Source organism: Carcharodon carcharias, chromosome 16 (genome assembly GCF_017639515.1).
Source record: "Carcharodon carcharias isolate sCarCar2 chromosome 16, sCarCar2.pri, whole genome shotgun sequence".
NCBI classification, from domain to species: Eukaryota; Metazoa; Chordata; class Chondrichthyes; order Lamniformes; family Lamnidae; genus Carcharodon; species Carcharodon carcharias.
This window is the reverse complement of record NC_054482.1, coordinates 84821534-84965712: the sequence shown is the minus strand read 5'-3', so window position 1 is coordinate 84965712 and position 144179 is coordinate 84821534. Positions and strand designations below refer to the sequence as shown.

Below are 144179 nucleotides of genomic sequence, written 5' to 3'. Positions count from 1 at the left end.
ATTTCTGCCCGTGTGATTCACACACTGCGCAATCCCCTTGCCAGCAAAAATGGCATCTGTTGCTATTTTTAAAGGTCTCTCAAGTCGGCCCGAGTCTGCAAAATTCTGGTCCAGAGTTTCTGTTGGCATGAGGAAGGCAGACACCAGAACTACTCCTGGACTGACCATATTAATCAGGTGCCTTCTGATAGACATTGCAAGTTCTGGTAGAGTCACCAGCACAGGGTAGCACTTGGCACGCAACGACTGAGATCCCAGTGCAAGCAATTTTGGGGTCATAATATCTAATGAGATTGCTGGTGAACAGTCTACTAACAGGGTTAAATGATTAACATAAGCTCAATATTGGAGAGAAATTAATTTATTGCTATAAGGAATAAATAGGTTTGAATGGTTGCTGTCAAGGGAGAATTAAAAATATTTCAATAATAAATGAAAGCACTGCATCATCTCTTCATTCATATTACTTCAGAAAGCATTCATGTGTATCAGTGTACTACAACTTTATGTATCGAGGCTTTTCTATTAATAGTTCCTTTACTGTATATTGTCCTTTTACATCTGTACAAGCACAGTACTCTAGAGATTACAGAAGTACTCCTTGATACTGTTCAAGGAGTACAATCTATTTTACGGGGATTTGTATCATGACCTCTGTCTCACTGTGACCCCAGTGATGTTGAAGAATGCAGCATCTGGGTTGAATACGGAGGAGCCAGGCCAGGTATGCTTATTATCTGGGGTTGCTGAACCTGAGATGCCTCAGCTTATTGCTGCACACTCTGCTGCTGTCAATCACTGGTGTTTTGCAATGTGTATTTTAAGCTATAACTCCTGACTCCATCACAAATCTATCCGAGTGCCTAAGATGCTTGCCACATTTAATTCTTATATTGCAGTGAAATATTGGTAATAGATTTTTGCTGCACAGTTTCTTGTAGGATTAGGATCTTAATTTCAATAGAAATCTCTGAAGTAGTTGATATAATATAGTTATTACTGGTAAGTGTTTCTTTTCATCAGAAAGGTGCCTAGTATGTGTAACATAGCCTAAAATGATATAATCTTAGAAGATGTAGCAAACAGAAACAATAATGGTATGAGGGAGTTATGTGGTGTAATTTATTCCCAGCTTCTGTCAGCATTCAAGTAACTCCACCATTTATTGCCCTTTTTCTCTTAAAGGTGATGAATTAAGCTGTGTATAGTTTCGCAGGTGCTGCCTGGTCTCTGGTATCTCTGTGGTATTTCTCAGGTGTGAGTCCTGGTAATCGTTGGCAAGCTGTTCAATTTCTGGGAGGAGTGAAGAGGTACCAAATCGGCCCAATCCTGTCCTGAAGCGTACACTCCATCAGGATTCACCAGATACTATTAAGATAAAGAGGTCTACCTGACTTTCCCCTATTCCTGGTCTGCAGGCACAAGGGCCATTGTGGTGCTCCAATTGTGTCTCAAAATCAGTGCAAACCAAGGAATCTGAGATATCAAATGCATCAGGGAAGCCCTTTTAAGATTCTTAAACTGTTCATATGATGCTGATATTGTGTTGCCAGAATCCTTTAACTGAACTACATCTGAAGAGATCATTCCACAGCATCTGTTCTTCTATATGTATGTTTGTGTGTGCATGTGTAAGAATTTCCTGGTATGCATGTGCAGATTATATTGTTCACTTGTCATAATTATGTTGCAAGCATTTTATTTTTAACCAGTCCTTGTTGAATATTTCTGCCAGTTATCAGATAGCACATCGACCCTGCAAAGAAATTGAGCCAAAGATAAATGTTTCTAAATGCGTGGATATAAACAAGATCTGCTGATTTCAAATGTAGACTAGTGGGCACTAATCATCAGTGCCTATGTACACTGAATCTGCCCACACACAACTCCTGCAATCTTGGAAGAGCCCTTCCAACAGAATATGGTAGTAATACAATTCATCCAATTTAAAATCTCCTGCTATGGGATAGTCATAGGAGTAAAGCCTTTGCAGGTAAGTAGTTATCTGGACATTAATTTGCCCCTATAATCCTACATTGTGAATTCCAACATACATCACTGACAGTGTGACGGTATCCACTGATCATTGAAGTTAGCAGTGATCGCCGTGTCTTGCGTCCAAATGGACTCAAAAAAACCCAGATTAAATTTAAATTAAAGGAAGTGGCTACAGAGATAGTGGATGCATAGGTTGTAAGCTTTCAAAGTTCCATAGATTGTAGAAAGGTCCCTGTGGATTAGAAAACAGCAAATGTAACACCACTATTCAAGAAAGGAGGGAGACAAAAAGCAGGAAACTATTGGCCACTTAGTCTAACATCTGTCATTGGGAAAATGTGGGAATCCATTATTAAGGAGTTAGTAGCAGGACATTTAGAAAATCAAAATACAGTCAGACAGATTCACATGGTTTTGTGAAATGGAGATTGTGTCTGACAAATTTATCAAAGTTCTTTAAGGATGTAACAAGTAGGATGAATAAAGGGGTAACCAGTCGATGTAGTGTATTTGGATTTCCAACAGGCATTCAATAAGGTGCATATAAAAGAATACTGCACAAGGTAAGAGCTCATGGTGTTGAGGTTGATATATTAGCCTAGAAAGAGGATTGGTTAACTAACAAGAAGCAGGGAGTCAGGATAAATGGGTCATTTACAGGTTGGCAAACTGTAACTAATGCAGTTCCAAAGGAAACAGTGCTGGGACCTCAACTATTGACAATCTATATTAATGATTTGGATGAAGGGACAGACTATATTATAGTCAAATTTGTTGCTGATACAAAGATAGGTGGGAAAGCAAATTTGAGGAGGACACGGAGTCTGCAAATAGGATATAGATAGGGTAAGTGAGTGGGCAAAAAAATTGGGAGATGCTCATGGAGATGTTTATTTTCTCAAAGGCTTGTGAGAATAGTTATTGCTCATGGAATAAAAGGGACAGTAGCAAAGTGGATACAAAATTGGCTGAAAAATAGGAAGCAGAGAGTAATGGTCAATGGATATTTTTCGGGCTGGAGGAAGATTTGTAATGGAATTCCCCGGGTGTCGATATTGGGACCCTTGCTTTTCCTGATATATATTAATGATCTAGGTCTTGGTATAGAGGGGAAAATTTCCAAGTTTGCAGATACAAAGTTTGGGAGTGTTGTAAACTGCAAGGAGGACAGTGTAGCACCTCAAAAGGACATAGACAAGTTGATGGAGTGGGCACGTAGGTGGCAGATGAAGTTCAAGTGGAGAGGTATGAGATGATGCATTTTGGTAGGAAGAACATGGACAGACAGTATAAAATAAAGGGTGAAATTTTGAAGGGGGTGTAGGAGCAGAAAGACCTGGGTGTGCATAGGTCATTGAAGGTGGCAGGACAGGTGGAGAAAGCAGTTATTAAAGCATATAGTATCCTGGGCACAGAGTACAAGAGCAAGAGGGTTATACTGAGTTTATACAAGGCACTCATTAGGCCTCAGCTGGAATATTGTGCACAGTTCTGGGCACTATTTTATAAGAAGGATATGAACACATTGGAGAGAGTGCAGAAGAGGTTTACAAGAATGGTTCCAGAGATGAGAAACTTCAGGTACGAAGATAAATTGGAAAGGTTGGGACTGTTCTCCTTGGAGAGAAAAAGGCTGAGGAGATTTGATAGAGATGTTCAAAATCATGAGGGGGTTGGACAGAGTAGATAGGGAGAAGCTGTTCCCACTCATAAAAGGATCAAGAATGAGAAGGCACAGATTTAAAGTGATTTGCAAAAGAAGCAAGTGTGACGTGAGGAAAAGTTTTGTCACACAACGAATGGTTCAGGTCTGGAATGCACTGCCTAGAAATGTGGTGTAGGCAGGTTCAATCACAAGGCATTCAGAGGATATTAGATGATTATTTGAATAGAAACAACGTGCAGGGGTATGGGGAAAAGGCAGGGCAATGGCACTAGGTCATAATGCTCATTTGGAGAGCTGGTGCAGACACGATGGATTGAATGGCCTCCTCTGTGCCGTTAAAATTATGTGATTCTGTGGGAAAATCTGAGGTCTTCTACTTTGGCAGGAAGAATAGAAAGCAGAATATTACTCCAACGGAGAGGGAATGTAGCATGCTGCAGTACAGAGGGATCTGGGTGTCCTTGTACATGAATCGTAAAAAGTTAGCTTGCAGATATGGCAAGTAATTAGGAAGGAAAATAGATTACTGGCCTTTATTGCAAGAGGAATGGAGTATAAAAGTAGTGAAGTCATGTTACAGCTGTTTCAGGTATTGATGAGACTGCACCTCTGAAGTACAGTTTTAGCTTCCTTATTTAAGGAAGGATATACATGCATTGGAAGCAGTTCAGATAAGGTTCACTGGGCTGATTCCTGGGATGAGGGTTTGTCTTATGAGGAAAGATTGAGTAGACTGGGCCTATGCTTGTTGGAGTTTAGAAGAATGAGACATGATCTCATTGAAATATATAAGATTCTGAGAGGACTTGACAGGGGTGATACTGGGAGGGTGTTCCCTCTCATGGGGGAATACAGAACTAGTTTAAAAATAAGAGGTCTCCCATTTAAGACGGAGATGAGGAGGAGTTTCTTCTCTGAGGGTCATTAAGTCTTTGCAATTCTCTTCCACTAAGGCTGTGTCACTGATTATATTCAAGGCTGAGTTAGACAGATTTTTGATCAACAATGGAGTTAAGGGTTATGAGGGCAGAAAGGAAAGTGGAGTTAAGGCCACAATCAGATCAGTCATGAGTTTATTGAATGGCCAAGCAGGCTTAATGGGCTGAATGATCTACTCCTGCTCCTATTTCTTATGATCTTTTGAAACATGTATTTTACCAAATGTGGAAATGCAGCAAAGAAATTTGAAAAGATTACAAGGCAGTTATTTAATTGAGAAGTTCAGATGTCAGGTAAAAACCACTCAGCCTAGTTCCAGAACTACCTTTCCTTCATATGAACTCCCCAATTAGGGTACAACTTCATAATCACTCCAAGTATCTATTACTCTTTATATATAAAACAGTCTAGCTATCTGCTTCTAGCACTGATTGAGGTCTGAACATTGAGGATTTGCAGAGTTCCATTAAGATTTCAAAAGCATTTCACTGATTAAACTTCAAAAAGTACAATTTTCTGTTCCAGGTTATTGCATTATGTGATCTGCAGGGCTTTTTTTAAGGGAATTCACTCTTCCTATTCTATCAACCAAACTTATTCATTTTAAGTTCATCCTCCAAAATCTTGCCTGTGGGCAAATTTATTTTCCCTTCATTTTCCCTTGTGCTTCCAGCATTTAAACTCAAAGGTAGCACATCGTTTCTGGCTCAAGTTCTCCCTGCAGATAGCTGGAGGGTATATGACTTTCCAAAATGGTCAATTATTCAGACTGTAGGCAATGTTTGTGGTCCACAGAGTACAAAACTTTGAAAATAAAGACAAAGAGACATGTGCAAGTTTTAACTCATGGAAACAGCTCTCACCTTTTAAAGAACTACAAGATATGTGTTTCATTCAATATGTTGAGAGCAAGTAATTTCCCCCTCTGCATGTGATCAGTACATGCTTTGAATTAAAGAAAGAAGGAGGAATCTTCTCAGGCTCATTGCATTTAACATCGGATGTATTTTACGAATAGACTCTTCAAGGTACCATGCTATCAAGAGTTTCAGTTGGACCACCAAAAATTTGAATTAAGTTTGTGATTTTTGCAATTTCCTAGAATTGTTACTAGTTTTAAAATCACCATTTTGACGTAGAACTTTTATATGAAGATAGTGCTTTCAAAACTCCTCAAGCATTGTTGTTACCTTACCACAGTGGACTCACATTCCTGCCAGTATCTTTAATAGTAGTTTGCTGACTTTGTTCCATTGCTATGGTAACAGGCTAGACAGCCATACATTGTCACCAAAATGACATAAATTTTCCACTCAGACCGTAGAAAGACAAAGGGATCTAAATTTGATAGCCTCCATAAACGAGCATGGGGATCAGGATGCACGATTATCTTTTAGCTGTTGATTGCAATATAGGCAGCAGGCTAGTTTCATGCTACTTACTCATTTCAATGATTTCAGTGTCCAACAGCTAAGTGCGCTGTTCATTGGCTGTATAAATCAGCAGGGACCAATATTGTGAATGGCGAGCACCACTTTAAGCTAGCTTGCATTCCTTAAAGCTAGCCTGCACCTCTTAAAGGGGAGGTGCATTGTGGCTGGAGCTGGTACTGGCAAAAGTGCAGGAAGTGAATTTGACCTGGCAAGCATCGTACAGTAGTGGCACAACATGGGAGAGTATTCAAAGCTTTTGGAAGCCGCACTGGAGGCCCTGAGGGAGGGGATGGAAAGTGGAGAGATTTCATGTATCTGCAGAGGGCTAGGAGGCTCAAAAGGCAGCAGGATAGAAAGCCATGGAGATCAATGCCTTAAGTTAAGCCACAAGGAACAGGCCGTAGTGTCACAAGAAGTTCAATGATCTTACACAAATGGTCACGATCATTGTATGCATCTTCAAATGTGATATTCTACCACGTCAACTCTTTTCTTCTCTGCCGATGCTGCCAGACCTGCTGAGTTTTTCCAGGTAATTCTGTTTTTGTTTTGGATTTCCAGCATCCGCAGTTTTTTTGTTTTTATCTCAGTGATATTCTACCAACTGCACTCACACACTGCTCAGTTCACAACATCCCCATCACTTACCTACCAACAATCTTGATCAATCAGGATTCATATCAGATATTCATATGCTCCATCTCTCCTTTGCACTTCATACCCACATCTCACAGTTTGTATACACTGCCAGCTATTCAATCACAACAGACATATCACCAAAATAGAACACATGGTATTCATTGACACACTTACTTCTCTCTTGCAGAACAAGGTGATATACAACTGGAGGAAGTGTGTCAGTGAATGTGGTGCAATTGTTTGGGTGATGTGGCTGTCATGGTTGAATAGCTGGCAAAATGTGCAAGCTATGAGATGTGGGTGAGGCTTGAAACATTGCTGAGAGTGAGGTGAAGCTATGGATGTCTATGTAAATTGGGGGAGCAATGGCATAGTGGTATTGTCACTGCACTAGCAATCCAGACACCCAGGGTAATGCTCTGGGGACCAGGGTTCAAATCCTGGAATTTGAATTCAATAAAAAGCAGGGATTAAAAGTCTAATGATGACCATGAAACCATTGTCGATTGTTGTAAAAACCCGTCTGCTTCACAAATGTCCTTTAGGGCAGGAGATCTGCTATCCAGACCCACAGCAATGTGGTTGACTCTTAAATGCCCTCTGAGCAAGGGCAATTTGGGATAGGCAATAAATGCTGGCCTGACCAGTGATGCTCACTTCCCATGAATGAATAAAAAAATAAGCTGTGCTTGATAGAGATTGTCAGTTGTTGGGTGTGGTGCATTGAGCAGTATTTAAGGCTAGTTGGTGCAGTTGGTGGGATATGGCATTTGAAGATGACTTCACTTGTATGAGGCCATTGAACACCTTGCAACACTGCATCCAGATCTTTAGGACTAGATGCCTGTCATTGACCTTCACAACTATCTGGTCTTACTGCTTTCACAAAGGTTCTTTGGAGGGCCTCCAGGCCCCCAACTGATAGAGGACCTCTTTCCTTCTGTCCACCTCCTCCACCAAGGCCTCAGCGCAGCATTAGAGAGCCTCAGAATTCGTTCTCTGCCCTGTTGCTCCATAATTAAGTGTTCTTACTCACACCCTCTCCTTGAATTTGCTCCAGCACCTTCTCCAGCCACAATGCACCTCCCCTTTAAGAGGTGCAGGCTAGTTTTTAGAACTGTAGGCTATAGCTTTAAGTGGTGCTTAATCATGGAGACTCTGCTGAGGAGTCCAGTCACTCAGCACAGTGTTTAGTGCTGACTGGATGCAGCTTTCATGCAAATCAAAGTTTGTGTGCTGCCTGCATCCAAAACAGCAGGATTATTTATGTATAGTATTGTGATACCCCAGCCATGCTTGGGCCTGTTCAATTTCACAGCTGTTGTGTCTTTGGATGTTGTCACTGAGGGGCAAGTACACAATAGGAAGGGCAAGCATAATCTTAAGGAACTCCAGAGGTAAATGATGGGACCGGTTTTGGGGGCTGGAAGAGAATCCATTGGAGTAGATTCTTTTGTTATAAAATAACGCTTTAGATTTAGATTTCCCTATTAGCTTTGAAGGGCAGGCCAAATGAGGCCAGATTAGAGGCTCTGGGATTCAGGCATCATTTTAACGGGTCTCTTCCTTAAACATGGCACACAGTCACCAGCGTCACTCAAGTCACTAAGTAGGGTTTTATTTTGATTCATCCAAAATTCTGTAGCTTTATCTAAAGGTGGGTGTCTAGGTAAGACAGGAATTTGAACTCAAGAGAGAAACAGTGATAGTGGTTAGCTATCAGAGCAAGGAGAGCATAATGGATTTCAACAAATAACAGTTGAATCACGAAAATAAAGTCACTTCAGACCTGCCTCACAAAGTCCTGTATTCATGCCCAAGTCTTCTGCCAAGTTTCTTCATATGACAGAAGCCCCCATTTCCCATATATAATCCAATACTCAAAATTTGATGGCAACACAAAAATGAATATACACATTAATATAAACACCAATATTCACTAGGAAATCATTTGCCCTAGTTACAACTGCTACTTAACACACCAACTTCCTTTCCTGCACCTGACTTACTTGTTCATACTCCAAATCCACCACTCCTATGAGGTGTTTACTGAGTGAAATGAGGTTTAGAAATGGTTAGATGGGATTATTTCCCTGGACCATAAAAGCTTGAAGTGACTCTTAATTCAGGGTAGCTTGATTTAGCTTCTGACAGGTGTTATGTTCCAGTGACTTGGGGATGATATGCCTGGAGCTCCTTCACATTGGGAGGAACCTTAAGGAAGCAGGCTCACTGTCACTGCCTGAGGACAGTAACATCTGATCCTACTCATTGTAGTCTACTAGTTGGTGGGTGGGGGTGGGTGGGGGGGGGGGGGGGGGGGGGGGCAAAGGCTCATAGGCACTATTGGTCAGTGTCATCATAGACCAAATGATCCCCATCAACTTTGTAAGCCTTGTGACACAGTTGTGTTAAAAGCATTTATGGACAACTGGAATCTCTTGATTTTTTTTCCAATTTTCCTATGCTCCTCTCTTCCAAGCACCTCTCTCCTTTTCATCTTGTAAATCCTGTACCTGGTTGTTCCAGTCTTCCCACTTTGATTCCCAATGATTTATTCTTGAACTAGCACTAACCAATACATTTCAATGAATTACAATGACTCACTACTGCATCTGAAATTATCCATGTGTCTTTGATAATTCTCTTAATTTTGTCTACCTGTGTAAATTCTTGTAACCTTTTCTTTAAGGCTGTAACTGTTTCTTTAAACTTATAGACAATTTTTGCATCCTTCTCCTCCATCTATTATTCAGCTTTCTCATCCACTGCAAAGTATTCCATAGCTTCCATTACAATAGTATTTTTCTCAAGTGATCACCTTTGCATTTCACTTCTATCAGGATATCCCATTTTGTTTCACTTCTCTCAGACACTGTTAACTTTCATTTCTTTTGGGTGCTCTCAGGCACATACAGAATAAAGAAAGGTAAAGTGGCTAAAGGCAAAATACTGCAGATGCTGGAAATCTGAAACAAAAACAAAAAGTGCTGGAAAAACTCAACAGGTCTGACAGCATCTGTGGAAAGAAAGACACAGTTAATGTTTCGAGTCCGTATGACTCTTCTTCAGAGATAAAGTGGCATTGAGGCACAACATGGTGGAACAGCAATGTGCTGTGTCAGGGTGGTGGGATATAGGCTCTTTTATCATTCTGAAGAATCCCCAATCTCAGCTGTGTTGCTATGGGGAGATATCAGAGGGAGGCCAGTAATCCATCATGGGGATGGGAAAATAAACAGAAGTTGACTCTCAAATTGAAAAGAGAAAGGAATAAAAGAAAAAAAAATCAAAGGCACAGAAGAAAAAATCTGCAGGTATTTTGAAATCCAGCATACAATTTTTTTGATCTCTGTACTCTGGTTTAAATCTACAGAATATCAATTACCCATTATCTACCACAGGTTAACCTCATTTTGTCTCTTTGGGCTTTAAAGCACTCTCAAAGCCATTTTCGTACTGTGAAGGTGATGATGAGCTTCCAGTTTATGTTCATCATGTCTCTTATTTGAGACTTTGAGAAGCGGCCAGTGGCACTGAAGGATAATTATTAAAGCTGTTCAGTTCTGTAGCCTCAGTTGGTGGTGATTAGAGCTACCACAGTGGAGATAATTATGTTATTTTCTTCCCAATGGCTACGTGATTAGTAATTATACCTTAAACAAAGAACATATTCATTTAGTGGCTGTGAGAAAGGAAGGCAAAGACAGTTTGACCTGAGTGTACTCCAGCTGAATACTGCAAAAATAGCTGACAGGTAAGTGTGTTTAACAGGCACTGTAGGAATGTCACAATTACAGTAACTAGGGTGAGCATCAGTCAAAAACAGATGGCTAAGGAGTTCAAAATGAAACTAAAATGACCAGAAGATAATCACAAGTACCCCTTCAAACAATAACAAAAATCTGTCATTGCAAAATCAGGTAATTTATGCTTATCTATGTGAAGGATGTGAGGGAAATGCAGCACCTTTTGCAGGTGTCAAAGAGATAGATGCAGAGCAAATATTCTTGCAACCTTACAAAAACCACACCAATGTAACATTCTGAGCTACATCTGGGTGAGTATTCCAAATTATTAGTATTTTATGCAGTAATGCAAAATATAATTTCAGTATTTATATAATACCTACATGTCAAAACATTTCAAAGTACTTCATGCAATAAATTAGTTTTTGAAATGCGTGAGTTCTGAAGCTAATTCTAAACCAAGAATATCCCTCAAATAGCCATGAGATAACTGACCAGCCAATCTGTTTTTAGATGGTACTGGTTAATCTTATTTTGTTGCATTGTGCATTTGCAAACAAATAAAAAAAATATTTACTAAACAAATTCTGGTGATGGCAGTTCCCCTTTAAACTTGGTTATACTTGATTAGTTAGTTTAATGGGATGATATTTGTAGACGTATTCTGTGTTTGGTGTCATTGAAACAACCATGGCTCTTATAATATCAGACATCATATTACCTAAATCAAATTGAAATTTCCCACTTGTGTTGTCATTGTCAAATTTGTCAGTGGAGTGAATCAACAAATTAAAGAGCTTTCTCCCCATGTCTATGACTTATTACAGAACTCATAGCATAGAATGCAATGACAATGAAAAACAAAATACAGCATAATACTGATACAAAAATTCCCTTGCTCCGATTCCAGCATAGCAGATTGATGTATCTGTGAGAGATGTTCTGTGACAGTTCAGAGTTTAAAATTTAAGAGACACTAGTGTATGATGTTCAAAAAGTTATGCTCAGGTGTAAGATAGAACACTGACCAAAAAGGTAAGTAGAGGTCTGTAACACCAGATCTCTTCCCTATGGAATTCTTTGCCTTGGCAGTATTTGAGACAGCAACCATTGCATCTTTTAAGGGATGTACCAAGCTATGGGACTGCTAACCTTAGTTTAATTGGTCTAGCAGTGAGTGCTGAATGTCCTCCTTCCCTGTTGCAAACTCCTATAGTTTAGAATAGTGGATGCGATGGCATAAATATTTAACATTGAACTAAATGAGAAAGAAGGATTCTTTTGAGCTGAATACTTGTAAAAACGTGAGTGAAGGATCATTTCCAAAGTGAAGTGTGAGAAACTCCACTCCTTCAAGGGAATTCATGATAAAATTTGAAAGTACTTTATGGCAATATGAGAAGGGCTCACCTGGTAAGGCCAGGTGCAGTATTCTGCAGTACATGAGTTAGAATTAGAAAGGGCACCTGGGTGTCCTTGGGCTGGCATGGACAAGATGGGCCGAATGGCTTCCTTCTGTGCTGTAACTTTTCTATGGTTCTATGGTTCTATGATCAGACCTAAGTCCAACTAGGCATTAATGTGTAAGAAATGTACCTGCCCAAAGTGCAATGCCTTGATCCCATTTGTATTTCCAGGGCCAGCATAATTTAAACATGATAGACAAGCTGCTGGGGTGGAAAATAATTGGGAACTCATGTGCAGCTTTCTCTTACACAGTGTTAGAGGGAAGACATTGACACTACTGGCCACCTCCTCCTGTTCCCCTTGGGCTATTCTTCTTGGGAATACATTGTACCTAATGCCAATAGGGTGTCTCACTTATGCTTCATCTATTTGAGCAGAAATTTTTATGGTCCCATCATAGAACAAGACCATTCTCTGGCCTGCTCCAAATCTTGAAGACATATTTTTGGCACAAAAGCTTGCTCCTTCCCAAGTATTCCAACACCAGCATGCCTGACACCTAAGCTGTTGCAAGCCGTTATATTCTGCAGTACCTGAGTTCCCAATTATTTTCCACCCCAGCAACTTGTCTATCATGTTTAAATAATGCTGGCCCTGGAAATACAAATGGGATCAAGGCATTGCACTTTGGGTAGGTACATTTCTTACACATTAATGCCTAGTTGGACTTAGGTCTGATCATAGAACCATAGAACCATAGAAAAGTTACAGCACAGAAGGAGGCCATCCGGCCCATCTTGTCCATGCCAGCCCAAGGACACCCAGGTGCCCTTTCTAATCCCACCTTCTTGCACCCGGCCCATAGCCCTGCAACTTATAGCACCTTAGGTGCAGATCCCGGTACTTTTTAAAAGCGTTTAAAGTTTCTGCCTCTACCACCAACTTGGGCAGCGAATTCCAGACACCCACTACCCTCTGCGTAAAAAAGTTCTTCCTCATGTACCCCCTACACCTTCTGCCACTTATCTTGAATCTATGTCCCTTGGTTCTAGAATTCTCCATCAAGGGAAACAATTTTGTCCTGTCCACTCTATCTATTCCCCTCATAATTTTGTACACCTCAATCAAGTCACCTCTCAGCCTTCTTTGTCCTAAGGAAAATAACCCCAATCTATCCAATCTCTCCTCGTAGCTACACTTTTCTAATTCTGGCAACATTCTTGTAAACCTCCCCTGCACTCTCTCCAGAGCTATTACATCCTTCCTGTAATGTGGTGACCAGAACTGCACACAATACTCCAGTTGTGGCCTCACCAGTGTTTTATACAATTCCAACAATATATCCTTTCTTTTTTTTCTATACCTCTGCCAGTGAAGGAGAGCATTCCATATGTCTTCTTTACAACCTTGTCTACTTGAACTGCTGTCTTCAGGAACCTGTGTAATTGCATGCCAAGATCTCTCACTTCATCTACCCCTCTTAGTATATTCCCATTTATTTTGTAATCCCTGTAATTGTTTGACCTCCCTAAATGTATGACCTCACACCTCTCTATGTTAAAATCCATCTGCCACTTTACCGCCACTCCACCAACCCATCGATATCGTTTTGGAGATTATGGCTATCCTCTACACTATCCACTACTCGGCCAATCTTTGTGTCATCTGCAAATTTCCCAATTGTGCCCCCCACGTTCATGTCCAAATCATTAATATATGACACAAACAGCAAGGGTCCCAACACCGAGACCTGTGGAACATCACTTGAGACAACTTTCCATTCGCAAAGGCATCCATCGACTATTACCCTTTGTTTCCCGTTACAAAGCCAACCTTTTATCCAAAACAAAAACAGAATTACCTGGCAAAACTCAGCAGGTCTGGCAGCATCAGCGGAGAAGAAAAGAGTTGACATTTCGAGTCCTCATGACCCTTCGACAGAACTAGGTGAATCCCAGGAAGGGTTGAAATATACCTTTTATCCAGTTTGCCACATTACCCTGAATCCCATGGGCTTTACTTTCCGGCCAATCTGCCATGTGGGACCTTGTCAAATGCCTTGATCATAAAGCCTCAGATGCTACCAGTATGTTTTAATGTTTCTTCATGGGATCTTATAGCAGTATTCGTTGGAGTAGCTTTAATTTAGTTCTTTGAAATGTATTCTAGGAGAAATTCTCATAGCTCTCCATTAGTCAGAATCAGAAGGAATCCACATCACTGGCTAGTATTCAACTGCCACCTGAAAGGTCAGATTGATCAATTCTGTCAAGGTAGATTGCTAAGTGTATATTATAGATGCCATATGCACATTAGAGGCAGAATTAATTAATATTGATTGTTTGGCTGAGAAAAGAAGGTTGCAATTATTCACTCTGCAATCAAGGTGCTCACAGTTTGACTTTGGCCCAAGAAGAAGGTGTTATGACTGGAGACAGGCTTTTGGAAAACCAGCCTGATGCATTGAATCCTAATGCACTTTTTAACTATATTTAATTACAAAAGATACCTTTTGATACTACTTTGTCTTATTCCATATTTCAAAGCAGACTGCGGATATAATTGTTGTACATAAATGGGCTCCTAAATGAATTTCTGCTTTGTCAGGCTGCAGGTAGCGGGAACACCCAATTTCACCATTACAAATCACACTGTGAGCACTGGTCCAAGTTAAGCAGTCATGCAGAAAGCCACAAGGATTTTAAGAAAATTGCATTGGTTTACAACATTTTCTGTGAAGTAACCAAAATTGAGCAATCTAGTGAAATCTGCTGTGTTTACTTACAATTGTTTAATTTAAGTCCTTACTAAATTACATTTGTAATTTATAGCTCGAGATAAATAGCCTTACAGAATATTCATAGGCCCCTTTATCAAAGAGCTCTGGAGAGGGTGATGCATCTTGTATTACGTCCAGTGAGCTTATGAACAGTACAAGGAGTTTATTGAGCTTGCTACGTAATCAAGTATTTTTGCATCGAAATACAATCTTCAGTTCATGGAGTACAAAGTCCTAGCGGCTAAAGCAGGCATTTGTGCTGAGGACGAGGAGAAAAGAATTTAGGGAGTTTCTGAATCATAACTGTTATAATGATGCCTTGTGTTGTCTTTTCCCATCACCCCAGCCATACCTAAAAGAAATGATAAACACAAAAACCTGCAAATGCTGGAGATCTGAAAGAAAACCAAAGTGCTGGGTGAACTCAGCAAGTCTGGCAGCATCTGTGGAGAGAGAAAAAGAGTTAATGTTACGAGTCCAATATGACTTGTCTTCGGAACTTTGGGTTCTGAAGAAGAGCCATATTGGACTCAAAACATTAACTCTGTTTCTCTATCCACAGATGCTGCCAGATCTGAAAGAAGTGATGCTTGATTTGAGAAATACAAAGTTTAAGAGGTAACTGAAAAGGAGATTCACATTTTGTCATGGATTTAGCACAAAGTGCTAAAGTCACAGAAGTCAGGCAGAGATTGGCTTGTGTCACAATCACTTCACCCAGCTATATATTTATTATATAAATAATCCAAATAGGGAGAAATTTAAGCAATTCCTCTTATTCTAAAGCGGGGACGCTCTTCCTATTAAGTTACATTCAGAACAAGATAAGTTTTTAAAAAGTAGGTGCAGGGTGCAAGAATATAGTGATTTTGTTCAATTCTGAGTATTTTTAAAAGCTTTTAGCTGAATTGTCACTGGGAAATAGTTTTGGGCTTTTCAAAGAAGGGAAGCCATTAGCATTGACTGGTGGGCTCCTGGATGATTCCATTCATATAGTTCAAAAGATTATATATGGGGAAGGTAAAAATTTTCTCTTCACAATTGATTTAATTTGTTAATTCAGCAAAGTACTGCACTGATACTTGTACAAACAATTAGGGTTACCTACTGCCATTTCATTTCTCAGATCTCCCAGGTGTCAAATTCTTTAGAGTATCTGGTGTGAATAACCTAACCCCAAATGTGACTGATTGTGGAGTTGCATTGTGATGGGAGCTCAAAACAGATCACCACTGCCTCTGGGTTTGAGAGGTAACATGGCAATGGGGGACAGGAAGAAGGAGAAGGGCTTCCATATACCACTGGAGTTCCTACATGTATAGGGGGAAAAAAACATTCAGAAATGTTCACTGCACAGGGAGAGCTCCACCAACAGCAGTGCAGGGCAGTTCTCTCAGCTGCAGTGAGTGCTCCAACTCAAGAGTGAAAGGCAGCGGTTTTCAGTGTCAACTAACTGTGAGGAATCTTGAACTGTGGGACAGCAAGTCTCTGAAATTCCGAGGTCCACTGCTGTCATAAGGCCAGCAGGGCAGCACTTTCACCCAGAGTTTCTGGAAATGGTGGAAGAAATAAGGGACACCCATGTGGGGTTGGGTGCAGTACAGACTCTGAGAGCAGGACACTAACCCAGAGCACAGGAGCATACTGCACATATACGAGGATCACAGATCTGAAATTCAGGACAAAAGCCGTCCTGGCAGCAAACAACCTGGGACACAGTATAGTCCTGTAAGATCTGTGTTGGATAGTCACCCTGCTTTTACCTATCTAACAGTCTCAAGCTGACTTTATCAGAAATCCTAGGGTGGTTGACTAATTAGAATTTTGATGGGCAGGACAAACAGCTGCGAACAATTGGCTGGTTACATCTGGAGACCAGAAATATCATTACCAGGGAAGGAGGAAACACTAGCAAAGACACTCCTGCAACATTTAAAGCTGGACTGTTCTTCAAGCAGAACCAGCAGGCAGTAAGCTGATGACATGGTTTCAACATAAAGAGCCTTAGACCTCTGGGAAAGTTATGTCAATATTCCTATAACAGAAATTAGAATAGGATGGAGAGAGTTGGAGTGGGGTGTTGGTGTGTAATAGTGGGTGTGGCTGGCAAGAGATGAACTAATGAAGGACCATGTTTAAGGCGAAGGTACAGGAAATAAGTGACAGCTCCATAAACACCAGGGGTGAAATTTAATGCCTTCCCCGTGGTGGATTTGGCAGCGGTGGGGAGCATTTAGTGAGGTGGGGGGTGGGGACCCTGCCACCTTCCCACTTGCACCCCGATTAAGTCTGTGGCAGGAGGCCTGTGGATGACCTTCCCACGCTGCCGCCAGTTGAGGCCCTTAAATGGGCAATTAATGCCTACTTAAAAACTTCATTCTGTCCATCTCTGGATTAATACCAATGGGGGATGGGAGCTTTTCGTAGATGCTGCCTGACCTGCTGAGTATTTCCAGGGCCTTTTGTTTTTAATTTCAGATTTCCAGCATCCGCAGTGTTTCGCTTTTGTATGTAAACTCTCTACTAGTTTTCAAATAATTCAGTGTTTTCGAAAGCAACAGCCATTCTGTCCTTGGGCAGGAGAAAATTTCACATCATTCATAGGAATAATGAACTAAAACAGGCGGAATAGCAGACTCCATTGCTTAATCCAGCACTATGAAGAGCTGCCAATTGAGATGCTGGGATCTCCCTCAGATGAGGTGATTACGGAAACAGATGTGAGAGGTCTGGCTCCCACAATTGGTTTGTGTACAATAGAGTCCAATGTATTAAGATCGTACTTTAAGGAGGCATTTCAATTGTTTCACAATGCAGGAGGTGCTGTCTTTTGGATGAGATATTAAACCCCAGCCCTGTTTATCTATACAGGTGACCAGAAGACTCTATTTGAAAGCAGAGTTCTCCCAATGTTTATTCCTCAACCAACGCAGCTTTAAAAAGTCATTTATCTCACAGTTCTTGCATCATCATTCACAGCCAGCAGAAATTACGGTGCAATTTAAATTGGGCGTGAAACCAATCCTGGCCCAGTCCCAAAATCCCTCCTCTGGCCCGAGTAGTTCCATTGGGTTTGTCAAGCCATTGGAATTTTGGGATCTAATCGTTATTTGGCTGTTGTTGAGGGCACATAAGAAAACTACAGGAAGACATGCAGAGATGTACAGAAATAGAGCGATTATAAAAGAGCTGAAAGCCCTGACACTATTTTACTCAAGAAAAAGGGAATATTTTTCTAAGCAAGATGGAAATATTAATGCATAGAATCTCTTTAAGTCCAACATCTCATGCTGCCTTTTTTCACATCCTCTTTTCACCCCAGTTGCGAGTTGATCCCCTCCTTGACAAGCCACTAAAGCTAAGCACTGTTAGTGTGAAATTCTGTTATGATTACTTTGATGAATACAACTATTTGACCCCTTAGGGATGCTTTTGTAAGCTGTACCTTCTGATTCATTATTATCTGAATAATAGCTAATGATGCCTGCCCCATGCACTCCACTTATTGCACTGGACCACATAGCAATGTGGTTGGATTAGTGCCCATTGTCCGTGCCTCTATTTATGTATGTCAGTTATATTTAGCTATTTCACAGCGTTCTCCGGGAATTGGATATTTTTTCTCTCTGTAAACCTGCAGTTCACAGATCGCCGGTGTTGAGCACAAATCTACATACATGCTAAAATGATTAAAATATTCCCTCAAAAAATCAATGCTCCTTCTTCAAATAAAAATTTTTTGTGAAGTTTATTTTAACCTAATTGCTAACAAAAAGGGAGGTAATTGTATTCCGCAAGAGAAGAATGTCAACACGCAGAAACTCTAATATTGATTTACAATGTGAAAAGTACCTAACATTCCTTACCTTACAAAGTTTTCAGGCACAGAATGGCAAAACAAAGTGGTAAGTTCAGGCCTAAAAGTAGTGATGAGGCCAAAGGTCTGCATTCAGAACTGAACTAGAAATTACGTATGATAAAACTCAGGTGGCTTGCCCTTTCAACATTCCTTCATTTACCATGGAGAAGTGCCCAGCCTTTGCTTAACCAGAACTGAAAGCCAGATGCTTCTCCACAAAGAAGATGGGAAAATCGAAGAATCAACCATCCAAGTCACTCTTAAATATCACCAGCTGGTCAATTACAGAGCAGCATAGTAGAAGTTTGGAATCTCTTCTGCAAACAGTAATTGATGCTGGATCGACAGCAAATTTTAAATCTGGAATTGATAGAAATTTGTTATCCAAAGGTATTAAAGGATATGGGACAAATGTGGGTATACTGGGTTAGGCCACTGATCAGCCATGATCTCATTGAATGGCAGAACAGGCTACAAGGCCTGCTCCTTTCTATGTTTCTTTGGCCAAAGTCCCAAAAACATTTTTATTTTTCCTCAGTTCTGATAAAGAGTCATCACAACTTGAAATGTTAACTCTGTTTCTCTCCACAGATGCTGCCTGACCTGCTGACTATTTCCAGCATTTTCTGTTTTCATTTCAGATTTCCAGCATCTGCAGTATCTTGCCTTTCCTTATATCTATACCTGCAATTTAATTTGAAATAATATTGGGAGTTATTTTTTTCTATGGGGGTGTTTTAGGCCCTTTCTCATGGCATGTTAGGAGGCAGGGAGGGTATTTAATCTGGCGGGAGGATGGCATTGGAGCACCCCGATGCCTTTGCAAAAATTAAGTCCGAGGTGGGAAGGCTCATGGTTGGACTTCCTGCCCTGCCACGAATTAAGGCCCTTACATGGGCAACTAATGACTACTTAAAGGTCTCAACCTTCACCGCTGGTATTAACTCAATGGTGGGTGGGCCTGTCAACACTCAGAAAGTATGACAAGCAAACCTGTATGGATTGCTTGTGGTCTCCTGGGTTTGGGGAAGGTGGGGTGTCATTTGTTCAAAGGCACCCGGTGCCTGATTGAAGGACCTGGCATTGGGAGGGAGGCGGGTGGGGTGGGGTGCGGGAGCTGCTGAGAGCCACCCTCTGCCATTGCTGCCAATCCCCTCCCTATTAATTCACATGTACCTTATATTAACATTGAATATTAAAGTATCAACATCCTGGGAGTTACCATTAACCAGAAACTGAATTGGACCAACACTGTGGCTACAAGAGCAGGTCAGAGACTGGGAATTCTGTAGAGAGTAACTCACTTCCTAACTCCCCAAAGCCTGTTCACCATCTACAAGGCTCAAGTCAGGAGTATGATGGAATACACTCCACTTGTCTGAACGGGTGCAGCTCCAACAACACTCAAGAAGCTCGATATTATCCAGGACAAAGCAGCCTGCTTGAATGGCACCTCATCGACCACCTTAAACATTCACCTTCTCCACCGCCCATGTACAGTGGCAGTGGCCATCTACAAGGTGCACTGCAGCAACTCACCAAGGCTCCTTAGACAGCACCTTCCAAACTCGTGACCTCTACAAGGATAGCAGATGCCTGGGAACACTACCACCTGTAAGTTCCCCTCCAAGCTACACACCATCCTGATTTGGAACTATATCTCTGTCGCTAGGCAAAATCCTGGAACTCACTTCCTAACAATAATATGAATGTACCTACACCACATGGACTACGGATGGGCAATAAATGCTGGCCTAGCCAGCAATGCCCACATCCTGTGAAAGGATGTAAAAAAAAAAGAATGGATATTGTGAATTATTTTATCTTTCTGACCTTGTGTCGTAAAGTTTATTTTGTTTGTTCAAAAACTGTGGAATCTTGAGGCTTTATTCTCTTAGCAAGTGTCTTGCTCTCAAACCCACATTATTGCTTCACCAATCTTTGTGTCTGAGTGGTACATTTATAATGAAGAAAAGAATGTTACATGGCGGCAGCAGGGCAGCATAGTTTTTGAAGATTTGACTCAAAAAACACAAGCCTCAACCGCTTCAAATCCAGCAGAAGAAAAAAGCTGGTGTGAAAGTGAAACGATGTGCAAGGAGTTTGTAGCTTTGTAAGGATTCTACACACACCGTACTTTTGTTCTGGGATTGCATCTCACTCTAGGCAACAGGCACAAAGGGTCCTGGTAAGATTGTTCAAATCTGAGAGAGCTTACTTAGTAAAAGTCTAACTGCTGCAGAGTTTAAGCAGGAACAGAAATGAAGCAGCAGACTGCAAGGGGCCTCAACTTAAGTAGAACCCACAGACAGGAGAGTTTATTACAGCTTAAGCTAAATACTGCAGACAGGGCTGAGAAGAAGAATCCATCCAGTAACAGCTCTTAACAGCCAGAAGAAAAGCTTTTCACTGTTTTCTTTCATTTTGGAAGTCCTGTAGCAATTTTCCCACTGAGATCACTGCTTTGTGGGCAGAGCTTAGAGCTAAAACTGGGACAAATCAGAAAGAGCTTATCAGTGCCACCCCTTGTGTTCAAACAGTAACCTATGACCAACAGTGGCTGCTAACGGTACTGCAACTCAAAGCTAAATTAACCCTAAAAAAACTGCAGGAAACTTGCATAGCTGTCAAAAGCTCTCTTGTGCAGAAAGCATTAAAAATCCTGCAAAAAGCTAAAAGATGGACATACAATTTCCAACATTCAATTGGAAAACAATGGATCTCCAATCAGAATTTACTTTGTTTTGACAATGCGTTGATCTGTTTTCTGGACCTCAATATTTCCAAACAAGTTGAACAAGCTATAAAAATTAAAATTGCTGTAGATAATGAAAGCCTCCACAGACTGAACATGTCAGGTCTATCCGATGACCATCTTAAAAATCCAGATAAAATATGGTCAACACCCGAAGATTAAATACGAATGAAGTTCAATTTCAGAATACACTGTCTGGAATTCATGTCTTTCAGGTAACAACTGACTGAGACCATTGACCAATTCATAAGTAGATGCAGAGACTAGGGGCATGCTTGCAACTTTACAGCAGCAGAGACTTGGCTGACAGAATAATTGACCTTGTGATAGCATCTACTCCAATGGAAGCATTTCAAAAAGACATCTTGGACCAATCCAAATGTTACACTATGGAAGCACTACCTGTACTACAAAATGAATGCAAGTACAAAGCCATACAAGTGGGTAGACAGAGTCTACAGGCTATGTGTAATTCATCCATATTTACTTTATTCCGACAATGATAGCCAATGCAGGCAACCTAATGTGCAATGCGGGCAATGTGGCCTCATACATGTACCCAGAAAGTGCTCAGCCTTTAAAGATATATGCAAGGCATGTGGTACCAGAAGACACTCAAAGTGCCAATGCAGAAAGCAAGGCCAAAACAAGTGTTTCAAGGTCATGAGAAGCCACAAATGGAGGCCAGACAGGTACAGCATTCTAATCAACCAAGAATGTGTACCAAACAGTGTAAAAACAAGATCCACAAAAAGTCATGATGGTCAGATGATGAGGATGACCACAGCATTGAAACACAAAGTGAGCTGACATTCAGTACGGTGAACATCAAAGAATGTACTGTTACAGTTCCCCTCCAAGCCACTCACCATCCTGACTTGGAAATATATCGCAGTTCCTTAACTGTCACTGGGTCAATTCCTTGAATTACCTCCCTAATAGCACTCTGGGTGTACCTAAATCACACGGACAGAAGTGGTTCAAGAAGGCAGCTCACCACCACCATCTCAAGGGCAGTTAAGTATGGGCAATAAATGCTGGCCTAGCCAGTGACACCCACATCCCATGAATGAATTTAAAAAACCCCAAATGGAGAAGACGGAGCAGGCCATTTTGGGAGGGCCATTGCTGAAGCAGTGGCCAGTGGTGGGGCTGAAATTATCAAAAATTATGGTGCCCTCATACCTAATCCTTCTTCTCGCAACTCACTTGCCTCTCATCCACAGTCTCTTCTGATTTACAAGCTATAGATGCATCTCTCACTTTTCCACCACTCCCAGTGCCACAACCTTATAATTATGCCTTTTTCTTTTCAAATAGTCAAGAGGTGCAGCTTGGCCAGAAGTGGAAGAACGCCAAGAAAGGAATGATGATGAAGACACAGCATTGTCAGTTGATTTTACACTCTCAGTTAGCAGCTCAGTGTAATTTAGAGGATAGGTTAGAGGCAGGATCTGCACAGATCAGTCATGGGCATGAGCAGGCTACAACCAAACCAGGGGTCAAGGACATGTGCCAGCTAGAGAAGGGCAAGGTTGCACATGGTTCCATTGCAGAGGACTCATGACAACTTCAATGGGGCAGCCTGTAGAGAAATGTTGGTGAATATGCACTGGGAAGCCTGCCAGAAAGCCCATGGCCAATGTCAAGGAGCAAGGAGGTGTAAAGTACCAACTTGGTACAGGGCTTTGAGCAGAGCTTGGAGCCTATCCTTTCCAACATGGATGTGGCGTCTGACTCCGTTTGTACACTGGTGGACCCGATCATAATGCAGCATCTGATGGCTGGCATCATGCCTTCCATTGCAGCGCAAAGAGCAGCCATGCAGCGTCTGGGTGCTGCAGTGAAAACTCACATTGCTGTCAAGAAAGCTCAGTCTGCTGCCATCATGGTTGTGGATTGCATTGTTCAAAGGGGCTTGCAAGATGTCACAGCAGTCCTTCAATCTGAGATATGATTGCCATCTCAGAGGAGTGATAGTAGCTCTGTGGAGCGCAAACCTACTCTCAGGAAGACGACATTCATCCTGGTCCTCGACTAGTGCTCTTGCTAGTATTTATCGGTCAGCCAGCCCAAACTGTCGCTGCTCATGCTGAGATGATGTAGCCTGCCCAAAACCCCTCAAAGTCATCCTCCAAGGTCATTTACTGCCTACTCCACTGAACAATTGTCTGGACTTCCTTTTTCATTTCACTTCCTCTCCTTCCTCCTCACGCTCCCACTCCTCAGCTGCTCGCCCTCATAATCACGAGGTTCTGCAAAATGCAACACAAATCTTGACACTTAGTACTGAGGGATTCCTTCAGAGCAGTTCAGCATTTGGAAGTGCTGTTTTAGCGTAACAATGATCTGTTCTATCACATCTTGCCTGGCAACACGGTTTTTATTGTATGCAGAACATGTTTGCATTGATTACGCACCTGAGTCATCAGTGGATAGTCCTTGTTGCCTAGTAGTTACCCTTTTGTTTGCCATGATGGCTCAAATGCAGCTGGCACAGTGGACTGCCACAGAATGAAAGTACCATGCCTGCTGACTCCAGGATACTGGCATTGACCTGCATGATTCCTGCCTATGGTCATACTGCAGCTTGAATTTGAGGGAGTGGAATCCCTTATGGTTCTGCTTTAGAGCAAAGTTAACTTGTGGCATCCATAAAGTAATGTGCATATATTCAATGATACCCTGTAACATTGGCACAAGAGAGGGCATTAGCTCCAAAATGACACTACTGGTATCTTGGCAGCATTGCATGCTGATTGGCATTATGATGTACCTGCTCTGCATACTTCCAGTGGAGGTTCACTGCACATACTCATCAATATGGCGTCCTACTCATTTTGCCCCAAAAGTGTGTGCACACACCACGGATATGATTTTTGAACTTCTAAGGTTATTTGTAGCACCCAAAAACAAAGGTGCTAATGAGCCCAATTTTTCACCTCATAATAAGAACAAAGGAGAAATCAGTGTTTGACTGTTGGAGGCTTCATAAGGAATGTGACAAACTCAAGTTCTATTGCCAGCCCAGATTTCAGACCGGCTGGTATGAAAATTAGGGTCAAAAAGCATTGCAGCATTTAAGGCTTGTCAGGATTAATATAGTGCATGAAAAAGGCCCAGTCAATCTTCAAGCTATAGAAGTAATGAAACAAAGGGCTATTTAATTGCTATTCACCACCCTCTAGCTGCATTCTATTTCATTTGCGTGCAGCATTAGTTAAGTGCAGAAATGATTTGGTGAATGACTTGGAATACATTCATTATTCTATTTTTGCTTTCTATTTATAGATCAAAAATAACCATTTTAATTATTTTCTGAGTTGCAGTACCTGCACCTCTTGACAATATTTGGCAAGGTGGAGGACATCACATTGTAACAAAACAGTAAAAAAAATGATTTGGTATAATATTTCTTACAATAGATAGAGACACACCATTTTAAAATAATTTTTCCTCAATGGCTCAACATTTACAACTTTGAAATGAGTACCTCTCATAGCCCACCCTCAATCTTAATAGCTGTTAGGTTATCTAAATTCTACAAATAAATCAGTAACTACACTTAATTAACTTATCAACCATTGATGCTTGCTTTTTAAATGTGGAAGAATGAACCCCTTATGGGTTATCAATAACTAAAATTGCGTCAGACAGGAATTAAAATTTGTAGCTAGATGGAATATACAGACCATAGAGAAAGTCAAGATGTTCACATTGGTCAATAATGCAGTAAAGTGCTGGTAAAAGAGCAGGAATCTGATTCAAGCATATGAACATTACCCCACTCTTTCTGCTGCTGCACCCTCTCTTAATACCTATTCTGCTGCTGGTGACTGGCTGACTGTAGATTGTGGCTAACTTCCAGATTGCTGACCAGCTGTGGCCTGTCTGGTTGGATGAGGGCTATCTGCCTGTTTCAGGTCTTTGGGTGCTCCAATACTCTGATCCAGCTTCATCTCTGGTCTCCACCTTTGTTTTTCTCCACATGGGGTGCTATAAGCAAATTCCAATGCTTTTCTCCAAACTTGTATTTTTTTGTAAGTCCCAAAATTATTACTGTTTCTTTGCAATGTAAACATATGCAGATTATGTAGTTATGTGCTGCAGCAGCTACATAGATTTGTAAGGAACTTATATTCTCCTGCCACAGAAACTGGCAGGTATTACTGCTTTAAGATTCTAGAGATGTTTAATGTAACATTCAGGTCAGAAGTGCCATTGTTTGATGTCCAAAATGGTGCCCACAACACGTGTGCATTTCAGGTGAGTTGTGGCAGATGCCATATTGATGAGGGCTGTAGCACAAGTGCAGTGAACGGTATGCAGAACAGACAGATCATAACATTATTCGGCACACAACTGTGATTTGACGCCAGCAGTGCCAACATCCTCTCTTAACCTCACACAGCTGAACACACATGCAGCATCAAGAAGGGGCCCCAACAAGTCCTATTTAAAAGGATCATCCGTGACTTACAAGTGAATTGTTGCTTGATTTCTCCTGGCTATTGCTTTAAGTCGATGAGTGCTTGGTGCATTCTATAATTGCTTCAAGTTGCAAAAGTCTACGGGGAGCGGTAGCAGGTGCCGAAGGACCTTTTTGTTAACTTCAAGACTTCTGTACAAACCATTTGCTCCCAGACATGGGTGCACTAGTAGATACTTCTCTTGGAGTACAGCATGACTTGGAAAACGAACAGAGGCCACGCAGAGCAAAAAAAAGTGCTGGAAAGGGGAGGAGAAGAAGGGAAGATGGGCTCTCAGCAGGAGGTCATATCCACCTATGGGTCCTGATGTTCAAGGGGCAATTCTCCTACCTGGACCCTAATGAGGTCTGTGCTTCAGTAAAGACATCACCACAGTTTTTACCACAGTCACAACTGCAACCTCAGAGCAGGGCAAAGGATCACATTGCCATTGGCTTTGAAGGTGACTGTGGACATAAACTTTCAAGCACAAGTTGGGCTGGAGCTAGAGATATTTGAATATCTTACAATTTTCCATTCATCTTGTTTAGGAGAACACTGAACATGTCTTATTGATTGAAAGCTAATACTTATAATTCTCTCTTGCCAAGTATAAACAGGTGGTTTCACTAGAATTGCTGGCCTCCCCATAATGTTGGGTAGCATTGACTACAGGTACCGCATGCTAATTCTGACCTATGCTGCAACCAAAATGGATTCCATTCCTCAATGGTCAACTGGTGTGTGACCACATGCAGAAAGTCATGCAGGTCAATGCTCTATGTCCTGGCAGCAGCCATGATGCCTTCATTCTGTAATAGTCCTTGAGCCACCATGGAAAACCAAACGGTGGCTATTGGGCATCAAGGGCTATCTGCTGACCACATTGCTGATGATTCTGATGCATAGTCCATGCAGACGTGTGTCGCATGCATGCAGTGAAAGACCAAGTTGCCTCACGAAATGTGATAGAGCAAACATTGGCTGCAAGACATTCATGCCCAATATATCACCATGTGTACATCCCAACTCTATGCTCTAAATTATGTGCAGTGTCAATACCTGAGCTAGTGACTGAGAGTCATGCTGTCCCTCCGCTACCTGGTCAGATTGTACTTCAGTATTCGAAAGGAGAAAGACACAAGTGTAAAGTTGTGGTGCAGGGAGGTGGAAAAGTAAGAGGTGCACACCTACACTTTCTGTAAATCAGAAGAGTGTGTGGGATGAGGGGGAAGTTAGATGTGAGAAAGAGAATTAAATATGAGCATACCACTGTCTTTGACGGTTCCAAGACCTCTGCTGGCCATAGCTCAGCAGTGGGCCATCCAATAAAGGCAGCCCCGTCTTCTCCATGGGTGTTAGGACTTACAGGTCCACCTGTCCATTGCAATTAACTCATGCTGATTCCTGTTGTGCATCACCATATCCTCCAAGACAGAGAGTAAATTTGTCAGTGAATGATGTGCAAACTGATGTTTCTGTCATGGTTGAATATTTGGCAGTGTGTGAAAGCTGTGAAATATGGGTGCGAAGCTTGCAGGAGTACAAGTGTGTGATAGTGCGATGTAGCATATGAATGTCAGGTATGAGTCCTGATTGATCGGGATTGTTGGTAGATTAGTGATAGGGCTGTGGTGAATTGAGCAGTCTCTTTGGCTAGTGGTGCAGTTAGTAGGATATAGCATTTGAAGATGTATTCACTGACCTTAACCACGCATGTGAGGACATTGAATTTCTTGCAGCACTGCATCCTGGTCCTCAGGGCTTGACCTCTTGTCGATGATCTTCACAACCATCTGTTCTCACTGCCTTTTTAGTATATGGCTAGGTGGCTCCCTGTGGATATAGAGCATTGCTCCTCCTTTCCACCTGCTCCACTAAATAAGGCCCCTAGTGTAGTGTTGGAATAGCTTGGAGCCCACTCTCTCCCATGTTGTGAAATTCTTCGCTCTTTGCCAGGTCAGATTCATCTCACAAAGGATCCCAGCATCTGCCCCTGCCACAATGCTCTTCCCACATAGAAGATGAAGGCTAGTTTTAACCGGTTTTAGCCACCCACAATGTTAGCCCCCTGCTCGGGTACCCAGCCAATCAACAGCACAGTTAGCACTGGCTGGAAGCTGCAGTCATGCAGCACTAAGTGTGTGTGCTGCCTGTGTTGTCATCAACGGGCGCGTGTTTATCATACATTGCCATCCCAGCATCTGGTTTCAGGACCTGTTGAACTTAGCTGTCTAGTGAGTCTTTTGTGATCTCATAAGTTGTAATGTTTACGATTTCTTTCTTTATCTCTGAGAAGCTCATTGCATGTCTATAGGACACCAAACTAGCTAGGAATATTGCTAATACAGTGCAAAATACTATAGGAAACAAAGGCATATAAGAATATATAGGAGATTCCGACCTAAAGAAACGTCATGTGGGGCAACAACCTATACTTTATCCATTAACATAAATATGCAGGGGGTATGTCAGGTATTGACTGGAAATACTATTTCTCCAATGGCTAGACCTAAATGAAATAGACATTTCCGTTTCTAAAAGCAAAAAACTGCGGATGCTGGAAATCTGTTGAAGGGTCATGAGGACTCGAAACTCAACTGTGCTCTCCTCCGCCAATGCTGCCAGACCTGCTGAGTTTTTCCAGGTATTTCTGTTTCTGTTTTTATTTCCATTTCTAATCTATTAGCAACATGAATGGCGATATCCCATCTCAGTTCTGGCCCTCAATATTCTACTTCAAACTAATTTGAAAAGTTCTAGCTAAAATTCTGTTTATACTTTATTGAATTTCTGTGAATTTCTATTCTTTTTAACAGGCAGTCCTTGGTGAATTGAGGAGCCTTTAATAAATATGTAAGGTGAGCTGCCTCTTAACTCTCTCCAGAGGAGGCTGATTGCTATTTTTAAATGGATTGAATGTGATGATTGAAATAAGCTACCTCAAAACATTTAAATTGCTTGTTTAAGGTTAGCAAAGCATTTTCGGCATTTCTTGAATTTTGTATTGAACAAAATAAATTGGTGGGATTGTGATCTCATAAGTTGTAATACTTATGATTTCTTTCTTTATCTCTGAGAAGCTCATTGAATACTGTTGTATTCAATTCACCTTTCATTATACACAGCAACACAAGCAGCTGCCATGAAGAGTGTAGTAGTATTATCAGTCAGGTCAAAATTCTACAATATTCAGGTTCATGTGAAACCATTCTTACTAATTGACTGAGAAAATGACAGTGAGTTAAAATTTAAAGCAGTTTTATGAGAATTGATCCTCTTTATATGAAGTTGTTTAGGCATCAGGTCTCCTGAATTGCTCAGAAAACAGTAGGGTTTTCATCCATTTACGATGAATGGGTGCAAAGCCAGATATTAACAGGGATGGGATCTGGGAACAAGACTTTGTGATTGTGTATGCCCCTAATATTAGTAAGGCTGGGTACTAATATAGTTTCAGTCCTTCATTCCACACTTGGGAAATTATACAATTTTCCTTTTCTCACAAACTTATAATTTTGATTTTACCAAGGCAAGTGATGTCAGCGCTTATGGTATCACAGTCAAAGGAACTACCTTCGTCCTCTTACTGCTCTGTTAGCAGTAGAAAGTGGGGCGATATACATAGGAAAATGGAGAAGGATGTAAACTCATCCACATTACACCTATTTCAAAAACTGCCCAGTTCTTTTTAGTGGGGATCATTCTGCTGCACAAGTGCCTCTGTGCAAGTAGGCAAGAGGTTCCTTTGCGTGTTGAAAAGCCTTGGATGGGGAGTTGAGGGGTTGGCAGTGTTGGAGAGCACCGTGCCATTTTCCAGCTCACAAGTGAACTAGTGCAGATGTGCCCAGCACCCCTATGGATGCTTGGCAGGAAGGAGGTTTTGAGCGACTCTGCAGGGAGGAAGGCTAAGGCCTGCAGATTCTCCAAGTAATCTTTTCAGGCCTTTTGAAGACTGTTATTATTTTTTGTGTTCCTTTTAGTTATTGCTGGCACTGTACTTATTTATCCCCTCACATTTATTGTTTGTTAGCATGAGAGGGTTTGCCAATAGGAATCCTCCAAGGTGACATAGTTTGCAAGAAGGGAAGGAGCTATGCCAGCCAGGTCAGCTACTCTGTGACCTCCTACCAGCCCTGGATACTTGCATTTGACCAAATTTGTGTTCATTCTCTCAGGGTACCTCAATGAGATGTGAATATTTGAGTAATTGCTATGCTGCAATGTTCTTCAGAAGCACCCCAGTGACAGTGTGTTATGCTTTACATGACATTGAATGAAATGTGATCAAGAGTCAGTATTACCTGTTTGGTTGCATCTGCAAGATCCTGCCAACCATTTCTGCAGGCCCTGGAAACATATTTGGGAATGACCATGGGAATGTGCCACCTCAGGGTCTGGCTTCGCAGAGACAGTAACAGCTTGCTGTGGCCTGAAACTTGACACCACCTTCCTGTTGTAGTGCTAACCTGTGGGATGGTGCTATGCAGTGGCACAGAGAATGACCCTCCTCAAAAATATCCCAATTTAGCTTCAGCAAATGAAGAGGAGGCCCATTACTGGTCTGCATGGATACTTGCCTGCAAACTCATGCGTGTACCTAGACGTTCCCCTTCCATCATTTTGATCTCCCATTGCTTCATTCCCTTTCCTTGTAATCATATTAAAGGCTCCTGATGGATTAAAATGATTTTTAATGTTCTATAGAAGGCTTCTCAATGTTTGGCTCCATTCTTCTAACAGTCCCCATACCTGTAAATTTTAATTCCCTACAACTGTCCCCTCCTACCACCTCAAACCTCATTGAATTTGCATCTTACATTCTGAATAATTATGCAAATTATCTTAGATCAAAACTTGAGTGCTATGCGCATTTGAGATTCAGACAAGTCTTAAAAGAATTAGAAATAAAAAGATTGAAATTTGCAACCACAAATTATAAATTGGAGATTATTCGTATATAACCAGTGGCCCGGTTTGACTATAAAGCTATCAAGGGCAAATAACTTGAAATCAAGATTTTTTTTCAATTTAAAGCTTAAGCTTAATGGCTCTGTTAATGCTCCCCTACAACACCCAAATGCTGAATAGATGAGAGCACACTGACTTAGGTATGTCTACCTACATTTCATGAATGCATAATTAACATAACCTGATTGCATCCTTGGCACAGGCCTACTCTCTGGTGGGGCCTAGGACTGGTAAACAGGGGCAGAAACTGTCCCAGCCTTGGGAGTGCCTGCATACAGTTACCAGGCCCAAAATTCTAATGTGGTCCTTTACAGAAAAATAGGTTATTTGCCTTTTTCACTTTCTTGCCTTTGCTTGTGTTCTCTTCTCAAAACATAATTTTGACTCATCACAAAATACACATATATTTGAAGACCATAATTTGAATGTCTGCATCCCCAGGACAATTTAAATACCTTTATGCTGTAATAATAACAAGTTAAAAGCCAGTAGCTTTATTATTTTGACAGCCCTGAAATAGCACGATACTTCTGTGTACATAATCATTCACAAGTTTGATAGAATTGTGAAATAGTAGCATTCACCAATGGTTTTTCATATACTATACCTCAGAAGCATAGCTGATGGAAGCATATTCCATAGGCATCACTTGGGGTGATTATGTCACGGGTGTGATGATGTCATGGGTGTATTTCTTGAGCCTGTGGTTTTCTAAGGTCACTTTGCAACCTCATGCATTTGCTTCAGCTCCTATGCTGCTCCTTTTGCTGGTTGTCAATGTTGCAGGTTACCTTCCACAGATTTATATTCCTTCTGCTGCCCTCGTCCCAGCTCTGAATTGTCATTATATAGATCTTTTCTGTTAAATGCTAAGCCTCATGAATTTAGGAAAAACACTTTAATTGCTTCCAGCCCTTTGTAGTAATTATGGTTTTATTTAGTGTGCAATGTACCTTTAAGAATAATACGTGTTAAGGAAGATCACATGATCTGTAGTAACCAAAAGGAGAGTAGCACGGGCTGCCTCAGCAGTCAGTGTGGAGATAGAGTTGGAGGAAAAGCATATGTATAGTTGCTGCTGAATATATTGTAAATAAACTTAATGTTTCCATCCAAGAAGTGTCTAAAGATCAAACCTATTGTTAATAGCACAAATCAGCCACCCTACAATAAGCTGGCAGCGAGGATAAAACAGGATAGAACAGAAGAAATAAAGTTAGAAAGAAATTGGCACTGTACCTCACCCAGTGATTGTAAGTAGCAAGCTCTGGTAGAATTGAAGAAGTTATTCCCTCTCAGAAGGCCACAATTTGGGAGAATTGATCCTTTTGAACCTGCCACAGACAATTGGTCTCAATACATAGAATGCCTCACGTTCTTTTTTCAAGCGAATAAGATTACGGGGGAAGAGAAGGGGTGAGCGATCCTCTTGAGTACTTGTGGGAGCAAAACCTACAGATTGATTCAAAGTTTGACACTCAGTGCCTCAGATTCAAAGCATTTTGATGAATTGGTGGACCTCATGAAAGGTCATTTTCAACCAAAGCCCTCAGCCACGATGTAGAGGTTCAGGTTTAATTCGCAACATAGAGTCCCGGGTGAAACAATTGCATGCTATGTGGCAAATTTGAAGCAGCTAACTGAACATTGTGAGCTCGGTATGACTCTGAACAACATGCTCAGGGATTGTTCTATGTGTGGTGTGAAAGAGGACACTATTCAGAAAAGATTATTGCCCGAGGTGAATCTGGATTTCAACAAGGCGCTAGAGATAGCGCTGGCTGTGGAAAGCACTGTAAGAGATTCGAAAGCAGTACAAGGTGCCAAAAATGGCTCCATCCTTCATATCAGATTGGAACCCTCAGCCGAAAGTGATGCGAAAAAGCGAGACTCTGCTGAGAAGCGGGAAATAGCCGAAGAATAAAGAAAATAACTTAGCTGCAAAATCAAAGAATAATTTTATTAGAGGTGGAAACAATCAGCTTTTTGGCAATTGGCAGTTTAAAAAAATCAAATGCTCCTATTGTCAGAGAAATGGACATATGGTGAGGCAATGCAAGGAAAGATTTAAGCAGGCTTGTAAACAAAAGAAGCAGCCCAATGAAATCTACAATGTAGAAGAACCTGAAACAACAAATTCAGACATTTACTCATTGTTTAAGCTGAAATTTGGAAAGATAGAACCAATATGTCACAGTGAAAGCAAATGGCGAACCTGTTAGAATGGAAGTGGACACGGGAGCTTCCAATACAGTGACTGGGGAACATACCTTCAGATATTTGAACAATGGTGAACATCAGTTAAGTTTAGAAGAAACAGATGCCAAACTAAAAACAAACATGGGTGAAGACATTCAAGCAAAAGGTATAAGCAGGTAACTGTCTATTATGGAAGCCAATTGGCAAAGCTACCCTTGATGGTGATAGCAGATGAAGGGCCAAGTCTCCTGGGGCAAAATTGGTTAAAGAGATTAATTAGAATGGGCTGAAATCTCCCAGTTGAGAGCAAGTGGGCTACTTAGAAAGTACGCCACCACCTTTGAGGATGAACTTGGGAGAATCCAGGTCCTGCAGGCCAAGATTCATGTGGATCCAGAAGCAACTCCTCGCTTCATGAAGGCGAGACTGGTATATGCCCAGCGAGAAAAAGTTGACATTGAACTGAACAGACTATAGAAACTGGGCTCAGAATGGGCAGCACCCATAGTCCCCATCCTTAAATCCAACCAAATTTGTGGAGACTACAAACTGACATTTAATCAAGTAGCTAAGCTAGATAAGCACCCCATTCCAAAATTCGAAGATCTGTATGCCAAGCTGGAAGGCGGGCCAGTGTACACAAAGCTTGACATGAGTCATGCTTATCAACACCTAGAGCTGGATAATGCCTCCTGGGAATTTGTCACAATTAATAGCCACAAAGGGTTGTACCAATATACACAATTGCCTTTCGGTGTCTTCTCCGCTTGTGCAATCTTTCAAAGAACAATGGAAAGCTTACTGCAGGGACTGCCCCAGGTTGTAATCTATTTAGATGATCTATTTGTGAGAGAATTCACTGAAAAAGAGCATTTAGCAAACTTAGAAGAAGTCTTAAAATGTTTCTTGCAAGCTTAAAAAAAGAAAAATGCATGTTCTATGCGAGGGAGGTAATCTATTTGTGTCACCAAATAGATTCACAGGACCTCCACCCGGTTGAGGAGAGAGTGAGAGCCATAAGAGAGGCATCTGCGCCAAAGGAAACCTCAGAGCTCAAATCATTCCTGGGATTATTATGGGTGGTTCTTACCCAATTTGTTTACAGTGCTGGCATGCCTACATTATCGACTCAAAAAGAACCAAAGTTGGTCTTGGGAGGTGCCACAGAAAGAATCTTTCATAAAAGTGAAACAATTGTTGCACTCATCCAAGCTATTAGTACATTACGACCAGGTGAAAGAATTGGTGCTGACATGTGACGCATCTCCCTATGCAGTCTCCTCTCATTGGATGGACAATGGCGCGGAACGGCCAATAGATTACACATCAATAACGTTCACCACAGTGGAAAAGGGATACTCCCAGATAGAAAAAGAAGGCCTGTCCATCATCTTTGGTGTCAAGAAATTTCACCAGTACATACACGGCCACCATTTTACAACCATTTCAGACCACAAACCATTGCTAGGATTGATTAGTGAGGACAAGGCTATACCACCCATAGCCTCAGCAAGAATACAATAATGGGCTTTAATTCTGGCAGCATATGAATACACTTTTGTACATAGGCCTGGCAATCAAATCGCAAATGCAGGTGTCCTTAGTCAATTGCCCTTACAGGAAAATGATGAGCACATCCCAATTCCACAGGAACATGTTTTACTGTTAGATTTCTTAGATTCCTCGCCGGTATGTGCTCGACAGATCAGAGACTGGACAAATCCAGACCCAGTCCTATTTCTGGTACGAGAACAAGTGCTACATGGTTGGTCACAGGAGTCCGTATCTGATGAAATGAAGCTGTACTTCAACAAAAGCCATAAAATAACCAGCCAGGGTGGCATCTTACTGTGGGGAGCATAAGTGATAGTTCCTCCCAAGGGAAGGGAGCCACTTTTAATTAAACTACACAGTGCCCATCCAGGAATTCCCCAAATGAGGACCATAGCACACAGCTATCTATGGTGGCCTAGGATGGATGGCAAAAGAGAGACCTTAGTAAAGCACTGTGTGCAATGTCAGCAACTGCAAAAGTTACCAGTGACAGCTTCATTACACCCATGGGAGTGGCCAGATAGACCATGGGTGTGGTTACACATTGGCTATGTTGGACCTTTCCTGGGAGCAATGTTTCTGCTCATTGTTGATGCCCATTCAAAATGGTTGGACGTATATGAGGTGAAGGCACCAACGTCGGCCGCTACAATTGAGAAACTACTTCAGAGTTTTGCCATTTGCTGACTACCAGAAGTAGTCGTTTCTGATAATGGCACAGCATTTACGAGTGCTGAGTTTCAACAGTTTATCAGCCTCAATGGTATCAGTGAAAACTGCACCGGAGCACCCTTCCTCAAACGGACTGGCCAGAAGGGTGGTTCAAACATTCAAGACAGGCATGAAAAAGATAACTGGTGATTCCTTGGCAACCAAGCTAGCACACTTTCTTTTTCATTACAGGACTACCCTCTCACACAACAACAGGTGTCACACCTGCGGAGTTATTGTTGAAATGCTGTCTTAGGACAAGATTAAGCTTAATAATGCCCAATTTAGAGGGAAAGATGGAAAGGAGCCAGGGAAGCCAGAAAGCTAGACATGACTGGCATAGTTGTGAGAGGAAATTTACTGTGGGAGAGCAGGTATACGTGAAAAATTTCAGGGAGGGACCAAAGTAGTTACCGGATGAAATAAGTGTGGTGACTGGACCTCTATCTTACCACATGGAGGTGGAAGGTTGGATCATCCGTAAGCATATGGACCATTTAAGGAAGAGAGAGACAAATCACCAAGATTTGGTTCTGTCAGTGATCATGACTGGGTCTGCATTTCCTGTTGAGGATACTCAGCCCAGGACAGACATGTCTGATGTTCTTATAAGAGTTGAAGATACGGAACTGCAAGTGCCCACCGAAGCACCTGATGTTCAGGCAACTCCAGAAAAGGAGATTCCTGACAAAGAACCTGAAGCTGTGGAGCTGCAACGTTCCACAAATACCAGGAAACCAGCTGAAAGACTGAACTTGTAAATTCCTCACCCAGTTTAAATATTATGTTGTCTTGAAAAATATGTACTTGTAAATATAATATGTATATTAAGTTAAAGGGAGAGGAATGTAGTAATTGTAGTTTTATTTAGTGTGCGATGTACCTTTAAGAATAATACATGTTAAGGAAGATCACATGATCTGTAGTAACCAATGGGAGAGTAGCATGGGCCACCCCAGCAGCCAGCGTAGAGATAGAGTTGAAGGAAAAGCACACATGTAGTTGCTGCTGAGTATATTATAAATAAACTTAATGTTCCCACCCAAGAAGTGTCTGCAAATCAACTCTATCATTAATAATACAACTAGGCCACCCTACAACACCCTTAATAAGCAAAAACACGATTAACAAAAGGTTCAGAATGTAAATGGTTACATTTGATGACTATGTGGACCAATTTTAGGAGCATGAGAAAAACGGAGCAAACACTCCTCTAACGCCAACACTAAATATCTGTGCCTTATAGTTAACATGTATGCCCCTTATCACATGCAGAGCAATTGCTCGCCACTCCCAAGTGTTACCACCCCATTCATGGCACTAATCTCCAGAGTTACTTAATTTCACCTTTATGGCCTGAATGTGAAGCCATACCCTGGGCAAAGTGCAGGAAGTAAAATTGGCAGGAAGATCACTGGCTATTGGCCTGGCACATTTTCCTTCAAGTTAAATCAATAGAAGGAATATTAAGCAGGCCTCAATACTTGTATGTTGACCTCCCTGACCCTCTTTCACTTTTTGTTCCATCTAAGCAATACTTTATGCCCAGGCAGCAAAGATAAAAATTCACACAAGTCTCTACGTGGAATTCCCAAATCCTAAATGTTCTAACCACTTTTCAAGGTTTTTTGATGACATTTTTTAAGTTACTTATTATCAATGCTTTTCAATGTTATTTTAAATTAAATTATAATTTATATGGTATCTGAACTATGTACCCTGGCCTCTGGCTAAGGAATGAACTGGTGACCTCTTGTGTTATCTCTTTCAATATTCTGGTACTGGTGACTGAATGCTGGCCTATGGTTGGAATGTTTCTTATTGATTGATCCAAATCACAGTCATGAGTCTGTTATACACCAAAGTGAAAGTGTTAGCAGAGGCTGATTTAAGCTCCCAGTCTGCAGTGCAGCCTCATTCATTATCAGAAATTAAAATAAATGCAAAAAAAAGTCAAATAAAAATCATAAAAGTTACAAACATTTGCCACATTCTTCAAAATGAGGTCACATGGAGAATGATTGTTTCTAATTGTAGGAATGGGTTTTTATGGCCAAAAATGAGTGAATGCATACATTTTTTAGAGTGTAGCCTCTATTTCACTTGTGAAATGCACATGTCGCTCTTTTACGAGATGGAAAAATCCAATTTCAGTTGAATATTGCTTTCTTAATCCTGGTTCATTTAGAATGCATTGAAACTTCATATTCAATTACATCGTTATTCAATTTTTACTAATTGAATATTCATTGTAACACCTATTCTGATGCCAAGTGATCACTTTCTCTTACAGTGAAATGAACAACTTGTGACTAGTTCAATCTTTTCCCAGGTCTTGCATCCAAAGCGTGACTTCAGGCTTTTTTTTTAAAGGGGCAAGCTTATCTCTTTGGGGAGAATAAAGAAGAGTTATTACCTTAATAATTGAGAAGTGCATCAACTCTGACCAATAGAAACAAGGCAGTTGTTTTCATAATTCCATTAAGAGCCATCATGGAGTACAGAGATATCTTCCCCGTGAAGAAAGAACAATTACCCCAATTATGAACTGCACTGTGATTTCCAGTGAGGAACATCACAGTTATCTCACCTCCCCCTCATGATAAACATCTCAGTTGTTTGCCTGAGAGGAAATAACAGTTATTCTCCCTGAGGAACAGCACAGCTTCCCCAAGTGAAAATGCACACCGTTAACCACTAGTGAAGAAATATACAGCTATCATTTAAGAGGGATGCAGTTGCACTTCAAGGTGAAAAGGACAGAGGGGAGATGAGGGGAATTATTTTATGCAGCAAGTTATGTTGATTTGAATGTGCTGCCTAAAAAAGGTGACAGATTCAATATTAACGTTTAAAAAGAAATTGGATATACACTTGATAACATTTGTATAATTCTAGGGAAAGAGCAGAGGACTGGGACTAATTGGATAGCTTTATCAAAGAGCCAACAGAAGCATAATAGGCCAAATGGCCTCTTTCAGTGCTATAAGATGCTATGATCCTATGAACAGCACAGTTCTCCCCAGTGACACTGCTAACCACAGGCAAAGGACAGCTTAGTTACATACTGTAGTGTTCAGTTGTTCTGTGTTTGATTATGTGAGTCTGTTTACTATTGATGCTTACTACACTTGATTGATTAAGCGTGTGTGTGGACTCAAAGAAAAGAACTTTGATCTGATCTGATGGTTAAGGGATCACTTAGCCTTGTCTATCGCATGCTGCTTCCACTGTTTGGCATGCATGTAATCCTGTGTTGTAACTTTACCAGGTTGGCAGCTCATTTTTCGTTATGCCTGATGCTGATCTTGGCATACTCTCCTGCACTCTTCATTGAATGTGATTGAAAGCATAGTGATGTAGACTTAAATTGCCTATAATTTTACTTTTATGATGCACAGAAATATTTACAGTGATTATTGAGTTAGGATTTATCAACTAATACAATCATAAAATCTATCAATCTATACTTGTATGTATATGACTATTTATTTATGTTATAAATAAAAATATAGGATTAATTGATAACCTCATAGTGAAGGCACCCCTAGGTACCAGCGATCATAATATGAATGAATTTTACATTTATTTTGAGGGAGGAATGCGTGTGTCCAAAACTAGTATTTTAAACTTAAATAAGGGCAATTATGAGGGCACAAAAGTGGAACTAGCTAAAGTGAACTGGTAAATGAGGTTGAGGGATAGGTCAATAGAGGTTCAGTGGCAGACGTTTAAAGGGATATTTCAGAATAAACAGAATACATACATTGCAATGAGAAAGGAAAATTCCAAGGGGAGGGCCCACAGTCTGTGGTTAGCTAAAAAAGTTAAAGACAGTATCAAACTTAAAGAAAAAGCATATAATTACACAAAGACCGATGGCAGGTCAGAAGATTAGAAAGAACGTAAAGAACAGCAAAGAATGACAAAAAGATTAATGAGGGGAAAATTAGAGTATGAGAGAAAGCTAGCTAGTAATATAAAGATGGATAGTAAGAGTTTTTATAGATATTTAAATAAGAAAAGAGTTAACAAAGTGAGCCTTGGTGCTATAGAAAGTGCATCTGGGAAATTGATAAAGGGAAGTAGAGAGATGGCAGACAAATTAAACAGGTATTTTGCTTCGGTCATCACTATAGAGGACACAAGCAACATCCCGGAAATAGCTGTAAATCAGGGATTGGAATGGAGGGAGGAACTCGAGAAAAATTACAATCACCAGGGCAGTGGTATTAAGCAAATTGTTGGTGCTGCAGGCTGACAAATCTCCAAGTCCAGATGGATTTCAACCTAGGTCTTGAAAAAAGTGGCTAGTGAAACAGTAAATGCATTGGTTTTAATTTTCCAAAATTCACTAGATTCAGAGAACATCCCATTAGATTGGAAAACAGCAAATGTAACTCCTTTATTCAAAAAAGGAGACAGAAAGTAGGAAACTATGGGCCAGTTAGCCCAACATCTGTCATAGGCAAAATATTAGAAGCTATTATTAAAGATGTGATAGCAGGCCACTTAGAAAAAATCAAGGCAACATGGTTTTGTAAAAGGGAAATCATGTTTAACCAATTTATTGGAGTTCTTTGAAGGAGTCACGTCTGCTGTGAATAAAGGGGAACCAGTGGATGTACTGTACTTAGATTTCCAGAAGGTATTTGATAAAGTTCCACATCAAAGGTTATTGCAGAAAAGAAAAGCTCATGGTGCAGGGGGTAACACATTGGCATGGATAGAAGATTGGCTAGCTAACAGGAATTAGAAAGTTGGCATAAGTGAGTCTTTTTATGGTTGGCAGGATGAGACAAGTGGTGTGCCACGGGGAGTAGTGCTGGGGCCTCAAATTTTTACAATTTATATAAATGACTTGGATGAAGGGACCGAAGGAATGGTTGCTAAGTTTGCTGACAACACAAAGATAGGTAGGAAAGTAAATTATGAAGAGGACATAAGGAGGCTACAAAGTGACGTAGATAGGTTAAATGAATGGACAAAGATCTGGCAAATGGAGTATAATGTAGGCAAATGTGAAATCTTTCGTTTTGGCAGCAAGTATTTAAAAAAAAGCTTATTATCTAAATGGTGAGAGATTGTAGAGCTCTGAGATTCAGAAGGATCTGGGTGTACTGGAGTATGAATCACAAAAGGTGCGTATACAGGTACAGCAGTTAATTAGGAAAGCTAATAGAATGTTATCAATTATTGAGAGGGGAATTGATTACAAAAGTAGGGAGGTTATGCTTCAGTTGTACAGGGCATTGATGAGACCACATCTGGAGTAATGTGTACAGTACTGGTCTCCTTATTTAAAGAAAGATGTAAATGCATTAGAAGCAGTTCAGAGAAGGTTTACTAGACTAATACCAGGAATGGGCGGGTTGTCTTATGAGGAAAGGCTGAACAGATTAGGTTTGTTTCCACTGGAATTTAGAACAGTAAGAGGTAACTTAACTGAAACCTTTAAGACTCTGAGGGGTCTTGACAAGGTGGATGTGGAGAGGATGTTTCCTCTTGTGGGAGAATCTAGAACTAAGGGTCACTGTTTAAAAATAAGAGGTCGCTCATTTAAGAGAGAGATGAAGAGAAACTTTTTCTGAGGGTGAGAGTCTTTGGAACTCTCTTCCTCAAAAGGCGATGGAAGCAAAGTCTTTGAACATTTTAAGGTAGAGTTAGATACATTCTTGATTAACAAGGAGGTGGCAGGAAAGTGGGGTTGAGGTTACATTCAGATCAGTCATGGTCTTATTGAATGGCGGAACAGGCTCAAAGGGTTGAGTGGCCTACTCCTGTTCTTAATTCTTATGTTTGTATGTAAAAAGATTATGTTTGTGTTGTCTTTATATGCCACAAGTTTAATTTTCCCATGCTAATCTTGTGGCTATTAACACATTATCAGTCATCATAATCTTAGTTTCACACTAAATTGTCAGTCTCAGTCTCTGAAATCCAAGTTTCCTCCCAGTTCAACCCCCAGATGATTCCCTCCTTCTCATCCTTCCTTTGATTTCCCTGCTCCAATCTGGCCTGAGATTCTGACCCAACCCTCTCTCTTCTCAGGTCCCTGCTCACTCATCCATACTGAGAGAGACACAAGGTCATTCCCATAATACCGAATTGCAATCCTGATTCTGGATCCAGCTGGGGTGACCTTACTCCTACCCACCACACAGTTAAAATCACACAATAACTCAACCACACTGCAGCCAATGAAAACTGAAAGGCATTAACCTCACGACCCTCATCAACCCTCCCCATTCGGTTGTTGAAGAGCTCATTGAAGTTAGTCAAACATGATTTTCCTTTAACAATTCCAACCTGACTTTCATTAATTTACCTGTAATTTTCATGTGCTAATTTATTTTGTCCAAGATCATTGGCCCTAGTCAGAAGCTGCTTATTGGAGTGTTGGTTATACAGTGCTCCTGACTTACCAGTTCCTTTTCCTGAACTGCTGGTCTTTGTGTATAACCCAGTTAGAGTGTGTTGACAAGCTATTGCTCATTGAGGTACAACATCTGAGCCTGAACCTAATGTCTATATACAGCTAAGAGTGATTTTCTTACAGAAGTGGCAACTCTAGGAGATTGTTCCACTCTTTTTCTAACCCAGATGCATTGCAGGCAATTTGCCTGCTTTCAGTTTCATGAATAATTTGTTTAAACACTGGCCAGAAAAGATCACTCCAATTGCTTCAATTGGTAAATTAGTCATGTTTATTTCTCAGGTTTTTCTGAATTAACTCTGATGATATAATCCAGGGCTGATATAATTGGTCTCAATACCCCAGGACTTTGAAGGGTATTTAAATCTTGCTCCTAATTACACCAGAGACCCTGCAGAAAAATACGTATACATGGGCATTTGTCGAAACAGGATCAGGTAGGATATGATGTCAATGTCAGGTATGGCTCAGTAGGTAACACTCTTGCTTTTGAGTCAGAAGGGCGTAGGTTCAAGTCCCACTCCAAGACTTAACTCCAATAAATCAAGGCTGATACTTGACTGCAGTACCAAGTGAATGTACACTGTTAGAGGTGTCATCTTTTTGATAAAATAGTAAACCAAGGCTCCAATTGCCCTTTCAGCTGGATGTAGATCCATGGCACTATTTTGAAGAGGAGCAGGGGAGTTCTCACTGATGTCCTGGCTAATATTTATCCATCAATCAACACCTCACAGATTATCTGGTCATTATTACAATGCTGTCTATGGGAGTTTACTATGCACAAATTGGCTGTTGCATTTTCTACATTACAACAGTATCTACACTTAAAATGAACTTCACTGGCTGTATAGTACTATGGGACATCCTGTGGTTATGGAAGGTGCTATATAAATGCAAGTTTTCCTTTTTACTCATATTGGCAAATGGCAGGAAGTGGTGTTCCACAGGGATTGGTACCAGTATCACTGCTGTTCACCACTTACATAAACAATTTGGATTTCGGATTTGGAAGTAAAATTTCAAAATGAATGGATGACACCAAATTCAGGGGTGAATTAATAAAGAGGAGGACTGAAAACAAAGGAAGACCAAAGCTAAGGGCCAGCATGTAAGATTGTCACCAATAAATCCAATTGGGAATTTAAGGAAAATTTCTTTACCCAGAGACTGGTTAGAATATAGATCCTGCTGCCACAATGAATAGTTGAGGAGGAGGGGGAGCTACAAAAGCATGTGAGAGGAAAAAGGAACAGAAGGATATGTTCTTGGTGTTAGGTGGAAGAAGGGCCAGAGTAGGCTTGTGTGGAGCATAAGCACTGGCATAGCCCTGTTGGGCTGAATAGCCTGTACTGGTTTTAAGAAAGCTCGGGGAAGGGTGGAAGGAGAAAAAAGAACAGAAAGGAAAGTCTGTGAAAAGGAAGAAGGCAGAATGGATGATAAATGCAAGGCAAAACGAGATGGTAATGGGACAAGCAAAGAAACAAAATGTATCAGGAGGAGTTGTAAATGTGAAAAGCGGAATCATTACTAACAGTTACAATCCAAAAAAAATGAAGCAGTGTAGGAGGCAAAGGATAGAAAGGTCAGAGTGGAAGTGGAGCAGTGAATTAACTTTCTTTTTTATGTTCTTTTTCTCTCTCTCTGATTTGCTATACAAACTAAGTACACCGTGACAGATTTGTATATAATAAACAAGCAGAAGGTATAAAAAATGTTTCTTAAAGATAACACAAATTACACCGTCCAATACAAAAAGACATATATAGACAATGAGGCCAGATCTACTTGATGATTTCAGCAGACTCCGACTTTACCTCCAGTGAGAATTCTTAGTAATACAACAACTTGCATTTCTTCCAAGTTGGATAATTTCTCCAGAGAGATCTGAACGACAACATCAGCATATGTATATCTTTTGCTTCTTTTTATTGCATCCATTCCCCCATGGGTAAATTACAACTTTAAACTTTTATGCAGGCTTCCAGAAATGAAGGTAATATTCTGGGTTCTCCAGAAACTCTACAACTTCGAGAAAGTTCACCAACTCATGAGATTCAGCTCGTAAAATCTTGTACTGTATTTGCTGGGCTTTGGGCCTTGGTCACTTCTTCTACAACCTTTTGCAGAGTCTAGAGTTGAAATCCTGTTTAGTTTCTTCAAGACCATGATTAAAGGGATTTGCTATCATGGACCCAACTGAAACTCAAAGTTATGCTGTCAAACAATAAGACTTTAAGATAAAGTTACTGAGATACAACGTAAATGGCAATGAGGACCTCCGGACAGCAATAAACTGAAGAGGTAATGAGGGATAAATGGTTTGTGGGATTGTATCTCAACATTTAACAGCTTCATATGGGTCCCCATGGATTATTTGGGGAATGAGAAAATTCCAATCCAGGAGATGAATAGGTGCTTCACTTTCAGCACCTCAGACAGCGATTTTCTCACTGCTGCAATCTCTGAATTCCCCAGTCCTGCTCAGATTCATGTCAATTCAAAGGAAACCAGTAATGTTGACAAACCATCAATGTCAAAAAAATTAGAATGGTCCCCAAAATCTTGAGATAATCAGGTATTGCTGTATTAGGCAAGTTGACAAAGCTTGATCAAAGAGGGTGGCAACTGAAAGAATAGTGGTCAATGGTGGGATGAAGGGAATGGAGGGTGTACAGATGCTAGACTTGGAATAACACATGATGAGAGGACTGGGAGCCAGTGTAGGTCAACAATTATAGGCACTGGGTGAGTGGAACTTGGCATGGGATAGGATATGGTCAGCAGAGTTTTGAATAAGCTAAAGTTTATGGAAGCTGGAGAATAGGAGGCTAGCAAGGAGAGCATTAGAGTAGTCAAGCCTGGAGTGACAAAACTATGGAGGAGGGTTTTTGCAGCTGATGGACTGAGGAAGAAGTGCAAACAGATGATAGGGATGTGGCTTTAGGGTGTGTTTCTGATAGAAAAGATATATTGGGTTGGAAATTTAGCTCAGGATCAATAGGATGCCATAGATATGAATAGTCAGCTTGAACATGAGGCAGTGGCTAGTAAGGAGTTGAAATCATTGGCAAGAGTACAGAATTTATGATGGTAGACTAGGATGATAGCTTTGGTCTTCCTAATGTTTAACTTGAGGAAATTGAGGCTCATCCAGAACTGGATGTCAGGTAAGTATGCTAACGATACAGAGGTAGAAAAGTACAGCTGAATGTCACCAACACACATCTGGAACCTGGTATCACTTCTTCTGATGAAGTCGCCAAAGGTCAGCATGTAGATGAGAAATAGGAGGAGGCCAAGAGAGAAATCCTTGGGAGACTCCAGAGCTAATGGCATGGAGCTGGATAGTCATTGCTGAAGATGCTTTGGCTATGATTGGAGAGGTAAGAATGGAACCAAGTTAGTGCCGTTCCACTCAGTAGGATAACAGATAAGAGGGGTTGTAGGATGAAGTTGTAAGCTACTATGTCAAAGGCTGCAGTAAGGTTGAGCTGTGTTGTTTAGGTCTGATTTAGGAGTATCTTTGGGAGTAGAAATCCAATTGCAGAGCTTCAAACATGCAGTTGCAGAAAAGGTGAGCAGGGAGTTGGAAGGTGACTACAGAATCAAGACTTGAGAGGAAAGGAAAGATACATGTGGCAGTAGTTTGCAAGGATACAGGAGTCCTGGATGGGTTTTTGGAAGAGTGGGTGATAATGATAGTTTTGAAAGAGAAGAGGCTATTATTTGAAAGAGAGAGAACTATTTACAACATCAATTGGTATGGGGGTCAGGAAGAAAAATTGTATGGGTGGCAGTTTAGTGGTAGTGAGGTCAAGAAAGCAGGAGGTGGGCCTCTTGGACAATATAAGCTCAGAGAATATTAAGGGAACTAGGAATGAAGATGCAGATTCAATGCTAAGGCAAGAACAGAACCTTGGCTTGGTGGGCAAGGCAAAGAAAGAGAAGCAGTTAAGGCAGCTGAATGAATGGGCTTACTCTTTGTGACAAAGAAGTCAATGAGTTCTTTACATGTTGTTAAAGGACAAAACAGTGGGAGCAGGGATTAAAAATATATTGTGCATTGTCAATTGTCATAAAAACCCGTCTGGTTCACTAATGTCCTTTAGGGAAGGAAAACTGTTGCCTTTACCTGACTTGGCCTACATGTGACTCCAGACCCACAGCAATGTGGTTGACTCTTAATTGCCCTCGCTCAGAGGACATTGAGGGATGGGCAATAGATGCTGGCCTAGCCAGCAACGCCCACATCCCATGAATGAATAAAAAAAAAACAAAAAAAGCCAGGCATTATCTTCGCATTCCTGGATGATCGTAGGGTGGTCTAAACAGAGAAGAGCAAGGGCAGATAGTGCTTGATGTGGTCTAGCCAGGTCTGGTGTTGGATAGCTGAACTAGCTGTGTTCCAGATATGTTTAAGTCTGGACTCTTGGCCCAGAGAAAGTGAAGAAGGGGGGTGTGCCGAGCAGAAGTGTCTAGGATGGGAGATTTTAAGCATTTTCCCTAGCAGAAGGCCATCAAAAACAAAAATGAGGGAGTGTTTGAGCAGATCTCCAGCTGCTGAACTAACGTGCTCAATGAAACACCAAGCAGAATTGGGAGCTTGAAAATACCATTTCAATTTACTTGGGGAATTCTCAACAAAGCTCCTTTGACAGCACCTTCCAAACCTGTGACCTCTACCACCTAGAAAGATAAGTTCCCCTCCAAGGCATGCACCATCCTGACTTGGAAATATATTGCACTTCCTTCATCAATGCTGGGTCAAAATCCTAGAACTCCCTACCTAACAGAACTGGGTGAATCTACAGCACACAGGCTTCAGTTCAAGAAGTAAGCTCCGCACCATCTTCTCAACTGCAATTAGGGATGGGCAATAATTCAGCCCTTTTCAGAAATGCCAACGTCAATAAATAAAAAAGGATTTTTTCCCAGGGGCAGTTGCAGAAGGAAGTGGACTGGGAGGGGATGGGGGCTAGAAATTTCTCCAGAAAATGCATACTCTGGTTTCTAGACTTAAACTAAAGTTTCCTGTGGCTTCGTTTGGGGACCAAATCTTTGTTCACCTCAGACAAGGCCATTAACACAAAGTAGGGGGATCAAGGGTAAGAATTCTCCCCAACAGGAGTTCATGATTACTCAGCCTCCATGAGATCCAGCATATGTATAATGATGAGTACACCAATAGATGAGTCATAACAGTGTTCACAAAGGTACAAGTGACCCATACTGCAATGGAGAATCCAGGCCATGGAATTTTGTGGCTTAGATTACCAAAATTCAGGGTATTTTATTTTAATTTGTAGTTGTTGTCCCCTTGTTAATAGTGTTCAGGGAATATAATTTCCGACAGCATGGGCCTGGGGACAATTAGGTCTGTGCCTGTAGAGGTGTAGGCATCCACTAGCCCAATGCAAATGAAGCATCCTCTCATTGACCTTATCAACTTTAAGGTGATCACTGGGGAGGGCACTGATGGGTGTGGAACTGGAGTAATGCTGGATTATGGCCCGAGGATGTTTGAATGTTACAGTACAGAATACATATTTCTGGGTTTGATATGATGGCGCTGTATGCAGAATTCCAGCACAGCTAATTAAAGCTGCAACATGCTATATCATAGCATCGCTGGGTCTGGGTTCTCCTTATGATTCACTGCACAAGTTCCCAGTCACAAGTCAGCCACCATAGGCAGACTCTTCTTGTTAAATGTACAGGAAAAGAATTACAGAATAGCAATGACAGAAACCTGAGAGCCTGACCATATTAGACCAAATCTTAAAGATTTTTAAGAAAAAATTGTGACATGCACAATTGACATTGTGATGTAAATACTACAATCATAATTCTATTATTGCATACTTCTGTTTGAACAAATGGTAAAGTATCTTCCTATTCCTCTGAAAAATAATGAAAATTTTGGGGTTGGTGATAAAGATAGTGACTAACTGGATTTACTGAGCTTGCTTATGAGCCCTTTCTTATCATAAATGTGCTTAGCCCTATCTTGAATTACACAGCACATGCCTCTAAATAAGCATAAAACTTAACTTTAGACTTCCTATATCAAAATTAAAATGGTCGTTAGTCTGCAAAGATCATCACAGTCTAGGCTCAAAGCATTAACACAATAACTGGACACGGGTTCATCCACTCTGTCCTGTCACTTATCATGCGCTTGGTGGCCTCAGAAGTCCTCTAATGATGACATTAATCTAGCACTGCCCTCATTTCACTGGTTGTCAGTGAAGTACTCCACCCCCACAGAGGGTCTGTAGAGATTGCATTAATGATCCTGGATAGCACTGACAGCATCCTCCTGTTTCTAAGAACCCATTTTTACTGCAGAACTCAATATGCATCTGAATGTACAATGGATTTTCATTAAAATTTGCCAATGTGCTCACCATGCATTGTTGCATTAATATAATGTATTCAAATCAAATACTGTTAGGCTGTGGATTCCCCGCTCATACCATGCTTCATAAGGGAAGCTCTGGAGCACAATCTGAGGCTTTGTCAGGGAGAAAATAATAGGTGCTCATTTGCCCTCTGAGTCACAGTAGCTGTGTGACTCATGGAGACCCAGGATCTATATATATAGAAGGGACTAGCGAAAACTGAGAGATTTCATACCCTCGAGAAATAAATGCCCATTGTTGACAGCTTGGTAAGAAGACAAGCAATGCAATCACAGCTGGCTGGCGGAACCTCACTTTTGGCTGACATTCAAAATAGATCCTCTTAGAGGCTGAGGTGCACTGATCTCAAAAAAGTGCCTGTGGTAAAAGGTGTAATTTATCTAGAGGCTGATAAAATGTTCCAATACAGAACCATGCCATTCAACCATCAAGTTTGTTTCATCATTTTGTCCAGGGTGGGCCACCTAGTCAATAACCCACAGATGCATTCTATTCCTTTTACCTCACCATAATCCTTAATGGTCTGGAAGACCTCTGTCACATTAGTTCCTTAATCTTTTCAGCTTTAATGAAAAGAGTTCCAAATTGTCAAATTTCTCTTTGTGTCTCCTGATCCTTGGCAATATCTAAGTGGATCTGGTAGTGTGTCTTTTCCATAGCTCTTGTAGTTGTTCCATAAATACATGCCCAAAGAGTCCACCCTTCCCACTTTGTTAAAATACACCACTTGGCACTGATCACAGAAGTAGATAGATCCTGTTTCCTCACTGTTTTGACATCAAAGTTCTTCATATGTGGTGTGAAAGCAAGTCATTGTGAGAGGATCATCTGGAGGTTGTCTCACAACCAAAACAAATTGTTAAACTAATGTCAGTTCAGGTATAGTTTACGATACTCATCTAGTGTTGCAGAAAGCATTTTGATATAAGGCAATATGCATGGTATAACTCCTCTATTAAATACTTCAAAAAAAACTTTGGATCTCTTGCTGCTGCCTATAATTATACTTTATTTGTCTTCTTACTGCTCTTAACACTTATTTATCCTCAACTGCTGCTTGTACAACTCCCATGTTATCTTCAAGTGCTCCTGGGTGAAATGCAGCATTAGTCAGATACAGGAGAAAGTTACCAAATACCCACTACTGCTTTCCTCCCTCCACCTACTCACCTGTTCAGTTGAGAACCTGGCTGTGGCACAAGGACATGCAAGGAGTGAGAGAAAATAACAGCAAATCAGAGAGAAAAAAGTGTAAACAATAGCACAGCCTTAAAGCAGCTATAATTAGGAGGCAGTGTCAAATTGGGGTTTATGAAACATGACAGCAGTTATTGAGCTCATAGTAATTTCCATAATAATCATCTTCTATATTGTGCATTTGAAACTTGAAAAAGAAGTCATGAAAATTACAACAAACCCAGTGACCTCATTTCCTCGGTTTATAATATTGGTCACTTTACTAGTTTTAACCTAAAATCATCAAGCCAGACCAGTCACCTGCAGCCAAAATGTTTGATGCCAAGAAATCTTGGAATATTGACAAATTCTTAAATTTGACAATAGTTGGTCAAAGAGTCTTACTAATGTGTAATATTAGCCACAAAGGAAATGTGATGATCTGTCTAGTAACTAGTTCATGATTTGTTGAGACTGCGAACATAAGCAGCCATTTTCTGTTACTGTAGCAGTTTTTAGGATGTGCCGATGAATTTTCTCAAACAATGAAGGAAGCACCCTGAGAAATCACATTGATTAAGCTAGAGAACTAATCATTATTTCAGAGAATGCAGTCTACAAACTAGAGAATGGAAAATAAATTTACGCAATTTCTTATAAATAGGGTCAATGACTCAATCTCACCCTGCCATGTTTTTCCCATGTAGGATTGTATAGTTAGTATAAGATGAATAGCCATGTCACTCCCTGCAGACTGAAAGGGAAATCAGTCTATGCCCCATCCACTATGGCCATATAGAGTTTCATCCAGTCTAGTAGGTCAGAATTAAACATTGTCAGCAAAACTGAAATAAGTTTACAAACAAGTAAATAAATGCCCCCTTCTATTTCAGAACTATAGACATTGTTACTAGTACAAATTATCTCATTGGCTAGACTTAGGGGAGTTCAAAAACAAACTCCATTAAAATAATCTGTCGGGAAATTATGTGCATTTTAATTGAATGCTCTTTACAAGGTACAAGAGTTCAGGCAATCAAAAGACTGGAGTCTCAGGAGTGTAATTGCTGTGGAAGAAATAACATAGAAAACAAAATTCTGATTAAAGTCACACTGAGTTTGGAATGAAGGAAGAATTAGGGCAAAGAGAAATGGTTCCCCAGAATGGTTTTGTTACTTTCAAATAAGTAAAGAAAAATTATATATAAATGAATGAGAGATTAAATTTCCTCTCTATTGGCCTATCTAGGCCATAATTCGAAACTGTCTTACTGGGATAAATAACTAAACTACCTTTACTATCAGGGTCATTGTCTATCAGTGCATCACTAAACATGATATTTTGCTAATCCTAATACATTAAAAATGATGTGAATTGTAAAATATAATTAAATTTTAAATGTTAGAACTCATTATTAAGGGTAAGAGTTCAGATTTCTTTCTACTACCTCGTTGCACTTTTGAAACCAACCTTCTCAAGCATCTCTGGATTAATTAATCTCTCCAAAATCAAAGTTCAAATAATTAGAAACCCTGGAGAAAAAAAAATCAAGCTTAAAAAAAATCTAAAAGCTCATCAATAATGATCCCATTATTAAGAATCAATTCGATTATGTATTTTTTGCAACTGTGAGCTGGAATGTTTCTGAATTCCAATCAGACTAGTTTGTTAATTTGGATTTATCAGAATTTGCCTAGATCAGCTGTTCCTACATAATTCATGGTGAATGGCATATTGAAAGAAATTAATTGGATGTGAAGCACTTTGGAATGTCCTGAGGAATGAATAAGGCATTATATAAATCTAAGTTCTTTCATTTGACTCCACCTCTAGCCAATCTACATAAACAGCTGTTACTCTTAATAACTCATGGACCATAAAGCTGATTATGGTCAGCCTAGGTTCCTACTATTCTACGCTGCAGATATATAGGATGTGCTTTCACCTCAATATTATTCTCTACATGTTGAATTTTCAATATTAGCCTGATCTTAAGAGAATGAACCTGTGCTGTGCTCACATGCCAGCCAGTATCTTGTTCAAGAGCTGTATTGGCAAAGGGCTTGGTTGCAGAAATGCATCCATCCAAGAACTGAATTCTAGAGGAGAGAGGGTATAGCTGCCCTAGATATCAAGGCAGGGTTTGATCAAGATTGAGGAATCCTAGTAAAACTTAAGTCAGTAAAAATTAAGGAATGGCTAGAATCATATGGAAAGATGGTCATTATCAGAGGTCAATCATTGCAAACCTGAAAAATGGTGCCAGAGTTCTTTAGAACTGCATCCTGGGCCCAGTTGCCATCATCAACGTCCCTTCCTCCCTCATAAGGTTGTGGGTGGGGCTCATTGAGCTCATTGTGAGTTCACAGTGTTAAACTCCATTCACAATTCTTCTCATAATGAAAAGCTCATGCTAGCTTACATCAAGGTCTCAATATAGATTTTAAAGGGTAATAGTAGGAAACGGCTAACATAGGTATTATGCATTATGGGTGAAATTAGCTTGAGCTGGTTTATCCAGGCAGTCATGCAGTAGCAGACAGATGTCAGTCTTGCAGAGATAAAATACACATCTTTGAGTAAGTCAACTAGAAAGGGGAGATAAAGAGGACAACAGAAACCCAGACGACTTTGATAATTTATAGTTAAGGGTTAAAGTCAGAATGTTGAAGTGCTGCCCTGGAAAGACAAGTTCCAGCTGTGGCCTAATGGAAACATACTGGACAAAGAAGTCTTGAAGAGTTAAGAGCTGAGGCTAGTGCCTATGTTACAGAAACTGGACAATATTGGTTTTATGCCAGATGTGACTCAGTTGGTAGCGCTGTCACCTTTGAACTGGAAGTTTCTGGGTTCATGCCCACTCCAAACATGTCAACACAAAAATTTAGGCTGACACTCCACTGCAGTACTGAGAGAGTGCTGCACTTTTGTAGTTTCTTGGTTGAAAAATTAAACCAACATCTCGTTTGCCCTCTCAAGTGGATGTAAAAGATCCTTTAGCATTACTTTGAACAGCAGGGGAGTTGTCCAGGCTAATATTTACCCCTCAATCAACATCAACATAATTTATTGTATTTCCTGCATGACAACTGTGGTGACATTTCATAAGCGTTTAATTGGCTGTAAAGTGCCTTGAGGATGTCTGACGGGCTACATAAATGTAAGTCTTTCTTTCCTTCTTTTATTGAGATCAATACTCTTGTCACTAAACTCAATATCCATCGTCAGTACATTGTGGCTGCAGTATGTACTATCTACAGAAAGCACTGCGCCAACTTCCTAGCTTCACAACCTCCATCACCAAGAAGGACAGGAGCTACAATACAGAATTACATATAATTTACATCATAGTAATAAGCCAGGGTGGCATGGTAGTGCAGTGGTTAGTGCTGCTGCCTCACAGCTTGAGGGACCCAGGTTCAATCCTGACTTCAGGTGTCTGTGTGTCTGCATGGGTTTCCACGTGCTCCAGTTTCATCACACTGTTCCAAGATTTAGTGGATTAGCTATGGTAAATTTCCTCCAGTGTGAGTGTGTGCCCTGTGATGTCCTGAGTGTACAGTGCCCATTGCCTTTCAGAATAGGCTCTGACTCCCTGCAACCCTGAATTGGATGAAGCTGTTCTGGAAAAGGCCATTTGGCCCAAATGTTCCATGCCAGTGTTTATGGTCCACACAAGTGAAAATATAATTTCCAAGTTCTTGTCCAAGCTAACTTGGACCCACATCATCATTGTTAAGTCAACATCAAGTCAAAAGCAACATCATAACACACACTGCAGCAGGTCATAAAGAAGGCTCAACATCACCTTATCAGACCAACCAGACTTGGGCAATCAATCCAGTTTTGGCAGCATAACCAATACACAGAAAACTTCCTTTTCTGGGACATAATGTGTTGCAAAGAGGGGAATCTAAGGGTGGGGAAATAAAATAACTAAACTGATTGGACCATAAGAAAATTTAAATCTGATTCTTCTCAATTCTCAGGAGATAAATGAATGCATTATGAAGTGAAGCACTGAGCCACAATGAATTTTCAGATGACCTCAGTATCTAAGGTTAGACAAGCAGACACCTACCAACTACCGGAAGAGATGCTGATACGCATGGAACTGTACTGCAGAATGACACACTTCAGTAGAGGAAGGAAAAAAAGAGGAAAACAATAGGAAGCAAAATACACAATCAAAAATCAACAGCTGTCTTGAACAGTTTGCTGCAAGAATGTAGTGCACTCAAAAGAAATGTTAAGGGTGTAACCTACCCTTTTAATTTGTGGTATCCTTCAATTGTATCCCAAAGTGACATTAACACATTATTGCAAAGTTCAAGGCATAATGATGCAAACATCATGAAGAAAATTGTTGGAGAATATGGTGGTAAGTTTTATCCAAATGATATTGGGGTATATCTCAGCCACCATTGCATGGGTAGTAATCTGGCAGAGCAGATTACTTGACAATGATAGAACTCTACAATGCCATGAAAAATAGATAGGTTCAAGAATGTGTGTGACCTGCTCTATCAGTTTGCCATCCAGGCAGTGAAGATGGCAATTTGCTCCGTTGTCTCTATTATTATTGTTTTATGTCTGTTCAGTAGGTCTCAAGAAGAGATTCTGAGTCTTGTATAGTTGAACATTAAGGGCAGAATTTTCTGCCTGACGGGCGCGCGGGCCCGACCCAATCTCCAGCGGGTGGGGAGCAGATCCCTGCCGGAGAAGCAGGCCCTGCCATCATTTTACGTTGGCCCGCCCAGCGTGACGTCCAGCGGGAAGCACTATGCGCTTCTTGTACAGGCGGGGGGGATTCCTCAAAAGCGAAAGTGTGCTCTTTCGCGCACGTGCACATCTCCCTGAGGCTAAGTGCTGCTTCAGGGAGATCGCTGACACTTTTAAAAATATTAAAAATATTTTTTAAAATCCCTAACAGGTCCCCCTCACGTGTCACTTGAGATGGGACATGTTCATAATTTACATAATAACTTTATTAAACTTTTTGAAACCCTGTATGAAACCTCATTCCGCCAGAGGATGAGGTTTTATGTTTTATCTATTAGCCGCCGGGGCTCCTGGCCTGCCCGCCAACCTTAAGGCTGGACGGGCAGGTCCTTTAATTGTATAATTGATCCTGTCAATGGCCTCAATTGGCATTGATAGGTCGATTTTGCTGAGCCCCCACCTTCCTGAAAATTTAAATGGGGCGGGATGACATCAGGGGTTCTGCCCTACATCATCCCGCATCATTTTACACGTCAGCAAGTGGGCCCTGCCCCCTGCTCGCTGACGGCAAAATCCTGTCCTAAGTGTTTATTGATAACACATGACTATGTACATAGATGCAGGGTAAAGCCCAAGCTATGAGCTAACTCCACGTTTGCTTCCACATAGGTCTCTGTGTCCAGTCCACAGCTAACTCTAGTCTCAGGTCATATGTCTCTTCACATCACCCTGTGGGCAGTACTGTTTCCCAGTCCCACATTAATCCTTGCTATGCCAGATACCCAAAAACTAATCAGAAAATTTCTTCCATTTTTCTGCAAGCATTTGATTCTCATAATGTCTGTACAGAGTTGTCAAAAACATACCGTGCATAGGAAAATAAAGACAATTCTGAAACCAGACTTTAAGGCTCATATTCTGAAGTCTAGGGGTTCAAATCCAGATTTATTTTATCAATTTCCGCAAGTGCCACAGGCAGCTTGTTCCTTGTATGATATTGTCATTTGTGTAACATGTCTTTGTAACTGCTAATGAGTACAGTATTTCTAAAATTATGATACTTTCATGATCATAGGACAGCAGAATTGTGAAATGAGTAACATTTTATTTTAAACATAAATAAGCCTATTAGTAATGCATGATCAATTCTATTGCAAAGGGTGGGAAAGAGAAGTACTATCCATATATTTCCAAAACACTGACCTACAATCATTTGACTCTGGCAGCCCTTTAAAGTTTGTGTTTCTACTGGTGCAAATATTCTTCATATTTCATGGCCCCATGCAGTATTCCTGGTTGATAAAGCATTTTATGTGCTTAAGAATAATTTCCACATTTGTTTTTCTTTTATAATGCGGTGTTTGGAATCCAATTAAATTGTATGTTATATTGGAGTGCACATTAGCAGGTAATTTCCAGTTGATTCACCTCACCTAGTGCAGGGAGGGGTCAGATACTGATTACAGTCTTGAAATGATACAGTTTGACTCTCAGATTAATGTTGCCTTTGATTCGGTGCAGTGAGCTGGATGCAGTATCAGGTAAACCCCTTGTTAAACTGTTCATCTGTCAAGTAAACTCCTTATTAAACCGTTAATCTGTCAATTAAACTCCTTTTAAAATTCTTCATATGTCAGGTAAACACTTTTTTAAACCATGCAATTGTCAAGTAAGCTCTTTGCTAAATACTTCAGCTCTTTTTTTCCTGGACTTCCCGCTGAGATCTTTGATAATAGGAGATGGAGGTCAGAATCAAACAATGACCAGGTCACAGAATCACAGAACATTAATGACACAGAAGGAAGCCATTTGGCCCATCATGCCTGCACCAGCTCTCCAAATAAGTATTATGACCTAATGCCATTGCCCTGCCTTTTCACTGTATCCTTGCACATTGTTTCTATTCAAATAATCACTAATGTCCTCTTGAATGCCTCAATTGAACCTGCCTCAGCCACACTTCCAGGCAGTGCATTCCAGACCCAAACCACTCGTCATATGAAAAAGTTTTTTTCTCACGTCACACTTTCTTCTTTTGCAAATCATTTTAAATCTGTGCTCTCTTGTTCTTGATCCTTTTACAAGTGGGAATAACTTCTCCCTATCTACTCTGTCCAACCCCCTCATGATTTTGAACATCTCCATCAAATCTCCTCTCAGCCTTGTTCTCTTCAAGGAGAACAGTCCCAACCTCTCCAATCTATCCTCATAGCTGAAAAAATCTCATCTCTGGAACTATTCTTCTAAACCTCTTCTGCACTCTCCCATGTGTTCACATCCTTCTTATAATATAGTGCCCAGAACTGTACACAATATTCCAGCTGAGGTCTAACTAGTGTCTTATATAAATTCAGCATAACCTCCTTGCACTTGCACTCTATGTCCCTATTAATAAAGCCCAGGATACTATATGCTTTATTAGCTGCTGTCTCCACCTGTCCTGTCACCTTCAATGACCTATGCACATAAACACCCAGGTCTTTCTGCTCCTGTACCCACTTCAAAATTTCACCCCTTATTTTATATTGTCTGTCCATGTTCTTCCCACCAAAATGCATTACCTCACACTTCTCTGCATTGAACTTCATCTGCCATCTATCTGCCCACCCCACCAACTAGCCTATGTCCTCTTGATGTTGCACACCATCCTCCTCGCAGTTCACAACATTCCCAAGCTTCATACCATGCGTAACTTTGAAATTATCCCCTTCACACCAAGATCTAGATCATTAATATATATCAGGAAAAGCAAGGGTCCCAATACTGACCCCTGGAGAACTCCACTACAAACCTTCCTCCAGCCTGAAAAATATCCAATGACCATTACTCTCTGCTTCCTATTTTTCAGCCAATTTTATATCCACATTGCTCCTGTCCTTTTTATTCCTTGAGCAATAACTTTTCTCACAAGTCTGTTGTGTGGTACTGTGTCAAATGCCTTTTCAAAGTCCATGTACATCACATCAACAGCATTACGCTCATCGACTTTTTCTGTTACATCTTCAAAAAGCTCCAGCAAGCTAGTTAAACATGATTTCCCCTTTGGAAACCCATGTTGGCTCTTCCCTATCAATCCTTATTTTTCCATGTGACTACTAATTCTATCCTGAATAATTGTTTCTAGAATCTTGTCCACCACTGAAGTTAAACTGACTGGTCTGTAATTGCTGGGCTTTTCCTTACAACCTTTCTTGAACAAGGGCGTAATGTCTGCAATTCTCCAGTCCTCTGGCACCATACCTGAGTGTACCGAAGACTGAAAAATTATGGTCAGTGCCCCTGCAATTTCTACTCTCACTTCCTTCAATATCCTTGGATGCATCTCATCTGGTCCCAGTGCCTTGTCAACTTTAAGTACTGACAGTCTATTCAACACTTCCTCCTTATCAATTCTGAATCCTTCTAGTGACAGAGTTTCCTCATCTGTCACCATGGCTTGTATAGCATCTACCTCCTTGGTTAGGACAGATGGAAAGTATTCATTTAATACCTCAGCCATGCCCCCTTTGTCCATGTGTAAATTCCCTTTTAGATCCCTAATCGGCCCTACTCCTCCTTTTACCACCTTTTTACTATTTATATGCCTATAGAAGACTTTGGGATTCCCCCTTATGTTGGCTGCCAGTCTTTTCTCAAAATCCTCCTTTGCTTCTCTGATTTGCTTTTTCACTTCCCCTTCTGAACCTTCTGTATTCCTCTTGGTTCTCAATTGTATTTTCTACCTGACACCTGTCATAAGTGCACTTTTTCTTCTTTATTTTAATTTCAATGTCCTTTTTCATCCAGGGAACTATGGATTTGTTTGTCCTACCTCTCCCTTTTGATGGAATATATCTTGACTGTACCCGAACCAATACTTTTTTGAAGGTAGTCCTTTGTTCAGCTACAGTTTTTCCTGCCAATCTTTCATTCCAGTCTATCTGGCCCAGTTCCATTCTTGCCCCATTGAAGTCGGTTCTTGTCCAGTTAATTAATTTTACTCTGGATTGCCTAATGTCCTTTTCTATCATCATCCTAAAACTTACAACACAATGATCACTGTCCCCAAATGCTCCTCCAGTGACACTTGATCTACTTGGCCCACCTCATTTTCCAAGAACCAGGTCCAAGAGTGCATCTTTTCTTGTTGGATTGGACACATACTGCTGTAGAGAATTCTCTCTAACACAATATAGGAACTTTTGCCCCTCTCCACCCTTTACACTGCCACTGTCCCAGTCTACATTCAGGTAATTACAGTCCCCCATTATAACTATTCTATAATGCCTGCATCTCTCTGTTATTTTCCCACAGTTTTGTTCTTCTAAGTCCTTCTCACTTTTTGTTTCTTAGCTCAAGCCAAATTGATTCTGTCCCTGAACCCTCTGGGACATCCTCTTTCTCCAGCACTGCAATGCTCTCCTTAACCAATACCGCCACCCCTCCTCCTTTCCTATCTCTTCTGAACGCCCTGTACCCGGAATATTTAACACCCAGTTCTGCCCTTCCTTAAGCCAGGTCCCTGTTATTGGCACAACATCATATTTCCACATGGCAATCTGCCCCTGTAACTCCCCAATCTTATTTACTATACTCTGTGCATTCACATATGTGCATAGTAGCCCTGATTTAGATTTTGTTACTTTCTCCCTTCACCTGACTTTATCTATTAACTTACTATTCTCTATACTACTGCTATCTATCCCTCCCAGTATTTTGTGCACTCTGGTATTCCTCTCTAATATTTGTCCTTGATTCCCACACTCCTGCTGAGTTAGTTTAAAGCCCTCCCAACAGCACTAGCAAAACACCCTGCAAGGAGCTCAGTCCCAGCTCTGTTCAAGTGCAATCCGTTCAGCTTGTACAGGTGCTATCTCCCCCAGAGCCAGTCTCAGTGTCTCAGGAATCTAAAGCCCTCCCTCCTGCACCATCTTTCCAGCACACATTCATCTACCTTATCCTCCTATTTCTGTACCCACGGGCATGTGGCACTGGGAGCAATCCAGAGATTACTAATTAGAGGACCTGTTTGCTAATTTTCTACCTGGCTCTCTAAATTCTGATTGCAGGACCATATCCCCCTTCCTACCTAAGTCATTGGTATCAATGCGGACCACAACCTCTGGCTGATCACCCTTCCCCAGGAGAATGTCCTGCAACTGCTCTGTGACTTCCTTGACCCTTGGTCTTAAAGTTTATATTAAATAACTACATTTGCAATCATTGGAGGGAACTGTGTCAGAGGATTAATGTCATCATTCATTTGCTAAGCACCTGGCTGAGATCTAAAATATATGCTATCGAAGGAATTAAAAAAAGGCAATGAGCTTATAAAAATGTCTACTGCATTCGTTGCTCCCAATTGGTCTCCTCTACACTGGGGAGACCAAATGCAGACTGGCTGACTGCTTTGCGTAACACCTTCTGTCTGTCCACAAGCATGACCCAGACCTCTCTGTCGCTTGCCATTTCAATACCCGATCCTGCTCTCATGCCCACATGTCCGTCCTTGGCCTGCTGCAATATCCCGGTGAAGCCCAATGTAAACTGGAGGAAACATCTCACTTTATGATTAGGTACTTTACAGCCTTCTGGACTTAACATTGAGTTCAACAACTTCAGACCATGAACTCTCTCCTCTATCCTCACCCCTTTTGTAAAATTTATTTTATTTTTTATCTACTTATTTTTATTTATTTATACATTGTTTTATCCCCTTTTTATCCCTTTTTCTATTCCTTTTCCCCAACCACCACCTCCTCTCCCAACCCACCCCTAATAGGGCCTTCTCAGAGTGCTGACCCTTGTTCTGCTATTGTGCTGACCCTTGTTAGTGTTAGCTAGTATTGGTGGCATTGTCAATGGTTGCAGCATTTAGGAGTTTGATTAAGTTTGGTTACATTAAATATTTACAGTTTGAAGGAGAGCAGGGATATAGTGTTAATATGTTAGATACTTAATCATCTAGTGGGAAAAATGTGACCCTGGAGTTGGAGTGATCATTCATATGTGGTAAGACATTGGCTGAGAGACGTAATTAACAAGAACATCTGAAAATTAAACAGACAGATGCTGATTTTGTGAAATGGGTGTTTTCTTTTTCAATATTGAATCCCAGTACCACACATTCAACACTCGGCCTGGGGCACTTCTCTCTATTTTTAATCAGTTTTAGATCATGGCTTCCTGTCCAACGACCCAATGGATGATTGACACTCAAATCAGATACCATAAAATTGAGCTGTAGCATTCAAATTGTACCAGCCTGGTTAATATTATATATTTTTTTAATTGAAGGTAAATTACCTGGAGGTTACCAGTTAACAGGCATCCGGAAACAACATAGAATTTTAATTCCATTCCAAACACTGCGTTATAAAATTTAACCAATATGAGCTAAGATCCACAGTGCAGGACACCACCACCTCCATAGTTAAGATGATAAAACAAATCAAGAAATAATGATCAGTTGATAGTAAGCCCGTGTTCTTAAAAAAAAATGGGAGATTGAATTGAGAGCAATAAGGAACTCCACAATTTTCAAGTCTTGAGAAGGAATGAGTTAGAGATCCTGCAATCAGCCAGGATTTCGACACCATGTGAATGCATGAAAGAGGAAGAGCACATGCGACACAGTATATTTGGAACTTAGAAAGAACAAGACAAGTTTAAGGGAGCACTTAAACAAAGAGAAAGACAAGAAGATATAGGGCTGTTGGCAATGTGGTGGAAATCAAGAATTTGGCATGCACAAGTTTGTGGCATGAACCTGTGTTGCTGTAGCCCTCAGTACAAACCAGTGCCAATGTGCCTCTTGGCATGCACACACATAACTGAGAATGAAACTACCATTGACCCATTCAGTATGAATCTGCCCCACTCAACATAAAACTATACTTTTGGGATTAACTCACCCAAACCGCACTAGTTGACGTAAATGTAAAATTCAATGCCAAACTACGCCATTTAACCTGGAACCATACCACTGGGCATGAAACCTCTGCATCCACTGCAGCACTCAGCATATTTCTTTCACTTTCCTGATTCACCACCTGCAATTTCATATCATATCCAGATAAACAACTTACTTATTACTACATTAAGTTATCTTTCTACTCAACAGCTGAGAACTCAATGCAGAAAAAAGAAGAATTGCTCTCCATGCTGCAAGGTCACATTAATGTTAAATATTATACTGTCTGATGTATCTTTTAAAATACATTACCCTTTACATTTCTGTATTATTTATTTACTTTTCAATAAAGTTTATTTTGCTTATCATAAAATATATCACCTGGATTATTTATTTAACAGCAATAATGTTTCACTCTCCAATAAGTGATATTATGATTTGAGCAGTGGGGTTTTTGTGCTGTCTGCATGAATGAATGCATGAAATCTATATCTCATTTTCCAACTCGTAATCTAGTTTCCAAGTCAGAAATGCTTCTTCAATAACCTTGAAATTCTATTTACAAAACATTCATTTTTCTCTGCCTATAATGATGAGATGCAAACAGCACATCTTTCTTTTTCTAATTCATGAATTTAAGCATTATTTTACTAACCTCAGGACTATGATTGTTTGATAGATAGTCATTGTCTGACTTTGCAGTTAAATATTAAAATAATTCTAAACTTTTTTAAGCTAGGTACAAGTGAAGAGCTTTTTAATCTAAAAACTGTGCATGTACAAGCACCATGTGTACCTATTTTTATAGGTACATGGATGCATATGTATATGTCTATTATGTAAACCATTCATGCAAATGTAGGCATCCGTGTGTGTATATTTTTGAGTCATAATGGGGACAGAGAGAAGAGTGCATCAAGAAACAGATTTTGATAACTGCAGCTTCAGCCAAGACAATGCTCTGAGTTCCTGCTCTCTCTATGCCTCAGCAACAACCTCAGAAGAGCGCCCTCTAATGCACTGCTGTGATTTTCTCATTTACCAGATGATTCACCTTTACAGAAAGTCTGAGTAGTCAAGTTCATACATTTTTTTCTTTATTGAGTGCATTTCTGTGTTGGAGGCCAAACTAAAATCACATAAACTTATTTCACTTGGAACTAAGAATGAAATCCAAACTAAAATGGTTCAAATTGTGGAATTTTATGTTTTATCGCAAAAGCCTAAATGCTCACGTATTATTTAATTTATGGTTATATAGGCATCAACCAATGCTATTTAGGTTTGTGGATTGCAGGCTCATTAAGACAAATTGAACCATTATGTAATGTAAAGTGATGCTCCAACTACACTATATAGGTCACATTACAATCTGCTGCTCCTCTGAGCCCTTCGGGTAATATAGGCTGCTTCAAATAAGCATTTGTTCTGTTCTAAGTGTCAATTTTATCAGTAAATTTTCTTCACTTCCTATTCTGACTATAGACATTCTCATTTTTAAATAAGTTATCCAGTCGGCCAAAGAATCTGGTTCCAGTTACACTGCATGATTTGACCTGTAGACATAATCCCTCGCTCCTAGAAAAACAGATGAGAGCACTAATTTCACCCTTTAGCTGATACTGGAGAACAAACTCAAGGCAGGAATTTGAATGCTGAGTGTCTAACACTCTTAACATAATAACTGACTAACTCTGGTCAATTTTCACTTTCACACATGGGGAATCGTGCAATTATTGGACATGGAAGTGACTGAGCACAAGGAGAAAATATCTTCGAAAATCTCGAGTGAAACTGTGAACAAATATTTTACTTTGGATGAAAAGTTGCAATTTTCTTCGAATGGTTGAAATTTTCACAGCAATTCTTTTTCTTATTTAAAAGCAGCGATTGCAATCAATTGTGGAAGTCTATAATTGGAGCACTAATGAATGCACCCTTGTGGAGTATTAATAAAAAAAAAGGAGCCATATGAATCTAAGATGAATTAATCATCAAAGCTGCTCCCATTTGATAAATAACCCTACTCTAATGAAAACACATTGCATGGTTTGGCCCAACTAATGCACCTGACGAAGGCGAAAGATAAAACCCTTATTGATGGCTGAAAAGGTTAGCTGGTGCCCTTGAGGTGCAAAGCAGTTAATGAGGCCTTCCTCCTGACACAGGGCCCCTGCAGAGTGGGCTGAGTTCTTCACACACTGCCAAGCTCCTGTCATGGGGAGACAGGAGACTCCACTCCAAGGTGCAGTGAATTAACGAGATGGATAGAGCTGAATTACATCTTGGAAAATTGGATGAGAGGATCTCATTCTCAAGTCAGCTGAACCGAAGATCCATTTAATATTGAGAGACAAGAACATAATTATCAAAACTTTAAGGGTATGCAATATTTAAAATGAATTTAAAAATTACAAGTTTTCACAGGAGATTAGCTGTGTCTGCTGCAGCTGTAACAGACATAAACACATCCCACTGCGGTGTCACATTTAAATAGGGCAGGAATTTAAGAATTCTTGATGGCAGTTTAGAGCTACTTAGGTTTTATTTTTCATATTAAAATTCAATTTGTAGATATTTGATCAGGTTGCATTATAAATAAGGAAGATCATGTAATATGTTACTTAGCAAAAAGCAAAAAACAGAACAAAGGCAGAAAGGAACCTCTCGTTCATATGATTTAAGAATTCACTCTTTCTTCGCCTCTTGTCATATTAAATTATTATGCGTACTAATAAGGTTATGTAGGAGTTAAAATGCAAGCCTATGTGTACTGCCAATAGAGCACAATCATTCCACTTCAGGAGTGTCTATGTTTATTCTAATATGACCAGCCATATTTCCTGGTAATCAGCAGTAAATTATTTCTGGATCAATTTGCAGCAATAACATCACAGTCATTAATCCTGCAGTGTGAATATCATTACACATTAACAATGGAGACTCTAGCTCTTCTGCAAGTAACAAACTGGCTCAAAAATATAAAACCAGCAAAAGTGGCAATATAAATAGGTTGAAAAACAAATTCTATAGAATGACCACAAGGCAGATGCCGCATACATGTGGCATTTATACAAGCTACATGTATACAAGCTACAATTTGACTGAAAACTTCATTTGATGGTTAAGGATTTCACAAATATTTCTCTCAAATTTATGATACAATCTGAATGTTTTGGTTGAATGAATCTCACAAAACTGTTGTAGCTGCAGGAGATTTTTAGCTGTTGTTATGTTGCCTGACTCCAAAATGGCTAGCTTTCATTTCCTAGTCTAAAAGGCTCAAAACAATTACATCATGGGCAGATTTATTTACCACGCTGTATTTCAGTTTGATTTTTTTTCTATACCTTTTGGCCCTTTTCCACTGATGAGTGTATACAGGGGACATGGGACCTTGTGACTTAGGGCCCATGGTAAAACACTGTGGGGTGCAAGATCAGCCTGATCATGGGGTGGGTGAAGGGGATGGGGGGGAGGGGGTTGGGATTGTGTATGGTCTGGAGGAATTACAACATTGTTGTTGGAACAATGAAGATTCTAGTGCTCCAGCAACAGCTGCTTCTGTAAAGGTTTGTTGCTACTTCCAATTGTCCATCTTTACACACCACCTATAGTAACATGAATTTGATCCAAGGTCACTGCTAATGGCACTCTCAGACAGCCATGTGAGGCACGTGACAACTTTAATGCTTTTATCCCAAGGCAGAGAAGTGGCTGGCCTCTACTGGATGTTTCACTATTATAACTTGGCTAAAATTTGGCACTTGGCAGTATGACAGAATGGGATTGCACTGCATAGGTATTTGAAGATGCTTCACCATTATTGATCATTTTAGAAAATTTCAGAACAAACTGGGAACACAAGCACACGATGCTCATTACGTGAGGGAACTTGTAAATTAAATTTGTATGGAGGTACTTATTTTCACAATTATTGCCAACTTCTGAAGCAGACATAAAATTGTTTCTATGTACCTTTCATACTGGAAATGACAAGTTTATAAGGATGATCAAATATTCCACTGAGCTACTAGGACGGTAGAAATATCCCGTTGGAAGAAATAGTTAGTGCTGAATAAAGGAAATCAAATGACTATTTGGATGTTCTGAAATTTCACTCTTTGGGAATAGGCAGGGGTGAAATGGGGAGGGGAGAAATTTGTTCACTCTTTACACAGTCTGTGGGAGAAATGGGCTGAATGTGACTAGCATTCCATACTTTATTTTCTTAGTCATTATTATGTTCCTGGAAATAAAGTTTTACTAGTTAGCTATTTGTTGTTCCCTCTCTTCCCCCTCCAACCCCACAAACCCCCAAAATCATTGTCCCTCTATAACCATGGGTCAGTATTCCTCCTTTCTTTTATATGGCTAATATCATCTTAAGTGGCTCAGTGTCAAATTTTGCCTGAAAATGGCCCTTTGAATGGCCCTTGAGACGCTTTACTACATTAAAGGCAAATATCAATTAAAGTTGTTGCTATATAAAAATAAATTAAGCTATTGATTTAAAATAATTTCACTAATTATTTACCTGATAGGAGTCTTTAGGATTATGATATGGTTTGATAGGGTAAACTTGGAAAAATGTTGGGACGATGTCCAAAACTAGAAGCCAGAAAGTCACTAAGGAATCCGACAAAGAATTCAAGATAAACCTCTTTACTGAGAGTGGTTAGACTCTTGAACTCAGCACTACATGGAGTGGTTGAGGCAAATACCATAGATGCATTTAAGTGGAACTTAGATAAACACGAGGGACAAAGAAATAGAAGGATATGCTGATAAGATAATGAGAGGGATGGGAGGAGGTTCATATGCAGCATAAACGCTGATATGGAACTGTTGGATCGAATGGCCTGTTTCTGTACTGGACCTCCTATGTAATTTGCACCTACAGGTAACATTTAAAATGAGCTTGTTACTGACTGCTGCAATGTGCCAACACATCTTCTTTCTAAAACAAAAACAGAATTACCTGGAAAAACTCAGCAGGTCTGGCAGCATCGGCGGAGAAGAAAAGAGTTGACGTTTCGAGTCCTCATGACCCTTCGACAGAACTACATCTTCTTTCTGGCTGTCTAAGAGAAATGCAGAGTCAAGGCACAGTAAATTACTTAAGCTTGAAAAAAAAGGGGTTAAGTTGATCAGTGGCGCTCAGATTTAAAAGCCTAAATGGCCAGTTTAAGAGTGCGAGGCAATTATTGGCAACAGCCTGCCTGTTCTGAAAACAGTGTACAACCTAATGAAGGGGAAAAAATCTAGAAAGTAGAATTGAAAACTAACAAAGCAAGTGTTCAAAATTACTAACCATCAATTAAGGAAGTAAACCAAACTAAACTTTAAGCCCAATAATGAAGGTATATGGACTACGTAGGAATACCCTTAGGCCAATATTAGAGAGTGAACTCTAATTTTTTTTTCCTAATGGATCATTGAAAAGCATTTCTAATGTTTTCAGTGTTTATGTTGAAACTATGTAATCTTATATTATACTATCCTCTCTACTCTACATACCATAAACTTTTTTTCTTATATAGGTATTGAATATATTTTTAGGATAACAACATAACCTTTCCAATACATCATTTACTTTTGGAATACATATCAGTAATGTCCAACACAGGCAATAGGCTGATTGGTGCAAAGGATATTTACATGCATGGTGCAAATACATCCATTCACAAAAGTAATATCACAGCTATAATAGTAACCTCAGATAAAACAGAGCTGTTGTGTTACCACAAACTTAGCCCTTCGCTACTGACTATTTTCTTTCTGAGCCATTTTCTTGGGTTGAACCAGCAAATAGTTTTGACAGAGTAAATAAGGATAAACTGTTTTCAGCAGCAGAAGGGTTGGTAATGGGAGGAGACAGATTTAAGATAATTTCTGAAAGAACCACAACTGGGAAGTTTTTTAATGCAATGTGTTGTAGCCACAGAACTGAGATGACCCTAACTAAAGTAACAATGATATCCTGTGTGGTTGTTGCTGTAACGGTGTTGGCTACAGAATGTGTCTGTTAAGGAAGTGTTTGTAGTCTTCTGTATGTTAACAGCAAGTCTTCATTAACTACTTGTAACTATATACAGATATAAAGTAAAGGGTGCAGGCAAGGAACTACCTCCATGTTTAGATCTTAACACATTTCTGCTCAACACAGCACTGATTGTAGGTCCAGATCATGTGCTTTCTTACATCATTGTATGGGTGTTACTGTATTCAGTCCCACATTAACTGCATAAATGAGACCTCCCCTCAAGTCTTTATCCCATGGATATAGTTATATTAATTTACTTCAAGTCTTATGTTATTCTAAGTATTATGCATTTACTTAATTGTTGAAATCTTAATGCAATTCCAACATTATTGCTATTACAGTATTAGCATTAGCAACATTCTCACTACCCCATCTCCTCCCTTCAAATCCTTGAAGTTAGAGGTTCAGGCAGTCTGGAGTCCTTATAACCCTTCCACATCTTGTTCGCTGTTCTGTTGGAAGAGTGGCAGGCTCTCTTAGTTGTGGTTCTTGTTGTTGGCTTGGAGGTTGGACTGGCATTTGGGTATGCTTTCATTCTTTTCTTCCACTGCTTTATGTTGATCCACAATTGGTCGGTTTGGCTGTTGCATTGATCATGGTTACTGTTACTCTCGATCATTTCTTGCGTGGTGGATGAAGATGGTATTCATTCCTTGGTGCTGCTTTCTTCTTCATTCTCCATGTGGGCCATCTCGAAGCCCTCTGAGGCTGAGGAGAAGTGTTTGTGTGGTGAGAAGAAGGTTTAGTGGAATGCTCACCTCTGTGTTTCGTTGTTGATGGTGAGAGACTGGTACCAGGTTCCAGCATTCCTTGTGGTTGTGGCATGCTGACTGGAAGGCGCAGTCTGTGCAAGTGGTTGCTGTGTGACCAACTGTATCATTGTCATAGTTGGAGGTAAAGGCTTCTCAGACTAATGATTATTCTCTGGTACCACTTCCACTGGAGGTGTGATGGTAATTTTGTGGGCAGGAGGATGGTTTGACCATTGGGGACTTTCCGGGTCCTGGAATGATATTGGATAAGCCTACTCCAAAAAGAGAAGAGAGATCAAAGGTGCAATCTTAGTCTGAATACTCTTTAGTGTTCAAGTACTCAGGATCATGCTGTTCTGTCTGGCTAATGACAGTGGGAGTCTTTAAATCCTCCATCGTCTGGAGGAGATCCAGGGCTATGCAGGCTTCCCTGCTAAGGAGAGAGAAAGGCTAGTTATAGATGATGTACATCAGCTCAAAGATCTGTTTGCTGCCATATCTCAGTGGCTCCAGGACTCCCCCTGCATTTAAAGTGGAGTGCCCGTTGTTCGAAGCAGAGGTCTTTGAGCCATGGTTCCTTGTCTGGCAGGACTGTCTTGCTGGCACCTGAATCTAATTTAAAATTTATTAGATGACCATTTACCCAGATATCAGCATTCCAAAATGAAGAACCACAACCTTTGATCTCACCCAAGAAGCATGTCTGTGTGTCTTCTGGATTTTCGGTCTCAACTTTGTGGATTGCTTTTGGGATGTCTGCTGGGTGCTGGGCTTTCGACTTGTACAACTTACCAAAGTTGCAGTGGAAGCACTGGGCAGTACTCACAGAACACTGATCTTTGCTGTGAGGGCGCTTTGCATTGCAGAGCTGGCAAGATTGCTCTGCTGCAATTCTTCAGGAATTGCTTTCCCTGACTTGGATTGTCCCTCGGTCTTTGTTGCCTGATAAGCTGGATTGAGGGTTGCTTCTGCCCCATGTTGAATTCTCTCTCATTAGGATTGTCCTGTTTTGCTTGTGTAGCTCAGGCAGTCTAACTATCTGGACTGCTTTGTCCAGGACTAGATCGTCTTTTGCTTGTAGGAGGTCAGAGAGTGAATCATCTGCAATACTCACCACTATCCTGTCTTTGATGAGTTCAGACTTTAAATCTCCATATCCGCACCTGTCTGCCACCCTGTAGAGATCATTTACGAAAGAATTGATAGGTTCCCTCGACAGTTGGACTCCCTTATTGAACTTGGCTCACTCCAATATTTTGTTGGATTGCAAGTTGAAATAAATATCAAAGGATTTTAGAACCTCATCAAATTTGGCAGATGACTGATTAATAGCCTTTTGTGCAATTATGTCATCTGCAATTGGCCCTATTGAGTTAATAAGTGTGTTTACTTGCTCTTCTTCTGATCTTAAAACCATCTCTTCCAAAGGCTCCAATTTTGTGACTGGTCTGGGCCTTGGGTTAGTCCTGGTGGAGTTGGAAGTGTGGAATTGTGATTCATGTTGAAGGGTTTTAAATTGTGGGTACAGATATAGGAGCTTACAGCTTCTAAGATGGTCTTTCTGTTCACTGCAGAACAATGGATTTCCCACACTTGCTGGTTGGGCAAGCTTTGGAAAATGTTGGTGGCGTGCTTCTGGAAGAAGAATTTTTTTAACAGCGGCTGCGTGGGTTGGCTGTCTGCCAACTTGATTTATTCAGTGATATAGCATTGCGGGTCGTGAGGCATTTAATTTAACCATAGGCTTCCTGTTTAAGGATTCAGACAGTTGCAAGTTTCCCAAGAGTTGAGTAAGTTAATTACTCATTTTCTTTTCTTTTCAACTCAGAGGCCCTATGTTGAGCCTTGGAGTCAGTGATCAGGATTAGCGATGGGTTTCATTCAAACGGTGCTTCTTACTGAATTAGTAAAAGGGGTTTCTCAGGACTGACTGAAGTCTGGAAGTTAAAAAGATTTAGCTCACCCTTACATGCTGTATGCTGAATCTGGACTTCCAAAGGAGATTCTATGGAGTCTTCTGCTGCACTAAAATTTTCTACCTTTAGCTCCCAGACTCTTCTTTCTGGAACTTTTTCTGGCAAATTTTCTCAGGGTCGGTTGCTTAATTTGGGAGCTTCTTTCAGTTCAGAATCCATTGAAGATTTCCTTTTTCTTAGTCTTACAGCACTCTTGTGAGGTTGAGGGTTTTTGATCCCCAGCTGCCATGACAGTGTTGGTTACAGAACATATCCATTAAGGAAGTGTTTGTAGCCTTCTGCATGTTAACAGCAAGTCTTTATTAATTACTTGTAACTATATATCTATATACAGTAAAGGGTACAGGCAATGAGCTATCAACATGTTTAGATCTTAACACATCTCTGCTCAACACCACACTGACCCTAGGTTCGGGCCATTGCCTTCTTATATCACTGTGTGGGTGGTACTGTACTCAGTCCCACATTAACCTTGTATATATCAGACCCTTTTACTACAACTGTTACAAAGGTAAACTATTCCTCTTTAATCTGTCTGCAGCCTTTGACAATGCTCCCCACACTTTCCCCCTCCAATGCTTGTTCTCTGTTGTCTAGCTGGGTGGGACTGCATTCATCTAGTTCCAATGTTATGTACCTAGTCATTGCCAGAAAATCACCTGCAATGCCTTTTCTTCCAGCTTCCACATACCTCCGGAGTACCTTAAGGATCTATCCTTGGCCCCTTCCTATTTCTCATTTACATGCTTCCCTTCAGTGACATCATTTGTAAACATGTCAGGTTCCATATGTGCAAAGACAGCTCTCAGTTCCATCCCACCATTTCTCTCGATTCCTTCACTACCTTTAATTTGTCTTTTTGCTTCTCTGACATTCAGTGTTGGATGAGCAGAAAGTTCCTCCAACTAAATATTGGGAGGTCTGAGGTCACTGGGCTGGATTTCATGTTAAGATGAATGGTGTGATGAACTGTACTCACTATTCTAACTGGGTAAATCAGGCAGCAACTTCTGATAGATGCATATGAGAAGTTAAATGTCGAAATCTGAAAGCTGCTGTCAGAAGTAACCTGCTCCTCCAAAGAGCGCAGCATTGCACTCATAGAAGTGTGAACTTAGGCTTTATGCCCTCTATTCCCCATTAAAGGTATTTGAAAAAGTGAGGGCTAGTGTATTTACAAGTCAGGTTTTAAAAACAATATGATAAATGATAATTACTTCCAAACAATCTAATTATCCCTGAGAAAATAGTTTAAATCGTGACGTCTCATGCCCTTAGATAATTTATGTTGGAGGTTTAATAAAATTAGAAATCTTCTTTACATTTTTTAAACTTTCTCCTTTATCTCCCTTTCTCTTAATCCCATCTTTCTTTCTCAATCTTTCTTTCATTTTCTGTACACAATTTAAATATAATTCATACTTCCTGGGATATATTCAGTCTCAGTGTGGATTCTTCAGTCTGATTGATCAAAGAGCCTTCCTGTTCTCTTGACCAGAGGGTACACACCCTGGATCACATGCTGAAATAGAACAAGTTTCCACTCTAAAGCCTCCAAAAAATCAGTGGGCCGTTCTCGGTGATGTGAACAGCGAGAGCAGTTTCTTTGCCACTGACCATGAAATCTGAACCATTAAAACCATTCAAACTCTGTTCCACAGCCACTGACTCCATCCTTCTCCCTGCCAACTGTCTGAAGTAACCTTCATGTTCTATTTGACCCCGAGATGAGTCTCTTAATATGCTCCATCACCACGACTCGCTACTTCCACTTCCTTAAAATCTTCCAACACTGCCCCTTGCCTCACCTCATCCTCTGTTCAAATCATCGTTAATGCTTTTGTTACCTTGAAACTCAATTATTCCAAAACTCTCCAGACTGGCCTCCCATCTTCACTCTCCAAAAACTTGAATTCATTCAAAAATCTACTACATATACCCTGACTCACACCAAGACCTATTCATCCATCACCCCTGTGCTTGCTGACCTATATTGTCTCCTGGTCAAGCAGTACTTCAATTTTAATATTCACAAACTTGTTATCAAATTCCTCTCTGGCTTTGCCCCTTTCTATGTCCATAATCTTCTCCAACACTTCAACCCTCCACAACCTTAGCATTCCTCCAATTCTGGCCTCTTGTGCACCCCCAATTTTAATCACTGCACCATGCCTTAAGCTGCCTAGACCCTAAATTCTGGAACTCCTAAACCTTTCCAACTCTCCAGCCTCCTTTAAGATGCACTTTAAAACCTGCTCCTTTGACCAAGCTTTGGATTATCCTAATATTTCACATGCCTCAATGTCACATCTTGTTTAATAATATTCCTGTGAAGCACTATGTTATAGACGCCATATAAATGCAATATGTTGTTATAATCTGGAATGCACTGCCTGAAAGGGCAATGCAAGCAGATTCAAAATAACTTTCAAAAGCAAAGTGGATTTATACTTTGAAGGGAAAAATTTTGCAAGGCTATGGAGAAAGGGCAGGGTAGTGTGACTAATTCAATGGTTCTTTCAAATAGCTGGCACAGGCACAATGGGACAAATGACTTCTATCTGCATCATTCTATGATTCTCAATCATAGTGTCCTTTGAGACTGCTGGTGGAGTTTTAACCCCCCACATCTTTTCTATCAAGACCATTCACTTCTGCCTTGGGTCATTACCTCAGCTTCTCTGCAGCTGAGACCCTTATATGTGCTTTTGTGACTTCCAGACTTGACTATTTCAACTCTCTCTTTGTTAGTTTCCCATCCTCCAAAACTCCACAGCCTCTAATTTGTCCAAAAACCTGTCACTGCTTTCTTGTCCTGTACAGTCTTACTCGCCCAAAACCTTCATCCTTACTGACCTATAATAGATGCCCATCCCTCCATATGTGAAACTTTAAGTTGTCAATAAACCATGTACTTACCCCATCCCATCTCTGCAATGTCTTGCAGCAATATAACCTATCTGTTGTTCTGGCTCTACTTCATGGTCTTCAGATTCCTCAATACTCTTCACTAGAACTCCCTCCGGTTCTACCTCCATGTCAACACCTCCTTTCCCCTTTAAAGAATCTTAAAGTTCTCTTTAACCATAAGCTTCAGACACCTCTGTCATGTTGTTATACTGATATAAACACCAATCACTCAAAGGATTATATAAACATGTTGTGTATTCATTTATTTAGAATAGATACATGAGAACATTTATTCATAGGAGATAGACATATAGACTGAAGACAGCAGCAGAGCTATGTCTTTGTTCTTTGTGTGCTCTGCTCAAAAGCAAAGTGAAATTAAGACTGGATCACATGACACTTCCCTTCTAGTGATGTCATACTGCTATTCTGAAAAGGTATATTACAACTGCCTCATACCTATTTGCAAAATACTTTGGGAAACTTGTAACGAGGTTAAAGGTGTACTAACATGCAAATAGCTGTTATTGTATCACAAAACCATCCTCATTAGAAGGGTAGGTGTGCATTATACCACTGAGCCAGCTAGAAGATGAAGGGATTTTGACTCCTAAGAACATAAGAATTAGGAGCAGGGCATTTGGTCCCTTGAGCCTGCTCTGTTATTCAGTAAGAGCACGACTAATCTGATCATGGTCCTAATTCCACTTTGCTGCCATCACTCTTGACTCCATTGTAGATCAAAAATCCGTAACTTAGCCTTCAATATATTCCATGACCCAGCCTCCACTACTCTCCAGGGAGAGAATTCCAAAGATTATCAACCTTCAGTGAAGAAATTCCCCCTCGTCTCTATCTTAAATGGGAGACTCTTTATTTGGACACTGTGCCCCCCGCTCCCCACCCCAGTTCTAGATTCCCCCATGAGGGGAAAGATTCTCGCAGCATCCACCCAGCCACACCCCCTCAGGATTTTGTGTGTTTCAGTAAGATCATCTCTTATTCTCCTAAACTCCATCACAAGGCAACTCCTTTATCCCAGGAATTAACCTAGTGAACCTTCTCTGACCTGCCTCCAATACAAGTATATCCCTCCTTGAATAAAGAGAACAAAACTCCACTGAATACTCTAGGTGTGGTCACACCAACAGTTACAGCAAGGTGTCCCTACGTTTATACTGCATCCTCCTGACTGTTTTGGTCATTTTGAAAAGGGGCTAATAAAAAACATGGACTACCCAATGCTGGTTTATATCTATCATGACCAGTGCTGCCACAGGCAAATGCTGAGTGAGGAATCAGACACTCCTAATAAGTAAGGATGAAAATTGGAAAGCTATTCACACTAACCGCTCCTAAATCAAGAGTTATAAGGAGGTATAGAGTTGTTTGTTTCAGTTACATGGTGTAGAAACAGAGAGAAAATAACATAAAATAAACATACAGGATATGGGTTCAAAAAGAGATCGAGGCAGTGAAAAATAGACAGTTGCACCATTTCTACTTCGGATCATTAATGTGAAATCAATGTATTTCATCTATTGGTTGGCTTCTCACAATTACTATTTCAGTTACATTTCACACACTTGCTGTTTTTGGTCAGACACAATAATTTGACTAGATTTGCAGTCTGAAACATTAAGTGGGCCATTTAAATTGAATGCATTAATCCGCATTACATCAATGTAATTAAATAGTCCATTGCCATTTGGATTTCTGGCTGCTTTACTGTTTAATGATGGAAGGTCATGGATCAGTGCAATGGTGGGCGAGATGCCACAGTGAGAAAGCAGGAGCTTCAATTTCACAGTAAATTTCTTATTCCCTCTTTTAAGTTTCCCCATACATTGCTGTGCCCTGTGTATTTTCCTCACCTACAGGATGGCCAGGCTCTTTGTGTTATTTGAAACCAGGTGACCCAGAGACAAGTTATTCTTGCATTTTTTTTCCTCCTAAAATAGGACTGTGTGCTTCTCTGTGGACTGTTACATAGAATCAGTGACATCAAGCAACTGGTGAAACCAACCAATTATTTCCCTTGTGACCAAGTGAGATTGGAACTCATGGAGAATCACTGACACATAGACATATATGTCAATGCATCCACTGCATTAAGATAAGTTCTTTTGTGCATTTGCATCAATAAATTTTGATTCACATCACATGCATCAAGTGGAACACCAAGTAAAATAAAGATGTGCAAAGCTCAAATATGATGGCTGTATTACAAGACCTGCACCTACAATTGGGAGCCATCAATACCAATCTCATCCGATGTACTGAAAGAAACTGCACAAATAAACTCTTTCTAATCAAGTTGCTACTTTGGAGTTACATAAGTTGCAACTTCTTTTTGCTCATATTTTTATTTTCCTTCCATGCCACTTTCCATTCCTCTGCTGAGGGGGCAACCTGTTCCAAAGTTTTGCTATTGCTGGTCTTGAGTTACAAGCACAAGGAGTAGCACAAGAATGATCCCTGTGGGAACTCACAATATTGTCACTTCTCTCACTGAGTAAGTGTGGGACAAGAGCACAAGGTTATTTAAACAGACATATATATTCATTTCTCTGAATCAGCAGGGCCAGAGTCCGTGACTATAATGCAAATTACATGGTTAAATAAAGAACAAATAAGAGGTGATGCATCATAGAAAGGCAGACAATGACACCTAGAGTCAAATAAAAGAATTACAGTTTGATATGGGCATGTCTATTTAACTGAGTGGCACCTGGTAAATCTGAACTTCCAATGACTCAGTAATCTGCAAATAGTGACTGTAATTGTCAGGGTCGTCTTGGGTTACAGCCTCAGGCACTGCAACTCCAGGTACTAATTGGATGATGAATTCTAATTATATTGATTTTTTGAGAAAATACATTTGCTTGAATTGTGGAAGTTTATGGGGCATGTTTTAGATTGGTTGAAAAGGAGTCATGGTTTCTGCCTCACTTTTGGTCAGGTAGTCATTCAAGTTCAGTGCTAATAATTCTGAAGCAAAATACTGCAGATGCTGGAGATCTGAAATAAAAATAAAAAGTGCTGGAAATACTCAGCACATCAGGCATCTGTGGAGAGAAACAAAGTTAACTTTTCAGGTCGATGACCTTTCATCTGAATTGAGAAAAGTTAGAAATGTGAGAGATTTTGAGCAAGTAATAGGGAACAAGAACAAATGTGTGATTGGGTAGAGGGCAGGGGAGATTAAATGATGAAAAGTTTGTGGTGCAAGGCAAAAAGGGGGTGAAAACTGGACAAGAATCAAAAGGTGTGTCTAGAGGTGGTGTGAATGGCAGAATGCTGGATAGCTGCCCTGAAAAGCAAAAAAGAGTAAAATGAGAACCTGCAATAAAAAAGGAAACAAAATGGGGACAGAGGTTACAGTCTGTAATTATTGAATTCAATGTTGCAGCATGAGGTCATGCTTGTGGACTGAACATCGACCAATAATAATATTCAGGCTTAATGCCCAAAATATGATGCTAACAGTTAGCTAGTGCATGCAAACTATCCAGCATTGTAGCCACACATTAGAAAGACTTGCATTTATGTAGCAGCTTTCACGACCACTGAACCAGTCAAAGAGCTTTGCAGGCAATGAAGTGCTTTTTGAAACGTAATCACATGTAATGTAGGAAATGTGGCAGCCAATTTGCACACAACAAGCTCCCACGAATATCAATGTGATAATGCCCAGTTTCTCAATTTGTTTGTGATATTGAAGAAATAAATATGGTCCTGGATATCAGGGCCAACCCCCAAGCTCTTCTTTGAAACAGTGCCATGTCCATCTGAGAAGCTTAACGTCGCATCCAAAAGATGGCACCTCCAGAGGCGAGAAACCACTAACTGAGCCACAGCTGACACAGAATGACAGAACAGAAAATAGCACACTGAGCAAAGGTCTGATACCATCGTCTAAAAACACTGCCGATCTTAAAGTTACCTCCTTTTAAATCTACTTTTAAAAAATTTTCCAGTCATAAAATTGAGAAATGTTAGAGCTGGAATACATTCCCATTTTTTCCAATTTACACCAATGACAACACCCGTTGGATTACAGGCTTATAATTGCTCCAAGTAACTATTCTCAACCAAATAAATCCCTTGGTGGTATCTAACTACAGCCTGCATTTTTCAGGTACTTTTATAGGTCCCACAGATTTATATTTAATTCAATCTGAGCTCAAGGGTCTTCCCTTGCAAAAAAAAAGCAAATGTTAAGATATGGGCATGCAGAATGCTTACCTTAAATGTTATCAAAAATGTTTGAGTGGATGTTTCAAACACAGTCGTGTCAGGAGTTATAGCATTTAATTGCATAAATTGCCTGGGAGGGTGGTTGCCTCACATCTTAAAAAGTACCTGGATGACCACTTGGCATGTAATAACATTCAAGGCTATGGGCCAAGTGCTGGTAAATGGGATTAGGTAGGTAGGTCAGGTGTTTCTCATGTGTCGGTACAGACTCAATGGGCCGAAGGGCCTCATCTGCACTGTGATTCTGTGAAATATTTGGCCTATCTGATAGGAAGCACTTTGCTGTACTCTCTCCTCCAGTAGACGGGCTTGCTGTTACAGGGGATGGATGTGAACTAGTGTCCTGTCACACTGTAACATTATGCCACCTCCCAAAACTAGCATATATTTACCTAGAATTTAAATGCAAAAAATAAATTGCAGTGCCATATTTACTTTCATGCCATAGATTAGTTAATTGTTGCTACCACTATTTCAAGTAGAATTTGTGTGTTTACATCAGGCAGCTGGCGCTCAGCAAGGTGAATTCATGACATTAACTTAGCAGATTAAGACACACACAAGCATCACAGGACCAAACATGAGTGAACGATCAGCTTTTATTCAGGAACTTAGAAGTATAATAAGCCATTAAACAAACAACTTCATCTAGTTCAGATGTAAAATATTAGCATGCAGCATCACGTAACAAAAGACAAAATTCAACTTAAACCTTCCTAAAAGATTAGCATTAGTCTCAATGGTGTTCAGCCACTCAAAACGAGGGCTGCAAGCAAGAGATCCAAATAACAGTAAAACAACAGGGGAAAGTAATAAATATTAGCTGGAAATCCACTTTGGTTCACACACCAGACCAGTTGGTTAGAGTGGCAGTGGTAGAACCCACGAAGATGTCTGCTGTCTCCAGCAATCATCTCTAACAGATGACAGATGAATGTACATTGCTTGAGACCATGGGAAGTCAAGACAAATAAAGATAAAATCACTTTTCTGTGCAATCTTAGATTGAAGATAGAGATTGACATTTAGTACGCAAGCCCTGCAGCTTTAACATAACATTTTTAGCAATTATTTTCAAATGCAATGATCAGTACAAATTTTTTTTTTTTTAATTACAAATGCTTCCTACAATGATTCAAATTTAATGAATCATAAACTACTATTACACTTTGGTAAAATTGTTAAAAGCCCTTTCCATGCAATTTGGCCAGAGGATTCCTATTGTAAAAAGCATTCCTGAGATTCCTGGGTATGAACACGCTCAATTCTGTTAACACACTGCAGACTCTGGGTACACCTGAACTATGTGAATCAGTCATTGCCGTGATTCAAAGTCCAGACCTGTCTATAGGTGAATCACATTTCTACAGACAGACTCTGACATCATACACACAGATGACGACTTAGTTTCTCATTTAGGACTCCAGAGCATGGTCTGAAATTGGGCTCAGTAGTGTTTCAGCCTGCCAGTTTTACCGTCAGAATCCACTATATTAACTAAAACCAACATGTGTATTCAATCACTCAATAGCTTAAGCCAGCGCTGCACAATGTCTTTGGCTAATGGGGCCATAATGTATTTTTTCTAGCCCACAAAAGGCCAAACATCTGATACATTCATCAGCAGGAATGGCCTTAAAAATGGTATAAGGTCCTGAAACACAACAGTATTAAGTGTCTACATGTTCTCAGAGTGCCAGCGAAGCGAACGGGTTGCTGTATTTTTACCTAGATTAAGTCAGGAGCACTAGCAAGTCACCTCTCAAGAGCATGCAGTGCTGAAAGGGCTGAATGTTCTGCCTGGTCTTTTTGAAGGAGGGCAAAAGGAAAGCAAAAAAATTCAGTGAAACTAGCTTTGGTTAATAAAAGTGTACGTTACAGCGTAGGTAAAAACCACCAGCCTCATCTTTTGGAATCGCCATCAGGCTGATTTTCTCAAATGAAAGTGCATTAAGCACCAGCTAAAAATCATTCAGCAGGCTTCCCATTGTGCATCACTGCTTTAAGTGCATAGTTATCTGTGCAGCATCTAATACAACATTTATTTTCTACTGCATATTTGCTAGTTAAAAACTTCATTTTCACTATTTTATAAAGTTAATTTACAAAACACTTTCTACCCTACAGCAGTGCTAATATTAAGAATAGAATTGCTGGAAAGTGAAGTAAAATCAGAAAATGATGCAAATTGAATTCAGATCGGTCAGCATTTGTAAGACAGGTTAAAGAGCTTTTTGTGAGAAACTTGCGGTTCTCTCCAGATTTTCAATTCAAATCTGTTTACAAGCTATTAAATCATTAGCAGCTTCTTGGTAGCAGTAGTTGGTATTTCTGAACTCATCACCTGCGGCATGTTGATGGATGTTGTGTGGATTTTCAGTTTATTTCCATTAACAGTATCTTCTAAAAACTAGGGCCAATTAAGAAAGTTACAAATGACCATCTCAGGTACAAATATTGAAAGGGTTATGCTTAACTTTAGTCTTTGATTAGCATCAATTGCATATCAACAAGAGCTGGTGCTATGGAGGTCCTTTCCATTGTAAATGTCATTATGTACTGTAAGTAAGCTACAGGGTAGTGATTTTCCTTCCACCCACCGCCCCCCCCCCCACCCCCCCCAAACAATATCAGTATTTTATATTTTAGCTTGAAATTACTGGGCTGCTTTAAATTCTCTTATTTAAATTCTTTTACTACCTCTTATTTGTTAAATACTCCACATGTCTTATCAGTCCACATGTTGCTATGTTATGTAGGGAAGATCAATAACTTTTTTTGGGCCATTAGTAATTGACTTCAGGCAAAGGTTAGCAGAAGTCCAATGAGAAAAAAAAACATTAGACTACAATCTTTCCACCAATTTTCATCGCTCCCCTCTTTTTGTGAGAAAAATGGCTGTTCATTAGGATTTGGTTCCACAGCTACTGGTTGCCTTGAATTTCACCTTGACTCAAGTTTGATCATCAAATTCAAGTTACGGCATACTATTTAACTAGTGGGGAGGGGAGCAAGCAGAGTCAGGCTTAGTCCTGTTTTCACTTGATGTTCACACAAGGCTCTCTGTTGATCATTGTTGCAAATCACAATTACTTCAATTTTTAAAAGCAACATCAGTAAAGCAAAATATCACAAGAGGGGATGCATGAACTAGAAGAACTGGTGAGGTGACTAAAGACATAAATGAACAAAATAATTTCAGGAGGCTTTAGTAGGTGGGGATAGATAGCAAAATGAATAGCAGGCCATGACTGAAAGAGGAGGAAATGTGAGGCAAGATCAAGGCCTGGGGGATAGGATATGGGGCTTGACCTAGAGTAATTCATTATGCCAAGTTTGAGCACTGCAAAGTCTAAGCAAGCATCCAGCAAAGCTTAGTGGTCTTGGCAATATTAAAATGAAGAAAAATAATAGGCAATCCCAGACTTAATCCTGAACAAGTAATCAGATGGCATAGCAATAATTGTGAAGCTGTCAGAGAGGGAGATACTGCCAGATAAGGAGAGCAGAACATTGTTAGCACAGTTTCTATTTCTTGATTTGATGACGTGCCTAACTCATGGGCACCGGGGTGAACTCTAGCACTATTAACACCCAAGTTGAGCTCAACTAGCAGACTAGAGGCTGGGGATCAAATTGAACCACTAGGAAAGCTACCACATTTATATTTTTAGCTGGAAGTAGGAGTCCAATTGGAATGAAGCTTCACTAAGTTTTTAGGGCTTGACTCTTAATCAGCAATTTTAAGGAGTCATAGAACTTTCACATAATCCTTCATAATATGGTACAAAAAAAGGTTAACCGAATTTAAGAAACCCCCTCATTCTAGTCAGCAACAATGCATTTGTGTAATGTCTATGTATATCTCTCAGTATTCAGTCTGGTTAGTTTCAAGGTGTAGGTTATAAATTGAGGATGGAATTATGATCAATCTGGTAATTCTCTCCCATAGTGTCATTTCTTCTCAAATGGAAAGAGGCAAGATAAAAAAAACTTATGCAATAAAATATATCCTTAAAAGTATTATAACAGCAAACAGTGCAACATGTAATTGTGCTTCAGCCTTACAGTTGGGGTGTTTGGGAGGTGGGGGGGGTGGTGGAGGAGTGCAGGGCACAAGTGCTAAAAGCTCATACTTGCATAAATTGGAATTCACTACACTAGGGTCCATTGAACACAGGTTGGCACGTTACTTATTGACTCTCTATAGGTTTTCTTGTATGAATAGGTACAATAAATGAACAAAATCCATATTGTATTTCCTTAAAACACCAATTTTCCACCTTTTACAATACAGCCTTTTCTTTCATGCGAGATGTTTGTTGAATTGGAAAATGGGGCCACTTCTGATTGTGGCAAACTTTTGGCAACATTCCTATGCATTGAAGAGGCACATTTGCTTGGTATTCAAGGAGCATCTTAAAACAAAACAGGTCTCCAGTGACAGTGTTTATCAGTATGGCTTATGATCATCCTTCAACCTGCTCAAAAAATTCAACCCAAATCTAAAAAATAAAATCATTTCTGGCAGCATCACTGACCTATTTGTGCTGTATTTTGCTTCACCAAGGTATATTAGGAGAGAGCTCTGCATAAAAGTCCTTTGAATATGAACAAGTTGTATGAGGGAACAGTTCACCAAAATCTGAACCTAATTACAAATCGCATTTATAACACAGGCATTTGTGGAGGGACAATAAAGATTTTGAGTGACCTATGCTCACAGAGGACTGGATGGATGGCAAATGGGCATCCCTGCGAAATTTAGCTGGAATAACAAATGCCCTATGAGCACCAGCAGGAGTCATAACTTCACATCATGGTTCAAAAAAAGTTACAGGAATCAAATCAAAAGATTATGAAGTCTTAATACATGAAGTAAGAAAACAACTCATGACTACTGCAGTGCAATTCGCTGCTACTGTTGTCAAGGGATATGTAAAAAGTCCAAACAATTCTGTAGTAGCCAAATGAAATACATTTATCTTACAGTGCTACCTCTCGCAACTGCTCCAGCTTTAACTGTGCCATTGCAAGGTAAATGTGGTACCACTACTGCCACCATTTCTCATCAGTGCAGCCAGCTGTGCAAGGATAGCAACACAAGTTTTCATGCACAAGCTTCTATAGAAAAGTCCCTGGCATTGAGGAACATCAGCAGCTTAAAGTGAAATTCATAATAGAATAGAGGCAGATGGATTCCATGGAACTAGACACCTCAGCATATTACAGAACTGTTAAACTTGGCTGAAACACTTGATTTAAATAAAAAAAATATATACTTAATGGTGATAAATCACAGGTGATTATTATGAGCTGCAAGATGGAACTTCAAAGTACACACACAAATACTGATGACACTTATGGACTACAGCAGCACTTAACCAAGGGGGTTTTCCGCCATTATAAAGAATGTATCCTAAGATATAAAACCCTTTCCCATCACCCAAAATAAAATGTACAAGTTTGATGTGAGGACTTTGATGCAGATACTCCCAAGTAGGTCAAGGATTGAACGATAGTCTTTTCAGAGTTCATGCTTTTTTTGTCTTTTTCTGTATATAGGTTTTATAGTAGAAGTTGCTGAACAAAATAATGATGGTGATGATGTAGATGAATACGAAAAGATTAAACCCATCTGGGAAATCACAGTCTGTGAAGAGATTATAGGAAGTGTGCACAGCAATTCCAAAAAACTGGAGCTAAGATTTAAAAAATAAAATGGAACAAGTAAGTATACAAACATATGAAACTCATTACTAAGTCCTATAAGGCTCCTTCCATGCCCCAAAATAGCCCTTAAGGGGCTCACCAAAATTATTAACCCACCTTTCAGATACTAACCTATATTTCTAGCCATTTCTAATTTTCATTTATCTCAATATTTTTAAAATGCCTGTTGTAGGAGGTGGTCTTGCATAACTTCAATCATACATGTGCAACTCCCAACCTCGATACATTTCAGGCAATATACCCAGCAATTTTTCCTGTAGTGCACAGATGGCTTACTTATGTGTGCAGGTCTTATACATTTTTTTGGGAGTGGTTGTGTACACATGATAACTTAAAGCAGTCTGCGCAAGAGCTTTTGGCTGCCTAGTTTAGAGGGAACATTGATAACAGGTTGTTGTTTCTGCACAGAACTGGCATCCAGCATTAGAAAGGGATACTTCTATTCAGCGCTCAAGCATGGACTGCACATTTTGAGCTTATGCGCAGAATATTGCCGCCGGTGTGTGGGGGCCGGGCCTGACATGCCGATGCGTAAAATGACATGCGATGACGTCAGGCGTGTGTCCTGCCGCCATTTTGCTATTTTGTTCGGCGGGAGGTGGCTGCGTGCCCGCCGAACTGTCAGCAGCCCATAAAGGCCATTAAAAAAGGAATTAAAGTTGTTAACAACGCAGCCTGTCCAATCTTAATGTTGGTGCAGGCGAAGAGCCCAAGCAGCCTTCGCATTTTTCGGGAATCCTCATCCACGGGGGGCGGGGGGGAGAATGAGGTTTCCTGAAGCTTGTATAAAATAAATAAATAAATGTTCTTGACTTCACAAACATGCCCCAGCTCATGAGGGGACATGTTTAAATAATTTTTACTATATTATTTAAAAACTTTTATTATCTACTTAATCTCCCTGAGGCACGGAGCTGCCTCAGTGAGATTGTTGTGCTCTTTCGCGCACAGGCCCTGATTCTCCCTCCTCCCCCCGCCTGCACAGGTAGTGCTGAGCGCTACCGGCCACGCATTATGTGGATGGGCCTTAATTGGCCCGCCCATGCAAAATGGTGGCGTGCAGCCAATCAGCTCTGCGCCTGCCCCCGCCCGCTCCTGCCCAGCCCACCTGACATAGGTAAGGTTCTACCCTATGTTAAGGGGGCCATAGTTGTCAACACAATGTCTGTGAAGAGTAGAAGGCAATGGCACATTAGCACTGCAGTGAGATCCTAATGCCAATTCCATCTGATGCGATAAAATCTTAAAGCCAGACCTGCAGCAAATTCTCTCAATTGCAATACAGACTCATTGAGTTGTCTAAATACAGTAGCTTAAGGATAATTTACATAGAAAGTCTTTTCAAGTTTGAAGCTTCTTATGCAGTGCTACAAAGCAAGATGCATAAAATATTTGGGAGGAGTCGGTGGTTCAGTGGTAAGGTCACTGGACTAGTAATCCGGAAATTCAGGCCAATGAGCCGAGGACATGGTTTCAAATCCCACCATGGCAGTTGGTGGAATTTAAATTCAATTATTAAAATCTGGAATGGTGTAATGACGACCATGAAACCATTTGTGATTGTCGTAAAAACCCATCTGGTTCACCAATATCCTTTTAGGGAGGGAAATCTGCCGTCCTTACCCTGTCTGGCATACATGTGATTCCAGGCTCACAGCAATGTGGTTGACTCTTAACTGCCCTCTCATATTGGCTAGCCATTCAGTTCAAGGGCAATTAGGGATGGGCAACAAATGCTAGCCTTGCCAGAGGTACCCACATCCCATGAAAGAAAAAAAAAAATCAGATATTATTAGATCTAATTTTTTTTGATAAAACCAAGGTTTTCTTTGGCACACTTTAAAATGAAAAACAACACAGTGAATCACTAATTACAAAAATAGAATAAACCTACCAGCTGAAGCATGGTGAGATAACGCTTCCACCACAAGTACTTCTGCATGTGTGGTCCCATCGCAGCAATACCATAGTACAGGTACATCACAATATGAACAAAGGAATTCAACAAGCCAATGAAGAAAGCTGAAGAGGAGAAAGAAAACTTACTTGCAGCCATGTGAGTTAGATTTTGACAATAACGGAACCTTATTTGCAATGTGTTTAAAAGGATCATTTGTCATGTTGTCAGCCAGCTGAATTTTAGCAAAGAGCCAGCAGAGAAGATGGGCCAAATTGTCTCTCCTCAACTGTAAGCTTCTGTCATTCTATTGGAAGTGAAAAGCTAGAAGACAATTTAGGAAAATAGAGAAACAAGCTTCACACCAGATGGTCTAATGGAGAGTTCAATGGATGGATAGTGGGTGCTAGAAAATGCCAGTGAATACTCACTTGTCTCTGAACTGTAACCAGTACTGCCACCAAAACCTCTGTATGGCTGAGGTTAGCAGCATGCTAACATACCATTCGCAACAAGTTACCAATTGCATGCAGTTTTTAAAAAGTACCAAACACACAGTATTTACTACAGGAAAGTAAAGCAAAATCAATGCCAGTGATTACAGACTACTCGTGCAGCTCCCAGCAGTTGGACATAGAGAAAATCTCACAAAACATCCACGAGAACACATCCACAACATATGGTATGGTGGATGAAGCAAAATTAAAATATTTTAGATTTTCAATTTCAATTTCTCTAACAGTAGGCATATAACTGACATGCACATAATTGACTTGCACATGCTATTAAAGAGACAGTGGTAACCTGGATAACGTAATTGACGAAGGGAGAGAGGCAGAGAGTAATGGTGAACAGATTTTTTTCTGACTGGTCAGAAGTATGAAGCATCATCAGAGGCTGGCATGAAGATCATTGTTGATCTGTTCATATATCTGGACTTGGGTACAGGGTGTACAATTTCAAAGTTTGCGGATGCTACAAACCTTGACAATGTAGGAAATAGTGAGCAGGGTAGTATCACACCAGGACAGGCGCATGGCAGATGAAATTTAATAGGGATAAATGTGAAGTTTGGAGAAAAAAACATTTAGAGGCAGCATAATCTAAATGCTACTATTTTGCAAGAGCAGAGGGATCTGGAGTGCGTATTCACATATCTTTGAAGGCAGCAGTGTAAATTCAGAAAGCCAGTAAGAAAGTATATCGAATTACTTGGCTTCATAAGCGGGCTACTAGGTACGAAAACAAGTGATGCTAAACCTTTACAAATCACTGGTTAGGTCTCACCTAGAAAAAACTGTGCACATTTCTGGGCATCAGACTTTAGAAAGGACGTCAAGGCCTTAGAGAGGTTACTGAGGAGGTTTACCGAGGAGGTTTACCAGGGATGAGGATATTCAATTAATTGATGAAATCAGTAAAGCTGAGGTTGTTCTCCTTAGAACAAGATGATCAAGGAGATGCCTGTTAGCAGTATTCAAAATTATGAGGGGTTTTGATAGAGCAAATAGGGAGATACTGTTTCCTCTGCTTCCAAGTAGTTCAATAACCAGAGGCCATAGATTTAAAATAATTGGCAAAAGAACTAGAAGGGAAATGAGGAAAAAACATTTTATACAGAGAATTGTCAAGATCGGGAACACAGTACCTGAAAGGATAGTGGATCATGCTCCATAGGAACTTTCAAAAGGCAACTTGACATACATTTGAAGACAACTTATTTCCAAGGTTATGGGGAGGAAGCTGGGGGCTAAATTGGCGAGCGCTTTCAAAGAGGTGGCACAGATACAAAGGGCCAAATGGGTCCCTTCTGTGCTGCAAGGTTCTCTGATTCCATATATTCTGTTCAGATTATTCACAGTGATCAAGAAACCTGCTCCAATAATAACTGCTGTACTGGGAGAGCTGAATATGTTAATTATAAAACACCAGTTATTTTGTCACCAAATTGGCTGCCTGGACAAATACATCCCAACCTGAATGATGTAATGGACTAGGGTGGTTTATCTGCTAATCATCTGAATTAACTAACAGTAAATTTTCATGTAGGATTTGATTTTAAAAGTAAATGATCGATTACTTCATGCAATCTTTTCCAAAAGCTCTACCTGTCCTATTGGTCATGATTTGAGTAAATACTTACACTGGCCCCCTGGTACATACTTTACTCCAGCCCACCAGTTGAAAATCATTGTGCCATGGTGGTAAACATGAAGAAATGTGATCTGATTGTACTTTTTCCTCAGAATGAAAAATATCTGCCAAAAAATAATTAAATGGAGTCAGCAGGGCCGCAGAAATGACAAAACCAAGGGGGGAAAACGCAAGATATGCATGGGTTATAGGGAAATAAAACACAAAATCCATTCAATCTGGTCTCTTGACACCTGTGGACAATGAGCAAAAAGGTTGAATGGTGACAAGGGGGAGCTGAGAAAATGAATAGTCAACACATTTTTTTTTATTTGGGCGTCACTGGCTAGGCCAGCATTTATTGCCCATCCCTAATTGCCCTCAAGAAGGTGGTGGTGAGCTGCCTTCTTGAATTGCTGCAACCCATGTGGTGCAGCTACACCCACAGTGCTGTTTGGGAGGGAGTTCCAGGATTTTTACCCAGCAACAATAAAGGAACAGTGATATATTTCCAAGTCAGGATGGTGAGTGGCTTAGAGGGTAACTTCCAGGTGGTGGTGTTCTCATGTGTCTAGTAGCGGTTATGGGTTTGGAAAGAGCCTTGCTGAGTTCCTGCAGTGCATCTTATAGATGGTACAGACTACTGCCACTGTGTGTAGGTGGTGGAGGGAGTGAATGTTTGTGGATGGGGTGTCAATCAAAGTGGGCTGCTTTGTCCTGGATGGTGTCAAGCTTCTTGAATGTTGTTGGAACTGCACTTATCCAGGGCAGTGGAGAGAATTCCATCACATTCCTGACTTGCGCCTTGTAGATGGTGGACAGACTTTGAGGAGTCAGGAGGTGAGTTACTTGTCGCAGGATTCCTAGCCTATGACCTGCTCTTGTAGCCACAGTATTTATATGGCTAGTTCAGTTCAGTTTCTGGTCAATTGCAACCCCTAGGATGTTGATAGTGGGGGATCCAGTGATGGTAATGCCATTGCACGTCAAGGGGTGATGGTTAGATTCTCTCTTGTTGGAGATGGTCATTGCCTGGCAGTTGTTTGGCATGCATGTTACTTGCCACTTTTCAGCCCAAGCCTGGATATCGTCCAGGTCTTGCTCCGTTTGGATATGGACTACTTCAACATCTGAGGAGTCACAAACGGCGATGAACATTGTGCTTTCATCAGTGAACATCCCCATTCCTGACCGTATGATGTTGCTTTTCCTCTTAACTGAAATAAAATGTTTGTATCTGTGCAAAGAACAAACTGGAATCAACCCTACCTAACCCTCAGTGATGGTAAATTCAGTGATATAGGGTTCATTAGATTTGATGTATATTATTCAGGATACTCTCTAATTACCTCTGATACAGACAGACTCGTCTATCACCAGGCCAGCGCCATTAATAATGTTAGTCTAGATAAAGCACTTTTTTTTTTTAAAAAAGTGTAAAATCTCTAAGGAGATATTAGTATTGATTTTATTCAGATTCCATTTTGAAGCCATGAAAATCATATTTCACACTGGGAGATTAAATTTCTAATAGGATTGCATTCAGTGTCCTCTTGCGTGGTACTCCACAGAGATGAATGTCAAAATAATTTAGCAGCGTGGCAATTGAAAAATATGCTTAGAATGTTCATTAAAAATTCTATGGCATAGCTGATGTTATTCAACTTTTAAAAATATTTTACAGCATACTTTAGCAGACAATAACAGACATTAGCAAGCAGATACATTTACAGAGTTTCCTTCATCACCCTGGCTACACATGGAAGCACATGCAATGCAACACCAATGTACTAAAGGTAACAAGTTAGCAGCTCATTCTCATTGTCCACAAGCCAGGCCCTGAATGTCAGATGGTGCTAATTAATGGCTGGCTGCTTTGAACAAGCATTCAAAACCAGGATACTAACCCTGTTTATCAAACCAATCCCTAGCAGGTGAACATTCCATTCACAACACTATTACTGGTAAGTGATACTCATTTTGAGTTTGATCATGAAACCTGGAGTTGCCTTTTTGCTCTAACAGTTAAAGATATCTTTAATGACATGAACGAAATAGATTTAGCAAAGAAGATCAAACTGTCATCTAGAGCTTCGAGGTCAAAGAAAGAGAAAACCTACATTTATACAGCACCTCAAAACTTCCTTCAGAAATATCTCATAGCACTTAAATGACTTGGAACTGCAGCCACTGTTCTACAGGCAAATAGGGCAGCCATTTTGCACACAAAAAGCTTCACAAACAGCCATGAGTTGAATAACCTCTTCATTTGTTTTTGGTGGAATGTGCTACAGACAGAATTTTGGCCAGGGCATAGGAAATTTTCATTCTTCTTTTATAGTCACATCAGATTCTTTAACATCCAGTTGAACAGGCACTTGGGGCCTTGGCTCACATCTCCAAGTGGATCGTTAATGAACTCAAGTCCTGCAGTGGAGCTTGAAACAATAATTTTCTGACTTTCAGGTGAGAATCAACCAAACTGAACCAAGCCAGCAGTCATAAATGTGCTGGTTAGTGGTGTCACCTAAAATAAAGCACTCTCTATAATACTGCCTTGTCAGAAACAGTGAGACATGGACTTCACTCCTGGAGGTAAAGAGACATTGTCCCAATGAGTTGTACTCAATCCATCATCATTCATTTATTCATGTATATTAAGTACCTTGGCACTTGTGGTTTTAATTTCACTATGGCAACTCTACTATTGTGCCAGGGGTGCAGTCGCTAATTACTCTTTTATCAGTTTGAAGTAATGTTTCAAAAAAAAAATCCTTCCAACAGCTTACTTACCCACTCAATTAAGGGAATTGTTAATGTTGGTCTCAGATTCAAAAGCTTCCAGGGAATAAAATCCTGAGAAAATTGGTAAGACTGCCTTTTGAAAACAAGTAGTAGTTTTGAAAACCAAACCCAATAAAACTGAAATAGTTGAAAGTATTGTACTTTCAAAATTAAAAGATGGTCACTTACTGTATCCATCAGTTCAATGACCTTAGAGAAGAAAAACCACCAGCAGACATTTGCCATCTGTAAACAGACAAAGATGATAAAAGAAAAAGCTGCAAAAGAGCAAAATCTAAGCTATAAAATGGTAGAAATGCAAGCAAGTTTATCGCCGACTGAAATACAAAGGTTTTGTAGCAAAAATTTCTAATTGGGCTCTGCTTAAAACATTGAGTTATCACTTTTCTATTCCCATGCTGACATGCATGGTATTTATTTCCAAATACTTTTTTAAACTTCAAGTTTTAGTGTTGCCTCACTTGCATCATGATTAAATTTCATTTGCCACTGTTCTGTTTAGATATATTTTGTCCAACATATTTTTAAAAAAATTTCAGCTGTTAATTTGATATCAACTGCAAATGTAGCCAAATTGCACAGAGATTTTAAATCCAAGTTACGGAAGTAATTTAGAAACAGTAATAGCTCCAATGCCAATCCCGGGGATATCCAAATCAGGCCTCCTCCCCCACCCCCAAACACCTCCCTAAATATAGCTGCTGTAACAAACACATTCTCTTTAGCTAGTTTCTTATCTACGCCAAAGATTAATCCATAACCTCCACAACTTTGTAAATCTAGGTGCATACAATAGAGCTCTCAATTATACACCTGCCTTTTCATTTCCAGAATAAAGTTGAAAAGGAAATTGGCTTGGCAGTATTTTCCCTTTCTAAAACTACATTGACAGCAGATAGCTTATTGTATAGACAATCCTCAAATTTATTCCTATTAATTTATTCCATTATTTTACATGGTACTGAAGAAAGATTAATGCATCCGTTACTGCCCATTTCTGCTTTGCTACTTTTTTTAAAATTGGGACATTTGCTGATTTCCAATCCCCTGGTAATTCCCCAGGGTCCAGATAATTCCTCATAATGAGGAATCTTATTTACTAATCTGGGATAAGTACTACTTATCCCTGAGGATTTATTTGTTTTGATTTTCCTTATTGATTAGTTCCTGTATTAAATGCTTAGATTTTACAACAAAACAGTATTGGCAGTCAATAACAGTTGCCCACAAATTGCAACTGTAATTGATTTTTTATATTATATATGAATATATGCATATTTTGCTTTGATTTAAAATTATGGGGACGAGAGCCCTCATTTGAAGCTTAGAACTTGGTACCAATGAATAAGCTGATTATCTACAGAATTGCTAACAACCTGTGATCTTTGTGTGCACTTGACATTCTAAAGTTCAAACTAGACCACTTTAATCAAAGTATGTTTACTGCATTTTCATATATTGATTCACACTTTCAAATACCTTAACATATTGTACATTATGCATTAATTATCAGAAATTTGTTGAAATAGTGCCCAGTGTTAGTCATTCTATAATTAAATGATTGTAGAAATATCAAGTTCTTGCATACATGTCACACCAACATGGGAACAAACAAAAGTATGACATCCAGTCAGCGATCAAGTATTTGGTTGGGGAAAAAAGGAAAATCAGCTGAAGTATAGCCAGGTCAAATAAAATTGAACTGGCATGCATAATTAGGGGTTTTATCATGCCAGTGCTGGAGCAGGAACTAACATTGGTTTGGAATAATCTTCCCACATTTGGGTTCATTTCTATAATTATACTCATGCTCCTCAGACCCAAATGTTAAGAGTGAATCTTGTGCTACCAAGTGGCATAATTTTTTGTGGAAAACAAAGCTAAAGAATCAATTCATAATACTACAGTTTTACAATTCTGCAACAATCACAAAATTTCTATTGACTACACAGTGACACAAGAGTAAACATCCCAAGCCATTTGCAAAGTGTGATGATGGGATGAAGTTGGAGTGGGAAGAGGGCGAGGGGGAGAAAGTGTTGGGGTCAATGGATTTTCATACTCATAATGGAAACCTCTGTCAATCATAGACTGTGTAAGCAGTGTTCACGAGGCCGTTTTGAAAATATGACTTTTCAACTTTCAACTGACAGGAAATTTTGCAATTTGAATTGAGGCAGAACTGTACTTAAAATGCAAGGCCACCTTCCAAGGTGAAGGTGAAAAACAAAGAAATCAGAGACCCACCAAAACTCATCTAAGGAACAGACATTAAAATGCAAAGTGGTGGATAGTGAAACAATGACTGCCACAGACAAACCAACCCAAAACCCCCTTGGAAATAAACAATGGGTGAAGTATTTCAGGACAAGACTACCAGCCACTACAGAGAGAGACTGCAAGTGACACAGGATGTGTCAAGAAAGTTTTCAGCAGAGGAAACAGGCTGGAAGTAAGGGTGCTCTCTCTTTTGAAACAAGTGCATTACCTGGTTGGGAAGCCAACACTACTAGAAATCTTCCAGCGAATTAAGATCTTGTAATAATTGCAGCATCTTCTACATCTGACTGCACCATGAAACCAGCTAATCCAAATCGGCTGCAATGTTTAAAATTCTACGCCTCAAGGACAGTTGAAGGACACTTGACCACATATTCTTTTAACTTTTTTTTATTGGACTCTAACTTCCCTTATTCCCGATACCTGTGCATGTGACCTCTCATTATTGTATTTTTGTCGGGTTTATTGGTTAATAAATTTGCTCTTTTTTTAACTCAAGAAAGCCTGGTTTGATTGGTTCCTTATTGATCACTGCATGATTAGTTAAACACATTATAATTTGGAAAAGGCACATCCTCATGAAAAAGAAACTAAAACCTTTGTTGTGACCAACCAAGGGGGTTGATTAGAGGGGAGCCAGTGCACTCCTCCTCACCTTGTCTTAATAAAATTGGGATCTTGTATCCACAATTAGTTCCCACAGACTGATGGTAAAATTAGAGTGGGGAAAGTAAATTGTTCCTTCAAAAACAATTTAAAAACTGCAAAAGTTTTCTTGGGTCTATATTACCAAAATGCTAAAATGTCCACATTCGATGTCAATGCTTTCATACATCAAGATGAGATAACTGGCAAGAAGTTAAGGGCACTGCCCTTGGAAGAATTAAAGGGTGTAGCTAGGTGCTTTGCCCTAAAGCCAAAAACACAGAAATTTTAAAATGGGTGGAGAAACATCTAGAGGAGGAGATTGAAGACACTGGAACAGATAAATTAGCAGCAAAAAAATTAAGATTGGAGGAGCAGAAATTGGGACTGGAATTTGAGGGAAGAAAGGAAAAAGAGAAAGGGGGGGCAGGATTAGGAGGAGAGAGAATTCCAAAGATGACAGCAAGAAAAGAAGATAAAACTATGTGAACTGTGTAGGGAGATAGAGGCAGCCAAGGCAGGCTGGAGAATAGTACTCCAGCAAGATCAGGGACAGTTTAGAAGCCGAAAAGGCTGGAGAAATACAGCAGGAATCTGAAAGAGTACAGGGAATCCAGAGCAGTTCAGACATCCTACAGGGGTTGGTAGAAGCTGAGAGAGTTGGAATAGCTAGAGAAGAATCACTGGGACTTAAAAAAGGCCAAGGCCAGCCCCGTAGAAGTGATACGGGTCAGGATAGAATCTATGGGAGTTATGGCAGCTAAGGAACAGCCAATTGCATTTAAAAGGGCCAAAGTCAAGCCAACAAGGGTAAAAGAGGTCCATGAAGAGCCAGCAAAGGCTCAAAAGGATGGAGGGAGAGAGCCAGTGATCTGTTTGGCAGACACCTTCATGGCAGATTTAAATGGGAACTAAGGAAGTTCCCAAATAGACCAAGAAAGAGTGAGGGTAATTCCCCACTCAGCTAAAGTATAGGGGAGTATAGCAGCAGCTGAACATCCACTTGGGGCAGTAGTATTCTACGGAACATAGAACAGGTTAGGGGAACGTCCATTCCCAAAACAAAAGAGGAAGAGAGGAGAAACTACCCTAAGCAGACAATAGTCGTGGAGATCAGAAGGGGAATAGCAGTGAAATTCATGCAGGGTTAACCACTGTTAAGCAAAATAAAACAGATCAAGTTTTAAAATTCACTAAAAGTGAAGTGCCAGACACAAAACCAGAATTCCTACAGGAGGCAAAAATCCTTCAGGAGCCCACTAACATCCCAGGATCATATTTGTAAAAAAGTGCCTGGGTGGGAACTAATAAATTCGTAGGTTACAGAGGCTGACAGCGGATCCGAGCAAATCAGGCTAGCAATCCGAAAAATTTGCCTCTGTGCTAAACAGCATGAAGGTGGGCTCAGTGAGAAGAACAGAATATCCTCACATGTAACCAAGAGCAGATTGACTGTTACCAGAAATCTGAGGGCTAACAGCCAGGTAATCCAACCCAAACCCCTCAGACAATACATATTGTGGAGTTACAACCAGCAGCAGGCACAGAGTTACTGGCAAAATTATCTGTCATGCCTGCCACCAAAAAAAAGCAACTTCAGAATCCTGATGCCAGCCTAATTGTTTCAACTGAAGACTGACTTGTTTATAACAATGACCTGAAAAGGCAAAAAAAAAAATAATGTAAGAACATGTTACTCAAGGCCTAACACACTTTAGGGTCACCTGGGTATCAAGGTTGCAGTAGAGCAGAATGGTTGCAATTTGAGTAAGAGACAATGGGAGCAAATGTGTTTTCTTTTTTGTTTTGTATTTTTTAATATCTTGTGATGAAATGAGAGCAAATCTCATTGCATTTCTTGTGATCCTGAGGTGTCATGAGGCTGTGCCCCTTTAATTTTGAAAATATGATTTTTCAACTTTCAATGACTGGAAATTTTGCAATTTGATATGAGATAGCACAAACTACTTAAAAATTCAAGGCCATCTTCCAAGATGAAGGTGAAAAACAAACAAATCAGAGACCCATTGAAACTCATCACTGTCTAAGGAAGAGACATTAAAATGCTAAGTGCTGGATATTGAAATAATGACTGCCACAGACACATCCATTCAAAACTCTTTGGAAATACACAATGGGTTAAGTATTTCAGGACAAGACTGCCAGCCACTACAGGGAGAGATTGTAAGTCAAGAAAGTTTTCAGCAGAGGAAACAGGCTGAAAAACTGTGCTCCCTTCACCTCCCTCTTTTGGAACAAGTGTATTAACTGGCTTAAATCTACCAGCGAACTGAGATCTTTTACATCTGACCACATCCACAAAGCCAGCTAATCCAAATCGGCTGCAATGTTTAACTATTTAATTTAACTTTGCCTCAAGGACAAGCAAAGGACACTTAACCATCTATTTTTTATTGGGCTCTAACTTCCCTTATTTTTGATATCTGTGTGTATGTGACACCATGTTTTTATTATTTTCCCCCTCGGGTTTAGTGGTTAATAAATTTGCCCTCTCTTTAACTGAAGAAAACCTTGTTTGGTTGGCTCCTTATTGCCCACTGCATCAATTGTTAAATACATTGTGATTTGGAAAAGACATGTCCTCATGAAACAGAAATAAACCTTTGTTGTGACCAACCAAGGAGCTGAAAAGAGGAGAGTAAGTTCATTCCTCCTCACCTGGTCACAACAATGTTGATATTTAAGGAACAGTGCAGGTGGAACATTTGCTTTCTTTTTAACTTTTAAGTGATCTTTGGTGTTAGCACCAAGTATACAGAGATAAAATATCATGAAGGTTAGGTACGGAATTGAACAAATTTTACTCTTCCCTAACAAATTGCCTAATCCAATCTTTAAGCAGCACTCCTACCATACCAGTGTGAATCCATCCATTTCCTACACAGGCCATTCTCTGAGGGACTGGCAATTTGTGGGCAGCCTTCAGCTCTGGGTCTGCAACTACATTGAGATTGCATCCTTTTCTTTTCAGATGTAACATAAAAGCCCATAACCAAACTGAACATTCAGAAGAGTCATCTGCTTTGTAGAACAACAAACACATTCCAAGAGGCACAGAAACATATTTCTCAAAATACACTATTTTTAAATAAAAAGTGTTAAGCCTTGAATTCAGTGAACAGATTCACAACTATGTCTTTAAATCTTCTAGTGCAGCTGTTTTGCAATTCCACATGATACTTCCTGAAAAAAATGGTGCAGCTTTTCACTGCATTCACTGGTACCAAAGCCCACGATAATCACAAGAGGGTGCTATTTCATCACCACCACCACCGAAAACCGCTTTGGTGGGAAGGCAACACAGAGACCAAGAGGGAAAATCACGGTTATCTATCTGTCACGAGCCAACATTGATGGCAGTCATGGAAAAGTCTGAAGAAGAAATCTGTCTCACACTATTAGTTTATGATGCTCTCTGCTGGATGATCAGATGAATCCTTGGTAACAGGCAACAAAGAAAATAAGGGGAAAAAAGATAACGAGTAGAACTAAAAAGATATTTGATTAATATATAAATAGTAGCTGCCAGCATTTCAGATTACATAGCTGGCTATCGTTCATATTTGAGCCTGAACTGCAAGTGCTAGTACACCGTTTAAACAGGGCAGGAAAACAGGGAAGAATACCAGAGCCCTATGTCCAGCCATTCATTTTCTAGCTTTGGGTGAAGGGAAATTATTGGAATTAGCACTAGAAAAAGATACAAAGTTGAAACCTAACTCTCGTCTCTACCCTGGTACAAAGGCACTAGAACCAAATGCAGTATTCGCACTGTTGTCCCATCTAACTCAGCAAGATCCAAAATCAAACCTGTTGATCTGTATTGCTCAGCATCATAGTTGGTATAATGTGTTTGCCCACTTATCTTATCAGAGAACTGTGCTTTTATTTGAAGATAAAACATTCATAGTTTTTAATACAGTTTATGCACTGTCAGTTATACAGCAATCTTCAATCACTGAAAAAATATTTTAAGTTGATAGCTTTATCATCCAATGTTTATGCAGAAATATTACCCATCTATTTAAAAAAAACACTGCTCATATGAAATGGTAATTAATGGGGTTTGAAGTAAAGTATTTCAGTGCTTCAATCTCAAATGTCTTGATGGAGCATTGGGGAGAAATGCCAACATCAATAAAATGCCTAAAAACAAATCTCAAGTCAGTCACACACAATCTAAAGATTAATGTAATAGAAACATATGTTAGTAATCTAGGGCGGAATCATCCCAGATTTGCACTAAGTGTGGTGGCCGGTGGGAAAAAGTACGTCTTACCCACCAACCGCAATGGCGGCTTTTCACGCCGTATCATCCCAACCCCACCTCATTAATCATACAATCCCGGGAAACGCGCTATTTTGATGGCGGGTGGGTTCCAATTCGCCCACCACACCATCACCTCGGGCACCATATTTAAAGTGCAGCCGCATGCACACCTCAGTGCTTCCAGCAGAGGAGTGCTGCAAAGACATGGCCCCGAAGGGCAAGATGACCTCAGCCCCATAGTTTAGTGAAGTGTTCCCCGATCGCCTTTTGGATGCCAGGGAAGCCCGAAGTGATGTCCACTATCCCAGCTCTGCCCACAGGAGGGGCAGCAACATTAACACTCTGGCTAGGTAGGCGATGGCAGTGGTGATCAGTGCCAATGCTGCACAGAAGAGGTTGGACCGATGAATGATCTCATCCTTGCCGCCAGGGTAAGGCAACCATCTCATCACTCTAAACTCTCACACTCAAGCCCATCACACAATCACTACCCCCTTCCCCAATGCAGCCCTCACCCTGCAGCATCTTCCTTCTCCTGAGGCCACTTCTCCCCCCACTTCCCCAAGCAAGCCCTAGCCCTGCAGCTGTTGGGAAGCCAGCTCCGTCTTATGGCTGGTCTGGTAGGTAGAGACCTGCCCCAGAGCCCCCCGAAAAGAGATCTAGTGCTGCCTGTGAAGCCTGGCGCTGATGTCTGTAGGTGCTGCCTGAAACAAGGTAGGCATACAAACCTCAAAGTCCTGAGCGAAGTGCAACCCACTAAGTGCATGTCGCATATGTACAGTTGAGAACCACGTTGGCACACAATCATGCTGATGTGCTCGAATGATCCTGATTGGGGGGATGATTCTGGCAAGTGAGGCTTACAATATTATGCAGATATATTACAACGCAGTTCTTGACATCTGATGGCAGGAAACGTGGCCCGCCATTGATGGGCAGAGTGGACGATTGCAAATTGGTTTCACGGGAAACCGATTTTCGGCCTTCTTGCTATATTGTCTGCTCATGCTGCCAAACACATCCGACGCCAGCGGGCATGAAAAGTTCCACCCTTAGTTTTTTTTATTTTCTACTTTCCACCTAGGTGTCAATGGTAACACGCTCACCTTTCAGCAGATTCAAACTCCACTCAAGGACTTCAGCAAATCTCAGCTGATATTTTGGTGCAATTCATAACCCAGTAGTGCCAGACAAGAGACTTCTCCGTGAGACTGTTATCAGCATTGGTTTATTATTAGTTATTATGTTTTCCCTATTTCTCTCTGTCTCTTTCCCACAAAGGTAGAACTTCATTTTTACATACTATGCCATGCACATGTATGTCAACACAAAGCCACCTAAGTAGTCTCATCTTAGCATGTTAAGCTGGGAGGAACTCTGAAGTTATAATGAATATATTCAGACTGAGATAGAAAAACCAGAACCAATTACCTTCAAGCATGCACAGAGTTCAACAACATCAAGTCGCTTTACACCTACTGTAGATTCAAAAGATTCATTTATTTTTCTTTAACTTGATGGATAGACTCAAATTTTAGACTACTTTACATTTTCTGTTCATTTTCAAGCCTTCTCTCTAAATCATCCACTCATCCTTAGCAAATAGGCTTCTGCTGAAGCTAAATACAATGAATTACTTAAGTATGGCTTGGGGTGATGCACAGCATAGTTTTTCTCTCTCCTTCAATGTGAGAAAAAGTGCTCATTTGGACTCCTTTCTACAGCAGAATTGGTAGGATCAGGAGCAAATCTCCATTCCATCCCTATGAGACAGCACCATGGTTTTCTAAAAATAAGAAAGGGAGTGAGGAATGGAGGTACAAAGGGGGTTATGTAGCACACTAGAAATATTGAATCATATATACAAAAACATTCACTTGCAATTTTCAGCTTGAACAGCTTTCATTTCCACAATATTGATAGTGCCACACTCACTTCCTTTATGCTTCAATAATGTACAGTTTTTGGGGATCAGCTGGCTGACCAACTCACAAACTTGGTTGGGTAAACTATGTACACTTAAGACACATTCCAATGTATAACTGGGTTACCAGTCACACCCATTTTAAGACAATGGTGAAACTGCGACTTATTTGCTGTTGTTGAAGACCTAGGCAGTGATGTGCAAAAGAGCCACAAAACAAGTCATAACAAAACAGAGGCAGAAGCTAATGAACAGTAATAGCACACCAGGCCCGTACTAGGAAATTTTCATGATTTAATGTTAGGTATGCTTTGATTTTCCTTCAAGGTCAACCTGCCACATCACAGCCTTACTCATCCTAAAGACTTAGTCAATAGTTTAACCTTGCTTCAGTAGGCAGGGCCAATGCAGGGGCTTGAAGAGGTTTGTCTCATTTATGGAGCGTCTTTCCTTTATAAAGTGGCTGAGAAGGAAGTCATAAACTTCATCTAGAAGGAGCACGAGTTTGTCTTGACTGTATGCAGTTGTGAAATACAGCACTACAATCCCATTCAGATGATCTTTGAACTCCCATCAGTAAAAGTTGTATTTACATTATTTGCAGGTGGAAACAAATTTTTAAAAATTTAGAAATATGAACTACCAAGTATTTTTAAACCTTTTCTTTTTGCAAGTGTCACATTTCTCCATTGTTTGAGCATTTCTCCATATAAAGGTTTTAGAAAAGGGTTACTTTTAATGCTAACTTTATAAAAAGGAAATATGTATTCACATGAGTTTTTTTTTAAAAAGAAAAGGCTTCTGAAAAAAAGCAATATACTAACATTAATATATAATACTAGTAATAATACTCTAACTGGAAGCTGCTTCTGCCAGGAAGTAAACAAACAATAAATGACCAGTAGTTTGTCTGGATATTCAGAAAAACACTACTTAACAAGGTGTTGGAAATCTCCAATGTCTCAGCCTTGTGAGTGGAAAAGAATAGGTTGCCAGGCTTTTTGACACAGAGAGAAGATTTTAAAAATTAGAATACAGAGATCAAAGTCAATGAGGCAGCAAAGTGCTGCAAGAGGGTTAAAAAAGGCAGAAAGCTGCAGGGTCCTTATCTCGGTCCTGTGTGGTGGTAAAGAATGCAGAGGGGTTATTTTGTTTAAGTAGGTCAGCCCACCAAAAAGTGGTTCATTTGTGTAGTTACACAAATATAAGTAGCCTTTGAACTAATTGACTATGACCATACTATTGCCCTGCACATTTTAGCTTGTGTCAATAAAGCAGTTGATGACTTGAACCAAACTGCACCTCATCTACTGTTAGCTTGGTCAGCCTTCAGAGAGATTGAAGAAACATGCATACAAATGACATAAGCACCTGATCTGGTCTACAAGTTTATCGAGCAACTGACACCACTGAACCCCGGAAAGAGTACCTGCAGCATATCGACACTCTTAAGAGTTTGATACTTACCTGGCAGGGGAGAGACCTTCATCGCGATTCTGCCAGGGAAAGAGCAATGGCTATAACCAGTCGAACTCCTTACCATGGGGTACCTAACACCATCCGAGTCATGGTGAAGGGCAGCGAGCAAGGAACAGGAATGGATAGGACCTTCTTCACCAAGAGGATCCTATTCAAGCTGTGTGGTTTCGAGGCTGCGGAGATCTACTGCCTACAGGTTTTCCCCAGCACTGGATTTTTTGATGTGACTTTCAAGCAAGTGGCAGCTTGTGTCAAACTCCTGAAGGTGTTTGAGGAAAAGAAGGACCTGCCAGAAATGAAGATCCTGACAGCGGAGCCGCTCTTTGCTCTGCCGTTGCAACAAGAATGGGTTGCGACGGTGCATCTGTACAACCCTTACGTCCCTGTCGCTGACGTGCTCACCTTCCTTACCAGGTACTTCGATAAGGTTGGGAGCTGCACCAAGGTTAGAGATGATTTGGGGATCTGGACATGTAAACGCCAGGTTAAGGTAACGCTCAAGACCGACGGTAAGGGAGCCGTCTTCCACCCCCCTTCCAGGTTCGCTATCGGGGGAAGCCGTGGCTACCTTGTCTACGTTGGGCAATCCAAACTTTGTCGCTCATGCGGCAAGTCTAGTCATGTAGCGGCCAACTGCAGCACCGTCCTCTGCAAGAACTGCAAACAAGAAGGGCACCAGACAAAAGACTGTAAACAGACTAAGTGCTGCAACCTGTGTGGCGAGGCAAGTCACCTCTACAAGACCTGCCCCAAACGTTGCCGTACTTATGCACAGGCAGCCAAAGCCAACGAGGGGGAAGCAGAAGAAATGCCTCGTGTCACTCCAACCACCAAGGCCCCCAGGGAGAACAATGGGACAAAGGAGGACACAGAGCGAGACAAGGTGGAGGAAAAGATTGAGGCAGCAGACAGCCAATCAACAGCACTGCCCCCTGAACCTCCCACTCCTCAGGAGAGTGAATCAACGGAGGAGGAGGAGGCAGCAGTGGGAAAGCAGCAGGGGGAGTGGCAGCTGGTGAAGAAAGCCAAAAGGAAGAAGGGGCTAAAAAGAAACCAAGCCACTTCCCAGACAAGAGTCAAGAGGCATCTCCTATCCGACACGGATAACAAGAGCAGCAGCTCTTCGGACGAAGAAGGGCCAGGGCGGCGCCAACAGAAGAAGCGGCAAAATGCTAGGGAGTTGGAAGATGACACACCCGAGCTCCAGAACATTGGAGACAATGAAGAGACCAGCGCACCCCAACTTTGCCCACAACCGAAGAGGCCAGTGTACCACAACCCCAGGAATCTGGGAGCAGTGAGGCGCTCAGCGCACCCCAGCTCCGGGAAGCCGGGAGCAGCAACACCCCAGAGGGGGAGAGGATTGGAGAAGCTTCTCCAACAGAGGACATTTCAAACCCCGCTCTCTGCACAGACCCCCAGATGCCACCCGAGCAGAACACCGCCAATGGGGAGGTTCAGGACGCCTTCCTCAGCCCATCCAAAGTGAAGCAATTTGAGCACAATACGGGCATGAAGGAGCAGACCAAAGGTTTGGTAAGCGACTCACTGCTTTAAAATGGGTGTAAAGATTGTATCCATAAATGTGCGTAGCATTAAATCTACTACGCGATGTGTTGCGACCTTGGATTACCTTGCCAAGGTCAAAGCTGACCTGTTGTTTCTGCAGGAGTGTGCGATACCGCACCTCAGCTCCTACAGGCAATGGTCACGATGGTGGTCCCATGGGCCATCGATCTGGTCGGGAGGAAACGACCCTCGTTCCTCCGGCCTGGGTATTCTGCTGCGGGGAGGGAACTTCACCGTCTCCCAGGTTAAGGAGGTGGTGGGCAGGCGCCTCCTCGTAGCAGGCGTAATGTACAAGAATGCTCCACTCCAGTTAATTAACATCTACGCCCCATCACAAGGGGCTGAGCGACTGGAGGTTTTTCAGCAGCTCCCACTGCTGCTGGCAACCTCCAGGCCGGTCATTCTGGGTGGTGACTTCAACTGCATCATCAATGCGGCTGGACGATCCGGCAGGGCCAACAGCAGATTGGACGTTATGTCCAGATCCCTGATGGAAACAGTAAAGGATGCCAAGCTGCATGACGTCTTCAGCAACCCTGCAGACAGAGCGCAGCGTAGATACACCTGGTCGCGGCCTGACGGGTCTGTCTGTTCCAGGATAGATTTCCTGTTTGTGTCCCGTGCATTCGCAGTCAGATCCACCGACGTCAAGCCGGTGTTCTTCTCTGACCACTGCTTCCTACTGGCTGACTGTCACTTAGAGGAAGACCAGAGGGTTGGCAGGGGGGCATGGAAGCTAAACGTGAAACTGCTGACCCCAGAGAACATTGAGGAGCTCAAGAAGGATTACAAAGGTTGGAGAACCATGAAACCCCACTTTGAGTCACTGACACACTGGTGGGAAGCGATCAAGGGAAACATCAAGTGGCTTTTCATCCTCAAAGGCACCCAGAAAGCTAGAAAGGAACAGAGGGAAATGTCCCGACTCCAGAAAAACATGCAGAATCTGCTCCGGCTGCAGTCGATGGGGGTCGATGTCAAGGAGGAACTCCAAGAGGTGAAGAGCCAGCAAGCCTCGCTCTTTGCCTCGGAGGCCTCCAAGATCATCTTCCGTTCCAGAGTCTGCTCTGTGGAGCAGGATGAGACATGCTCACGTTTCTTCTTCCCAAAGGTACACAGAGAGAGCTCTGTGATCAGCAGCCTGAAGGAAGAAGATGGCTCAGTAAAGTCATCACAGTCCGACATTTTGAGGATCAGCAAATCCTTTTATGCCAGATTGTATGACGTGAAGCCCACAGACAGCACGGCCTCCCAGTCCTTCCTGTCCTCTATCACAGAGGTCTTAGATAACAGTACACGGGCGAGTCTGGACAAAGCGCTAACTCCTGACGAATTGACTGAGGCCCTTGAGTCCTTCGAGAAGAGTAAAACTCCCGGAAGCGACGGCTTGCCGGCGGAGTTGTATTCGGCTCTGTGGGACTGGATCGGCCCGGACCTGCTAGAAGTGTACGAGAATATGCTCCTGGCCGGCAGTATGTCAGAATCCATGAGGAAAGGCATTATCACCCTCATCTACAAGCACAAGGGGGAAAGGGAGGAAATTAGAAATTGGCGACCCATTTCACTGTTGAATATGGACTATAAGATTCTGTCCAAGGTCATCGCCAAACGGGTCAAATCCGCTCTGGAATTGGTGATTCACCCTGACCAGACCTGCACTGTGCCGGGCAGGAAGATCTTGGACAGCCTCGCGCTGCTCAGGGATACAATTGCCTATGTACAGTACAGGGGTGTGGATATCTGCCTCATCAGCCTGGATCAGGAGAAGGCCTTTGACAGAATATCACACACCTACATGGTGGATGTGCTCTCCAAAATGGGGTTTGGGGAGGGAATTCGCAATTGGATCCAACTGCTCTACGCTAACATCAGTAGTGCAGTCTCTATCAATGGGTGGGAATCAGATAGCTTTCCTATTAAATCTGGAGTCAGGCAGGGCTGCCCTCTCTCGCCTGTTCTTTTTGTGTGTTGCATAAAACCCTTTGCTGAGTCCATCAGGAAGGATCCGGGCATAAGAGGAGTGACGATCCCAGGCAGTGGAGGCACTCAGGTCAAAGTCTCCCTGTACATGGATGATGTCGCCATTTTCTGCTCGGATCCGCTGTCGGTGCGCAGACTTATCCACATCTGCGACCAGTTCGAACTGGCCTCGGGAGCCAAGGTAAATCGTGGGAAGAGCGAGGCCATGTTCTTTGGGAACTGGGCTGACCGATCCTTTGTCCCCTTCACTGTCAGGGCTGACGGCCTGAAGGTGCTGGGGATATGGTTCGGAGGGACCAGGAAACGCGTTAGAAACTGGAAGGAACGAGTGTCTATGGTGAAAAGGAAACTGGGCATGTGGGAGCGACACTCCCTCTCCATTGCGGGTAAGAACCTGGTCATCAGGTGTGAGGCACTCTCGCTGTTGCTGTACGTGGCGCAGGTCTGGCCCATTCCACATTCCTGTGTGGTGGCGATCACCCAAGCCATCTTCCGCTTTATCTGGAGGTCGAAAATGGATCGTGTCCGCAAGGACACCATGTACAAGCTTCTAGATAAAGGGGGAAAAAACATGCCCAACATCGCCCTCATACTGATGGCCACCTTGGTGTGCGGCTGTATCAAGCGGTGCGTAGACCCTCAGTATGCAAACACCAAGTGTCACTACATGCTGAGGTTCTACCTGTCCCCAGTGTTACGAAGGATGGGTCTGGCCACACTGCCGCGGAACGCTCCAAGTAGTTGGACCGTGCCGTACCACCTGTCCCTTGTGGGAAGATTTATGCAGAGAAACACCTTTGACCACAAGTCCATCAGGCAGTGGTCGGCACATAACGTCTTAAAGGCCCTGAGGGAAAAGGAGAGGTGGATCCTGTGGGATGGTTCCCTGAGCAGACTGACAAAGTCATTTGGCAGAATGCCTCATTGCCAGAACTTTCCAACAAGCGCCAAGACGTAGCTTGGCTGGTGGTGAGAAAGGCCCTCCCTGTAAGATCCTTCCTACATGCCAGGAGTCTCACCCCCTCTGCATGTTGCCCTCGAGGTGGCTGTAGTGGGGAAGAGACCGTTGTTCACCTCCTTGTAGATTGTGTCATTGCGAAGAAGGTCCGGAGAGAGATGCAGTGGTTTCTGTCGAGGTTCATCCCGAGCAGTTCTGTGACAGAGGACTCTGTGCTCTACAGGCTGTTCCCAGGGACACACACCGAGACAAACATCAACTGCAGCTGGAGGATCATCAACTCGGTGAAAGACGCTCTATAGTCTGCCCGAAACTTGTTGGTTTTCCAGCGCAAAGAGTTGTCCCCGACAGAGTGTTGCAGACTGGCACATTCCAAGGTCCAGGACTACGTGCTGAGGGACACAGTTAAGCTTGGGGCAGCCGCCACAAAGGCGCAATGGGGAAGGGTCGCTGCCTAAGACCTTTCTGCCATAGTACACTGAGGGGCTGCGAACTGTAAAGAGCCCCTCAGGCTGTACAGCTTAAAATGAATGTCTGCCAATGATTGAAATATTCATTGTTTGTACTGATACACCTTGTGATTCATGTTGTAAAAGTTGAACCTGATTGTATTTTTGTAATGGTGATATTGAAATGGTTCGAAATGTTTTTGAAGATTTATGAATAAAGTATATTTTTGCAAAAAAAAAAAGACACTCTTAAGAGTTTGTATAAGCAAACATTTTGTCTATGCAACTTTAGGTCCTGACTTGTTAGCCCCCTTCCAAGTTCTGAAATGTTGTACTATTAACTCAGAACCAACAATGAAACCCATACATCTGTATAGGAAAATGTTCTCAATTCTTTTAATGAAATAACCTGCACTATGCTAACAACCAGTGCAAAGATATGTGCCCATTCTACAAATCTCCCCCCACAGAATCAAATTTAAATGCTGGACACCTGATTTACTAATAGACTTCACAGTGATAGATCTTCAGCCACTTTTTCTATCCATGTTTCTCACCCGTAGTCCAAGCTCACTGTCGCTGTAATCCACAGGCTCGCAAAGATAGCTGTAATTTGCACGAATTGATGTCACCAGGAACTAGAATGCAAAATTAAATTAAATTATCAGATATATAAATAAGCACAATATCCACATTATAAGTAGTGAAACAAAATAGAATCAGATGTCACAGTGCAATTGTGAGGTACAATACCACTTCAGTTCGAATCAAGCAATATCAGTTTAAGTGGTTGCCACTGTTAACCTTCACTACCAGTAAATAAAAAGCCTGTTTGTTTCAGATATTTAATACTCATGGATTGAAATGATATTCATAGATACTTGAGTTTTGTCCTAAATCAGATAATTATCTCAACTCACAGCCAAACTAACTTAAATATTGCTCAATGTATGTGGTATGAAACGTCTAAAGGACATCTGACAAACGGTTGATGCTAAGTAGAAACTCCAAGGTCTAAGTTAAAAGACTATCCTTGATTGGTTTAGAATCTAGTAAATACTAAATCTACAACTATAAAAATCTACAGCTTCAATGGTGAGTTACACACAAACATTGCAGGAATTCAGCTGACATCACTAATCTTTCCCACAGTCTTACAGGGCAAATTTATTGCAAAACTCTCAGAACATGATTAATTGAATATATTAAAAGGTAACCATGTGATCCTTTAATTCACAGTCAGAGTTATATAGCACAGAAACAGGCCCTTTGGCCCATCATGTCTGTGCCAGCCATCAAACACCTATCTATTCTAATCCCATTTTCTAGCACTTAGCCTGTTGCCCTGTATGCTGTGGCGTTTCAAGCGCCATCTAGATACTTCTTAAATGTTGTGAGGGTTCCTGCCTCTACCATCCCCTCAGGTAGTGTGTTCCACATTCCAACCACCCTCTGAGTGATTAGGTACCAACCAATAAAGTTTCTATGTTGAACAAAAATAATGATGCAACACATCTAACCATGTCTGCTTACACAATCCATTAGCTTGTGAAAGCACGTCACCAGAGCACTGGGAACTGTATTCTTTCCACCCCCACCCCCCCCAACCCCCAAAAAGTCTTTCAATTTCACTTGTGCATGTCACGAAAGCAGTGAGCAGAGAGAGGAAAACTAAGAGGGTATGGGCAAGACAACGGGGCTACTTGTTGATGGTTAAAGAGAAAGCACATTTATACAAGTACAATTGCTCTTCTCATTTGGAAAAGTGCAAAGGATTGGAAAAAAAAAGGAGAAAGAAAGAACTTTAATTGGAATGGGAAATTGTACTGGTGATTAGATAATCATACCATGTAAAACAACAATATTAATTAAATGATTTTCAAAGCAGCTCAAAACCACAAAAAATGGAACGAAGCAAAATTAATTTTCAAATAAGTATACAAATATTGGTTCTCTGAATAGAGTCAGCAGAATAAAACCTTTGCCCACCCCTACCTAATGCACATCTTCCCTATCCCCCCTCCAAGTATGTAAGTCACATGTTGCTTTTCTCCCCTATTTCAATCACTCATCATCCAATCCTGTCGTGGTGATGATGAGAGTGGCAATGAATTCTCTCCGCTTTATAACTTGATGGCCTCATTAATCAGGCGACAGTTTTGCATCAGAGTCTACTTCCATCACACCACACGCATCCCCCTTTGGTCTCAAAACACTGGTTTAGCCAGAGCTACCTAAAAAAAATGGTTATATGAAGTGTTTCCCCCTCTGAAACTGAATTTAAAAAACATTATTTTTAACTTGATACAAGGAATAATACCATATATCCAAAACATGCTTACCTTTAGTTTATAGAACTTAAATGTGCAACTTCTAAATAACAGAACACTGCAAACGCTGAAACAACTCCCATGCATCTATCCATTTTAGTTCTGCTCAAAATACTGAAAAATTGTTCATAACACTAGGTATCATGAAAGTATCTTCAAAAACAACATAAACTGCAATGTAGAATGGCAGAAAAAGAAATAGCTAAATTCCTGTTGTCTTCATATCAGACTATTGGGTGGTTCAATCAAACTTAGCATATAAGAAAAATCTTCGGCTCCCTGTGAAAAGAAAGTTAAATCTTAGTCAATGCAGCACTAAAGGTTTTGTACATTTTGACCACATCAAGCGATTCAGATTGTCGGGTAATATTTCTGTTTTGGACATAATCGGCTAGTTGTGTGAAAACTCCACTCAAGAGTTGTGCTGATTTTCTGAACTGATTTCATGGTTCAAGTTTCCACTCAAATTCATTTGAACAATCACATGTAGAGTCTTCAAAGAAGGTCTGGAGAGAGATGCAGTGGTTTCTGTCGAGGTTCATCCCAAGCAGTTCTGTGACACAGGACTCTGTGCTCTAAGGGCTGTTCCCAGGTACGCATACCGAGACAGACATCAACTGCAGCTGGAAGATCATCAACTCGGTGAAAGATGCTCTCTGGTCTGCCCGAAACTTGTTGGTCTTCCAGCGCAAAGAGTTGTCCCTGACCGAGTGTTGCAGACTGGCACATTCCAAAGTCCAGGACTACGTGCTGAGGGACGCACTAAAGCTTGGAGCAGCCGCCACAAAGGCGCAATGGGGAAGGGTCGCTGTCTAAGACCTTTCTGCCACAGTGCACCGAGGGGCTGGGAACTGTTGAGAGCCCCTCAGGTTGTACAGCTCAAAATGAATGTCTGCAAATGATTGTGATACATGTTGTAAAAGTTGAACGTGATTGTACTTTTGTGATGGTGATTTTGAAATGGTTTGGAATGTTCTTCCAGATATTTTATGAATAAAGCATATTTTTTAAAAAAATCTTCAATGAACCCGTGCAGTTATTAATTTCGACTAACACCCACATTGAAAAAATATGTTGTGACATATTACTTTGTATCGGTGTTTATTAAGGAAGGGGATTATGACAAGATATCAGTAGAAGTGGAGGTGGTAGAAGTAATGATAGATTAGAGAGGTTGGGACTGTTTTTCTTGGAGAAAAAAAGGCTGAGAGGAGACGTTATAGAGGTATTCAAGATCCTAAGGGGTATGGGCAGGGTAAATAGTAAGAAACTTCCCACTCAACAGCATCAAGAACTAGAGGACACAGATTCAAAATAATTGGCAAAACGAGTAAAGTGATGTGAGCAAAGATTTTTCACCCAGAGGGTGGTTGGAGTCTGGAACGAACTTCCTGAGAGGGTGGTGGAGGCAGGTTCGATCAAGGTATTCAAAAAAAGAACTGGATTGCTATCTGAAAAGAGAGAATAGGCAGGATTACAGGGATAAGGCAGTGAAGTGCGACTAAATAGAATGCTTTCTCAGAGAGCCAGTGCAGACTCAATGGGCCAAATGGCCTCCTTCTGCACTGCAACGGTTCTGTATTCTATAATGGAACTGATAGGTAGGATGTACTGGAAAGGCTGGCTGTGCTCTCAGTGATAAGTCACCTGGTTTGGCTGGCTTGTATCCCAGGTTGCTAAAGGAAGTGAGGGTGGAGGTAGTGGAAGGGCTTGGCAAAATCTTCGAATCTTTTCTATATGGATTTTAAGAACAAAGTACCACATAAAAGGGTGATTAACAAAATTGAGGCCCATGGAATAGGAGGGTCAGTGGCAGCTTTGGTTAAAAAAAAATTACATAAGGACAGGAAACAGTGAGTTGTGGTAAATGGTTGTTTTTCAGACTAGAGGATGGTAGACAGTAATGTTCCCATGGGTCAGTGCTGCAACCATTGCCTTTATATCTAAAAATAACTTGGATATTGGAGCAAAATCTCAAAATATGCTGATGCCACCAAACTTGGAGATTTGGCAAACAATGAGGTAATACCAATCGACTGCAACAGGACATAGGCTGGCAAAATGGGCAGACAAGTGGTAGATGGTGATGCATTTTGGCAGAAGGGGCAGAGAGATGCAATACAGATTTAGTGGCACAGTTCTAAAGAGTATGTGCACATTTTCGAAGGCGGCAGGACATATTGAGAGAGTAGTTAGCAAAGCATATGGAATCTTGGACTTAATTAACAGAAGTACTGAGTACCAAAACAGGACTTTCATGTTGAACATTTGAAAAGCTTTGGTTAGGCCACAAGTAGAATACTGGCCTGGATTTTCACTCCTGAGTTGGCAAATTTCCCACTTGCTACATCCACCTGGGGAAAATATGCCCCAAGAGGATCTTCATTCTGGGGGACCCCAGACACAGTTCAGAGGTGTGTAAGGTTTTAACAGGTTTAGTGGCCCCTACTAGCTGATCGTCCAACAGCTAGGGGACACAGGTTTAGATCTGGGCAAAAGGTGCAGGGGGATGTGAGGAAAAAAAAAAATTTACTCAGTGAGTGGTCATACCCAGAATTTGCTGCCTACAAGGAAGGTGTAAGTTGAGACAAATAATGATTTCAAAAGGGAAAGGTGAAGGCAAAATACTGCAGATGCTGGAAATCTGAAACAAAAACAAAAAATGCTGGAAAAACTCTGCAGTTCTGACAGCATCTGTGGAGAAAAAGACAGAGTTAACATTGAGTCCATATGACTCTTCCTTAGAGCTTTGAAGAGGAATCATATGGACTCGAAACGTTAACTCTGTCTTTCTCATTTCAAAAGGGAAATGGATGGGCACTTGAGGGAAATAAACTTGCAGAGCTGTTGGGAATAGAACGGGGAATGGAACGGGCTAGATTGTTCTAAAGAGAGCCGGCATGAACTCAACAGGTCAAACGACCTCCGTGCCATAATGGCTCTATGGCCTGAATTTTTCAATCTGGCATGCAGGGGGTGTGCCTGTCACACCAGTGCGAATGATGCGCGATGACATCGGGCATGCATCCTGATATCATCGTGCTGTCTCGCAATGTTTTGTTTGGCGGTCGCGCAGTCGACTGGCCAGTAACAAATTAATTAATTGTTTACGCTGCCCATACAACCTTAAGGTTGGTGGGCAGGCGAAAAAGCCAAGCAGCCTTTACATTTTTTAGGAAACCTCAACCACGAGCAGGATGAGGTTTCCTAAAGCTTTTATGAAAGCGACTAAAATAGTTTTCTGAAATATAAAAACATGTCCCATCTCATGTGACACAATCACATGTTTAATTAATTTTTTCCCCATTTATTTATTTATTTCAATATCGCTTCAATCTCCCTGAGACAGCTCCTTGCCTCAGGGAGATTGAAGCACTCTTTCACGCACATGCTGTTTATTCACACAAGATAAAGAGATTTCAAGTGCTTGAAATTTCTGCTTTTGATACTTTAAAGCATCTGGATGGTTGACACTTTTATTGGTTGCAGTAAAACGCATTTTATGAACGAATGACTGTTTCTTAAAAACTTTTTTAAACATATTTGATTGTCACTAGAGGGTTAATTTGTCCTAAACTGAGTGTATGATGGTTGAATGTGAATGTAAGTGCCATAGCTTGGCATAAAGGTTATGAGGAGCCCATGGGATGTGGTGGAGGGGCTGAGCTTGGCATGGGTAAGACCTTTTGAACTTATCTTTCGAAAGGCTCCCTCATCCAGACTATGGTTCAAGACACCTCTGAGATGCTGTGAACCACAACTCTTTGAAAAGCTGACCCAATTCCATGATAATTGCAGAGGACTAGGGCACACCTATCCCCACTATGGAGGTGGCCAGGTCTGAGTACAGGCTCGCAACATGAACCAGCCCACATCCTTAATGAGCACTGGTGAAAATCAGAAAAGCCGGGAATGAGGACAGTAATCCCAGAATCAGGCCCCGGCTGCCATTTTCCTCCCTCCACAGAGTCTCCTGACTCAATGAAGATCCAGCCCTTTATCGCCGTTCCTTCACTGTCTCTGGGTTTAAATCCTGGAACTCTCTTGCTAACAGCTCTGTGGATGTACATGCACCAGATGGACTGCAGCAGTTTAAGAGGGCAGCTCCTCACCTTCTCAAGAGCAATTAGGGCAAAAAAAAAAGTGTTTGCCAGCAACGAGCACATCCCATGAACAAACAAATAAATAAAAAAAGTATTGTTATATGAGAGAAATTATTCACTTTTCACATCTATTCTTAGCAGCCTCTGCCCGATATCATTATTAGAGCAAGCTTTTGCTGTGAAAGCTCATTTTGCATAATCAGCAAGATAACTTTCAATCTACTACCTTAGGTAGGATGAAATCTACATCCCAAAGATGAAGAGCAGTGGGCCAGCCTACTGATTTACCCACATGGCAGTTTCATTTTTAGAAGAATTATACCTTTGGCATAAGAAAAAAGACTTTCAATTATAACAATTAGAAGGAAGCCCACATACCTCCCAAAAAATGTAAGCTGAAATGGCAACAAGGGCAAAATTGTAAACAAGTAGTACATATTTCAGGTTGAATGGCTCTCGGCTCAGCATGTATTTTGGTCCATATTTGCAGATTAGAAGATAGATTATGAAGGTAACAACAATGGGAATAGGCGAGTAAACCAGGAACCAGGGGTCAGTCCTCTTATCTGAAAAATGTTAAAAAGAGACAATTAAATATTAATTGAACTTGCAAATACACAAAATTTTACAACCTATTTCTTTTCCCCAACACATAGTACACACCATCTCACATTGAAAAATGGATCTGAAGTATAGGTGAACAATTCTGTGAATTATTTTTAAAACATATGAAACAGAGCACTGATTATAATGAAAGTTAACAAATGCTAACCACATTTCCCACCATGAATATGGAAGAGGTCAATACACATGGAGGATGAAAGAAGATTGCCAGTAAACACACATGCTACTAGGGGAATATCTTGGGTGTGGGCCATAGCAATAGGTCCCCTGTTGTGACACTGGGTTGTCACTCATGTACTAGCACAATTGGTATGAACAGTTTCTCTTCTGAACAAATGTAGTCTTTGTGCCACCACACAATCCCCATTGCCTCACCCTCCCACTACCTCCTTCACCCCCCACAGCCCTGCCCCTGCCAAATCAGAAACTGACCAAGATGCCAAGGATTGAGCCCAGACATATCCTGGTCTCAGCCAGATACAGCAGAAATGCACGGAAGGCCTGCAGAAATTCGTGAGTATATTATTGATGACAAGGAAAACTCTTTAGCACAACACTGCACTGAATAATAAAAAAAACTTATAAGTGTGTTAAAGTCAAAAAAAAGAGTGAAGGCCTTTAATGACACAAAACCATAGAGATTGTAGGGCAGGAAGCCATGAATTCCACTCATGTCAATCCATGTTCCAACAATGGAAGAAGAAGCATACTAAAGGGAGGACAAGGCAACCATGGCTGACAAGGGAAGTCAGGGACAGCATAAAAGCTAAAGAGAAAGCATACAATGCGGTGAAGAGCAGTGGGAAACCAGGGGATTGGAAAGCCTACAAAGACCAACAGAGGACAACTAAAAAAGAAATAAGGAGGGAGAGGATTAAATATGAGGGTAAACAGTAATATAAAAGAAGATTGCAAGAGTTTTTTTTAGATATATAAAGGGTAAGAGAGAGGCAAAAGTGTACATTGGGCCACTGGAAAATGACGCTGGAGAAGTCATAGTGGGGAACAAAGAAATGGCGGAGGAACTGAATAGGTACTTTGCATCAGTCTTCACGGTGGAAGACACGAGTAACATCCCCAAAGTTCAAGAGAATCAGGGGGCAGAGGTGAGTATGGTGGCCATTACCAAGGAAAAGGTGCTAGGAAAACTGAAAGGTCTGAAGGTGGTGAAATCACCTGGACCAGATGGATTACACCCCAGAGTTCTGAAGGAGATGGCTGAAGAGATAGTGGAGGCATTAGTGGTGATCTTTCAGGAATCACTGGAGTCAGGGAGGGTCCCAGAGGACTGGAAAATTGCTAATGTAACCGCCCTGTTTAAGAAGGGAGTGAGGCAAAAGACGGGAAATCACAGGCCGATTAGCCTGACCTCGGTCATTGGTCAGATTTTAGAGTCCATTATTAAGGATGAGATTTCAGAATACTTGGAAGTGCATGGTAAAATAGGGCAAAGTCAGCATGGTTTCATCAAGGGGAGGTCATGCCTGACAAATCTGTTAGAATTCTTTGAGGAGGTAACGAGTAGGTTAGACAAAGGAGAGCCAATGGATGTTATCTACTTGGACTTCCAGAAGGCCTTTGATAAGGTGCCGCACAGGTGGCTGCTCAGTAAGATAAGAGCCCATGGTGTTAGAGGCAAGGTACTAGCATGGATAGAAGATTGGCTGTCTGGCAGGAGGCAGAGAGTGGGGATAAGGGGGTCCTTCTCAGGATGGCAGCCAGTGACTAGCGGAGTTCCACAGGGGTCAGTGCTGGGGCCATAGCTTTTCACTTTGTACATTAATGATCTAGACGAAGGAACTGAGGACATCCTGGCTAAGTTTGCAGATGAAACAAAGATAGGTGGAGGGACAGGTAGTATTGAGAAGGTGGGGAGGCTGCAGAAGGATTTGGACAGGTTAGGAGAATGGACAAAGAAGTGGCAGATAAAATACAATGTGGGGAAGTGTGAGGTCATGCACTTTGGTAGGAAGAATAGAGGCATAGATTATTTTCTAAATGGGGAGAGAATTCAGAAATCTGGAGTGCAAAGGGACTTGGGAGTCCTAGTCCAGGATTCTCTTAAGGTTAACTTGCAGGTTGAGTCGGTAGTTAGAAAGGCAAATGTAATGTTGGCATTTATTTCAAGAGGACTAGAATATAAAAACAGGGATGTGCTGCTAAGGCTTTATAAGGCTCTGGTCAGACCACATTGAGAATATTGTGAGCAATTTTGGGCCCCGTATCTCAGGAAGGATGCTCTGGCTCTGGAAAGAGTCCAGAGGAGGTTCACAAGAACTATCCCAGGAATGAAAGGCTTAACATATGAGGAACGTTTGAGGACTCTGGATCTATACTCGATGGAGTTTAGAAGGATGAGAGGGGACCTGATTGAAACTTACAGAATACTGAAAGGCCTGGATAGAGTGGATGTGGGGAAGATGTTTCCATTAGTAGGAGAGACTAGGACCCGAGGGCACAGCCTCAGAGTAAAGGGAACAGAGATGAGGAGAAACTTCTTTAGCCAGAGAATGGTGAATCTATGGAATTCAATGCCACAGAAGGCTGTGGAGGCCAGCTCATTGAGTGTATTTAAGAACGAGATAGATAGGTTCTTGATTGTTAAGGGAATCAAAGGTTACTGGGAGAAGGCGGAAGAATGGGGTTGAGAAACTTATCAGCCATGATTGAATGGCAGAGCAAACTGCTCCTATGTCTTATGGTCTTAATTAGAAGAATGGAGAAATAACTGATGCCAAAGAAAACAGACACAAATTGTGACAAAAACAGCCAACTTTTAGCCTAATTTTTTGATCTACAAACCTTATTCTGTATCTGTCTAATGCAGTAATAAATTAGGTTTTTGTGAACACACTGCTGTTTTTCTTACCTCCATTTTCCACTGCCCAGTCATAAAAGTCTCTAATCTTTTCCCAGGTAGAAGCCATGGAGTTCACAATGCTATTTGAGTCCTGAAAAAGATTAACACATTACAATTAAGATGCCGTAATTGTTAATTGTTGGACTGCTTTCCTTTTTTTTTTAATAATGCTCTAGTTGAGAAAAAGTCTGTGGCAGGAATGATAAGCAACTGAACATACTTTTGTTGCAAAAATCACCCTATTCCTTTGACATGACTCTAGAAGTTGCACATGTATTGTTGGGCTCTTTTTCCTCTCTTCCCCATCCCCCCACCCCTACCCCATTGCAAACAAACTGCTTGGCCTATATTTCAACTTCTGCAGGACCCAAATGAAAAAGGCAACAGAGGAAAGCCTGTGTTTTACCACGCTGGTGGAATATCTATGGTACAGTGCATCAGCCACACCACCTGAGTAAGAAGTTCAGGTACTACATGAAGCACCAAGATACTGAAGATGGCCTTTAAATAATCACAATACTGTCAAAGGCTGAAACAGCTGTTGTGCAGTATGTCACTCAGCAGATACAACATGAAGCTGACCAACTCTATTTCCACACAAACCTGCTGCAATCTCTCAATTGTGGATAGATTGTGGATATTTGCACTAACTATATTCCACCTCCACCAACAGCCCATCCACAACTAGATGGATTAATTTCAATAATGGAAGAACCCAAACTCACCCGCCCACCCCCCCCGCCCCCCCTCATCTCCAGGCTTCTATTTATGATTCATATAAACTAGCATTTGCGAACTATACTGATGTCTTAGATTATAAATCATTTATTAGCAAACGTATTTGATCAATGAACATGAAGATCAGTTCGTGTGTCAAAAAACACAGATTTATTTTTAGAAAGAGAAATCTTTGGTATTACACCAAATACATCTAGTTGTGTGAAACCCTATAGTTAAACTGGAACTCCTTAAGAAGCCTGTAGTTTATATTAATATACGAACTAGGACCATTTGGCCCCTCAGGCTTGTTCCATAAACCTACAGAAACTTTTAATATACTATAGTCCATTTTAAACACATAGGAGTGGAATATAATATAAAACATTTTTATTACACAATAGCTAATTCAACAACCAGTAAAGTCAGTCACTACAACAAAAAGGGGCCACAATAGTTAATCCCACTAACGAAGCTCTTTCAAGTACCAGGCTAGTAACAGCAACACAGACAATGATGCTTTTATTTGACTTATTATGTAATTCTCTCAGGATAGACGTGTCTTACATTTGCAAAATCCGTACAGCTTTGAGTAGCACTGCACTTGGGACAACTGCAAATTGATGTTAAATCTCTCTTCAAGAGAAGACTTTTACCAGGCCTGTGCAAACTAGATTCAATCCTACTACAGGTACAGTAGTTCAGGTCCAGCTATCTGAAAACTGGCATTGTCCAAAAACCAGGCCTTTCTTTTTTTTTAAAAGCAGGCTATGCAAGAATTTTAAGTGCTCTTAAAATGAGTGAAAAAGCTTACAGGCTTGCCCAGGGAGTAGTCACACCAATACTGAGTAGCAGTATTGCTTCTCCTGCCCATGGTTTCCCCCGGTCCAAGTGGTTGGGGCAACCCTTGACCCCACAAGACCCAGCTCAGAAAAATTTGGGGAGCTGCACTTTTCTGCACAACTTCCATTGAGTATTACTCCAGTAACCCCAAAGTGACTACAGTTTTTAAATTGTGGCCTTACCAAAGCACTATTTAGCTTCAGTGTGGCTGCCTTAGACTTCGATTTTATCACTGTCAAACTTTATCTAATTTACAGGTTCTGTGAAATGCCTCAGGATCTTTATCTGGAAACCAGCAAGATCTGAAATCTGGCATGGACTCGGTCCCGAGGTGGCTGGTTTTGTACTTTTTAACCTGTACTTGACTTACTTATGGGTTAAATTTTAACATGTTTACTTCCAACTTCTCTGACCAAATAAGTGACAAAGTCACAAGATAATTAGGATCAATACAACAAGCAGTTTTGCTGAAAAAAAGAGATATGTCTAAGCTTTTTGTCCTGCACTCATCAGGACACCTGCAAGAATACCAATATAAGGGGGAAAACAACAGTTTATACTGTATGCTGATTTGTGGGAAAGTGGCTTTGCCATAAAGAATGCACCACTGATGGTAACTGACAGTTAACTGCCAAGCATTGTTTAAAATTTAAACCAGACAGCTTGACCCTGATTGGTCAAGGCATTGCCCTGAGGAATGAGTCACCGAAAGGCCGTCACTTATTTTGTTTAGCTAAAACAGGCACAATGTATGTATGTGTTCTTTCTGTCTGAAAAGAACAGAGCCCTGTATATTAATATATGTAGCTTCCAGTACACTCAAATGTGCCACATCAGCTCGATTGACAATCTTAAATTGGTTTTCACTGTAATTCTTAGCACATGGAGGATTTAGCAAATATTGCCCAATTATGGAATCACATCTAATGTTGGACACTGTGTTCTGAGTTTTGTAAGCATGGGTTGGTTGAGTATGGTCTGTACCCTGCCTGTTGTGAACAGCAGCAGGGACATGCTAAACAAAAACAGAATTACCTGGAAAAACTCAGCAGGTCCGGCAGCATCGGCAGAGAAGAACAAAATTGACGTTTCGAGTCCTCATGACCCTTCAACAGAACTGAGTAAAATTAGGAGACAGATGAATTATAAACTGGTTTAAGGTCCCGGGGGGAGGGGTGGGAAAGGAGGAGAAGTTGAGGGGGGGTGGGGGGGGGGGGGGGTTGTAGGGACAAGCAAGCAGTGCTAGGAGCAGATAATCAAAAGATGTCACAGACAAAAGAACAAAGAGGTGTTGAAGGTGGTGATATTATCTAAAAGAATGTGCTAATTAAGAATGGATGGCAGGACACACAAGGTACAGCTCTAGTGGGGGTGGGGTGAAATAAGACTAACAGGGCATAAAAAGTATAGATTTAAAAATAATGGAAATAGGTGGGAAAAGAAAAATCTATATAAATTATTGGAAAAAACAAAAGGGAGGGGGAAGAAACGGAAAGGGGGTGGGGATGGAGGAGGGAGTTCAAGATCTAAAGTTGTTGAATTCAATATTCAGTCCGGAAGGCTGTAAAGTGCCTAGTCGGAAGATGAGGTGCTATTCCTCCAGTTTGCGTTGAGCTTCACTGGAACAATGCAGCAAGCCAAGGACAAACATATGGGCAAGAGAGCAGGGTGGAGTGTTAAAATGGCGAGCGACAGGGAGGTTTGGGTCATTCTTGCGGACAGACCGCAGATGTTCTGCAAAGCGGTCGCCCAGTTTGCGTTTGGTCTCTCCAATGTAGAGGAGACTGCATTGGGAGCAACGAATGCAGTAGACTAAGTTGGGGGAAATGCAAGTGAAATGCTGCTTCACTTGAAAGGAGTGTTTGGGCCCTTGGACGGTGAGGAGGGAGGAAGGGGCAGGTGTTACATCTTTTGCATATGCATGGGGAGGTGCCGTAGGTGGGGGTTGAGGAGTAGGGGGTGATGGAGGAGTGGACCAGGGTGTCCCGGAGGGAATGATCCCTATGGAATGCGGGGTGGTGAAGGGGAGATGTGTTTGGTGGTGGCATCATGCTGGCGGTGGCGGAAATGGTGGAGGATGATCCTTTGAATGCGGAGGCTGGTGGGGTGATAAGTGAGGACAAGGGGGACCCGATCATGTTTCTGGGAGGGAGGAGAAGGCGTGAGGGCGGATGCACGGGAGATGGGCCAGACACGGTTGAAAGCCCTGTGAACGACCATGGGTGGAAAACCTCGGTTAAGGAAGAAGGAGGACATGTCAGAGGAACTGTTTTTGAAGGTAGCATCATCAGAACAGATGCGGAGGAGGCAAAGGAACTAAGAGAATGGGATGGAGTCCTTACAGGAAGTGGGGTGTGAGGAGCTGTAGTTAAGATAGCTGTGGGAGTTGGTAGGCTTGTAAAGGATATTGGTGGACAGTCTATCACCAGAAATTGAGACAGAAAGGTCAAGGAAGGGAAGGGAAATGTCAGAGATGGACCATGTGAAAATGATGAAGGGGTGGAGATTGGAAGCAAAATTAATAAATTTTTCCAGGTCCCGACGAGAGCATGAAGCAGCACCGAAGTAATCATCGATGTACCGTAGAAAGAGTTGTGGGAGTAGGCCGGAGTAGGACTGGAACAAGGAATGTTCCACATACTGCATAAAGAGACAGACATAGTTGGGGCCCATGTGGGTACCCATAGCCACACCTTTTATTTGGAGGAAGTGAGAGGAGTTAAAGGTGAAATTGTTCAGTGTGAGAACAAGTTCAGCCAGACAGAGGAGAGTAGTGGTGGATGGGGATTGTTCGAGCCTCTGTTCGAGGAAGAAGCTAAGGGCCCTCAGACCATCCTGGTGGGGGATGGAGGTGTAGAGGGATTGGACGTCCACGGTGAAGAGGCGGCGGTTGGGGCCAGGGAATTGGAAATTGTTGATGTGACGTAAGGTGTCAGAGGAATGACAGATGCAGTGGGAAGGGACTGGACAAGGGGAGAGAGAAGGGAGTCAAGATAACGAGAAATAAGTTCCGTGGGGCAGGAACAGGCTGACACGATCGGTCTGCCCGGACAGTCCTGTTTGTGGATTTTGGCTAGGAGGTAGAAGTGGGTCGTCCGAGGTTGAGCGACTGTCAGGTTGGAAGCTGTGGGAGGAAGATCTCCAGAGGAGATGAGGTCAGTGACAGTCTTGGAAACAATGGCTTGATGTTCAGTGGTGGGGTCATGGTCCAGGGAGAGGTAGGAGGAAATGTCTGCGAGTTGACGCTCAGGTAGAGGTCAGCGCCAGACAACAACAGCACCACCCATGTCAGCGGGTTTGATGACAATGTTAGAGTTGGACCTGAGAGAACGGAGTGCAGTAATTTCAGAGAGAGACAGATTAGAATGGGTGAGAGGAGCAGAGAAATTGAGATGACTAATGTCACGCTGACAGTTCTCAATGAAAAGATCAAGAGAAGGTAAGAATCCAGAGGGAGGGATCCAGGTGGAGGGAGAATATTGGAGGTGGGTAAAAAGATCCGTTGAACGGAGAGAGGACTCCTGCCCAAAGAAGTGAGCACAGAGACAAAGGCAGCGGAAGAAGAGTTCAGCATCATGCCGAGCCCGAAATTCATTGAGATGAGGGCGTAAGGGTATGAAACTAAGTCCTTTGCTGAGCACTGAACATTCAGCGTCTGAGAGGGGAAGGTCAGGGGGTATAGTGAATACACGGCCAGGGCTGGGATTGGAAGATGGGGTGGGAACAGAGGGACAGGCAGGGGTGGAGGGTCCTAGATGGGTGTTGGTGTCGATGAGTTGTTGGAGGGGGGGGCTCCATGTCCATGGCAGGGACATGCTATTTGATACGAACTGCCAGTCTTTGGGACATATGACCTAAATATCTAGCATCACACTGGCACTGAAATTCATATACATCGCTCATTTGTGTGACAGGCAGAACGTCTTTTTGGCTTGATGGCAAACAGCATCCTGTTGGTGGCGAATACTATTCGTGTTGCTACTGCATCGCAGCAGCATGAAACAGCTAGCTTCAGCTGTTGCTCAAATTTTTCCGATATCTTGCCCTTCCAGAGTAATCTGAGGTAGACTGGGCACTTTTCAGGGCTGAAAGTGACAGCCTTAGGCATGTTCATGAGTTTGCGTGATACATAGCGTGAAACGATTTGATCAGGGTAGCCATTATCCTGCAGGGTGCTTTTGACGTACCCTATTTCAGCATCAAGCTTGCATGCTGAGCAAATGGCCTAGTCCCTATTTACAAGGTGGAACTGTAAGAATCCCAATGCGCATCTTGACCAGTGAAGGTAGGCTTGTGGTACGTCGTGGTATAGAATCCCTTGGCAGATTTCCTTAACTAGTCAAGGAAGGGGAGTTAATTTGACTGCTTCATTTCATTGGTGAATTTGAGCGCAGGATGGAGCCCATTAAGACATATAAATGGAATACTGCTAAATAGGTTAGCAATGTCAAATGAGCACACGAACACAGCATTGCCATTGATGTGCAAGTCCTGTATAGCCTTCGCAAATATGAAGGAGTCCTTCACTGGGTATGTGGAAAAATTCCCTTACTTTTATACTCAAACACCTTTGCAATAATGGCATATTGCTATAGCCAGACATACATGCTTTTGTTCACTATACAAGAATGGAGATATTCCCATTCTTAAATTATGTCAACACATCATGCACATATTTAAAGTCTGTTTAAAAAAAAAATCAGCTTTATTCATATCCATTAAATAGAGGAATCAAGATGGGGGAGGTCACAAGAATGCAAGTTTTTGCACATTTTGGAATCTCAATGTGGGAGGCAAAGTCAAGGAATCGCCAGCTGCAGAATTTTACATAAAAAGGGAACTCTACCTTTATTGCTTCATGAAGTTTTTTTCATTATCTTCACCGCTGAAGATGGGCGGAGGTAATGTTTGCACCCATTTGGTAGATACATTTGTGAACAACATATCTCAAAAACTAATGGATAGATTGCAACGAAACTTGGTAGATAGGGTATGGCCCAAGGAAGAACTGATTAGTCTCTGGCAAAGATATAGATCCAGGAATCTCTTTGGCAAAGATGTGGATCCTGGAATTTGTTTTAGAGGCTCCATTAACATTGGGAGGTAGGGGTGAATCGACTTTTTAAAAAGTTGTTTTGTCTAGAATGTTGACGATTTTAAAATGTCATGGCAGAATCTGTCAAGTCTGTCAAAATGTAAGCAGAGTTTTCATAGCAGGTTTTTGGATATGGATTGAAGCTACCCTGGGTGGGATGGAAGCTCTTAATAAAAAATTTCCTTTTTTTTGGCTTTGTAGTTACAGAGCATCAACCAGGCAGAGAAACTCTCCAGGAAGAGCTGCATAAGTGAGGTAATGTTGAGTTGACACAATGTGGCGAGGTATGCGCTCTATCAAGTCACAATCGTCATATTAAAAAATGGAATGAAACACCACAAGGCTGTATAGTTAAAGGCTAAACATCACATGGAATACTTATGTAGAATGCACAACACAGAAACCGGTCATTCGCCCCAACTGTTCTATGGTGATGTTTGTGCTCCACATGAGCCTCCTCCTACCGCTTTTCATCTCGTCCTATCAGCATATTCTTCTATTCCTTTCTTTCTCACGTTTATCAAGCTTCCATTTAAATGCATCTATATAATTCACAATTATGTCCGGCCTTCAGCTGAAACTTTCAATTTCTGTTTATTTGGAAAAGGCCTTGGATACCAGAGATTGTCACTCCAAACCACAAGGTGCGAGAGCGGTAGAATGCTAATACACGTGCGATTCTTCATAAGAGGACATCTGGAGCTCAAGTCACCTCACTGTTGGTGGGTTGCTAAGCAGAAATCACATATATATCCAGGAGGACAGCAAGGATGGAACTGTACCACATGAGCACATATTGCAATAAGCAGAGATAGGGAGAAACCAGAGGAGGGGTGCTCTGTTCATCTCCTCAACCTAGGACAGTACTAAGAAATGAAGAATGGCATGATATGAAACAAAGGTGAAAGTACAAACAGCTGGATAACAAAGCACAACCAAACTAAAATTTAAAAAGGCATTCCTATCACCCAAGGAACCAAGTTAAAGTTCAAACAAATTATTCTCCTGGACTTCAGGCTGCAGGATAAAATGTGACATTTCTCCACAGTATATTCACGCTCACTAGAAGTTAGGTCAAGGCAGATTACATCCATTTTACTTGCAGTACGCACCAGGTAACAGCTGAACTAATCAACCACATGATACTGATATCTGTGCATCCCAACTCCTGCACATAAACTACATGCCCATCATACCATGCAAACCAATATTGGATATCAAGTTAAGTGATCTCCATGGCAGATATTAATCAAGCATCTCAATGAAAATTAGCACATTTTATTCAAACCATTTTCCGGAATAATCCTTCATTTTGCTCATACCCTCAGCTCACAAAAATAGAGAACTGACTATTTGGTAAACACCTCTGTAGAAATTCCTATCTAAAAAAGATACAAAGTAAACCAGCTCAATACAAACATTCATATAATCACTCTCTTTACCAGTATAAAAAGAAACAACAGATTAAGTTTGCCTGCCTCATGAACCAATCAATTGAAAAATGATTAGTTAACTGGCCCAACCCTTTGAAAAAGGCATATGAAAACAAGACTGTGCAGGTTGAGGCCAAAGAAGCCTATGCAAATATGGCACCTATGCATCAATGTTACAGGAAGCATATCAAACAAAATGCTGCACGTTATAAAACTGATCAATAGTTATTCATATTGAAAAGTGTTGAACAGCAGTTGGTAAAGGCTAAGTTATTTAAAATCTCAGAGGAAAACTTTAAACAACTGTCATAACCTATATTTTCCAATTGGTATGTTTGAGATGCAACTCTGAATTCAGAAATGAAACCACCAAGCCTCCAGAGGTTTTTATAATAAATTAACTTAAACATTTATTAATTTAACAAGGAATTAAACACATACACATCTACAAATTACTACCATAACAACTTCTAAACAAATCCCTAGATTAATCACCCCTAGGTAAATCTTCACCAAGGGGACAATAACCCACAGTCTTAAGCAGACACCAGGAAAAGCACATTTTATCTTATGAATTCAAAATGAGATCCCATGCAATTTGGTTCCTTTTTACCATTGTAGGTGTACAGGCAGCTTAGATCTTACATGCCCCTGACTCTCACATAAAACTCTTTTTTGTATATACCTAGCCTTCCCTTTTAATGCAAATTCTCATTGTATCAACAGGCTCTTTGAACTCCACCTCTTCTAACAATAAAGCCCCTTTCATAGTACCAATTTTATTAGTAATATAAACATATTGCTTGGTGTCTCCTAGCTAGGTGCAAAATTTCACCTCCAATCTTTGAATGGTTTATTCAACAAAATGCAAAGGTACCCTCTACCTTACTGTTTAACATCTCAAACTACTATACATCAAAGCACCCAGTCTAGCTGGCTTTAACCCAGTTAAGACACACACACACCCCCATAGACCCGACTACAAGTCCAATTTAGAATAATTTCCAATAACATTATATAAATAATATCTTCAGGATACGAAGAGAGCATCTCCATTGCACCTGATCCTTTTATCTCACTTCAAAATTTAAACCCTAATCCATTTAATCTGTAAGTAATGATTGAATGCATTATCGCCAGGCAGAAAAAGTAAAAATCAATTAAATATTCAGTTCAATTCAGATGGGAAGAGAGGAAGAAAGAAAGGGATACAAGTACACTAAGTGTCTGATTTTAAGTCCTTATTAAATAAAATTATTAAAACTCTACACGTCACTGTCAAGAAATGAAGTATTTGGGAGCCAAAATTTTCTCTCCTGTCGTGTGCACTGTTGATTTTGGCACAATAGCTTGAATCAGGTGTTTGCTTTGATGGATTGCAACCAGGTCACAACAACTTTTTCCAATCAGTAGTGCTGAATGCAACATTGTTAAGAAACTCAAATACTTACCTTCTTTAGTTTGTAGGTCAGGAACTCCAATTCCTGAAAAACTTCAGGCCTCCTGCACTTGCGCTAGCTGGGAAATGGCCACAAATGCACAGTTCAAGTTTTTTCATGCCTTCAGTCAGGGATCGGCCCTGTATTCCTGCGCAGGAGGAGGAAGCGGAACAGAGCGAAAATGCAGGCCAAATTACCTGATACAGAGTGCCATTTTCTTGTAGGTGCCCTAGGGAGCAGGACACGGGGGAGTAGAGGACAGGGAAAAGGTACGAAACCAAGGAGGGGGACAGGATGAGGTCCCAAAAAGTAGTCCCGGGTAAGGGATGAAGATAGGGGACAGGAATAGGTTCCGTTAAGTGAAATTAAAGAAAGGAGCAGAATATTACGCTCCAAATTCAAGAAAGAGCTGCAAGGAGCAGACTTTAAGCAAACTGGAAGTGAGAGGAGCTGTGAAGATTGAGAAGGCAGCCAAAGGCTGGTGACGCTGTGCTGTGGGCCGTTGGGGCAAAGGTACCCCTCTGGAGCAGCGGTGTTCTGCTTGGCACAGCCAAAGGTCTGAAATTGTGCTTAGAAGGTGAAGCTTGAGTGTACTCTGAGATCCAGAAAAAAAGAATCTTGTCAAGCGAGATTTAAATCCTGCGAGGTGGGTCGTTGTTGAAGACATTCAAGTGGGAGCAATTTTGAGAGAATTCCAAGGGAAGATCTTTAACTGGAGACTGGAAACCCTTGTGAGAAAGACACAGTTTCAGTGAGATTGGCTGGCTCATAATGCGACAAACGTCTGGGTAGGTTGTTGAGAAATCCATGGAATTGAGTTTGGTTGCATCTGTCATCTATTGTGTAGTGTGATGTGTCTAACCACAGCTTGCCTGTTAATTCACATATACCTTATACTTATCCTGTATATTAGAGAATATAAGATAGATAATGTAAATTGTTTTAACTTTCTGAACTGTATAGTAAAGTTTGTTTTTGTTTGTTCAAAACTTGTGGAATCTTGTGACTTTATTCACTTAAGTGTCTTGAATCTCAAACTTTATCTACTTTAAACAAAACGTTATTGGTCCCTAACCATATCTCTCACCACCCTGCCCTCCAACAATGTCCTGGGTTCTGGTCAAGGATCATATCTGTAAGCCAGAAATAAATATACAATGAAAATGTATTTTAAGGACATGGTTATAAAACCTTGCCTTAATTGAGGGCTGAGGGTCTCATTATAAAGAAGCCAGCATGGTACAACAACTGGTACAAAATCAGGCTCCTGCTAGAGCTGGAAATATAAGCACACTTGCTCCTCGCTATATTGGGGGCTGAGATGCACAGACCAATTTCTAGGCGAGCAAATCTTTGGCATGTTCAATAAATGGTAATTCTCACTGTCAGATTTTTTTTAAAAAATTGGTCATTTATGTTCTGCATCTGGAAAGCTTTGCACATCACCCTTCTGCCACAGGATATGAACCTCACGCTCGCCCAAAAATGGGCACTCCTGAATTTCTAGCTGCTGTTTCTATGCCTCACTTACTGTTAGACAGCAGAGTGTATGTCATGTGTATAACTCAGGGAAGTATTTAAAGCAGGTGAATACTTAAAAACAGCCGCCAAAAATGCCATTAAAACAATAAAATGATGTGAAGCACAAACTTTTGATCTTAAATAAAAGATGGGAAAAACAATACTGAGCTTTTAGTCATTTGTCCTAATATCTCCTCCTTTGGCTCAGTATCAATTGTTATCTGAATCTCCTGTGAAGTTCCTTGGGACATTTTCCTACTTTGAAGGCACAATAAATGCAAGTATTTGTTGTTGCAGTTGATAAGCTCAAAAGGGTACAATTCCCAATAAAACTTTTTTCAAAATCAATAAAGCAAAGTTTTCCTTTAGCAACCTCAGCTATCTAATAAGGAGGCAGCCCCATGAAAAGGCCTTAAATGGTTCACAATCTATAGACTATCAGCACCAAGACAGTTCCAATAAATGGCAATGAGGAGGAAGCATTCAAAACATGGAGAAGCAATTGAGAGGTCAAGTTATGCTAATTTTTTTGATCCTGGAAGTGAAGCAAAGCAGTTCCCATAAGGCACTAAGATAAAAGCAAAATACTGCGGATGCTGGAATTCTAGAACAAAAACAAAAATACCTGGGAAAAACTCAGCAGGTCGGACAGCATCTGCAGAGAAGGATACAGTTGACGTTTTGAGTCCGTATGACCTTTCATCAAAACTAAAAAATATAGAAATTAGACGAAATAGAAGCTGGTGGGGGTGGTGGGACAGGAGGCGCTCGATAGGGGGTCAGTGATAGGTGGAGGCCAGGAAGAGACTGCCAAAGATGTCATAGACAAAAGGACAAAGAGGTGTTGACGGTGGTGATATTATCTCAAGGGTGTGCTAATGGGGACATTAAAGGTAGCAAGCAGGACAAGCTAGTGGCAGATGGCCCTAGTGGAGGTGGGGTGGGGGGAAGGGATCAAAATGGGCTAAAAAGGTGGAGATGAAATAATAGATCGAAATAAATTTAAAAATAGATGGGAAAAGAAAAATAAAATTTGTAAAAAAAAAATTATAAATTATTGGAAAAAGGGGGATCGAAAGGGGGTGGGGATGGAGGAGAGAGTTCATGATCTGAAATTGTTGAACTCAATATTAAGTCTGGAAGACTCTAAAGTGCCTTGTCGGAAGGTGAGGTGCTGTTCCTCCAATTTGCAGTTCCAGTGAAGCTCAACACAAACGAGCTCCTCCTCCTCCGCCCCCCCACCCCCCCAAACCCCCACCCCCACCAGGTTATATTTCATCTTATTTCTATATTATTTAGTTCTGATGAAGGGTCATATAGACTCAAAACATCAACTGTATCCCTCTCTGCAGATGCTGTCAGACCTGCTGAGTTTTTCCAGGTATTTTTGTTTTTGTCCCATAAGGCACTATTGCTTTCAGATGAGAAAGAGTCAGAAAGTTTGCTTGGAGAAATCAAGAAAACTCCATTTTGTTCGAAAAGATTAGCCAGTGTTATGGCACATTGATCTAGTGGTAAGTGCTCAAGGTACAAGAAGTACTAATTAAAGCAGCTACCAAAAATGAGTTCCATAGCAGTTTGAATGAATCACAAATAATACAGAAAAATGGAAAATTAATTGCTAAAACATTTGAACTAATCATCTTTAAGGTAAAAGTCAACTATATACTGTAAATTTATACAAATGGGAGGAGGTAGAAGAAGCCAGACAATGCCCAACAAGCCAGAAACACGGATAATCATTGAAAACTTGAAAGCATTATGTGCACAGCACTGGTCTCCATACTGATATGTGGATGGCACGTAAAGGTCAACCATCTACATGCCGAAGTTGTATTATAGGTATATCTATCACCAAAAAGGAGTTGCAGTAGGAAATTGAAAGAAAAGATTTTGCATCTATATATTGCCTTTCACAGCAACAGGACATCTCAAAGCACTTTACAGCCAAAGCAGTTATGAAGTAGTCACTATTGTAATGTAGGAAAAATGGCAGCCAATTTACTCACAGCAAGGTCTCTCAAATAGCAAGATAATAATAACCAGATAATCTGGTTTTGTGATATTAAGGGATAAATATTGACCACGACAACAGGGATGACGCCCTTACTTTCCTTCAAAATAGTGCCATGGGATCTTTTATGGCCACCTGACAGGGCAGGAATGGTCTCAGTTTAATGCTGCATCTAAAAGACTAACCTAAATAAGGTCTGACTATAAAGTTTAGGCAACACCTTTATTTGAAAGGCATGTTCTCTACTCTGTACCACGAGTCACCATAATTCCCAAAACACTGTACTAATGATGCCACACAACCAACCAGGAATTTATTTGTTTCTGATGAGAAATCATTGAACTATATTATTTCTGAGCAATAGTACAATGTATGTTAAAACAAACAGCAGCAATGGAGAAGTTAATTGATTTGTGTTCTCTTCCTCTAAAAACAGTTTGAATGCACAATCATATAAAAATCACCCTGCCAACTGAAGAATTATCATCCTTTTTACATTCATTGTTGGTGAGAGTACATACAGGGATGATTTATTAAAGCCTTTTTCTGAATCAATTGTGTTAAATTTATATGCAGGAGTAACTATTTTCACAAGTCAATTAACTGATCCAAATCAGAAATTCTCCATTCACCAGATACAACACTAAAAAAAGGCTCAAATTTAAAAGGCTTTCCAAATGCACCTCAAGATTACTGTTACTGCTGACTTAAGAGTGTTAAGCAACCACAGGTATTAACTTATCTTCTATATTACCTGTAAAGTAAAAGTAGTCTCAAGATCGTTAAAAGTGGAGAAGCAAATGCAGAGCAACCATGGAAAAGTTAGGAAAATGATCAAAAGCAGGGTTGCTAGTGGGGTTTGAGACAGCTTTTAAAGGTAAGGAGGAGCAACAAGGCAGAGGGCAATTTTAGTCTCACTGTTCCAAAAAGGATATTCAATTATTGGAGAAGCTACAAAGAACAGTTGCACAGTTGATAGACCTTAAGGGAGCAACACAAGAGAAATTAAAGATTTACTTTTTTTCCCTATCTTAAAAGGCCTAGAAGGGATCATGATAGAATTGCTTAGAAATATAAAAGGTTTGCACAAATTGTATCCAAAGTAAGCACTTCTGGCAAATGGAAAAGTTCAGTACAAAGAACATATCTACAAATGAAAGACAATAAAATAAATAGGAAATGCTGGCAGAATGGTTTTTCAATTTAAAGTGATAAGTATGTGGAGCAGATTAGTGACACAGATGGTAAAACAAGAAAGCCTAATGGGTTTCACGAAGAAACTAGGGTAGGTTCATGTTAATAAATGGGATTCCACATTGCAAGAAATGCACCAAGGGAATACTATGGGTAGGTGGGCTAAAATGACTGGAAGTTGTCTTCTGAAAATGTTATGTCACCATTATTTTTTAACGGCGGTTACAGCTACATTTATCAATGTCAAATACCCTTTGACATTTATCTGTGTAGATACTAAATTTATGAAAGCAATTCAAAAGACACAGCACACTACAATGAAAGTTACTGAAATCCTATTAGCATTTTGTCTTTCTGCACATAGTTACAAATCATTCACCAATAAATAGTTATCCTGGCACACTTCCAAATCATCCTGTGTCAACCCAACCTTTGAGACTAGGCCTCTTTCATTTCACCACCCATGGCTTGCTTTTTTTATATAAATAAAATTATCAACTCAAGTTCCATTCCCAAAGCCGATCAGAAAGACATGTGCCTGTATAACATACAACATTCTACTTACTGAATAATCATCAAGACTTCTTTACTAGCTCTGGACAACCAAGGTTCATGACAATAGTAAGACAATAATACTCAAACTACTTTTCCACAAAAAAAATTGATTAAGCCCTGGACTATACATGCAGTTCCGGTGAGATATCAACATTCCAGCAGTACTTGGTCGAGTTCCTCATATACCCCGCACATGTTTTTGTATTAATATATTGTTAAGACATGCAAATACTTACTTTAATTTTAAATAGGCAATCAGAGGTCAGGAACTTGGGTCTTCTGCGCATGTGCCAGCTGGCAAGTGGCTGCACATGCAGAGTTAGTTTTTTTTCCACTCTTCAGGCTGGGAATAGGCCAAATGCACCTGCGCAGAAGAGGAGTGAAAAGGTAGTGAAACTGCAGGTCAGGTGACCTGAACCAGAGTGCCATTGTGCTGAGTGTGTCCCAGGGAGCAGAACACAAGAGGGGTGCAGGGAGAAGGTCCCAAACCAGGGAGTGGGCCATAGAGGCCCCAGAAGAAAGTCCCAGGTAGCGACAAAGACAGGGATTAGGAAGAGATCCTATAAGTATATTTAAGAGAAAGGAGCAGAGAAATAGGCTCCAAATTAAAGTCAGAGCTGCAGGGAGCAGACTTGAAGCAAAGCAGGAGATCCGAGAGGGCAGCCTAAGATTGTTGACTCCATGCTGTGGGTCGGAAGGGTAAAGGTAGCCTTTTGGAGCAGTGGTGTTCTGCTTGACACGGCCGAAGATCTGAAAGTGTACTTGGAAGGTGAAGCTTGAGTGTACTCAGATATCCACGGAAAAGGAGTCTCAGAAGACGAGATCAAAATCCTGGACGTGGATCCTTGTTGAAGCCATCTGAGTGGGAACAACATTTGGAGAGAATTCCAAGGTGAGTTTCTTCGAATGTGGATACTGGAAGCCTTTGTGAAAAGAGAGTTTGTGAGACTGGTTGGCTCCTGACAAGCACCTGTGTGGGTTGTTGAAAAATCAATGGAGCCTGCTTTGGTCACATCTGTCATTAACTTAGGAGTGTAGTGTGTCTGACAGCTCACCTGTTAATTCACATGTACTGCATACTTATTTTATCTTTCCTAATCTGCATGTGTCTGTAAAGATATGGCTGGGGTGAAGGAATAGTGAATATTGAATCATATTCTTTTGTTTGTATTGAGATCTTTCCAACCATTTTGTCTGGTGTAATATAGTTCATTTTTCTTGTTTAATAAATGTTTTATTGTGTTAAAAGTTTGTCAATAGACTCCTGTGAATTTGTTCAGTGAATTTTCTCCATGGTTTCAAAAAAATAAAAGTTAGGATCTATCAAGCGAGGTTTCACTCTGGGATCTGACTTGTCCAGTATTCACATCAGCTGCGATAGTAACAATAACCCAATAACCTAATGAGAAAATGACTATGCTTACAGAAGGAAATGAAAAGGATTACTTTAAATAAATAGTGCATCTTCCACTGCACTTTAAGAATACTTTTTAAACTGGTAGCTTGTCATCTTTATTCAGAATTGACAGGACTCTAGTGTTATCCTCACCCAGTGTTCATTGGTACAATTGCAGTTCCTCTGATCTGATTGGTAGATCTCACCTAACCGACCAGACTGTCATCCAACCAGAGGGTAGGACAAACTGAACTTCCAGGGTGCAGAGGCAGAAGAACAACCATCTGAATTATCTTCTCCATTTAGACTCTCCATGTTCCACTCTTCTGCTTTTGCTCTGAAACAAACTCATTGTCTTCAGGTTGAATACACAAAAACACAAAATGCTCTTTATATAGAAACCTATCTGCTAACCACCATCTTATCTCTGCTCTTTCTAGTTCCTCTTTAGATGAGCTAAGCTTTCTATTATAGCATCTGGAGAGCTGGATACTGTACAGATCTCCTCTGCATGAACTTGCTAGGCTTTTTAAGCCTTTTCTTTCCAACCTGCACGAATTTCTAATTTCCAAGCAGTACGTGGTTTTCCTTAGCAACCTATAGTGTTTTCAGAAGTTCTGAAGTAGCGAAAAGGCGTTACAGAAATGCGAGTTCTTCCTTTACTCTTAATTTGTCCCCCTAGACCGTTTAAACACGCGCGATAGTGCAGGGCCGAGCTGCAATGGAACCCGTGCAGGGCGAAGCCAGTTCCAGTCAACAGGAAACTACCCAAAATCTGTACCAGTGTAGGCCTGCATCGATCTCAGTGCAGTTAGTGCTTTGGCCGGGGGGGGCGGGGGGGTGGTGTACTTAATTGGAAATAAAAGCCGATTCCACTGATAACCCGGTTAAAGTTAGTTTCACTCGGAAAGTCTTAAGACAATCTGAAAAACGCACCCCCCCCCCCCAAAAAAAAGTTTTACTTATATTGCCCCAAATAAAAAAAAAGTGGATTGTAAAAAAAACAACTGAAAAACGTCTTTTGTTTTAGTTCCTGAAATCCTTGGGACCCCACAAATGTGCGTTCGTGCTGCCTTGAAGTACATCCTGTGCATAGCATTCAACAAGTGATGCAATCAATAACGGACAATGCCACGCCTCGATAAAGAACAAAAGGAGCTGACCAACAACACTGATAAGCTTGTGCACGGGAGGGAAGGCGAGGCCGGCCCACACCGCACTCACCTGGCCGCCGAACGCTGCGCGAGTCCCGCCAGGTGATGTCTCCTGAGGGAAGAGGGGAGCAGAAGCTGAGCAAAAAGCAGCAGCGCTATCCTCAGCGACACCGAGTGTGCGTCAACTTCCCCCTATGTGATGCGCATGTCTGAGACATCATCATCTCCCTCTTCAGATGCGAGGGCCATTCTGCACTCTAACTAGTTTTGCATTGTAGACGTTCTCTGAGGCTGAAAAGCGTTGATTTCTTTTTCACTTCTTCTTGTTTACGAATTGTGTTTTTTTTTTCATTTTCGAAAAAAGGTGCATAGAGAGTAAAATGTCAAATCCAGAAAATAGCATTTCACGTATGTTCGCACTCCCTCTCGAAACAAATCCAACGACACAAGAGGAACGAATTTTACTGGAAGTAGTCTATTTGTCCCCCTTCAACCAGATACTTAGTTGTAATGCAGGCAGCATCGGAACTTTGCTTTTAAATCATTGCACGTTAAAGAGTCATAGAGGTTTACAGCACAGAAAAAGGCCCTTCAGTCCATCGAGTCTGTGCCTGTCAAAGAAGCACCTACCTATTCTAATCCCATTTTCCAGCACCAGGCCCATAGCCTTGTACGCCATGGCATTGCAAGTGCACATCCAAATACTTCTTAATTGTTATGAGGGTTTCTGCCTCTACCACCCTTTCAGGCAGTGAGTTCCAGATTCCCACCACCCTCTAGGTGAAAAAATTCTTCCTCACATCCCTTCTAAACCTCCTGCCCCTTACCTTAAATCTATGCCCCCTGGTTATTGATCCCTCCACCAAGGGGAAAAGTTCCTTCCTGTCTACTCAATCTATACCCCTCATAATTTTATACACCTCAATCATGTCCCCCCTCAATCTCCTCTGCTCCAGGGAAAATAACCCCAGCCTATCCAATCTCTCCTCATAACTAAAACTCTCCAGCCCAGGCAACATCTTGGTAAATCTCCTCTGCACTTTCTGTAGTGCAATCACGTCCTTCCTATAATGTGGATTCCAGAACTGCATGAGAAGGAAGTTAATTGTGTAAAATGATATGCCTGAATCCAACTCACCCAAATCCAGTTCACCCATTGGTTCCTAGTTTGGTAACACCTGAATTTTAAAATTCTTATCCTAGTTTTTAGATCCCTCCCTGTCCTCATCTTTCTTTAGCGCCTTAACCTCTTCTAGCCCTATAACTCCTCTCCAATTCTGGTCTCTTGTGCATCCTCAATGATATAACACAGATAGCCAGAATTTGAAGGATAGAACATTGGGGCCTATCCTTTATGCATGTATATGCCTTTACTTACAGAGACACACATTGCATGTCATACACCTCCAACAATCATGGTAGCAAGGGTGCACGAGGAGACAGGAGAGTACCTCTTTGTGAGATGGAGACCGAGTAAGTTCATGTGGGAATTTGATGCACGTGGGAAAGAGGTCCTTTAAGAAAGATTGCAACTCGTAAAGTGTGTTAAATATTAGATTTATCAATACAAGTAACATTTATCAATAGTTGTATTACTATTAAGTTAAGGCCAAGGAAAATTAATATAAGAAAACCAAAGTAAAATAAAGTTAATGTAAGTGAAGTAAAGACAGCTCAGTCGTGTGCAATGCATGTCCTGTAGTGTGTGGAAAGTTGTGGACGCTACCGGTGACCTGGGCAACCACATGTGCAGGAACTGTCACCAGCTGCAGGTTTCAGAACTTGAGCGGCAGCTGGAGTGACTGTGGCGCATCCATGAGGATTTGAGCTACGTGGATAGCATGTCCTGAGATGTCGTCACACCACATTTTAACAGCATGGAGGCAGAAAGGGAATAGATGACTGTCAAGCAGTCCCACAAAACCAGGCAGGTAGTGCAGGAGTCCTCTGAGGTCCCGCTCACTAATCAGTTTTCCGTTTTAGATACTGAGGGCATTGGTTCCTCAGAGGAGTGCAGTCAGGGCCACGTTTGTGGCACCAGAGGTGGCTCAGCTGTACAGGAGAAGAGGAAGAAGATGGGAAGAGCAGGAGTGATATGGGACTTTTTAGTTTGAGGAACAGACAGGCATTTCTGTAACCGTAGATGTGACTCCAGGATGGTATGGTGCCTCCCAGGTGCCAGGGTCAAGATGTCACAGAACGGCTGCAGGAGATTCTTCTGGGGAAGGAGGGTGAACAGCTGGAGGTTGTGGTCCACATCGGTACCAACAACTTAGGTAGGAAGGGGGTGAGGTCCTGAAAGTAGATTTCGGGGAGCTAGGAAGGAGATTGAAACATAGGACCTGTAAAGCAGTAATCTCAGGATTTCTTCCAGTCCCACATGCTAGTGAGCATGGATATAGGAGAATTGAACAATTAAACTTGTGGCTGGAGAACTGGGAGGGAGGGCATCAGATTTTTGAGGCATTGGGACTGGCTCTGGGGAAGGTGGGGCCTGTACAAGCTGGATGATCTACCTGAACAGGGCTGAGATTAATATCCTCACAGAGAGATTTGCTAGTGCTGTTGTGGGGTGAGTGGCAGGGGAGGTGAGGGTTTAAACTAGATTGGCAGGTGGATGGGAACCTTAGGGCAAATTTGGAGCAGAGAATGGGAGGTGGAAAGTTTGTGAGTGACTCTGAAAGACAGAAGAAGCACAAGTTAAAAACTGTACAGCACAGGAATTTGGCGATGTTAAAAGGTATATATGTAAATATAAGGAGTATAGCAAATAAAGCCAATGAGCTGAGGGCACAGATAAGCACAAGGCAGCATGATATCATCACTATAATGGAAACGGCTTAATGAGGGATAAAAATGGCAGCTCAACATCCCTGTATTTAGAGATTTCAGGCAGGTTAAGGAGGGGAATAAAAAGGGTGAGGGTGTTGTATTATTGGTTAAAGAATCAATGACAGTTTTGAGGAGGGGTGTTATACTAAATGAGGCATCAAATGAGGCCATATGGGTTGAGCTCAGAAATAAAAAAGGGGCAGCCCCACTGCTAGAAGTGTCCAATAGACCCCCAAATAGCAGAAGGGAGTTAGAAGAGCAAATATGTAGGCAAATTTCTGAGCACAAAAACAACAGGGCAGTAATAGTTGGAGACTTCAATTACCCTAATATTAACTGGGATAGAAACAGTGCGAAGGGCACAGAGGGCACAAAATTCTTGAAGTGCATTCAAGAGAACGTTTTTTAGCCAGCACATAACAAGCCCAACAAGAGGGGGGCGCAATTCTAGATTTAGCCTTAGGAAATGAAGCTGGGCAATGGATGAAGTAGCAGTGGAAGACTAGTTTGGAGATAGTGACCATAATACAGTTAGATTTAGCATCATTATGGAAAAGGACAAAGATAGAACAGAAGCAAAAGTTCTAAATTGGGGGGAAGACACTGGTGAAAGTGGACTGGATACAGCTACTAGAAGGGAAAACAGTGTCAAAGCAGAGGGACGCTTTCAAATATGAGCTTCTATGGGCACAGTGTAGACAGTCCCCACAAAGATAAAGGGTGGTACTGTGAAATCTAGAGCCCCCTGCTTATCCAGAGGCATACAGAGTAAGATAAAGCAGAAAAAGAAAGCTGATGACAGTCACAATAAGCTTAATATTGTAGAAAGCCTAGAGGAGTATTGAATGTAGAGGAGTGAAGTAAAAACAGAAATTAGGAGAGCAAAGAGAGGACACAAAAAATATTGGTACGTAAAATCAAAGAAAACCCAAAGATGTTTTACTAGTTTATTAAGAGAATGACCAAGGAAAAGGTAGAACCTATCAGAGATGTACATGGTAACTTATGCCTTGATGCTGAAGATGTGGGCAGAGTTCTCAATGAGTACTTTATCTTTACCTTCACTAATTAAAGAGGAGGAGTGTGAAATATTAGATACAATAAGCATAGTGAGAGAGGGTTCTCTGCAGTGGAGGGACTGGCATCCTTGAAGGTGGATAAATCACCAGGGCTGGATGGCTTGTATCCCAGGTTGTTAAAGGAGGCCACAGGGGAAATAGCAGATGCTCTGAGGATCATTCTCCAATCCTCACTAGGTACAGGCAAGGTACCAGAGGATTGGAGGTTGGCGAAAGTTTAAAAATGGTGTGAGACATAGGCCAGATAATTATAGCTAGTCAGCCTGACTTCGGTGGTGGGCAAATTATTGGAATCAATTCTGAGAGACAGGATTGATCAGGGATAGTCAGCATGGTTTTGTTAGGGGAAGACCATGTCTTACTAACTTAATCAAATTTTTTGAGGAAGTAACAAGGAGGATTGATGAGCGTAGTGCAGTGGATTTTAGTAAGGCATTTGACAAGGTCCCATATGGCATACTGGTCAGAAAAGTGAGATCCCATGGGTTACAGGGTAAGGAGGCAAGTTGGATCCAAAATTGGCTCAGTGACCAAAAACAAAGGGTAATGGTCGCCGGATGTTTTTGTGAATGGAAAGCGGTTTCCAGTGGTGTTCCACAGGGCTCAATGTTGGGGCTCTTGCTGTTTGTTGTATATGTTAATGATTTGGACTTAAATGTGGGAGGCATGATTGGGAAATTTGCAGCTGACACAAAAATCGGCCATGTAGTTGATAATGAAGAGGATAGTTGTTGTCTCCAGAATTATATCAGTGTTTTGGTTTAGTGGGCGAAAAGGTGGCAAATGGAATTCAATCTGGAGAAGTGTGAGTAATACATTTGGGGAGGGCAAACAAAGCTAGGGAATACTCAATAAACAGGAGGATATTGAGAGGGGCAGAGGAAATGAGAGATATTGGAGTGCATGTCCATAGGTGCCTGAAGGTGGCAGGACAGTTGGATAAGGTGGTAAAGAAAGCATATGGAATGCTTTCCTTTATTGGACGAGGTGTTGAGTACAAAAGCAGGGTTGTAATGCTGGAACTGTATAATACACTGGTTAGGCCACAGCTAGAATTTTGTGTACAGTTCTGGTCACCACATTACAGGAAGGACATAATTGTTCTGGAGAGAGTACAGAGGTGATTTACAAGAAAGTTGCCAGAGCTTGAAAATTGTAGTTATGAGAAAAGATTGGATAGGCTAAGGTTGTTTTCCTTAGAACAGAGGATGCTGGGGGTGACCCAATTGAGGGATTGAGAATACAAAATTGTGAGGAGCCTAATAGGGTAGACAGGAAAGACCTGTTTCCCCTAGCTGAGAGATCAAATACCAGGGGGCATAGATTTAAGGCGATTGGTGGAAGGATTAGAGGAAACATGAGGAAAACTTTTTCACTCAAAGGGTGCTGGGCAGTCTGGAATTCAGTGCCCAAATTGAATCTGCAGATTCGGGAACAGCTCTGGCCACGATTTTAAAAAGGAGGAACAAGAAAAACAGGGAATTAGACTAACATCAGTGGGAGGGAAAATTGCTAGAATCTATTATAAAGGATGTGATAATAGGGCACTTAGAAAATATCAACGGGATTAGACAAAGTCAACATGGATTTATGAAAGGGAACTCGTGTTTGACAAACCTATTTGAGTCTTTTGAGGATGTAACTAGCAGAATAAATAAGGGAGAACCAGTGGATGTGTTGTATTTGGATTTTCAGAAATCTTTTGGCAAAGTCCCACATAAGAGGTTAATGTGCAAAATTAAAGCACGTGGGATTGGAAAGTAATATATTGGCATGGATTGAGAATTGGTTAGCAGACAGGCTCAGAGAGAAGGAATAAATGGGTCTTTTTTGGAGTGGCAGGTGGTGACTAGTGGGGCATCGCAGGGATCAGTGCTTGGGCCCCAGATATTCACAATATATATCAATGGTTTGGATGAGGGAACCAAATGTAATATTTCCAAGTTTGCTGACGACACAAAACTAGTTGGGAATGTGAGTGGTGAGGATGATGTTAAGAGGCTTTAAGGCAATTTAGACAAGTTGAGTGAGTGGGCAAATACATGGCAAATGCAGTATAATACGGATAAGTGTGAAATTATCCACTTCGGTAAGAAAACAAAATAGCAGAGTATTATTTAAATGGTGTTAGATTGGGAAATGTTGATGTACAAAGGGACCTGGGTGTCCTTGTACACCAATCACTGAAAGAAAGCATGCAGGTGCAGCAAGCAGTTAAGAAGACAAATGGTATGTTGGCCTTCATTGCCAGAGGACTTGAGTACGGGAGCAAGGTTGTCTTACTGCAGTTGTACGGGCCTTGGTGGACCACACCTCAAGTATGTGTGCAGTTTTGGCCTCCTTACCCATGAAACGATATACTTGCTATAGAGGGAGTGCAGTGAAGGTTCACCAGACTGATTCCTGGGATCACAGGATTGTCATATGAGGAGAGATTGAGTCACCTGGAAATGAATTCACTGGAGTTTAGAAGAATGAGAGGGGATCTCATTGAAATGTATAAAATTCTTGCCAGACAGGATGCAGGGATGATGTTTCCTCTGGCTGGGTGGTCTAGGACAAGGGATCACAGTCTCAGGATACAGGGTAGGCCATTTAGAACTGAAATAAGGAGAAACTTCTTCACTCAGAAGATGGTGAACCTGTGGAATTCTCTACCACAGAGGGCAAGTCACTGAATATATTTAAGAAGGAAATAGATAGATTTCTAGATTCTAGAGGCATCGAGGGGTACGGGAAGAGAGCAGGAGTATGGCATTGATATAGACGTTCAGCCTTGATCAGATTGAATGGTGGAGCAGGCTCAAACGGTTGAATGACCTACTCCTGCTATTTTTCTATGTTTCATTCTCCTAAACTTTGTGGAATATAGGCCTAGACCATTCAATCCCTCCACATAGGACAATCTCCTCATCTCAGGAACCAGTCTTGTATTTATTTTTAGTCGGGGTAGTGCTTAAACTTGAGCAAGGATCTTATAGTCAGATTTGAAGGTTCTTTTGTTTAGAGACAATAGGCACAGTATCACTGCTACAAACATGGTGACTAATAAGATGTGCTTTATTGAAGATTGAAAACCAGCTTTATTGAATGCTTCAGTCAGGAATGGGGCTAAATAGCAATGAGTTGTTCTGTATCTCCAGCTTCAATTAGTTTATATTCCCTCTTGGTGTACTAGTTTTTTTTTAACTAGTGAGTTATGCTATTTACTATAAACACTACAAAGAAACAAAAACAATTCCACATCACTAGTAATGGACAAGCAAATAAGCATTACTTTTTTTCATATTTATATCTTAATTGCTCTTTCTCTAGGCCCATATACATGGCCAGTTTCCATTCCAAACAATTAGTTTATTGCTTCAGTTGCACCTGCAAAAGTGACCCATCTGTAAAACAATACCTTAGTTTATGTTTCTTCCCTCATTATTCAAATCCGCTTCATCAATCAGCCTGTGACTGAGCAGTGACTGAAAGATGACAACTTCTGCATTAGTCTACACTTGCGTTAAATCCTGAATGTGTGGTCACATTTAGAGGGTAATGATGGTGAACGTTCATAGTTTGCCATCAAAAACCCTAAAAATTCCAGGCCATTCAAATACAATTTCAAGAAACACTTTGGTGAGATTTGGCGAAAGAAATGATGTGGTGAAAAGAGATTGTCTTGTTCTCAAAAATACTTGTATGCTGGTTAAAGGTATTATTTTGTTCCTTAGCGTTAAAATTGTTACACTTAACTGCACTACCTTATGTACAGTAATTCATTTTCAACAATAGATGAATGCAAATTGGTGGAATAAATTATGAGCTCTCCGGATGAAGCTTAAGATAGAGGATGTTAGGTGATGCACAGACTAAAGGATAAGTTGGCAGTCAATGAATGCTAACAGGAGAATAGGCACAAGTTGTTGGCTAGTGAGGGTACTGCAAAATAGAATGCGAGTGTGCAGGAAATAGCAAATGAATGGACATGAGAGAAGATGTGTTCGGGTTTGTCTTATATCATATGTTCATTTACTATTTTTGAAAAGCTTTTTCACCCACAGCATTTAGAATAGCTGAAGACCTATGCTAGTTTAAAAAAAAACTCTAAATCCTCCATCATTTTTGTAATTCAAATTTTGGCACTCAACAATCAAATTGTTTACTGACTACACAAAAATACATTTGGAATTTGGCAAAATGGATGCATTTTCTGAGTATGGCTGCGCACAATGTTTACCATTCATAAGAACAGTACACATATTGTTAGTTCTCTCAATAGAAGATTTTTTCAGAATAGTCAGTAGGTGTGCCCTTGCCCTGATCTTTTCCAGTTATGTTGCAGTAGCTATTAGAACTTAGAATTAGTTTACAATGATGCCATAACATGACTTTCACTACAACAACAACTTATATTTATATAGCACCTTTAACATAATAAAATGTGCAAGGCATTTCGCAAAACCATTATAAATCAAAATCTGACATCCAGCCACATAAGGAGATATTAGGGCAGATGACCAAAAGCTTGGCTAAAAAGAGAGGTATTAAGGAGTGAAGGGAGGATACCAAGGGAGGTAGGTAAAAATATTTAGAGAGGGAATTCCAGAGCTTTGGTCCTGGATAACTGAAGGCATGGCCTTCAATGTAGGAGCATTTGAAATCAAAGATGTGCAAGAGACTGGAATCAGAACAGCATGAACATTCCAGAGGGTGCAGGGCTGAAGGAGATTACAGGGATAGGGAGGGACAAGGCCATGGAGGGATTTGAAAACAAGGATGAGAATTTTAAAATTGAGGCATTGCTTAACTGGGAACTCGTGTAAATCAGTGAGCACACGGATGATGGGTGAAGGTACTTGTGACATAGGCTGCAAGAGTTTTGGATGACCTCAGGTTTATAGAGGGTAGAAGGTGGGAGGCCGGCCAGGAATACCTTAGAATAGTGAAGTCTGGAGGTAACAAAGGCATGAGTGAGGGTTTCATCAGAAGAAGAGTTAAGTCAGGGGCAGAGACAGGTGATCTTACGAAGTTGGAAACAGGAGATCATAGTGCCAGTACGTGCATATGGTCAATAGGTCATCTCGGGGTCAAGTATAACAAATGGTGCCTTTGCTATCATGCAGTGACAATTGGAAGAAAAACTATATACTGACTGCATAGTTCTCCATTGACATGGATTGTAAATGCTGAGCTAGACAGTCATGAAATAATTAACCAAAACAAAGTTAAAAAGGTACTTTTCATCTCATATTATAATGGATATATTGAATCCAGCTATTGCTTTAATGCTGTGTTCATTACCATCTTTTTAATAGAATTGGATGATAATTGGTTTCGGAACAAGATTTAGGGTTATAAAGACAATCATGTGTAGACATGAAGCAATCTTGTGTGCAGTGTGATAATTCCTGGGACCATTGAAATACAACATCAAGGGGTGAACAGGGAGGCAGTGGCGTACTGGCATTGTTACTGGACTAGTAATCCAGAAACCAGGGTAGTGCTCTGGGCACCTGGGTTTGAATCCCACCACGGCAGGTCTTGGAATTTGAAGTCTAATGATAACCACAAAACCATTGCTGATTGTTATAAAAACACATCTGGTTCACTAATGTCCTTTAGGGAAGGAAATCTGGTGTCCTTATCTGGTCTGGCCTACATGTGACTCCAGATCCACAGCAATGTGTTGACTCTTAACTGCCCTCTGAAATGGCCTAGCAAGCCACTCAATTCAAGGGCAAATAGGGATGGGCAACAAACGCTGGCCTTGCCAATGACACCCACATCCCAACAAAGAATAAAAAAACTAGCCAATATCTTATAAATTAGGATATCTGAACTTTTGCTTGATTTATCTCTAGGCACCAGAGATCCTTGCATATTCTTTCCTAAGGAAATGTAATAGTTGAATTAAATATAATCTGTAGAAGTGTTGGGTTTGATTGGACCAAATGCCTTTTCTTGTTCCATGCTTTCTTATGCCTTAATGACAGTCCCAAGATCCCAACTAGATGAAAACAATGTGTTCCTCAGAGTCTTTGATCACCTTATTTACATCTGCTCCCATAACTTTCAGTCCACTTCATAATTCAATATTTGCCTGGCGTCTTTTCAAAGGATTGCTTCACAGAACAAGTTACAGATAGTAATGCAATCTGCATATGGTGGAAAATATTTTCTAATATCTAGGCTCACTTGAAGCTTGCCAGTTTTTTTTTGTTTGTGTCCTCTAGTTCTAAGCTAAATTCTAAGCTAAAAATAAGGAAAGTATAAGGAGTACTTTCTGATTAAAGCTATCATTAGATGAAAAATAAATCTGTCAGCTTTGCTAAATTGGCATTAATGTTGTTGCTTCATTGAACCCTCTTTCGCTCCAAAGCTGTTCCACTGAAGTCAGTTAAGAGAAAAGCTGTTTGCATTCTAAAGCAGCTTTGTCCATTTGTGTAGATTTAGTTACTTCAGACCAGCATGGTAGGTGATCTGAAGCAAACTCCAGGAATTATTTTATTCATTGAGTATCCAGCCAGTGCAGTATATTTATTTTTCAGTCAGTTTTTCTGGCTTCTGTTCACCATTATCCACTGTTGCAGTGATAGAATAATAAATCATGTTCCCCCAATTTACCTGCATTCCATGTCATCAATTTTGCGCATACCATCAAGTGGAGATAAGTCTTTTTACATAAGGATGAATGAGTAATCAATGCCTGAGTTTAGGCACAGAGATAAAAACAAAAAAACTGCGGATGCTGGAAATCCAAAACAACAACAAAAACAGAATTACCTGGAAAAACTCAGCAGGTCTGGCAGCATCGGCGGAGAAGAAAAGAGTTGACGTTTCGAGTTCTCATGACCCTTCGACAGAACTTGAGTTCGAGTCCAAGAAAGAGTTGAAATATAAGCTGGTTTAAGGTGTGTGTGTGGGGGGCGGAGAGAGAGAGAGAGAGGTGGAGGGGGGGTGTGGTTGTAGGGACAAACAAGCAGTGATAGAAGCAGATCATCAAAAGATGTCACCAACAATAGTACAAAAGAACACATAGGTGTTAAAGTTAAAGTTGGTGATATTATCTAAACGAATGTGCTAATTAAGAATGGATGGTAGGGCACTCAAGGTATAGCTCTAGTGGGGGTGGGGAGAGCATAAAAAATGTAAAAAAAAAATAAATTTTTTTTTGTTTTAATAATGGAAATAGGTGGGAAAAGGAAAATCTATATAATTTATTGGAAAAAAAAGAAAAGGAAGGGGGAAACAGAAAGGGGGTGGGGATGGGGGAGGGAGCTCACGACCTAAAGTTGTTGAATTCAATATTCAGTCTGGATGGCTGTAAAGTGCCTAGTCGGAAGATGAGGTGTTGTTCCTCCAGTTTGCGTTGGGCTTCACTGGAACAATGCAGCAAGCCAAGGACAGACTTGTGGGCAAGAGAGCAGGGCGGAGTGTTAAAATGGCAAGCGACAGGGAGGTTTGGGTCATTCTTGCGGACAGACCGCAGGTGTTCTGCAAAGCGGTTTCCCAGTTTACGTTTGGTCTCTCCAATGTAGAGGAGACCACATTGGGAGCAACGAATGCAGTAGACTAAGTTGGGGGAAATGCAAGTGAAATGCTGCTTCACTTGAAAGGAGTGTTTGGGTCCTTGGACGGTGAGGAGAGAGGAAGTGAAGGGGCAGGTGTTGCATCTTTTTGCGTGGGCATGGGGTGGTGCCATAGGAGGGGGTTGAGGAGTAGGGGGTGATGGAGGAGTGGACCAGGGTGTCCCGGAGGGAGCGATCCCTACGGAATGCCGATAGGGGGGGTGAAGGGAAGATGTGTTTGGTGGTGGCATCATGCTGGAGTTGGCGGAAATGGCGGAGGATGATCCTTTGAATGCGGAGGCTGGTGGGGTGATAAGTGAGGACAAGGGGGACCCTATCATGTTTCTGGGAGGGAGGAGAAGGCATGAGGGCGGATGTGCGGGAGATGGGCCGGACACGGTTGAGGGCCCTGTCAACGACCGTGGGTGGAAAACCTCAGCCAGTCCATCCCACACCAGGATGGTCTGAGGGCCCTTAGCTTCTTCTTCGAACAGAGGCCCGAACAATCCCCATCCACCACTACTCTCCTCCGTCTGGCTGAACTTGTTCTCACGCTGAACAATTTCT

General features: G+C 41.1%; 1 protein-coding gene across 5 annotated transcripts; it reads right to left on the bottom strand.

Annotated features, from left to right (window-relative positions):
- Nucleotides 1-79357: 79357 nt before the first annotated feature.
- Nucleotides 79358-132336, bottom strand: LOC121289040 (elongation of very long chain fatty acids protein 4-like). Of its 5 annotated transcripts, XM_041207969.1 has the most exons (9): nucleotides 132216-132332; nucleotides 131145-131328; nucleotides 114794-114875; nucleotides 111679-111866; nucleotides 105425-105505; nucleotides 89461-89517; nucleotides 86498-86612; nucleotides 84352-84479; nucleotides 79358-82426 (listed from the first exon to the last, which is right to left on the bottom strand). In XM_041207969.1, exons 3-9 carry the CDS (start codon nucleotides 114849-114851, stop codon nucleotides 82259-82261), a joined length of 795 nt encoding a protein of 264 aa, XP_041063903.1. In that variant the 5' UTR covers nucleotides 114852-114875; nucleotides 131145-131328; nucleotides 132216-132332; the 3' UTR covers nucleotides 79358-82258. The 5 variants fall into 5 exon arrangements, with proteins under 5 accessions (XP_041063903.1, XP_041063902.1, XP_041063900.1 ...); XM_041207968.1 differs by lacking the exon at nucleotides 131145-131328 and having other exon boundaries at nucleotides 132216-132336; XM_041207966.1 differs by lacking the exons at nucleotides 131145-131328; nucleotides 132216-132332 and adding an exon at nucleotides 129832-129942.
- Between the last annotated feature and the right edge of the window lie 11843 nt (nucleotides 132337-144179).

Coding starts and splice junctions, on each gene's coding strand:
- LOC121289040 (XM_041207966.1), bottom strand. CDS start 129,882: ATGCGCAGAAGACCCAAGTTCCTGACCTCTGATTGCCTATTTAAAATT. Junction 105,506..111,678: donor CAGCTTACATTTTTTGGGAG/GTATGTGGGCTT, acceptor TTTGCATTCTAG/TTCCTGGTGACATCAATTCG. Junction 82,427..84,351: donor ATCTCACCATGCTTCAGCTG/GTAGGTTTATTC, acceptor TTTAAATCTTAG/CTCCAGTTTTTTGGAATTGC.